This window comes from Diospyros lotus, chromosome 8, assembly GCF_014633365.1.
Source record: "Diospyros lotus cultivar Yz01 chromosome 8, ASM1463336v1, whole genome shotgun sequence".
NCBI lineage: Eukaryota > Viridiplantae > Streptophyta > Magnoliopsida > Ericales > Ebenaceae > Diospyros > Diospyros lotus.
Genome location: NC_068345.1, coordinates 39205422 through 39349600, shown reverse-complemented (window position 1 = coordinate 39349600; position 144179 = coordinate 39205422). Strand labels below are relative to the sequence as shown.

Here is a 144179-nt window from a genome sequence, read left to right as displayed (position 1 = left end):
AGGAACTCCATCAGCGCAGGGAAGCAGAACTAGCCGATTCCAGTTCAGACCATGAGGTAAACGATCCCAAACAGTACAAATGTGGAGCCACTGAAAAAGATGCCATTGGAGGGAATGAATGTCACCCTTTTGAAAATGGAAAACCTGTCGCCACGGAAGATGAAGAAGTCATTCTCTTTAAGCCTATTACTAGATATAACTCAACACCCCTCTTTCCTTCTACGAGAAATGATGCAATCTCTATGGAAGGTTCGAAGGATCAAACAGCGCCTTTTGATGAATGTTTGTGCCACGCAACATCTCTTTCTGCAGAAAGAAACGAGGCCCCATTCGAGCCTTTGAGTTACTGTTCTGATGCGAGAGACCTCAGGAACAACAAACTATCCAAGCAGCAGGAGCCCCTATCGAAAGATTCTGCTACGTCATACCATACTGGGCCGCCATCACTCAGTGCTTGGGTACTAAACAGAGAGATTTCGAACAATGAGAAGGATAAGGGAACAAGGGACTTTTGGAAACCGGGCTTAAACCCCATCGATGAAATAGATTCTGCTTCCTTGAGTCGCCTCCTCCTCAGTGAAGCAGAGGATTCTGCATCCAATACCAGCCATGTTTCTGCCACCACACCTTACTCTCCTCCTCCCTATTCTGCTCCGGTGCCATCAGCCCCATCACTGCCGGATGATCCCATCTGGTTTGCCGACAATTCTGCCAGTTTTCCTGACAGCAAGAGCTCAGGAAACACGAAAGAAACAGATGGAATTCTTGGGGCATCGCCACTTAGCACCTGTACTAAGCGGTCTGCCATTCCTGCTCCAGTGGGTCTTGTCTCAACCATTCCAGGTCTTATTGGCAGTTACAGGCCTGTTCTTGGAATGAGCTCTTCAGAATGGCTCCATCACTACTACAATCAAAACCTCGAACGATCAGTGAGTCCGGCATGGCCGGTCCACTTGTATGCCCCTGGATCCGTAGGAAACTTATATGCTCACGACACATCCCGATTCAATCTTGGTGACCGTTGGGGAAATCCTTCGAGTCCTAACCAGATGGTGTACTTGGAAAGCCCTCAGCTGCAGCCAAATTCTCCTCTCATTTACAGTGCAGATGAACAAAGAAGGGAGAAGCTTTTCCATAACTACCAAATGCCGAGCCCTTATGGCTGTGGAGCCGTGACAGAGCTCAGAGCTGACCAGCCACCTATCCTTCTTCATTACCTTAAGGAGAAAGAATGGCAGTTGCAGACACAGCCACAAGTCAGAGGCCCTACATATATGGGTAGTTAAGTCCATCACAAGCATATATATCCTGCATTTTGTCTTTGGAACGGATTGGATTTTTTGTTGTAACATGGCTGTTTGTTCATGAATCAGAGCATTCAGCTGTACTTTGTGTGTAAAATGTATATTTGAGTTCAAGGAATAAACCTTCCAAAAGAGGAGACTCAAAAGAGTGTCCGACTCGTTCATCCACAGCTCCTATGGGTAGGCTTAGTGTCTTCCGTGAAAGTAGAGAGTACCCCTTTAGGTTTGTGATAGCTTTTACGGAAAAAAAGAGAAGTCACCCATGAGAATGTTGGCTACGCGACGACCAGTGGTAAAATTTGTGATTATTGGCAATTGGTCTTATTAGATGATATCTCAAATTCAACAATCTCCCTACTTCTCCAATACTAGATTAAATGAACTGTCTTTATCTTCTTCTTTTTTTTAATTTTTTTTTCGTAACTTCAATGCCATCTTTTAGTTATTTAAAAAAAATAATAATAAAATTTAACTGTCAAAATCGTATTTTTTGTGAGCTTGTCAACTAAAAAGAAGCCAAAAAGACAAACAAACATATGAGAAATTCTATTCACAGTCACGTTTTTGCTCTTTGCAGTTATAATTAAAATAAATTTAATAAATACTCTTCACAATCACTTTTATTATTCTTTTGCAACCACTTATATTCCAAAATTACTTTCTCCCACATATCCCATACATCGTGGTGGCGATGGCCGCTAGGTACGGAGGAGGTGGTGGCCTTCGAACGTTGGAGTTTGAAGGCAGCCTGCGCTTCCGAACTCCAGGGTTCGGAAGCCCTAGTTGGCTCCGAACCCTGAAGTTCAGAGGCACTAGGAGCCTTCGAACCGTGGAGTTTGGAGGCAGCCTGCGCTTCTGAATCCTGTGCTTCCGGAGCCGTTGGGAGTTTTCCGAAATCTGGAGTTCGAAGGTTCTCAATTTTCACTTTATATATAATATAATATATTATATTACACATTTTAATTTACAATGTGTAATATATAATATATTATAAGTTCGGAGGCGCTCTTTTAATTTGCAATTTGAGCAAATGAGCAATGATGCACTTGCTGCTACTGGAGTTAAGTTAATATAATGTTACTTGAAGTGCAGGTGCAATATGTATATAATATAATAATAATATATTATTATTATTATTATTATTATTAAAAGTAATCGAGAGTCTAATATTTATTTAATAAGTTATCGAACTTTTATTTAGATATTTTCATGAAATCTTATTGAGTTAAGATGTAAGTGCATATGATTTATAAGTAATTGATAATTTTATAGTTAATATTTATATTTATTGATAAAAATTTATTAAATCTATATTACATGTCATGCTTCCCAAACCCTTACAAACACACACTAATACATACAAGGTTTAGATTTACTTGTGTGTGATGTTTTTTTTTTTTTTTGAGTAGTTATCTTTTTCGTCAAACTCTCTTCAATTCGTTATCAACATTTGAGTGTAGTAATCCATGACTAACTTCGACTTGCTAATATTCTGAGAGAAAATGGCTGAGTAATAATGGGTGTGAAACAAGAGGAATGAGTGACCTTGAGGAGAAAATAACTTTTCAATTTTCGATGGCGGATATGAAATAATAAGTAATTGCGATGGATGTCGGATGAGAGGAAATTACAGAGTTTGGCCAGTGGAAGAAAGTGCAATGTCAGGTGATTGCTTAACGTGGGTGGTTGAGCATTGAAGATGAAGGGTAAAATTGAATTTTTACTTAAGCCTATTTTAGATATATTAAAAAGTAACTGCAAAGAGTAAAATCGTGACTGTGAATAGAATTTTCCCAAACATTTTTGGGAAGATGAAATTGCCACTTGGGTCACTATGTGGCAAATCGTGATTAGTTGGCCCGATGATAAAATGACCAAATGCTCCCCAACCAGATTTCGTTTGTTTCAAATATTGTATTATCATTATTATATAAATATATATAATATTTCAAGAACAGATACAGTAGTAAAGCTTCTCTCTCGTTTATTTCTCTTTCCTCTCTATAATATATATATATTCACATTCACCTTTGCATGGCACTGTCATCTACTAAGGACTGCACCTCTCTGTTCGTGTAACATCTCTTTCTTGTCTATAAATACACATACATATAGATATGCATATATATGTGAAATAGGTTATATATATATATATATATATCTTTAACTCAATTGCTTTTACTAAACATTGACCTCTCCAGAGATTTGTACGTTCAGCTATAAGAACCCTCTTCGAGATTTCAATTCTTGGAGAAATTAAGAAAATGTAGTATTGTGAATTTATGATCATGGCAGCTCTCATCCAGACTATGACAAAGAAAAGATCTCTCTCTCTATATATATATATATATATGCTTAAGTACTGTTGATTTCAATTCTTGGAGATTTTATTAGATTCTTTCAGTTGTGTTCTATGTTTCTTGCGATGATATTTATTTTTATTAAGTAATGATTTGGTGGGTGCTCTTGGTACGTAGACTTCGATATTACATGCTCAATTATTTGTAGAGAGAGAAATTGTTCAAAACTGTTGAGATCTTTGCCTCAAAAACTCAAGTTGACGAATCTACGAAATGTGGTATATATCAATGCTTTTGCATCGTCAGTCACATTGATTCTCTTTCATTAATTATGCTTGTTGATGGTATTATTATGCAATTTGGCCATTATTATGCCTTTTCTTCTTAACTATTTCACTGTTACTTAATGATAAAAATTAAAAGGTAGAATCAAAACAAAATACCAGATAAATATAGAAACGGGAGTGGATCCGACTTCCGGTTCGGATCCAAACCCACCCTCATGGAAACTGCTAATAAACTGTTATGGTCTCTAAGTTGGTTCGTTCTCGTTTCACCTAAAGATGGACTTATGAAATTAGCATATATAATTCTTTGTGGATCTTCATTCATTGTTGTTAAAAACCAAAAAGGACTCAAAGGTGTCGGATTTCGATTGAGAAATTAACCTTTGAATCGTTTGTTTGTTCTAGTGATCGATGATGCACCTCAAGATTTCCTGCTCGAACAGTGGACAACCTTCTGGACAGTGTGCAGTGTTACAGAACAAGGAATTCCTCAGATCGAATGATCCTTGAATGAGGTATTATTTTGATAAACCTTAATTTAAGGCTCGATTCTATGATGTTTCTAGTTGTTAGACAATTATGCATTTTAAGTTGAATGATATTCGTTGTTCAATTCACATGCAATTCAAACACCAGGGAAGTAGCAGCAACTGAGCAAAGCTCCGGTAGTACCAAACCCTAACATTGGGGATCTTGATCTTGATTTTGACTTTGGGGACCTTGATATTGACATTGGGGATGTTGATCTTGATATTGATTTTTGGGATCTTCATTTTGACATTGGGGATCTTGATCATATTGACAGATTAAGGGGCGAGCATCTCAGAATGCGGCGTGATGACGAAGTCACTCTGAGAATGGCATCTTCGAGCCATGCTTATGCTGGGTACTTCTGGAACTAAAACTAAATACCATATTTGGGTGTGGGAATTCATAAAAGTTAAGGATTTTTCTAGTTGAGATATGAGACACTAGTATGATAACCTTGCACTTGTGTTAAGCCTGTTACATGTTTGATCATTTATATTTTTGTTTGTTACTTTTGTTTTTTTTTTTTTGGATGCAGAGGGGTATTGATTCAGTGTTTATGTTATACTCTTACATTGCAATCCCTTCATGTAATATTCTAGTATTTTGAGAATAATAATAATTAATTTTTTGTGTTTAAAATATTTTTGACATCCATTAGAAATTATAATTGAGAAAACTAATGGGCTTAAAATTAGTGGGCTAAGTTGAAAAATGAAATGTTAAGTAAATAGGTTTAGAGTTAGTGAGCTAAGTTAAAAAAAGAAAAGGCTAAGTAAATGGGCTTAGAGTTAGTAGACTAAGAAAATGGATTTAAAATTAATGAACTAAATGAAAGAATAATCTATTCAAAAGAAGATTTAATGGAAAATAATTAAGGTGACAAAATAATTAAAGATAGTGGGTGAAATAATTAAGAAATGTGGGGGATAAAGTAGGGTGTGGACAAATAATTAAAGATTATAGGTTAGATTTAGTGAAAAATAATTAAGAAATGTGACAAAATAATTAAAGATAATGGGTAAAATAATTGAGAAATGTGGGAGACAAAGTAAGGTGTGGACAAATAATCAAAGATAATTGGTGAAATAATTGAGAAATGTGGGAGACAAAGTAGGGTGTGGACAAATAATTAAAGATTATGGGAGAAATTTAGTGAAAAATAATTAAGAAATATGACAAAATAATTAAAGATAAGAGTTGAAATAATTGATAAATGTGGGAGACAAAGTAGGGTGTGAAAAAATAATCAAAGATAATGGGTGAAAAATAGAGAAATGTGGGAGACAAAATAAGGTGTTGACAAATAATTAAAGATTATGGGAGAGATTTAGCGAAAAATAATTGAAAAAAGTGACAAAATAATTAAAGATAGTGGGTCACTACAATTATGCTAAGCTTAATTCAACCTTATATAAATAACAAAAACTTGAAAGGTTTGAGCACTTAAATTAGAAAGAGAAGGGTTGTAAGAAAAAATATTTGAGAGTGAGAGAGAGATTTGAAAAAGAGAAAGAAAGAAAATAGGAAAAATAAAATATAGAGAAAAATACCAAAAATTCCTATAGACTGGGTTTAGTAGTTCGTGTGAAAATTTGTGGTAGAATATGTCGTTGGATACACAAACCGAGGCTTCGTCATAGTATAGAAGAATACCAAATCGTTCCATGGGAAAGTGAGTTATCTTCAAAAAAAATTTCAAAAATTTCAGAAATATGAGAATGATATTTTAGAATTGTTGATGATGAAATTGGAAGAAAAATGCACGATTGATTTTATTATAGATTTTTAGGTAATAGATACTTGAAAATCAAAGAGAAAATGAGAAATAAATAGAACATGAATTCTGAAAATTATGAGAAATTTATGGGGTTTAGGAATATTGTTTTAGGAATTATTGTGAAGAGAAATTCAGAAAATTTTATGAGGAAATATTTATTTCATAATCTTCAGGAAATAATAGAAGGAAATGAGAGAAATTAGGAAAATTAGAGAAAATCAGAAATTTGATTTTTTTTAAGTAATTATGATGTCCAGGGTACGTCAAGGTTTATAATTGAGTACGATTGGAAGTCCGACGCAAATTTTGAAATAAAATTACACTAAGGGCAAAATTATTTTTCTGCAAAGCAAGTGATACTTTCCAACTGGATCTAGTTTTATGAAAATGCTTGGTTGTAAGTGGTTCGATTCCAAAATCCGATTTTATGTAAATAATCTTATCATGTTATATATTGATGCGAGTATGTCATGTAGATTGCATTTACATGTTTTGATTTATGAAATATGCATATAAGCATGATGAGATTCACGGTCATACGTTGTATGGGTTTGGAATTAGGTACTGGCACTGTTGCTTTGCCAAGGGTGCACCCATACACCTCGGTCTAACAGGGAGACTGGAAAAATGACGGGTAATCTTAAGGTGCAGTCGACCTAAATATGAGAGTTATGATATTATGTGTATTGCATACATATATGAGCATTAAATGTTTTGTTCCTTTACTTAGATGGTTCATCATCTAACTTGGACTTTGCCCTCAGAATATTCAAATATTTCAGATGGAGATTGTAGTAGGAAAGAGGATGAATGAGTCATGAAATGGCACTTAGCAAAGTGCATGATGAATTGTATGATGAGTTGAATGTATGTTATGTAACTCATGTATTTAAGTTCTACTATTTCGAATTCTGAATGTTTTGAGGAATGATGATGTAGAACCCTATTAAGGGTTAATGTTAGTTGAGAACTTATGTTATATATTAAGTCATGTTGAGAAATTTATGTTCCCGTGATGTAAGAATTGATTTATGATATTAGGTTCGATTCTAACTTCTGCATTTGATATTTACGATGATTCTCTTTGGAGATAAATGTATGGAGATTTTTGGATGAATAAGAGTAATGATATGGTTTAATTTTAGTAGTATTGAAAAAAAAAATTATTATCCTAGAATTGTCCTAAGTTATAGCCCGCTCGAAAAATGGGGCGTTACACTTGCTGTCGCAAATTCCTGATAATGCTCAACAGTACTACAAGAGAATGGATTCATCTTTGAAGAAACATCAGCGCGAAGTCATATTTTGTTCAACTTAATTGAAGATTAATATTTTATCCATGTTGCAAGACACACAGTTTTGTGTTATTTTGGGGGGAACTAGCTAGTGCGCTTAACAATCTACGGATTTCAAACCATGCCAGCCAAAAGAAGATTTCTTGGTGCAAGTTTGTTTCTATTGTTGTTTGGCCTAGCCTATTTACCATTTGGTTTTGCATACTTGTTACTTATGAATATGACTTAATAAGATAATATGTGCATTTTGTGTTCTTAATCTGTTAAGGGTTAGCTACCTCTAGAACTTAAAAACTATTTTAGAATGTGACAAGGTTCAAGGTAGAATTTGGGTATCTACATTTTTGTTGATATTTTGCTTGCATAATTTGGGTAAACCTGTTGGTAGAGATGGAAAGGTTGAGGTTATGGAGATAAGAGTAGGAAATTCATGTTTTTGATGAGGAGCCATCATGTTGCTTGTGTAATAGGTGTATGAATGCACACATCACTGGTGCCTTTGGGACGAGGGATCAATGAATTTGATATATGTCACCAATCATAGAGTTTTTTCCTTGTGAAATTTTCTTAATCCAATGGTTAGGCTTTCACATTAATAAGATGCATTTGTTGGTTCTTTTTTGTGTTTTTCCTTCCTTTTGTTTTTCGCTAAAGCATTATGTTGATCAACAATGATAACAACAATAACAACATCAAGCCTTGAGTTGGGCTGGCTACATGCTTGGATTTTAACTTGCCATTAATATACATATATGACCATATTTTTTGTACAAGTTTTTCTTTGATCTCCTCCACCTTTTATGCTACATACTTCTTCCATTTCACTTACTCTCCTCACACCCTTATATTCGTTTTCTTCTCACATACCCAAATCATTTTAATCTTTCTTGTGTATCTCATCTTTTCAATAAACAATCACTTTAAATTTAAATTTATCATGTATGACCTCATTTATTCTATCTTATTTTGTAAGGCTACACATAACAACATCATCATATCCTGTCACCATCATCACGATGTTATGTGTAAAGATTCAATTGTGTATAGTAAGAGTCACAACCAAAACATTTATATATATATATATATATATACACCCACACCCCTGAAATTGAAGCTCTAGCCTTTCCCTTGGATCCCCCTAGATCCGCCTCTGATTGTGTAGCACTACCCATCTTATGGCACGATATTCTGAGTTCCATGTATTATGTTGTTGATCTATGAGGGTTCTCTTTTCAAAAGATTGGTTGTCTGTCGTCAAACAAAGGTGACGTCATTTGTTGCCATTTTTCATCAGACGGAAGGTTCTTTGCAACTACTGGTCATGGAAAAAAGGTTTAGTGAAGGTTTAGTGCTAGCAATCCTTAATATTTGGCCATAGTTTTTATTTCTTTTTTCGCTTGCAACTTAAACCTAAATTCTGTTTTTCCGTTCCAAGTCTATCTTTGGAGCATGAAGGAATTTGATTGCATTATCATTGTAACAGGACATTTTGGTCTCATCACAGACGTTCAATTTGGACAATGTTCAAGTTATTTTGTCACATCTTTCTTTGACAAGACAGTGCAAATATGTGATGCAAATATGGTGCGTTTCTTTATTCCCTTTCTGATATAATTTTTATATTTGCATTGGAAACCCCCCTCTCTCTCTCACACACACGCACAAGTGAGCAAGGTGTCATCTAGGACAAATTTTCAGGTGGAATTTAGACTATGTTTTTTTTTTTTGTTAATTTTATTTTTATTTAGTTTTGCGAATTCATAATTGTGTTATGTTTTTGTCATGACCCAAAATTCATCGGCCATGACTGGCACTACCCCTTAAGAAACCGAAGATTCCAATAAAGGATAGCAAGCCTGCAATACACATATCCCTTTAACACATGAACGCTCATTTCATTTACAGAAATACTACCATAACATGAATACAAAACTTAAGGTGCCATTGACCCAATAAAAGTATGTACTTACAAAAATATTCACAAGTTACCAATTCGCAACAAGAAGAACTTAAACCTTCCCGTGCACAACCCAGTGAGATGACGTGTATATGCTGTACCGGAGCGTGGCTAGGGTATACAGTCAAAATGTATGCCAACCTACAAAATCTAAAATATTAAGGGGTAAGCCTGACACTGGCTTAGTGATGGGTAACAAGCATTATAATGGGGGAAAATATAAAATCAATGCAATGAATATAGATTATCATGCCATGACATTTCAAGTAATATATAATATCGAATGGGAGATGATGAATAAATATGCACATTGGAAGTAAACCATTTAGAACCAAAATTCACACATATCATTTTCTTGGTGCGGACTATCTCTACGCCTCCAAGATCTACTTCAACGAACTATCTCACACCGGATATAAACATGGATGGCGGACTATCTAACGCCCATCCAAGGTGGACTATCTCACACCCTAACACATACTTGGTGCACCAATGGCTAATTCTTACTATGGTTAGCGATACAAAGTTCTAACTATTACTCTATTTAACACACGTTTCATACCAACATTTAGTATTGTCAATGCCACATATGATATATCACATACAGGTATCGCCATCCACAATTCACATTAACCAAAATGCAATCAATCACAAGTATCAATATGTGTAAAACAAGTAATATGGATTCTAATTTTCCTGTATGCAATTCACAAACAAAGTCATGGATAGTATATATAGAATACTAGAATAATGAAAGATATGAATGCAACAAATACCACCATAATACAAATTACTCACTCACAGTATTATTGAATATGCAGGATTCCCTTAAACGCCTCTCGGTTGGGGCTCGTCAAAATTACCTAACAACATTAGCAAATTTCATAAGAACTAAATAAATAAATACAAAATTCAAATCTCTTAGGATTTGAACCGACCCAAAAGCTGCCACAACAGCCCAAAACCGCCCAAAAAATAAAAACAGGCTAACCAGCCACACTATCGCCGCTGGCAGCCACCAGCGACCACCGTCGGCCCAAGATTCCGACGATCAGAACCCACCATTTGAAACGCTTAGCCAATGGGGTTAATATATATAAAAATGGGCTAAATCTAACGGCTGAATTTTTATAGATCTAACTTTTAATTTGCGACCAGATTTATTGCGTGGACTGCCAGTCGTCGTCGGCCACTAGGGCCGACGTTTTCTGGCGGTCCAAGGTAGCCACCCAACACCCTCAACCATATTGACTAACATACCCAAAAACTAACAAGATCCAACGGCTAAATCTTTCTAGATCTGAGCTCAAACTTTCAACCAACACACCCACGCGTAAATACATACGCCTCTCATGAATCTGCTACAAGTAAAGCTAATAAAAATAAAAAGCTTATCTCGTTGTAGATCAGGGTTGATTTCACAGCGATAATGTGGTTGGATTCAAGATCCAACGGCTGGATTTTACAAAATCAATTGAAAGAGAAAATGAGAGAGAGCGAGAAAGAGAAAGCTAGAACGGGAAGAACAGAAGGAGAAAAGGGAAATGATTTGGGGAGCCCTAGGGATTTTATATGGCCTTATGGGCCTGGCTCCCCCCCTTTGGGCCTTCTTTAACAAAGCCCAAAAGCTGGGCCTTAGAATCTCTCCCTCTTATAGAAAATTCGTCCTTGAATTTTGGCTATACTTTAGGTGCTAAACAGATAGGGATACTTCTCTCTCATGACACCTTCTGATTCCCACGTGGCCTCATCTTCCATGTGGTTTTGCCAAACCATATTTATGGAGACAATATTCTTGTTTCAGAGCCTTCTTACTTGCCTATCAATGATGCACTCTGGCTGCTCCTCATAGCTAAGATCCTTGTCTATTTGCACTATCTCCTTAGTCGATGAGGGAAGGACTTGATATGGATCTAGTTCATGCTTCCTTAGCATAGACACATGGAACACCGGATGGATACTCGCAAAAGCAGGAGGGAGGTCTAGTCGGTATGCCACCGTACCCACTCGGTCCAAAATCTCAAATGGACTAATGTACCTAGGGCTAAGCTTGCCCTTCTTACCGAACCTCATCACCCCTTTCATGGGTGACACCTTAAGATATACTCTATCTCTGACTCCAAACTCTAAGGGACGCCTACGACGATCCGCATAGGACTTCTGTCGACTCTGGGCCGCCAACAGCCTTTCTTTAATCAATCGAACCTATTCCATAGTCTCATGGACTTTAGCCGACCCAACTAGCTGAACCTCACCTACCTCGAACCAGCCTACATGAGTCCTACATCGCCTACCATAAAGTGCCTCATATGGGGTCATCTAGATACTAGAGTGATAGCTGTTGTTATATGCGAATTCAACTAATGGTAGGTTCTTCTCCCAGTCACCCCCGAAATCCGTGACACGCTTTGAGCATGTCTTCTAGGATTTGAATAATCCGCTCAGATTGCCCATCATTCTGAGGGTGGAATGTGGTGCTAAAGTTTAATTCCGTCCCTAATCCCTTTTAGAACTCCCTCCAAAATCGAGTGGTAAACTGAGGCCCTCGATCGGAGATAATGGATAGTGGAACTCCACGCAACCTAACCACATAATTTAGGTATTTTTGAACGTACTGAGCTACTATATTGTTGAGCCAACTTGCTCATATTAATTAAATTTTGATGATTAACAAAAATATTTTTATGATATAAATGTATTTCTTTCTCATATAAGAAAATAAATTTATTTTGAATTAAAAGTGGGTACAAAGAGTAAATTTATTTTAATTAAAGGTGAATTGTTTTTAAACATGTTTTCTTCTTTTGATCATTTATGTTTCAAAAGTTTATATTTGAATTTTTATTTATTGATAAATGCCTTTATTACTTATGCAAAAAGTATATTTATTTTAAATTAAAGGAGAATTACTTTTAGACATGTTTTCTCTTTTTCATACAAAAAGTAAATTCATTTTGAATTAAAGAGAATTGGTTTTAAACATATTTTCTCTTACTCATGCAAAAACTAAATTTATTTTAAATTAAAGGAGATTGGTTTTAGACATGTTTTCTTATTTTAATCGTTTATGTCTCAAAAGCTTATATTTGAATTTTCAAATCTTGATTTCTCATACAAAAAGTAAATTTATTTTGAATTAAAGGTAAGACATGTTTTGTTATTGTTTGAGAAAGTCTAAACATTTTTTGAATTTCAAATTTCATATTAACCCTTTCTTTAGTGGCTAAAATGCTTATAAATACCCCACAAACTCATTTTTTGAGCATCTATTACACATATTGCACATCCAAAGCTCGCAAAAGTTTTCAAGCTAATTTTTAAGTATTCCAAGGTTCTCAAAGATTCATTGTTCATCCACCGAAGAGCCACAAGGCAAGAGGAGAAAAGTTCTTCAAGTCTTCTACAATAAATCCGAACTTCTTCGTTTGAGGTTACAAATTTATTTATTTATTTAAATATTATTGCATTGTATAATTTGTTCTTAGTTGCCTATCTATGTCTAAGTGTAGACAAATTATTTGTAAACATTTAAATTATTATTGAGGATTGCATAGATTTTCTAGATCCGTTAAAATCTAGGTGAATCTAGTTTGCAAGATAAGTTAAGGAGAAAACCTTGGTATAGTGGTTACCTAAAACCCATTGTAATCTAGGTGTATATCTAGTTTTCAATATGAGGTAGTGTGGAAATCTTGGTGAAATTATTTTAGTGAAACCCCAATGGTGGTTAGATCTTGGGAGAGTGGACTAGATGTATGTGAAGACACCGAACCACTATAAATTCTCTTATGCCTCATTGTATTTATTTTTATTATATCTTGTGACTTGAAATTTATTAATCTTAAATACATATACATAGTTATAAAATCTTAATTTGTTTACAATTAAATAACAAGAATTTAATTAAAAGAAAATAATTAATCTATATTCTTAGATAAATTAATTAATCAATAATATTTATTAAAAGGGAAAAAAATTTTAATCACTCAATTCACCCCCCTTTTTGAGTGGCCATACCCTAAAGGACCAACAATTGGTATCAAAACGGGTCCTAAAATATTTGTAATTATCAATCTCAAATCTTAGGATAAGATCTTATAATGACCTTTTATTTTAGCAATTTCCTATGTGATGTCTCAATCCCCTCTAGTCCTCCAATGCTCTGTAGAAAGGATTATGCTTTTTGGAATATTAGGATAGAATCCTATATCATTTCCATAAGCTATATTTTATAGAGACTTGTTAGGGATGGATTTGATCTATCCTCTCAATATGAGGAAGAAAGGTCAAATGAAGACCTAAGAAAAATAGAAATGAACCATAGGGCAAGGTATTTAATTCTTAATTCTTTAATGCCTAGTGAGTGTGAAAAATTGTCTTCATGCTCCACATCTCATGAATTATGGAAAGAATTAGAGAGAATTTTCTTTAATTTGCATTTGGGAAGTTTATGATTCATGTTATCGTGGACTGTGAATACTTATATGTGAAATGTTACATGTGACACTTGTTAAAGCTAATGCTAGTATAAGATGTGCATTTAAATGGAGTAACTGTCAGAACCTTGTGTAGCTAACCACAATAATTGTTAATCGTTGGTGCATCACATATACTTTAGGGTGTAAGAGGTTCCACCCTTGTTGGCATGAAAGGTTCCGTCATCCATGTTTTGTTCAGTTGTTGGCGTGAGAGGTTCTTCCATCCATGTTCAGATTATGGTGTGAGAGGTTTCACCCTTATCGGCATAAGAGGTTCTGCCATTATGAATATGTGAACTATAGTTCTAACTTGTCACTACAAAAAATCAACGTTTTAGTGAAGAAAAATTTCGTCGCTAAATTTTTTAGCAACGGATTTAGTGACGGGTACTTTTTCGTTGCTAAAAATGGCGTCGCTGAAATTTAGCAACGGGATTTTTTTAGTGACGGAATTAGCGATGGGGTGGACCCCGTCGCTAAATTTTAATTTTTTTATTTAATTTTATTTAAATACTTTTTATTTTTTAGCGACAGAGTTAACCTGTCACTAAATTAAAGTTTTTTATTTAATTTTTTTTATTTTTTAGCGAGGGGATTGAGCTTGTCACTAAATTTTAATTTTTTTTATTTTTTAGCGACGGGGTTGACCCATCACTAAATTTTAATTCTTTATTTTTTTATTTTTTATTTTTTAGCGACGGGGTGCCCGTCGCTAAATTTTAATATTTTTATTTAATTTTTTAGCGACAAGAGTGACTCCATCGTTAAATCTTAATTTTTTATTTAAATTTTTTTATTTTTTAGTAATGGGGTTGTCCTTGTCACTAAATTTTAATTTTTTATTTAATTTTGTTTATTTTCACTAAAAAATAAAAAAAATTAAATTTAGCGACGGGGTTAACCCGTCTCTAAAAAATAAAAAAATTTAAAGAAAAAATTAAAATTTAGCGACGAGATCACTCCCGTCACTAAAAAATAAAAAAAATTAAATAAAAAAATTCAAATTTAGCGACTGGATTTCCGTCACTAAATTTAGGGACAGGTATTTCACCACTAATTCTGTCGCTAAATTAAAAAATAACAACGAAATAATTTCATCACTAAATTCCGTCGCTAAAAACTATTTTTCTTGTAGTGTGTTATCCTAAATGTGCATGTTTATTTGTCATCTCTTATATTGATATAATTACCATTGGGCATGACGTGGCAGGATGACTATCTTGATGTATTAATTTATACTTTTTCCCATTATAATGCTATTTATCCCTCACTGAGCTAGTGTCAGACTTACCCCTTAATATTTTAGATTTTATAAGTTGGCATAAATTTTGACGATAAGAGACGTCGTATACAATTCCATTGCAAATATCCTAGCCACGCCCCAATCACAACATATACACCTCATTCCACGGGGTTGTGCATGCGAAGGTTTAAGTTATTTCTTATTGTGAATTGATAAATTGTGACTATTGTAAGTAAGTGATGAATTTTGGGCCGATAACACTTTAATTTCTGTATATAAATGATGGCAATATTTATGTAAATGGTTTGAATGTTTATAAGTCAAAGAAATATGTGTATTGTAGGCTTGTTATCCTCTATTAGAGTCTTCGGTTTCTTAGGGGGTAGTGCTGGTCACGGTCGTCGAAATTTGAGTATTAACAAAGTTGGTATCAGAGTTTAGGCTTTAGAACCTTAGGAAATAAAAATAGAGATTATGTTCTCCCAAATTTTCCTTTTTCGCTTGTACACACTCACATATATAACCATTCCCCATTTGTCATTTTACCTTTTTTTATTTTTTTTCTTTTTTTATCCATTTTACACCTATTATCATATATATACACATAATTTCACTTTTTTAAAATTTTGATTTCCCTTTTATTTATTTATTTTTACATAAAATATTACCAACACCTTCTTCAAATAGTAGAAAAAAATTTTCACACATAAATTAACAATAAAATATTTTTAAACCTGATAACGAGTTATTATACATACGATGAGATTTAAACATTCGATCTTACTTCAGTCGACTTACGTTAAACCATCAGTGACGTAAGATACATAGACACCAAAAACACATCTTATATTTCACAAGAGCCTAATAAAATATATTTATATCATAAAAATATTTTTGTTATTATCATAATCTTTTTTACTTACTCTTGAGCTTAACAGATGGAGACTAAGATAGTTGAGAATTATAAGACAACTAATTTGTCGCGTTATTTAAAGATATGGTCGTAAGATATAAATGATTCACGAACTAAAATTTATGCTACATAAGTACATTTATTGGGTTAAGACTTCATATACTATTATTTAAAGGTATGGTCATAAAATAGAAATGATTCACAAACTAAAATTTATGTTACATAAGTCTATTTATTGGGTTAAGACTTCATATGTTATTATTTATATTGTAATTTTTTTAGCAGCTATCTTGGTAACCTTAATTACTAATAAGATTTCTATTTATATCATGATTATCTAAGTTCAAATAAATTTGTCACACAAAAATTTAATTAATTACATCCTAAATACCTTTGACCTTCATTATTTTGAGAAAAAAGTTCCACAAGTTGATTTTTCAAATGATATTTTTCTTTCTTTTTTTTATTTTTATTTTTTTGAAAAATGACCCAAAAAAATAAAACGATAAATTCAGTTTTCATTTTCACAATTAAAAACCAAAAAAAAAAAACGAACAAATAAAAACTAGCAACAAAATCAATCAGGCCTTAGTTTACCAAATGAAATTGTAAAGTTAAGGACAAAAATGCCCTTATTGAATTAATTAATTAAAAGAATGTACAAGTACTATTGAAGGCAATAAATGGCATAAAGATGTATTTATTTCATAATCTTTCTTTCTAAATCATATTACTTATTAATCAACATACAAAATTGTAATTTACAACAGGCAAAATATAGTAGTATGATATATAACAATAAAACTATCAAATTTTATTTAATAAACAATAACTAACAGCATATATATGGCAACTAATATATAGAGTTAAAAAAATAATATTAGTTGTCAAATACGTTCTAATCGTTATATTTTCAAGTTTGATACTACAAATTTTACTAACCGTTAGAGTTCTAATACTTGAGTCGTTACAAGATTTATACTTAATTTATTTAATTAAAAGACTATATTCTTTTGATTGGTGAATGGTCCATTTCTACTAACTGACTGGACCGATGGGTAAATGACGAAATGCTCCCCCACCCAACAAGGGTTGGTTTCTGTTTCTTGGCCAACTCCTTCTTTGGAAGTTGGAAAACTGAAAACTAACTATTCACTGTTTAGAGTGATCATCTATGCTTTAGACAGGAGACGAAAGAATCTATGAATTAGTCAACTAAATAAACAGAAAATAACAAAGAACATATAAAATTTTAATTCTACCAGAAAGTTTGTCTTAGATGACACTTTTCTACCAAACTGCATTCAAATATAAAACATCATAAGTAACAAGTGAAAAAAAATAATCCTAAATTTCGAACAACAGTCTCAATATTATTTAAATATAAATTAAATTAGTTCAAATTTAATAAAAAAGTATCTTCATGATGGAGATTGATGATCCTCATCCCTTTTTCTTCTTTTTAAGTTATCGTCATACCTCTTATAGAGGTACTCCAACCAAGACATACATGCTTCATCATTTGGTTGATTTACAAAAATAGACTGACATGAGGGCTTGATTAAAATGGTGCAAGCAAAATTCCACAACGGACTCCAAACTTAAATGGGGAGTCTCTGTAATGCACTTATGCATTTTGGAATTCTTTTAGCTGGTGGTCTTTCGACAGAGTGTGAAAAATTTGTGCTCTTGAGATATAGTTGCGTTAACTCTTCAATATTTGTTTTCAATATGGCGTCAATGGACATCCTTTCCTTCCTAGCCCTTTTAAGAGTCGATGTTCTCCCTTGTTGCCAACTTAGTTCTAAAAACAAATCGTCATCAGTTATTGCACTATTGGGACTATTTTACTTAGCAAATGGCTCCCCAAAATCATTTATATTCTGAGTGTTGTCATACGCATCATCATCTTTATTAGTACTCGAAAATTGAGTAGAAGCTTCATATTGACTTAGAACTCGGGCTTTTTCCTTAGTTGTTGCAATGTCAGCAAACAAGCCATCATAGCGAAACCATATGATGGATAGGTCTTTGTTTCTGAATTTTTGAAAAATTTTATTTTCCTGTAAAACCCACAAATACAAATTGATTGTCATTTATTGTATCAATTATATTAAATATCAAAAAATTACCATATAGAGGACAAATAGAAATACCTTAATTTTCTGTTCCCACCAATCATTATCTGCTGCAATAGTCTTCTTTGTTTCATCCCACCTCAAACTTGACTCTTCTCGCATCATTTGCTTAAAAATGGTCCACTCCTTTTTCATAGAATTCCAAGAGTTTTTCAATTGCTGTTTGTTATAACATTTTCCTGCTAGTTGATTAAAACTGTTGACCAAATTTTTCCACCCGTCCTCATTATAAATGATCTTGGCCGATTTCCCTTCCGAATCTCCTTTTCTGCCAACTCTATAAATTGTAAATGCGTGTAGTTATCCCACTTAGTAGAGACTCGCTCTATATTGGAAATATTGTTCATCCGGTTTTTTCCTTTATTCATCTATATCATAATCAATAAATATTGTAAAAGATGTAAAAATCTTAAAGTGATTAAATTAATAACCAAGGCATCATAGACCCAGCTGAAATGCAAGGATCAAGTTAAAAAAGATTCAAATGAACAAGGATTGATTCACCCCCAGATAGATATGATATCCCACAGCCAGGGAACATAGTATTATTGGTAAACATACATATGCACAAACTAATCACAAAAACTAAAATTACAAATAATATGACAGAAACATAGCATTGGTAATAATGATCATAAAATCCAAAATTGCAGGTAAGCTACATAAAAAATTGATACGGAATGCTACATAAACATAGTATTGTAGAGGAGGTATTTCCATTTACGGACACCAATATGCAAATAAATCTTAATATAGAATGCTACAGACACATTATTGGTGAATTTAAATGCTCAACAATTATATTAAACATGCATACCATGTAAATAAAATTCAAAATTGCAGATAAGCTACATAAATATGCAAATAATGGAGGTGATTAGCATTGTAGAAAGATATACCCGATCAGTAATGGAGGCGACGGTGACAACTAATTTGGAAGCAAAAGACAACAGGAGAAGACGCGACAAATGAGGAGATCCAGGCAGTGACGACCAATCTAGAGGCAAGAGGCGACGACCGATCTGTTAACAAGAGGCGACGATGGACGTGACCAAAGTTGGAGATTCGACGACAAGTAAAGTTAGAGGCAACGACCAATTTGCAGAAGGTGGCGTTGTTGTAATGTCAGTAATGGAGGAGGTAGAGAAAGACATGAGAGAAGAGGAGTGTGTAAAATTATTAAGGCGCAATATTGGTGCTAAACCAAAACATGGTACAAATTAATTATCAAATGAGCAAATAAAATTAAATATTTATAAAAAATAAAAAATTAATCAAAATAAATTTCTATTGAACAAAATATACCACATCATATTTATTTTCAACATAAATATTAGCAATCATAACAACTATCATGACAAAAATTAAAATACATAATAAATGTCATGAACAACACTAATTTCAAAAAAAAATGTATTCTAGAATTAAATATTCTAAAAAAAATCTAAAATTTTTTTATCTCAAAAATAAATTTATTATTTAATTTATAATTTTAGACTCAAAATTAAACTTATTAACTTATGATCTAAAAGTATAATCCAAACAATTAAATAAAACTCATAATAGATATATGACCCAATATTCGTACAGGTTGAGATAACAAAATGAGACCCAAATAATTTTAATTAAAACTGATACATAGTTAAGGCTTCAGCCCAAGCCCAGCCCAATTGAAACAAATCCATTGCCCATGGATCTGCAGGTCCAGATCCTCTCATGGATCTTTCAAAAGATCGGTTCGACCCGATACAGATTCAACCCAATGGGTCAACCCAACCCTTAGTGGGTCAAAACCCATCTTCATCACTTAGGGTTTTGCTTCATCACTGCGCCGCCGCCCCCTCTCTTCCTTTCGCCGCCGCCGGCTTCACCCTCTTTCTTCAAAGCCGCCGGCTTGCCTCTTCTCCTCTCATCGCCGATCACCCCATCTTTTTCTTCGTTCATCATCGACTCTTCTGCTTCCTTAACAGCGGCCACAGAGCTGCCGGTCAAAAGCAAGAAGAGGGGTGAATCGATCGGCGACGACGAACGACGCCATGGAAGCCGCTGCCGCCGCCTTCTCCCTTCTCCGTTCATCGCCGCCGTCCGCCTCTTCTCCTCTCATCGTCGGTCACCCGTAGCCTCTAGCCTCTGATCACACCAGCCATGTCGAGCACGAAGCTCTCGGCCATGGACATGGCGAACCCACGAGGAGAAGGCGGCCTCGGCTAGGGCGTGCGAGTTCCGCCGAAGACGGATACAGCGAGCGGAAGGCAGAGGGTTGCGACGAAGAAGACGGCTACGGCAAGCAGAAGGTAGAGGGTCGCTACCATGGCCGCCGGCGACGGGCAGAAGCCTGAACCGATCGGCCATGGCAGACCACTGACCGAACCTCCCACTGCCATTCCTCCCCTCGTTCGCTCTGATCTCCACTGGCCGAGACGAACGCGGCCGCCCATTCAAGCCGGAGACGACGCGGTGAAGACGACGGCAACGCTTCACAGCCATGGGGATTACACAGAATACCCACGGCATGGCAGACCCAGATGCCCGGCCCTTCCCACCGGCCGTCGGAAACAGTGCCTCAGCCATGGCGAGGAAGACCCACGAGCTGCAAGCACAGCCGCCGTGACGAACGCGGCAGCCTCGGCCATGGCTGGTTAGCAGGGAACAGACCAACCAAAAATAATTATACGCGGAATAATCACGAGTTACTAAAACCATGATTATGAATGTTCAATCAGGTGTAGATAAATAAACACAACCGTAATACTATTGTAAAATTTTAATAAGAATTAGGTATGACATATAAAAATATCTAAATTACAGCGATATAATCGTAATACTGATTTGTATAAGAATTTCTGTAGAAAAAACCTATAAAACCTTTTTTCCAATGTTCACCTCTTGATCTTTCCAAACTCAGAACGTGATCCTGGACTCTGATTATTGTATTTTTTTTTATTATATTTTATGTCTATTTATAAATATTACAAAGTTATAGATATGTATAAATATATCTCTTAAAAATTTAAACGCGTAACAATTTGAATAAAATTTAAATTCTCATTACTTATCTAATTATCTTATTAAAAATCCAACTGTGGATCAAATTCAAATTTTAACCCCTTATACTATCAGTAAGCTTATCCAATAGTAATAGTAATTCTAACAAATATAATGAGTGTTTTTAATATGTCTATAACTTTTTATTAGAGTTTTTGTTTCTACTATAATCTTCATTTAATGTATTTACTAGTGCATCACCCGTGCGATGCACGGATATTGCAAGAAAAAAAATAATCTTTAAAATAAAAATTATATAATTCAGTAGTTATAATAAATTAACATCATAATAAAGAAGTATAAAATAAACAAAATAATCATATTGCAATCATGAGAAATGAACAAACATACAACAAAATTAGTTATTCAATTATTATTAAATATGTATGCCCTTTTTGTTTGATTTTTTTTATTTTTTGACATTTTTTATGCTTTTATTATAATCTTTCTACTAATACATATGTGTGTCTTTAACAAAAAATTATATCCAACGTTTATAGTATTCGGGACTTGTTAGAGTAAGATTAAAGTCTATCATTTTTAACACATTATTTTCACTTTGATGCACGAAACATTAAAAATGTGGCATGTTTTATTTTGAACTCTCAGTAACAAGATAGTTGATTACTCAGTATAAATAGTGATTTCTCGATTTATTTTATTAATTATTTGATTGAAGATGTTTTTCGTTCGTTATAATTTCAATATTGTGTATGTTATTAAATTATAACTTAATTATTATAAATTCTTGTGCAATATGCTGGAAAAAATAATTTGTGCAGTGAAAAAAAAAAAAAAAGAATGCAGGTAAGAATGTAGTAATGTTAAACACCTACTATAAATTAGTGGACTAAAAAAAATATACAAATAAATAGAAATGAAAGAATATAAAAAATGAGCAAATACATAAGTGTGAATTAGTAAAAAAAAAAAAGGAAAAAATTAAATAATAAAAGAAAACAAAAAACATGTAAATTAAACAAATTGCCTAGATATAAATCCAACAACAACAAAAAATATAAAAATAAAAAATTAGCAAACCAAGTTTACCTTGCATAAGAAATTATAACAAAAGCCAACAAATAAAATTTAGTAGCAATTAACAAAACAACTTGAAAAGTTTTATAAGAATAGGTAATAACAAAAAAAAAAATATTTTAATTCAAAATCAATTATATAAACTTTTTTTAGTTATCCTCCTTCTTGATCATCGATTGAATATTCTTAGTTGCATTAGTCAACAAATCGTCAAGGAGAACCCTTTTGGCAAAACACCTTTCATAGTTTTTCAATGTATGTATAACTCACAATCTGACTTTGGTGACGTAGTAACTTCATCATTAGATGAAGAAATATAAAATATAATGTCATTAATTAGTACTTATGTCATACATATTAGGAGCCCCAAACTTATTTTACAAATATAAATATTAAATTCTGAAAATTGATGAAGTATATTTTCCTCCACAATTTCGATCTTTTCAATTTTTCAATAAAGAGCAGACTCTTGCTGTTGAGAAATGTAAGTATAACATGTTAGAATATGTTTTAGCACATAGTCATTCTTAACACATTACAAACTTTAAAACCTTAAATATTATACTAACTTGACTTGCTTCTAGTATACACATGCACTTAGAGATCAAATTAGGGTTAATTACTAACTTTATCACACTAAAAACTTCACTATGTTTGCAAATAAAGTTAAAAAATAAAATTATAACATTTAAGCTATATATAAAATTATAACATTTAAAATTATAAAAAATAAATTTAAATTAATTAAGCTATATATAAAATAAAGATAATTTAAATAATCAATTAATTATATAAACAATAATAATCAAATTTTCAAAGTTAATTATCCGTATATGACTTCACATATTTTTCCTGTCAATCAATTACTACATTCAAGATATATCAAATTTTTAAGAAAGAAACAAAAAAAAAATAATGTTAAAAAATAAAATTATAACATTTAGTTACATATAAAATTATAACATTTAAAATTATAAAAAAATAATTTAAATAATTAATTAATTATATAAATGATAATAATCAAATTTTCAAAATTGATTATCGATACATGACTTCACATGTTCCTTCTAACAATCAATTATCACATTCAAAATATGTCAAATTTTTTAAAAATCAACCAAAAAATAGTTAAAAAATAAAATTATAACATTTAAGTTATATATAAAATTATAACATTTAAAATAAAAAATAAATTTAAATTATATATATAATAAATATAATTTAAATAATCAATTAATTATATAAATTATAATAATCAAATTTTCAAAATTGATTATCTATACATGATTTCACATCTTTCTTCCTGACAATCAATTACCACATCCAAGATAAGTCAAATTTTTAGAAAGCAACCAAAAAAAAAATAATAATAATAACTATTAACTGAAAAAACTTAAAATTATGACCACTTCTAAAAAATTAAATTGTTACACAAAATCTGTTCATATTAACATGACTTTACATGTTCTTCCCTGCAATCAATCACCATATTCAAGGTAGGTCAAATTTTTAAGAAAGTAAAAAAAAAAATTTATAATATTTAAACTATATATAAATTTATAACATTTAAAATTATAAAAAAAATAAATTTAAATTAATTAAACTATAGATATAAAAAATAAAGATAATTTAAATAATCAATTAATTATATAAATGATAATAATCAAAATTTTAAAATTAATTATCTATATGTCACTTCACATATTTCTCCCATCAATAATAAAAATATAAAACATAATAAATTTTTCAAAAAAAATATGACAACATATGATAAATATAAATAGCCTATACAAAATATTTTTATTTAAAATTATAAAAAAATAAATTTAAATTAATTAAACTATATATATAAAAAATAAAGATAATTTAAATAATCAATTAATTATATAAATGATAATAATCAAAATTTTAAAATTAATTATCCATATGCTACTTCACATATTTTTCCTACCGATAATAAAAATATAAAACATAATAAATTTTTCAAAAAGAAATATGAGAACATATGATAAATATAAATAGCTTATACAAAATATTAATTTTGTCAAAATAACTTAAACGACTTATTTAAAAAATAAATTTAAATTAATTAATTATATAAATTATAATAATTAAATTTTCAAAATTGATTATCTATACATGATTTCACATATTTTTCCTGACAATTAATTACCACATTTAAGATAGGTTAAAATTTAAATAAAGTAATAAAAAAATTTAAAATTAAAAAATAATAATTAACTGGAAAACTTAATGCTAGGATGACTTTCAAAAAATTAAATTGTTACACAAAACTTGTTCACATTGGCAAACCAGAAACATGATTAAAATTAATTGATTGAAAATCGAAAACCCGGTTAAACTAATTAAATAAATGATAATAATCTATTAAGTTATATATAAAATTCTAACATCTAAAATTAAAAAAAAAATTAATTAATTAAACTATATATAAAATAAATATAATTTAAATAATCAATGAATTATATAAATAATAATAATCAAATTTTCAAAATTGATTATCCATACATGATTTTACATATTCCTCTTAGAAAACTTAAAGTTAAAAAATAACTATTAATTAAAAATTTTAATTCTGGGACGACTTCTAAAAAATTATACTGTTACACAAAATTCCTTTAAATTGACAAACCAGAAATACGGTTGAAACTAATTGGTTGAAAATAAGAAAATATGGTTAAATTAATTAAATAAATGATAATAATTTATTAAGCTATATATAAAATTATAATAAAATAAATTTAAATTAATTAAAATATATATAAAATAAAGATAATTTAAATAATTAATTAATTATATAAATGATAATAATCAAATTTTTGAAATTAATTATCCATACATGATTTCACATATTTTTTCTTGCAATCAATTATCACATTTAAGACAGGTCAAATTTTTATGAAAGTAACAAAAAAATAAAATAAAATTACAACATTTAAAATTATTAAAAAAAATAAATTAATTGAACTATATATAAAATAAAGATAATTTAAATAATTAATTAATTATATAAATGACAATAATAAAATTTTTGAAATTGATTATCCATATATGACTTTACATATTCCTCCCATCAATCAATTACGACATTTAAGATAGGTCAAAATTTTAAAAAAGCAACAAAAAAAAAGTTAAAAATAAAATTATAATATTTAAGTTATATATAAAATTATAACATTTAAATTATAAAAATTAAATTTAAATTAATTAAACTATATAAAAAAATAAAGATAATTTAAATAATCAATTAATTATATAAATGATAATAATCAAATTTTCAAAATTAATTATTCATAATGACTTCACATATTTTTGCTATCAATAATAAAAATATAAAATATAATAAATTTTTCAAAAAATATATAATAACATATGATAAATATAAATAGCCTATACAAAATATTAATTTTGTCAAAATAACTTAAATGACTTATTTAAAATAATCTAATTTTGCCTAAATAACTAATTTAACATAACCTACCAACTAATTATTTTTCAAAATTAAGTAATAACATAAATATATATAAGATTTGTACTTTTTTGCATGGTTTTGAAACTAATTAAGTATTTTAGAGTTTTGAGTGGTGGCTTTATTGAGAGAGAATGAGAGATAAATTATGGGAAATAAAATAAAAAATTAAATTTATTTTTTAAAAAAATTACTTGGTAATCGGTATCCAATGGTATTACCTAATATCTTAAGATTTATCCCGATTTAAAAAAGTTTCATTTTTTTGTAATTTATTTTAATTAAAATTTTATGTTAATATTTAAGAATTAATAATATAGATTAATTATTGTCTCTTCATATACCATACTTACACATTCTCCAAGCACTTTACAGCTAAAAAAAATTATCTACAAATTTCAAGAATTACATGTTTTTCACAAATTTAAACTTAATTAATGATCTACAAAAATTCTATTTTGGGTAAGAAAAAAAATAAACAAAACATAATAAAATATCAAAATAGAAACTGAAAATGGATGGGAAAAGGATTTGACAGGTATTTTGTTATAATATATATATAGATATATGTAAATACTATATTATGAGGTTTTCGCCGTAGGTTGTGGTCTTTGACCTTTTTATGTTTTTTTTTTTTTTTGTGTGCATAAAAGCACTTTTTAAATTTTATGTGATTGTACTAAAGTTATTATTTTATTGGATTGAATCTTTCTTTCTAGCAAAATATAATAATAATAATAATAATAATAAAAGTTTATATATAATTTAGAAGGAAAAAAAAAGTTGGGTTGGGAGGTGAAAATTGTTCTCTTAATTATTAAATTTTTTGAGTCAAATTCAAATCTATTTTAACATTATTATATATATATATATTAACATTATTATGAAAATGAGACTGATTATTCTCTGGATACCCGAATAAATACATAGTCAAAGATAAACCTATCACTCTTTTTGTTTTGTTTTTGCTAGGTAGACCCGTTACTCTTTTAGTTGCAGAAGAAAAGTTCAAATAGTTAGGCAAAAACATTACATAGAGGGTGATCAAAGGTTGACTGTATCTGTAGATATTTAAGATTTTCTCAAATTTTTGTATATTTGATTATTGATCACTAAACTTTAAACGTTTTGAAAATATATACAAATGATTTGGGGTGACCATTCATTCAGTTCAACTAATACCTTTAAAAGTTACGTTTCTGTATATGAACTTTAAAAGTTAACACATACATTCCTGCATCTGAACTTTAAAAGTTAACACATACAAAGATAATGGCTTTGGTATTCATTACTTTGCAATATAAATAAGTAGTGTATGTGTAAACTTTTATGGTATAAAAAATATTGTAAATTGTCACAGAATGATATATTACTTAGTTTTGGGAGTCAAAACGTTTAAATTCAACTAGCACTTATAAAGAGTACTATAGCTTACAAAATCCATTATAGTGGAGGATAAGTTGGGGGCCATGATGGTATATTTGAACCAATCATGGATTAATATTATAATATAGTAAGATTTGTGGTCAAGTGAGCATGCTAAGATCTAGGATAAGGGAGTTCATTATGACTCAATCCCAAATTATTGTTATTTTTAGTGAGAGGTATTGGGTAATTACTCACTTGTAAATTTCAAACGTTTTCAATTAATACCTTTCGATGAGAAATTGTTGTGTTTCATAAATTATTACAGAAAAAGAAATAAACTAATTCCTTGGTTTTATTTGAAGTTGTGAGATACAATGGGTTGAATCTAAACCTAACATTAAAGAAAGAAGGGAAAAAGTATTTTGTTGCCACTTAATTGGCCCCTTCAAACACCTAGCATGTTGCTATATTGAATTTCAAGGGCAATAATTTTGCATCATTATAATTTATAAACTTCGATAAGAAAAACATCACATTTAGAGTATATTTGGAGCTAATTATAGTCTAGCCTTCTTTCGTAGAGCTCTACCATAGTAGTATACTGAAAGTGAAAAAACTGCATATAATTAAGTGAAAGTATTAAAAATAATATATGTAATTAGTGAAAGGGTTGATGGTGTACTATAAAAATGATGTTTAGTCGCACAAAAGTCATCAGGACCACCATTACCAACAAAGAATTTGTTTTGGCAATGTGACAAATTACTTGGCTTATAATTCTCAATTATCTTAGTCTCCATTCAACTTACACTTGATGATAACCATAAGGACACCCTCAAGTAACAGCAATCACAAGCTCCATCTACCAATTTTAGGCCTGGAGAGGGGCAATTGATATATACAATCAAAATAGCATAAACTGTAGAAGTCAAAATGGATTAGTGTCATTTGCATATTGCTGTGTGTAAATATTGCACATTACATTGCATCAATTCAGTTTTGTGGTATACATATATTACATTGCATCAATTTGGTTTTTTCAGTTTTTTTTTTTTTTTTTTTTTGGTTTTGTTCGATTTTGTCTGTTTTTTGGTTTGTTCGATTTTGTCAGTTTGTTCAGTTTTTTGTTTTTTATTTTTTTGATCAGTTTGGTTTTTTTATATTTGTTCGGTCAATTCAGTTTGATTTTTTACAAAATTTTAATGTATTCAGTTTTAGTATTTTGGTCAGTTTGATAACCAAATCGAATGAATACTTACCCCTACTCATTTGCATATTTCTTTAGAACATTTAAAGTTCATCCATTAGCAATCAAATATACAAAAGTTTGAAAAAATCTCAAATATCTACAGATGCGGTCAAAGTTTGATCACCATCTATGCAATGTTTTTGCCCAACTATTTTAACTTTTCTTCTTCAATTCAAAGAGTAATAGGTCTACCTAGCAAAAACAAAACAAAAAGAGTGACAGGTTTATCTTTGGCTATGGATTTATTCGGGTATCCGGAGAGTAGTTAGTCTCATTTCCATATTTTCACAAATTCGTCTTTACCAGCTGAGGCAACCACTCCAGTCTCGCGACAGTCTGCCAGTGCAGAAATTACATCCTCGTGTGCAGTGACAGACATAGTCCCGTCGCTCGTGGTTGGATTCCACAGTTGAAGTGCCTGCAAGATTGCGCAAGTAATAAGAAACCTATCATAGGAACAAGGACATTAGACAGACACATAGAAGCTAACACTTCACATTTCAGTAAATTGGATTGATCCTGCACTTTACTTGTTACAGTTGGATAATTATTGAACAGGTTTCCAATGAAGTTTCTGAGAGAACGAAAGACTATAGTTGCAAGAAATCAGATAGCGACAAAGTTCATTGCATAGAAGAGACAATATGTCAAGAAAAGTCTGCAGAGACGAGAATGACAGAGGTTTTACTCCCAATATATGGGGGTGGCTACATGAATTCTAGCTGCCAATCATCTCTATCTATAATTATCAGTTGAGATTCTAACAGAAAAATAACTCAGAGATGAATCATATGTGATATGCTAGAATATAATGCTGAACGAAACGAACCAGACCCCTCGTCCAATGAAAAAAAAAAAAGAGGCAAGGGATGGGAGCACGCAGCTGGTATCATTTTACCCAGTTGGTGGGTTTTCGATGAGCGCAATTACTTAACTTTTTTAGAACTTCAATAGCAAATATGTCTATGAAATAAAAAATAAAAAATAAAAGAACTCCTTCTAAAGGAATCACTGGACCTCAGAAAAAGAACGTGGACTGAGTGATCAAGTGTACTAAAATGAAAGATCTGCACTTCGTACCAGTACAGAAGGTAGACTCAAAAGATATAGAACCTAAGAAATACCAAATATAATGAGGTAAAGAGGCTTCATTACCTGGTAAGACCCAACAACCAAGAGGAGAGGATGATCAGGATGGAAAATGCCTGTTCCAAACCTATTTCCCTGAGAATTCAATACGTGGATGCATTTTCCATTCGATGCAAGGGACCATATCCGTGCACTGTCTTCACTGACAGATGCCACATACGCCCCACTTTTATCCCAGCAAATTGAATGGACTTCATTGACATGTCCCTGAAAAATCAAGAAAACATACAAAATTTCTCCAGTAAGTGGCATATGAAAATGTAACTAGTTCACAGTGAAGAAGTATTGTATTGCAGGGTGCCATCAGACAAACCTCGAAGCTGAATATGAGTTTGTCAGTCTTCACATCAAACAAGTTGATTGTATTTCCCGACGCAGAAGCCAAAAGGCCCCCAGTTAAAGGCTGGAATCTAACTTGTCTACTTGCTCCCTGTATTAATTTTATATGGAGATGCGTAAATCTTAAATATATGAACCTAAAATACAGAATATCATCATAAAGGAACAACATGGCATGGAGAGGACAGCATAACTCCAGATCGACATAAAAACTCTTCAAAGTTTGTCATTTTGTGGATTTGTAAAATAGACAGATACTGCTTTGTGTATTCTTGTAAATGGTCTAGACATTAGATGATAGAACATGAGTAACCACTTTCCCAAAGGATAAACAGAAGGGCTAATGTAGGAGATCTTTGATCAAGCACAATATAGCGCAGGCTACAGCATCCCAGGAAGCATATGAGAGAAACTTGATAATGCAATACCAAATAAGACAATGCTCCTTAGACAAACTAGAAATAGAATAGAAAGAAGATAGTGGATAAAATTATAAGTCAACATTTAAAATATTGAACCACTGCATTGCTGTTTTAGAAACATGCATACTGACCTTATAGACACTCCTGGAACTACTTATGCTGATGCTCCACTGGCGAATCTCATCAGTACTATCACAGGAACAGAAATAATCTGGATTTACCGGGTCGAAATCAATTGAAGTTACTTTTCCAGTATGCCCAACAAACTGAAAAAGTTGTTTTATCTACACCCAATGAACAGAAACGTGTAAGCATATGTCCGATACAATGAACATGAGAGAGAGAGAGGTCACTGAACAAGGCCCAAAGTTACTTTTTCATGAATAACCGCCAAGATTAGATAACCAAATTGACTTCTGACTAAATTAACATAAGAATGCTCAAATAAACGTCACGACTGCAGAACAGACCAAATCATGTTTCTTCCATTTAGCTCAAAGTTACGCCACACACATACTTTATGGGAGCTTAAACATCAATCTCTGTTTAAACTTGTCTAGTCTCTAGAAGAAAAGAAGATGAACTTTGTCTTGTTAAGCAGATCCTACATATTAAAAATAGAAATTGCATTTCCAAAGATTAGTGAAAAAGATATCTACTTCTGTCGGTAGAAGATCCTAACTTCAGGGAATCCAAGAATAATAGTGGAAACAGGCCCATCAGCCACCATGTTGTCCCTAATATATGTAGATGCCTCACCACCATATGAACAGGGCTTAGCCACAGGAAAGATGCTAATATAAAAATGTCTGATGATTAAGGTATTTGAACTTCCAATTTCTGTAAAATATTCTGCAGTTTCAGTGATGATGCACAGACAATTACAAGGATGTATTCTGAGAGTGTCATTCCGCATTGAGTAGGAGGAAACTGGCTCTTTGGGGGCAGGGTCAAAGACTTGTATAACAGAAATATATATATGTTCTTTGAATTCCAGGATACAGATTGATAACTAAATTTTTTTTTCAAGTTTATGTTTCTATCAGATGCTCCAAAATGTGTTTGAAGTCTGTAAAGATTTGTAGCCCTCAGTTTTATTTTATTTTTAATTTGAAACTAGATATTATGAGTGAGAATTTCTTAAAAGCCCAGAATAATGATCTTTTATGTGTGGGAGTGTGGGTAGTAGGGTCCGTATGTGGCCATTTGTGCCAAGGTCCAGTTTCTTCATAGAAGGTCGTATTGGTAATAACTGTGTCAAAAAGCACCTGCATCTCATGCCATGCCCATGCTTGATGGATTGTTCTGCACGGCAAGTTCCCTAACTAAGAAACACTCAACATTCCTCCTAAACATATATGAGTTAAATATATCAGAAGGGAATAAAGAGACGTACTCCATTTGCATGCCACATTTTTACTGTCCTGTCAAAGGAAGATGTGGCAAAAATATCTGAACAAGGTCTAAACCGAATGTCAGTGATGAGATCCGAATGCAGTTCTCCAATGGTAATGCAATCACATCCTTTCATGCTCCAAAGATGGATCTGAACAGAAAAACAGAATCTAAATTCAGCTTGCAAGTGAAGAAAAGAAATAGGTTCCAAAAAACCGGGGCCAAATATTGAAGATTGCTAGAATTATACCTTTCTTTCATGACCAGCAGCTGCTAGGAACCTCCCATCTGATGAAAAATGGCAGCAAACGATGCCATCTTTGCTTGAATGAAGACGATGGATCTCTTTAAAAGAGAACCCTGCCAGATCATCAATACAATACGTGGAACTCGAAATATTATTCCATTAAATGTTCAGTGCCACACAATTGAATCATTATATCATTCTTAACAGGAAATCCCAACTTTCCTTCATGATATGCTCTCATTTTAGTATAACGAGATACACAAATTCTGGAGTAGCTTGGCTGTGAATAGTGCCATCTAGACTACTAAAACTTCTGCAAATATGTGGTTGACTGTCTGGTACTACCACAAATCTTTCAGCACTTATACCAAAATACATATATATATATAAAAGAAAAGAAAAAGAAAGTGGTGGAGCTCACAAAAAGATAAGGTTTAAATTTCAAGTTCTCACTTTCAACTTGACACGCTCATTGGTCTAGTTTTGGTGCAAATAATTCAGTACAAAATGCATGAGTTGCACAGAATTCATATACCATCTTGTTCACTCATGTAGTGAGCGGTCAAGTTCTCTTGCAATTTGCTGGATGTAGTGTTCATAGCAACAGAGGGGTCCTGTGCATTCCTTGTATCCTACAGCACAAACAATAAAAGAGAATACACTGAGAGTCGATTAGATATAAGACCAAAGAAAAGGACCATATAATTTCCAGGAACTATTGTTGATCACCTAGCATGCAATAACACAAAAGCGTTATTAATCATGCATTCATCATGCCTCTTATCAGTGTTAATATCTGAATAAACCTATTCAACACAGCAAACAAAATATACATTGTTGCTAAACAGAATTACGAAGGTTTGCAATTCAATGGAAAATTTACAAAAACAGATACAAGGACACCACATACAGTCAAAGGCCATCCTTGCAGCGGGATTGAATTGGCACTATTTCCGGCCCCTGAAAGAATAAATATCATGGATTAATATCATATAAATTTAACCCAACAAATACTAGTCTGAATTATCAACTAGGATCAACATTCCGGTCATGTTGGGATGTCCATCATCAAGTTACGGGATCTGCATTCAACTTGCTAATAAATCTTTGATTGCGGTGCATCTATAATGGGCAAGTCGGATCTTTCAGAATCTTAAAATCCTCTAGGTTCACTCAACCAGCTGGAACCATTCCAATAGCTTCCAGCTTGCTTTTGTTGGGGTTTTAGTCCAAATGATTTGCATCATAAGGGAATTCTCCAAACAAATCCCCTTGATGAACAACATCTAGATAGGAGATTCATATATTGCAATACCTTAGAACTTCTAAGTTTGATCCGAAAACCACTTCTTTTTTTCTTTTTTTTCCTTTTCTTGTAGAAAGAGACATAGATTGTTTGTTAATAGGCTAGGCCAAGCACCAAATTTCACTAGAGAATAACTCAAAAATACAAACAAACCCGCACCAACAACCCCTGCTTCCGGTAACATGCTTTGAAATCCAGTGAACGTTGAGCCCACAAAGCTTGTTCCCCCCAAATTAACACCATCGAGTGCACCCTGCAACATGGATAAAATTATTAATCTTCAATTAAGGCGAATGAAATATGACTCGGCGCTAGAGTTTCTGCATAAATGAGTCAATACCATTACAGCCTGCAGTTGAGCATCATCAGGAATTTGTTGCTGGTAGGGGCTGCAATTTATGAATACAACATAAACAATGAATCAATACACCTCCCCGCCCCAAATATAAAAAAATTAGCAAACAAAAATACTAACGATCAAACATGTAACAGCCTCAACACAGTTCCAAGGTCATCTTAATAGTCTGAGGTTTCACAGCCCTAGTGTAGTCAGTACTTTTCATTCTATCCTCACAAAAAAAAAAAAAAAAGATCTTTGGAATCATACTGGTGTCTCCCCATCCCAACCAGAACAATGTTCAACTTTTGTTGATTCTCAATCTTACACTCTCTTCCAAAGAACCAGAATTACTGCAATTTTAGTATTAATCGATAAACCCTAAACCCAAATAGTTTTAGTTCCAAAAGTACCCAGCATAAGCATGGCTTGAAGATGGCATTCCCAGAGCATGTTTCTCATCACGCAGCTTTCTGAGATAGTCGCTAGCAAACGCTACTAAAGACCTCCATTGATTCGCCTCAGGGTTACTCTGTTGTTGAACAATGAATATTCAAATTAAGTGGATTCTTCTCTGACAATCAGAAACACGCAATACAATTGAGTTTTAAATTAAGGTTGATCAATACAACAATACCTGATCGAAGGACCTTTCGGTGGTCTGAGGAATTCCTTCTGCCATAGAAGTGAACAACGCCCAAAAGACTGACCACCATTCAAGCAGGAAACCTTGAGGTGCATAGTCAATCACTAGAAAAAACAAATGATTCAAAGGCTAATTTTTCAATCGAAGTGATGAATGAACTTTATGTATCATCAAGACTTCATCTTTATGTGAAGTGAGAGAAATTAAAAACGGTTTCACCACGACGGGTACTTCATTTAATTTATATTGTTATTCATACTCATATAAAAAGGAAGTTTAAGTAAATTAATTATAAAATACAAAGAAATGAAAGCAATCAAGAATCAAGATTCAAGACAAAGATATATCAAGACGAATAAAAATTATATCACCAGTCTTACAAAACAACGAATCATGTATGCAACACTATACAAATTGTCAGAATTCCATTAGCAAGTAATTAAAAAGAAACGAAACAAAAGATATAAAATCCAAGATTAACATGAAATGGAATTAAAGAAATGAATGAGAATGAATGTGAGCGCGCGGCGAGACATGTACCGTCTTCCTTATTTTCGCTAACTTCAGCTTCATAGGCGAAGATTGCAGCAGTATCGTACAGTTTCTTCTTTACAAAATAATCATGAATGTACTTCCGAAGTCTATAATTGTAACCATCACAAGAAATAAGAAACACAGCGAAAATAACCCAATAAAATCAGTTAATTATTAGCTTTCAGTATACTTCAGGAAATTAACACTACTGAAGAAGAATGTATATGTGCGCGCGCGTGCGTGTGTGTATACATATATCAACTCACATCTTGTCGTACTCCTGGTTTGGATCGGAGTTATCCATGATCACAACACCACCCTTGCTTAGTATCTCCAAGGATTGAAATCCCAAAGAAGGTTCTTGCGGCGGAGAATATCGCCAAACAAATTCCTGAAGAAAAATCAAGATTCAGTACGTAGAAGCAATACAAAGATAAGATATATTAAAACCCATTTCACATTCATCTATATGTTTATGTATATCTATGAGTATGTATGCATGATGTATATATGCAGGGATCAGAGAAAGAAATATTACGTACACAGAAAGAGAGAGAGAGAGAGATGCAGATTCTTGGGTAGCTAACAAGGAAGTGAAAACAGTCCCATGCAAAGCCTATATATAGAGAGAGAGAGAGAGGGAGAGAGGGAGGAAAGAGAAATGAACGAAGAGAGAGAGGCTTTAGTATATATATATATATATATATATAAAATAATGTTAAAATTTATTTGAATTTGACTCAAGAAATTTAATAATTGAGAGAACAATTTTCACCTCCCAACCCAACTTTATTTTTCCTTCTGAATTCTAAATAAAATTTTTTTATTTATTTTTTTCTTTCTAGAAGTAAAGGTTCAATACAATAAAATAATAATTTTAGTACAATCAAATAAAACTTGAAAAGAGCATTTACACAAAAAAAAAACTTAAAAATTGCAAAAAACACAATCTACAACTAAACCTCATAACATAGTATTTACATATATAAATATATTACATGAAAATAATAATAAAAACAAAAACTCTAATAAAAAGTTACAAGCATATTAAAATTAAACACCCATTAATATACAAAATAGAGAACATCTTTTAATATACAAGACCAAAGTCCCCAACTAATCATAACCAATATAAATCTAGATGACGTTGAAGACATTAGACTTAATGATATCACTTGGATTAAGAGAATAGTAAACAGTTGACGATATGGTAACCTGGTTGTAGAGAGCTAAACTCAACTCTTATTCATGATATGTACTTAAAAGGAAAGCCTCTCTTTAATGGAGAGGTTGAATAGGGTAAAGCATATATTCATCATCACACTAAGCACATTTATCAAAAAATAGGGGTTTAGGGCTCTTTATTTTGTGGGACTTTTCCTAGATCTCATGGTCAAACAAGGAGGCCAACCATGAGTGTAAGATGCCATAAACAATCTTTTAGTTGAAGAGTGGACAAAGGGAAATAAAGGCAAAATATATGACGGCGTAGATCAAAAAGATTAGAAAGGAAGTATGAGAATTATATATGAAGAAGCGGAAACAAGGAGATATGGAGATGATCAAAGGGGTTAGAAAAAAAGTTTGACACTCTAGGGATTAGACAATGAGAGAGTATTTTGGGATAGATATCCGAGGAAGAAACCATGGGCAAGGGATTACGATCGACTTGGGGTGAAAGATCATGACAACAGAAAGTGATTGTACTCTATATGATTTTGATAAAAAAAAGGAAAAGTGTGGTAAATCTACATATATACTTGTTAATTAATACTTATTAAAAAATTACATAATTTTTTCTTAGTAGAAAAATATATTTTATACACTGCAATACTATGTTTTGATGTATTAAAATTTTGTATTTTGATTAATAATATGATTTGGGAAAGCATTTACTCTAAAATAAAAAAAAAAATTATATCATCTATGGCCTCAAATAGTTATGCATTCTTTTAATTCAATAAGGGTATTCTTGTCTTTAAATTTATACAATTTTTTAATTTGAGGGAATTTTCTATAATTTTGAGTTAATTTTTGATAAAATGCATGGGTCAGATTTATTGAGTTCAAAATTGGGCAATTGGGTTCAATCCAAATTGGGTTATTGGATTACGGCTCACGGAAGAAAAATAGCACTTAGTGATGACATCTAGGATTGTCGTGGGCACCATGGTTGGTTGGAAAGATAATTTTTTTCTCATTTTGTCATTCATAAATGTACTACTTATTTTGGGGGTAAATTTTGAAAGAATAATGCTTTAATGATGAAGTAAATTAACTCCAAAATAATTTTATTGATAGACAATAAATAAATTATATTTGAAAATATTCCGTTGATCAATAAAATTATTTTGGAGTTGAAAATAAAGTGAATAAATACACATTAAACAATAATTAACATTACCCCTTTTAGAAATCAAAGTTCAATTAATCAAAATATTTTTTAAGTATAAAGATTTTATAGTAATTTTGTACACCTATGTGTTCGTGATTTTAAGAGTAAACAGATTTTTTCGGGAAGTCAACTCGCATCGTTTTTAAAAAATTCAACAAAAATAAAAAAAAAATATTCAGAATTTTTTGTTGTGTAAGGTTGAGACTTATATTATTTGAACAATTATTTTGTATTAGCAAAATTAATAAATAAATTTAATTTAATTTTTTTATGAAAAAAATGCACACAAATAGTTATGCGTTCTTTTAAAATTTTGTACTTTGATTAATGATATGATTTGGGAAAGCATATACTCTGCAATAAAAAAAAAATTATGTCATCTATGGCCTCAAATATTTATGCATTCTTTTAATTTAATAAGGGTATTCTTGTCTTTAAATTTGTACAATTTTTTAATTTGAGGGAATTTTCTATAATTTTGAGTTAATTTTAGATAAAATGGGTCAGATTTATTGAATTTAAAATTGTGCAATTGGGTTAAGTTCAAATTGGGTTATTAGATTATGGCTCAGGAAAGAAAAAGAACACTCAGTGATGGCACCTAAGATTGTCGCCGGCACCATGGTTGGTTGGAAAGATAATTTTTTTTTTCAAAAAATTATAATTTTATTGATAGACAATAAATAAATTATATTTGAAAATATTTCATCGATCAATATAATTATTTTGGAGTTGAAAATAAAGTGAATAAATACACATTAAACAATGATTAACATTACCTCTTTTAGAAATCAAAGTTCAATTAATCAAAATATTTTTTAAATTTAAAGATTTTATAGTAATTTTGTATACCTATATGTGTTTATAATTTTACGAGTAAACAGATTTTTTTCGAAAACTCAACTCATAATATTTTTAAAAAATTCAACAAAAGTAAAAAGGTATTTAAACTTTTTCCTTGTATAAGGTTGAGACTTACATTATTTGAAAAATTATTTTGCATTAGCAAAATTAATAAATAAATTAAATGTAATTTTTTTATGAAAAAAATTAAAAAAATTCATGTAATTTATTATTTTGCATTATTTGAACAATTATTTTGCATTAGCACAATTTTTAATGATGAAACAAAGTTTCAATAAGAATTCATGTCATTTATTTTTTCAATTGAAAATATGAATTCTCAAAAATTAAAAAAATAAATAAATTTTAAAAATTTATAATCACATAAATGGTTGGAAAGGAAGAAAATAAAAGAAAATTTGTTTCCACTTTTGATCACTTCTCTCAATCATAAAAGAAAAATTGTTTCCAATTTTGATTGTTTCTTTTTGTACGAGAGAGTGATTGATTCAATGTATCTATAAGCATGTTAAAATTTAATTAAAAGTACCAAATTAATAACTTAACAAATATTTTTTTAAAAAAAATTATCTTTTAAACACAAACGTGGCACTCTATCATTAGCTATCAAAATATATTTTAATATATTTTCTCAATAGAAACATTAATACATATATGTATATATTTCCAATATAAACATTAAAATACATTCTCTCTCTCCCCATCCATCTATATATTAATCTTTGTTTGACATTGTAACCACTTTCTTTTTCGCTATAGTAATCTCTTTCTCTCCCTTTCTTTCTCTCTCGCCCTCTTATCTCTTTATCTAGACAGATACATACATATATATGTATTTATGTTTGTGAAATAGTTGTTATATTTACCTTTTAATTGTTTATGTTAATTGATTTTTGATTAGGAATTTGCTCAATCGATCAAAATTTATCTATCAAAAAATGAACTACTTTGGCTCAAACTTGAATGAAGAAAAAATGTAAGTTGATATTTAATTAGTGTTATTTCATGAAGGACTGAAGCTAATTAATTAGCTTTTTATTTTTATATTTTTATGAGTTTCTTTTATTTTGTGATGATTTTAACTATTGATTTGGTGATTTTGGCAGGCTTCAATTATATATGCATGATTATATGGTGAAAAAGGAGATGGGTGAAATTGCCCAAATATTTGGGGAGAAAGCTGAAATTACTGATTATGTAGGAAAAGGTATCAATTCTTTTATTTAATTTAAGTTAAATATAGTTTTGAATTTTTTTTAATTTGTTACGAGTGAAAATTGAAAAGTAATTGCGATGGGGTGGATCCCATTTGGATCATTTGACTCTTATTTCAAATATTATTTTTTAAAATTTAAAAAAAAACATATAATGAGTGTCTCTTATTTCAAATATAATAATAAGTATTGTTATAAATGTAATTATATTTTTATTTTAAATTATTTTAATTTTTCTGAGTTTATTTATTAGTTCTATAAATTTGGTTTCTTCTTCTTCTTCTTCTTCGTGTTTTTTGGACTTCTTGTTGTTTGTTCAACTTCGACTTTTCATTTCATTTCAACAGTTGGGGTGATCGATGATGGACCCGAAAGTTTTCTGCTCGAATGGTGGACTGTGTTTTGGGCGATGTACAGTTCTCTGTTTGGAGGAAACCCTCGGCCTGTCGGAGGATCCTCTGATCAGGTATATGTTGTCGTGATCAGCTTTAATTTAATGCTCAAAACTGTTTTTTGATTTTAGTTGTGCAAGAATTATGCGTTTGAATAATATTCGTTGTTCAATTTTCAGGCAGGCAGAATGTCAGGGAACGAGCAACAACAAAGTGATGCTCTGGCAGTGCCAAACCCTGGCACAAATCAGACGAGGACCGGGCATCTTCATGCTGACAGAATGGCGGCCCAATGCTCGGCGACGGCTTCAAGAATGTTAACGGGCGATTCTAGTAGGCTTCATCACGGAGGCTTTAACTCTAACCAAATTCCGCCGCCTGATGATAAAGCTACCCTGGCAATGCTGCCTCCAAGCCATTCTCATTCTTTGGGAATGCAATTTTCAAGCCAAGCCTCTGCTGTAGGATTGACATCTTCAACCGGTGCTCATACTGGGTATTTATGGAACTAAAACTATGTACCTTATTTGTTTGTAACTTAATGGATAAAACTAAATGGACCATGATAGGGACAATTTTACAAATGCTTGCTTTTCGCCGTTGCATAAGAAAGCCAGGCTCCTAACCTAGTCGGTTGACTGGAAGGGCCAAAAATCATAGGAATAAGACTATGTTTGGTAATTGGTATGACACAACTTAAAATATGGAATTCAATTGAATTCCAGAAATTTATGTTTAAAATAAATCTAGAATTCGAAGTTTCTTTTGCTCGTACTTTCTAAAATACCCCACATAGTTGGGAAAAGAAAGGTCGTTTAGGGTATTTTTGTCCACAAAATTTGTTTAGGATTTTGGAACTCGTTTGCATGTTCCACCTATTTTGATGGAATTTGGTTTAGTTATCTTCAATTCCATGGAATTGAATTCCTAAAATTGAAATGAACACTTTGTATAATTCCAAACAAAAAAATTTAGAATTGGAAATGAATTTCACAAACTTTTGTTCAAATCATTCTTTCCAAACAAGGTGTAAGTGTCCATCAGTAAATGCACAAGCCAAGTGTGCTTATTGCTTATTGATAAAACTATAAATGCTAGTGAAGGAAACCATAAACCCGCTTCACTCGTGCGTTCATTTAAGAAACCATAAACGCACTTAGCCATTGCGTTTATGCCTTTGTCACTGCCATGTCGACAACCCTGCTTCTCTGGCAGTGCCAATTCTATACCATATCTGATACTGAGAAGACTTGGAGTTTTCTCCAAGTGACCATCAATAAAAGCACTAGCCAAGTGCAAGGTTGGCGAAGGCATAAATGCACTAGTCAAGTGCATTTATGATTTCTTAAGAAACGCACTAGCCAAGTACGTTTATTGTAGAAAATCAAAAACGCACTTGGCTAGTGCGTTTCTTAAGAAATCATAAATGCACTTGACTAGTGCATTTATGCCTTCGCCAACCTTGCACCCGTGTCGAGGCTATTACATGTTTGATCATTAGTATTTTTGCCTGTTACTTTTTTGATACAGAGGTGTAATGATTCATTGTTTATGTTGCACTCATACATTACAGCTCCTCCCAGCAGCAAATTCCTGATAATGCTCCCAGGTGGACTGCAAGAGTATGCATTCATCTTTTCAGAAACTCTAGCACGCACCAAGCCATATTTCATTAAACTTAATTGAAGACTAATAATTTTTATCCATGTTGCAGGATACGCACTGTGGTGTTAGTTTGGGGGAAACTGGCTTTTGGGGTTCAACACTCTATGGTTCACAAAGCATGTTTCCGGGAGCAAGACTTATTGGGGCTGGTTTGTCCTTATTCTTGTCTGTGTGATTCACTAGTGAATTTTGGTGGTTGGCCTAGCGTGGTGACCATTTGGTTTAGCACACTTGTTACTAATGAATATGAGCTAAAGGAGATACAGTGTGCATTTTGTGTTCTTACTCTGCGAAGGACAGATTTTTTTAATCTGTTGCATACTGCTCTTGCCTATTCACTTACTGTGCTACCTCTGGACTTTCACTGTTTAAGTATGCGACAAGGTAGGAAGGGTAATTAAATTTTTTTGAAATGCTGCTTGTATAATTTGCACATTTTATAGTCTTTCTCCCTTTGAAGGCTGAACGGTGACATATATGCTGTGCATAAATAAGCATGAACATCTACTGTGTCATTTATAAGAAAAAGGAAAAAAGAAAAGAAAAAAATTGTTGTAGGAAATTTAGATGTTGTAAGATATTGTAATATATGAATCTCCTATATAAATATTGTTCATCGAGTTGGATGCAGATATTGGTAATGCAACTTGGTTCCATTTGGCTCTAGGAGTGAACCTAGTGGATTTTAGGATTCTGAAAGATCCAACCTACCTATTACAAATGTAGTCCAATCAATGATTTGTTAGCAAGTTGGATGCGGATCGTGGAACTTAATGATGAACATCTGATCATGACTAAAATGTTGATCCTAGTTTATATTTCAGACTAGCAATTTTTTAGTTTAATTTATATGCTATTAATCCATAATGTCTATTCTTTCAGGGACTGGAAATGGGGCCAATTCAATGCTTCTGGAAGGATGGCCCTTGACAGTATGTGGTGTCCCTGTATCAGTTTGTAAATTTTTCATTGAATTGCATATTTTTGTAATGATATTTAGCAACAATATAGATACTCAGTTAACTTTGTTAATCTCTTTTAGGGGGTGTCGCAAATTCCTCCTTCGGTGATGTTGCCAGCACTAAATTCCATCTTACCAATGCCAAATCAGCAGCAACCAGTTCAGACATCAATGGCTCATCACGAGCAAGTGCTTTTAGCTGAAGAGATGGCAAAAACACCAGGGAACCAAATTTCTTATTTTGAGCGGAGCACTGATACATTTGGGAATGTGATGCTTCCTATGGGTGACTTAAGGAAGACAGATGCTCAGGTAAGCTAAAGCTAAGACATGGAATTTGAAACATTCGATCTCACCAAATTATGATCTGAAACAATTGATTTTGATCAGCTAAAAGGAACATTTACAATCTAAAGTTCATATTTAGATTTAAGTTTACTTGACCTGCCTATATTTTTCTATTACTTGAACTTTTCAGGTCATACATATATGGTTAAATATATTAAACAAGTTGATATTTTTACATCTGCATTTCTCTTCAGCAAATGTCTTATTTATAGCATTTTAGTTGGGATGTTATTTTGTTCTACAGGTTAATCACCAGAGTGAAGCCTCCTAGCATAACATCTACTACCCATGTTTTTTTTATTGGTGGCTATATATCTAGTTTGATGGATTGCATGGGTTTCCCCAGATAGTGGGACAATCAATTGGTATTTTGTGGTTCATTCCATAGGTTCATCCAGCAATTACCACTGGGAGCAAGAGGAGGCATCATGAATAGTGATGCACTATTCATTTTCCTGTTTTTACAAATTACCTCAAATGCATTATATGGAATGGTTGGCCTTGGAATATTAATATACTTTATTTCATGAATTTTGTTACGTAATAAAATCATCTAGTCATGTCCACAGTGCAATTAGTCAAAAAAACTTCCTCATTGAACTATTTGTCCAATTTCACTAGAATAGATTCTTGATTACCTGAACACAAGGACTCTTTGTATTTATGTATTTTTAGGGCATGCAACTACCAGGAACAGAGTTGCAAGTGGATGCTATCACATTTGTTTCAAAAATCTTTCATTAGTCTTTACGTGTCTCGGCATTTTTCTCTCTACATTCTCACTACTAAGAAAACGATCGATTATGACTCAGACGTTGATTCCTGCGACACAAACAAGTGCACAACAAGGGATGACCATACAACAACAAATTTCAATCCCTCTAACACAAACAGAAGTGCAGATGATAATGATTCCTGTTGGACAAAGTGCAGGGCAACAACAAAATAATCAACTGACACAACAGCATTCACCTGAGGTTTGTTGTGGATCCCAAGTGAACAAATTTGATCCATTATTTTGTTTTGAAATTTAATATCAGTTTTCCTCTAAGAATTCACATATTTTCTCATATTCTTCGGAAGAATTTATTAGATTCAGAAAGTGGGGAGAATGCTTTGGTAGGTCTTGCATGTCACAAGAAAGAAAAAATATGAACACTTTTGCTTTTGTCTTATTATGTTCCAGTTCATCAATGATAGTTTCAAGAAATTGTATGGTTCTTTTCTTTGGTGTTGTAGCTAATCAAACACTCAATGTATTTCCTTGTATTGTTTGTGCTGTAGGACGCTAGGAATGCAAAGGACGACTCAGATGACAGCTACTTACAGTATTTGTCCATTGACGAAGACATTGCTATTGCTATGAACACTCCTTTCAGCACATTGCCAGGAAGCTCTACCGCTGGCAACATGAACGAACAGGATGGTACATGAATACCGTGTAACACTTGCATCGTACTAAATTATTCACACTAGAACTATGCCAATTAGTATGTCAAATAGAAAGTGAGGCCCAAAATTTAGCCTTATCTTTTTGTGAGATCCACCGCTTTCTTTTCCTTGTTATAAATTTTTTTAGTTATAATTGCAGAAAGATTTGTGGTAGTACCAGATATTCAATTCATTGGGTCAGTGCCGGATCCTAGTTAAGTGGATTTTGTTGAGAGTAAAAATAATACTATAAAAGGTGAAATTAAAACTAACGCTCTATCTATCAGCTTAAGCTTTTAGATGAGATGATGGTTAACATTTAATAGATTTGATAGATTTTATTCAATTAAAACTTGAAATTCACGTGCTTATTGTCTCTGCTCATATTTACAGGAATTTTTATAGTCTACATGACACTATTCACAGCCAAACTACTCCAGGATGTGTGTTTCACTATACTAGTCTACTAGAAAGATAGTATATCATGTGCAAAAGTTGTGATTTCCTGTTAAATATTATGTAAAGATTCAGTTGTGTTGCCCTGCACATCTTAAGATATAATATTCTCAGTTCCATGCATTGTGTTTGCCATCTGGCAGGGTTCTCTTTACAAGAGATTGGTCGTCTCCTGTCAAAAAAAGGTGCCATTGTTTGTTGTGATTTTTCATCTGATGGAGAGCTCTTAGCAACTGTTGGTCATGGAGAAAAGGTTTAATGCTAACAAACTTCAATATTTGCCCCAAGCTTTTTTCTTCTCTTTTTTTTGAAAACCTGTTTCTTCTTCTTTGTTTTTTTTCAACTAAAAAGCTGAGTCAAAATTTTGTTTTTCTATCCCAGGTCTATATCTGGAGTGTGAAAGAATTTGATTGCATTAAGCATGGAGAAGGACATTTTGGTCTAATCACTGACATTCGGTTTAGACCAAGTTCAAGTTTTTTTGCCACATCTTCTTTCGACAGGACAGTGCAAATATGGGACGCAGATAGAGTATGTCTCTTTGTTTCCTTTCTAATAGAATTTTCACTTTTGCATTGGAAACTGCTCTCTCTCTCTCTCTCTCTCTCTCTCTCACACACACACACACACACACACACACACACACACAAACACAGAGACACGACACTGGACACAAATAAAAAGTTAGAAAGGTGTCTTCTAAGGCAAACTTTTTGGTAGAGTTTTAGACTATGTTCCTTTTGTTATTTTTTTATTTGTTTAGTTGCACTAATACATAGGTGCTTTAGTATCCGTCTCTACAATGATATATGATGTTCTATGTTTTCTTCTTTTATTTATTACAAGAAATTTTGGGACTTTTTCTCCTGATTGTTGGTATTTATATGCATATTATATGTTCATTTATCCTTATACATCTGCGATGACAAGTCTTTTTTGTCACGTATATTATTTTAGAAGTAATTATTCTCCTTACTACTCCGCTTTTCCTGTTTATCTAATTCACAAGATTAATAACTGTAGATAGATTCAAGTTTAACACAATAATTTCACAATCACATAGATGTGTGGCAGTGTTAAGTGTCTCTTATTTAGGGAACTTGCCATGCCGAGCAATCCATCTAGCATGGACAGGATGTGAGAAGCAGATTCTTTACGGGACAGTGATACCAAAATGACCTTCTATGGATATGTTTGACTTTGGCACAAATAGGCCACATATGGACCCTCCTACCCACACACACCCACATAAAAGATTGTTATTCTAGACTTAATTAATATTCTAAATTCTAATCCATAATATTTAGTTTCATATTAAAATATTAATACGAAAAGCAATTTTTGTTGCACTCATATTTGGAAATGCAACTTCACTTTTTTAATATGTCAAAGCTGCTTAACAAGACGAAGTCTATCTTCTTTTCTTCTGGATGCAAGTTTGAACAGAGATTGATGTTTAAGATAACCTAGAGTATGTGTGCTACAAAACTTTGAGCTTAATGGAAGAAACGTGATTTGGTCTGTTTTATAGCCGCGAAGGTTATTCAAGCACTCTCGTGTTAATTTAATGAGAAGCCACTTTGATTATCTTATCTTGGCCGTTATTCATGAAAAAGCAACTTTTGGGCCTTATTTAGTGACCTCTCTCTTCTCTCTCTCTGTATTGGACTTTTGATTACATGTTTCTATGCATTGGGTGTAGCCAAGAAGACCTGTTTTTCCGCTTGTTGGGCATACTGGAAAAGTGACATCAATTGATTTTCACCCGGTAAATTCAGATATTCTTTGTTCCTGTGACAATACTGATCAGATTCGCATATGGCACGTCAACAGTACTTCTTGCGCACATGTCTTTAAGGTCAGTATGCACGTCTCTAAAATAACAATGCATTGGCTCCCTATTTTACATTTTGACTTGTAATTTTTCTCATTCTAAATTTTTCCATTATCACATTTCGTATTTATTCCAAGTTTGTAAAAGGAGCATTCTCTCATTGGCACTGTATTATCAAGTTTCTCAGATGCTTCCCTGGATGTTGCAGCTTCTTGTCCTCCACATTGTGCTTAATCAAAGATTTCCTACATTGACCCTTCTGTTTATCCTTTGGAAAACTAGTTTTTCATGTTTTATCTTACAAATCCACGAATGACAAACTTTTGAAACGTTTTCCTATTGATCTGGAGTTATGTTGTGCTCTCCATGTCACATTGTTCCTTCAAGATGATATGCAGTATCTTAGGCTCATCATTTCAGATTTATGCACATCTCCTTAAAATCAATGCAGGGAGGAAGTAGACAAGTTAGATTCCAGCCTCAAAGTGGAGACCTTTTGGCTGCTGCATCAGAAAATGCTATCAAATTGTTCGATGTTCAGACTAACACCCTTCTGTGCTGCTTGGAGGTTTGTATTAATGCAAAAGAATTGATAGAAGATTAATTGATTTATCTTGATTTTTTTACCATATCTTGTTAGGACTTTTGAGTCATATTTTATATTTTATTTATTTTGTTTGGATAAATGTGGTTAGGTTAATCACATTCCAAATTTTAGGTTGGGTTAGATTTTAGCCTATAAAATTTTCCCACCTTCGTTTATATTTAACACATTTTAGGTTGGGTTAGATTTTAGCCTATAAAAATTTCACACCTTTGTTGATATTGAACACAAGTGATTATCTCCCATCTCTCTCTCAAGCTTCTTTTTCAGTCTCAGTTATTTTCTAGCTGTTCTACATAGTTTTTCACTTTGAACTAGATGTGACATTTTCATATACCACTTATTGGACAAGTTTTTGTATGTTTTCTTGATTTTCCAGGGACATCTCAACGAAGTTAATTCAATTTGCTGGGATACAAGTGGGAAGTACATGGCATCCGTCAGCGAAGACAGTGCACGGATATGGTCAGTTGCATCATATGGAAAACCCATACATGTATTGGATTGTCGGGGAAACAGGTTTGGAGCAGGCATATTTCATCCTGGTTATTCTCAGCTCTTGGTTGTTGGGTCTTACCAGGTAATGAATCCCCCTTTACATCATTATGTTTTTTATTTGTTATGCTCTGGTTTTTCTGAGTCTACATTCTGTATCTAATACAAAACGGAGATCTTTCACTCATTGCACCTGCTCACCCCTCAAAGGTTCATTGATTCCTTAAAAGGAGATTTTTTTTTTCTTTGGTGGTTCAATGGATGCATTTGCTATTAAAGTGCTAAGAAGTGTGTAATTACATCCATAGGTGCAAACAATGTTCAAGTTCCAATCGGGGTGTGTACTCCTTTGTCCTTTTCATTTTTTATTGAAATAGATGATTGATGAACTAAAATTCATCTTGCGAATCCAACCAATTTGAGCAGAACCTCTACTGATATTCTTGTCTCTGCAAGCTTTCTTGACATATTGCCTTTGGCTATAACATCAGCATTCTCTCTATCTAATTTTGTAATACCTCGAGAGCCCAGAGAAGTTAGTATATATCGAGGATAGTGTAAGAAAGGAAACAACACCAGCTGGATACCTTTTGAGCTGAACGTTGGCAAAGAACTCCCAAGTTAAGCGTGCTTGACCTGGGATAATTCAGGGATGGGTGACCCCCCTGGGAAGTTCGTGTAGGCCCATCAGGATAAGTTGTTCCGGTCCTTCCTATCGCTCGAACGAGATGTTACAAATTTATTGTCACTGTGGCCATTCTTGGTCTAAAAAACTTCATATGAAATCTGCTCTATAATTATGCACTGCAATAACCTGCACGGAATTTCCTTATTGTTCCTATCTAACTATAGCAAGCAAAGAGCAGGATCGATCAAATTTACTCAAATCTACATTAAATGTACATTGTTCGCTTCTCTAATGTCCTTGGTTCCCATGACAGTTTTCTTATTACTTTAGCATCATGGCAGGCGCTTCAACTGTGGAATCCAACTTTGAGCAACCAGACTTTAGCTATCCCTGCCCATGAGGATGTAATATCTACACTGGCTGACTGCCCTCTGGCTGGAGTGTTTGCCTCAGCTGGGAAAGATGAATTTGTAAGAATATGGAGATGAGTCCAATTGCTTAGTTAGATACAAGAATTAAGCCATAGATGGTGCTTTGAAATTTGAAGCTTGGATCTGAAAGTATCTGCATATAATATAACCGTAAAATCAATTAAACCATACATTCAAACTTATCTTCATATAAAATTGTCTAAAAAAGATAAACAAAAATTAAATTTTAACTGTTAATTATATTTTTTTAACTTGCACATGTATGGCACAAGTTTAGTCTATAGTTCATTACTATGCAAACATGACAAAATTATATTTTTAAACTTGCACGTACATAGCACGAATCATGTTGATAGTTCTTTATTATATAAATGAGATAAAATTTTATTTTTTAACTTGCACATACATAACACAACGCCGCCCTTAGTTCTTTGTAGTTCTTTATTATGTGAACGAGACAAAATAAATAGAATATTTACGTTTGAAAAAATGGAGCCAATTTTAATGATATATTGTAAATTTTTTTTTTTGTGCAGATATGAATTTTTTTTTTCTTTTCCCTCCTTAGTTTCTTTCACAGTACCATATTTATATATGCCCCGTAGGAATTACACATTCTTTAGGTGAAATATGTATGAAAAAAACAATTTTTTAACGAAAAAAAGAACATAAAAAATAGCATTATTACTTATGTACCTATATATTTTAGGTGTATAAAAATATTTATTAATTTTTTTCCTACAAAATATATTTTACCAGAATCTTGTGGATTATAAAAATTTGAAACAATACAATAAAAAATGAAAAGGAGAAAATTGCATTTTTTTTAAAAAGTAAGAATAAAAAATTGCGAGTAAACACTTAAGTAAAAAAAAATTAAGGACTTTTTTTATAAATATAATTTTTAATATAAAAAATAATTATTTAATTAAATATAAACATGAATTTCAATATATTAAAAATTAAATGATTTTATAGTAATTTTACGAGTAAACAAATTTTTTATAATTATGGATTTCAACATGGATTTCAATATAAACATGGATTTCAATATTTTATAATTAAAATATTTTTTAAGTATAAAGATTTTATAGTAATTTTGTACACCTATATATGTGTTCATGATTTTATGAAAAAACAGATTTTTTTGGAAATCCAACTCATAATATTTTTAAAAAATTGAATAAAAATAAAAAATATTCAAACTTTTTCGTTGTATAAGGTTGTGACTTACATTATTTGAACAATTATTTTGGATTAACAAAATTAATAAATAAATTAAATATAAGTTTTTTATGAAAAAAATACACACAATTTATGTTTTAACTAATTTAAATAAGTTTATGCACAATTTTTAATGATGAGACAAAGTTTCAATAAGAATTCATGTCATTTATTTTTTTCAATTGAAAATATGAATTCTCAAAATTAAAAAAATAAATAAATTTTGAAATTTTCTAGTCACATAAATGGTTGGAAGGAAAGAAAATAAAAGAAAATTTGTTTCCACTTTCTTTCGATCATAAAAGAAAATTTGTTTCCACTTTTGATTATTTCTCTCTACCATGGATTGATAGATTCAATGTATCTATAAGCATGTTAAAATTTAACTAGTGCATCACCCGTGCGATGCACGGATATTGCAAAAAAAAATATTCTTTAAAACGAAAATTACATAATTCAGTAGTTATAATAAATTAACATCATAATAAAGAAGTATAAAATAAATAAAATAATCATATTGCAATCATGAGAAATGAACAAACATACAACAAAATTAGTTATTCAATTATTATTAAATATGTATGCCCCTTTTTGTTTGATTTTTTTTTTATTTTTTGACATTTTTTATGCTTTTATTATAGTCTTTCTACTAATACATATGTGTGTCTTTAACAAAAAATTATATTCAATGTCTATAGTATTCACGACTTGTTAGAGTAAAATTAACATCTATTATTTTTAACACATTATTTTCACTTTGATGCACGAAACACTAAAAATGTGGCATGTTTTATTCTAAACTCTCAGTAGCAAGGTAGTTGATTACTCAGTATAAATGGTGATTTCTCGATTTATTTTATTAATTATTTGATTGAAGATGTTTTTCGTTTGTTATGATTTCAATATTGTAAAGATCCAAAAAAAAAAAAAAAAAAAAAAGAAACTAAATTAATTAAATTAATTAAATTATATATATAATAATTAATTAAAACAAAAAAAAAAAAAAACAAAAAAATATAAAAAGAAAAGGGGGAGGCGCTCGGCAGCCCCCCCCCCAAATCAGAAAATCTCTCTCTCTCTCTCTCTTTTATTTTCTCTTGATTTCCTCTCGGATTATCTTCGATTCCAAGCGATCCGGCCGTTCGATCGTTGATCCGACTTCGCTTTCACCGTTAAAGTGCCCCCGATCTACAAGGAGGTAAGTGTTTTGGCTTCATCCTCTCTGTTTTGCTTGTTGTTTTCGTGAAATGAGGCTTGAGGCGCGATGGGGCTTGTTGGCCGAATGTTTGAGGTTAGATCTACGAAGATCCAACCGTTGGATTTTTGTGATTCTTGGATATGATGGTCGGTTTGCTTAAGAGGGTTGGGTGGCGGTCTTGGATCGCTGGAAATCGCCGGCCACGGTGGCCGGCGACGTTGGCAGTATTTTTTCTCTTTTTGGCCGAAACTTCGACTCTAGATCTACGAAGATCTAGCCGTCCGATCTTTCTCATTTTTGGATATGTTGCTCTCCTTAGTGTTGCGCACCTCGGGGTAGTTTCTGATCGTCGAAAAAATGGCCGGCGGCCGGCGAACGGCGACGGCCAGATTCGCCCCTATTTTCGGCCGAAAATTAAATCTCAGATCTAGTAAGATCTGACCGTCCGATGGGTTTCATTTTAATATATGTTGATATTCGTGGCGAGGGCTTCGTATCGGTATATTGGTCGGCCATTTTTGGCCGGCCGGCGGCGGTCGCCGGCGGTGGCAGTGTGTTGGAAAGAAAAGAAAAAAAAAAAAAGGAAAAGAAAAAGAAAGAAAAGAAAAGAAAAGAAAAGGAAGGAAAAAGAATAAAAGGAAATAAAAATAAAAAAAAATAATAATATAAGGAAAAAGGAAATGAGGGCTTTTGGGGTTGGGCATGTCGGGTTAGGTTTTAGCCTAGGATGGCGGGGCCCGATTGGGTTTTAGGATGGCCCAATGTGTTGGGCATGACTGACCCAGTTGTGGCAGCCCTTGGGCTGGCCCACTCGGCTTGTTCTCCCTTGTCGCTTCCGGGAACCTAGGATGACTTGGTTAGGTTGGTCCTACTCGGGATATCGATGTCAGTTTAATTTGGGTTCTCTTTAGGTCTCCTAGAATTGGCGATATGATTGGCGAGTCATTTTGTTGATCGGAGTCCTAAGGATGAAGCCCTATTAGACGACTCGAGGCCGAGTAAGACTGACCCTGAGTGCGTTCTAGGCTAGCCTATGATGATGACGTGGGTTTATTTCGAATCCTGATTTCTGATGGATTCCTTTTATCTGAGGCTAGAATATTGCAATTTATTCCTTTTAAACCATTTATTAAATTATTAATTAATTATTAAGTTTTCAAGAAAATTTATCAATTTAGTTATAAATATATATATGTATGTATTTTTGATAAAGGAGGAATTTAGATAAAAAAATATATTATCTATATTAAAAGAAAACTAGTTTATGGGTAAATATATATATATATATATTATGATATTGCAGCCTATAAGTGGGTGTGTAGTTCCACTATACACTTACGCGTAGCAAGTAAAGCGAGACATGATGACGTAGTCGATGGCTTAGCTCGACGAATTCCATGACGCCAGATTTGAATATTGCGCGGGCCAAGGTACCAAATAATCGATTTAGGGTGTTAGGCAATGGTTAGGATTTTCGGTAATTTCTTTACGTCGTTATTCTTGTTACCTAAATGTGACACCCCATTCTATTTATTGTAGGCTCAGATTCTCAGGATTTTGTTCGATCTTCTCCCCAGACTCGGACTTGAGTCATCATTTCCCAGGCGAGTAGACAGGATATGTTATGATTACCTTATATTATGCACGTATATACTGTTTTATTCATAAATATTATAACCTTGTATAAATTTTTATATGCATAACTCGTACATGATTTTTATATGCGGATCATAGAAAAATACTCTTAAATGTTTCTAATTTGCATGAAATATTTTCATCCTACTGGGAGAGACATAAACTGAAAGATACCCTAATTGATTTCTTGTTTTGAGAATGTGAATTATTGAATGATATGGTGTATTTTAGGCACCACATGAAATGATAAATGATTATGACTTGTGCATAAATTAGGGTATTATTTGCATTATTATTAGAGGACTATCTAGTAGATTCCCTGGTGACTCACAGCAGGAAAAGATCATGGTACTGTGAGGCTTGGCATGCCAAGGCCATGAGAGACACGGATAGTATGTTTCAGCACTGCTATCACGTGGGCCTTTATGATGATATTGTGTGATGATGATGTATGTGCCGATATATATACTTGTGTGCATGTGTATATAGGCGTTAGGCCAGTTTCTACTAGTGTGTCCTCAGAATCAGTGCATGCATCTCATACAAGAGTATAGGGGACTTGGGTGGTTAGGGAACAACTTATGGGGGTTGTCTTTAAGCACCTATTTTTCCTACACTATGTTTTCCTTTGAAATCTCAAATTATTTAACTTATGGTTTATAATTCCACTGTTTATACTGTTATTACGTTATTATACTCATGATGATCATCCTAGCATTTTATTGTATACTCTCCTAGTGGGCATGACATACCTTATACTCGCGAGTCCACAAGACTCACCTCGTTTTATTAAAAATATTTTCAGGGAATTCTCCTTTTGATTATTGGTCCAGCAGATCTTCTGGTATGATGTCATACCCTCTTTTGATTTCGGATGTATTATAGGATGCTCTGTGGAGACATACCCATATTGTAGAGTCTGATGTTTTGTCTTTATTTTTGTTGGCACATAATTGTGCCAAGGGCCCGAGATACGGGATCGGGTATGTATTATTGACAGCAGTGTGATAGATATTCTTATTTTGTACAGCTGCTGTATATGAAATATTGAGATATTATGTTAGAAGGTGAATTGGTATTTTATTCATGTTCTATATCTTGTCAGTAATATTGTTTTATTCAAATCGAGCTAGAGAAGAGGCTTACTAGTCCATTTTGGGGCCGCTGGGCCTAGGGATTAGTGCCGGTCATGACATACCAGATTTCGGGTCGTGACAGATTGGTATCAGAGCCTAGGTTACTCTTGAGTTAGGCTTGTGTCTTTTGATTCTATTCGATTCTCTAGCCTTGTCTAAGGTCTTGTCTCATTGAGTCCCACAGAGCCATTCTTAGCTGGGTTTTAGATCGTGGTGTGAGCCATGGCACATTATTGATCTAGCTTTTGCTAAGGGTGTTAGAGTCTAGTATCATTTGATCTTTTGCTTTCAGATTCTATTGCTACTTTTATTGACCTATCAGTACGATGACAGGGATGATACCTACTCGTTCTCGGACAGCATCCAGGCAGACAGATTCTTTAGGGGGTGATCAGGCTCCTCAGCCCTCACCTACCAGCGGTTACACGGTCAGAGGCCGTGGACGAGGTCGTGGCGAACGACGTGGCCGAGGCCGAGGCCGAGGTAGAGGCCGGGGCCGTGGTTCGGGTCGCAGTGGAGTTGACTTTGATGGTAGTACTCCGGCGAGAGATAGGGACCAGCTGATTATTGACTCCTTGGCAAACATCACGGTGCTGTTGACAAATATAGTTAATTCTCAGAGACAGCCAGAGGCGCCAGGGGGTGTGAGCCCTGATACTAGGGTTGGTGGCGGCGCTGGAGATGGCACCGAGGATGGCACTAGAGGTGGCACTAGTGGCGGCACTGGCGACGGTGCTGTGGCTGGTGGCGCCAGGGGCGCCGTTAGCGGTGGCGCTGCAGGTGTTGCCGTCGGCACTGGTGATGCAGGCGAGACTAGGGGACAGCCTCCAGTGGACCTTCCAGTGGACCCTGAGGCCGTTGGGATAGATTATGAGTTTGAGCGGTTTATGGGTCTGAAGCCGCCCCAGTTCAGAGGTGCGAGAGATAAGGCTGAAGAGTTTTTGGATCAGTTGGACAAACTGAAGAGAGGTTCTCGCATACATGGCTACCGGATGGTGGAGCTCACCTCTTTTTGTCTTCATGGTGAGGCGAGCGTGTGGTATGATGTATTGAGGAGACGGCGGGGTGATGCCCCGTTAGGGTGGGCTGAGTTCAAGAGACTATTTTTGGCAAAATATGTCTCTAGCACTATGAGATTCCAGAGGGCCCAGCAGTTTGAGGCCCTAAGACAGACCCCAGATATGAGCGTTGAGCGTTATGATGCGTTATTCACTGAGCTCTCACAGTTTGCACCTGCTTTGGTTCCTACGGAGCAGGACAGGATTACACGCTTTATATCTCGATTGATCGAGCCGTGGTTCAGGAGTTTGCACGCCACTCGTTTTGGCACGTATGAGGAGGCAGTTGATAGTGCCTTAGCCCTTGAGGCACGAGCAGCAGAGGAGAGGGCAGCTAGAGACTTGAAGAGGGTTAGAGGCGACGCTGGTACTTCCTTCTCTTCTGGGAAGAAGGGGAAGGGCACGACGAGTTTGCAGCCGTTGGCAGTAGCGCCACCATTTCCTTCATTGCCTGCGCCCCCTTCCCAGAGACAGCAGCAGCAGCGGCAGTGGCAGCAGAGACAGGAAGAGAGGCCCCTATGTCCGACATGTAAGAAGAGACACTCAGGGGTGTGCAGGTATGCGAAGGCCCCGATTACATGCTTTAGGTGTGGACAGTCAGGTCACATCCAGAGGGATTGTTCACAGCTAGGGCGAGGCCCTCCAGGACGACAGGCTCCAGCTCAGCAGCCGACATCTAGAGCTCAGAGCAGCGCTCCCCAGCCTCGAGGGGGACATGGCCCACAGGGTCAGCCGAGGGTCTATCATATGACTACTCAGGATGCCCAGGCATCCAATCAGGTGGTGACAGGTACGGTTCATATCTGTGGTCACAGTGCACACGTGCTATTTGATCCCGGGGCGACGCATTCGTTTGTATCGCGGCAATTTGCTCCCTGTCTGGGAGTAAGTGCCACTCCTCTAGGCGAGCCCATGTTAGTGGGAACTCCTGTGGGTGATGCCCTACAGGTAGAGCGAGAGTATCGGGCTTGTGTTGTTTCTCTCGTGGGTAGGGATACGTTAGCAGATCTTATTTTACTCGGTCCTATGGAGTTTGATGTCATTTTAGGTATGGATTGGTTAGCTTCATGCCACGCTAGCCTAGATTGTCGTCAGAAACGCGTTTACTTTAATATTCCCGGTGAGGATTCGTTTTATATCCAAGGGGATAGGACTCGAGGGGCTAGCATGTTGATATCAGCTATAAAGGCGCAACGTATGTTGGGCAGAGGTTGTGAGGGGTTCTTGGCAGTCGTGAGAGAGTGTGATCGATCAGTTGGGGAGGTTAGTGGAGTCCCGGTAGTGTGTGAGTTTCCAGACGTTTTTCCCGAGGAGCTTCCGGGATTACCACCCGATCGGGAGATTGAGTTTTGTATCGACCTAATACCGGAGGCTCGACCTATTTCAATACCCCCGTATAGAATGGCCCCAGCGGAATTGAAGGAGTTAAAGGATCAATTACAAGAACTCTTAGATAAGGGCTTTATTAGGCCTAGCACGTCGCCATGGGGTGCGCCAGTGCTATTTGTGAAGAAGAAGGATGGGAGTTTGAGACTCTGTATCGACTATCGTCAACTAAACAAAGTCACTATCCGTAACCAATACCCGTTGCCACGCATTGATGACCTATTTGATCAATTGCAAGGTGCGAGGCGATTTTCTAAAATTGATTTAAGATCAGGATACCATCAATTGAGGATCAGGAATCAGGATGTTCCCAAGACTGCCTTTCGCACTCGGTATGGGCATTACGAGTTTTTGGTGATGTCCTTCGGGTTGACGAATGCCCCGGCAGCATTCATGGATTTGATGAATAGAGTATTTCGACCTTTCTTGGATAGATTTGTCATTGTATTCATAGATGACATATTGGTGTACTCGAGGAGTGATGTTGAGCATGAGCACCATCTTAGGACGGTTTTACAAGCCCTTCGTGAGAATGAGTTGTATGCCAAGTTTTCAAAGTGTGAGTTCTGGCTAGAGAGTGTTGGCTTTTTGGGGCATGTTGTGTCTAGTCAAGGGATCCAGGTGGACCAAAAGAAGATAGAGGCTGTGGCTCAGTGGCCTAGACCCACTACAGTCACCGAGATACGTAGTTTCCTAGGTTTAGCAGGATACTACCGTCGCTTTGTGAAGGATTTTTCTAAGATTGCAGCGCCGATGACGCGTCTCACCCAAAAGAATGTAAAGTTTGAGTGGTTAGATGCATGTGAGCAAAGCTTCAATGAGTTGAAGCGACGTTTGACTACAGCGCCAGTGTTGACCCTACCATCAGGGAATGGGGGTTATGCTGTGTACTGTGATGCGTCGAGGGTTGGATTAGGATGTGTGTTGATGCAGTGTGGGAGAGTTATTGCGTATGCTTCTAGGCAGTTGAAGAAACATGAGCAGAACTATCCTACTCATGACCTCGAGATGGCTGCCGTAGTATTTGCTCTCAAGATATGGCGGCATTACTTGTACGGCGAGACTTGTGAGGTGTTCACAGATCATAAGAGTCTTAAGTACATTTTTGACCAGCGGGACCTGAATTTGAGACAGCGTAGGTGGATGGAACTCCTTAAGGACTATGATATCCATATTTTGTACCACCCAGGAAAGGCTAACGTAGTAGCAGATGCCTTGAGTAGAAAGTCTATGGGTAGCCTTGCTCATATTTCTAGTTGGAGGAGACCGTTAGTGGAGCAGTTACATAGTTTAGAGCGGAGTGGTGCACGTTTAGAGATATCTGAATCTTGGGGATTTTTGGCGCACATCGAGCTTAGGTCTGCTTTGATGGAGGAGATTAAGGCGGTTCAAGTTAAGGACCCTAGTTTAGCCAAGATCATTAAAGATGTCGGAGAAGGTAAGGCGTTGGATTTTTCTATGGACTCTTCTGGAGTGTTGAGATTCAGGACTCGGCTTTGTGTCCCCGAGGTGGACGAGTTGAGGAGTAGGATCCTTAGGGAGGCTCATCACTCTCGATTTTCCATTCACCCAGGGACTACCAAGATGTACCAGGACCTAAAGCAATTGTTTTGGTGGCCACGCCTTAAGGAAGATGTTGCTCGTACGTGTCTAACTTGCCAAGTCTGTCAGCAAGTGAAGGCAGAGCATAAGAGGCCAGGAGGTTTGTTGGAGAGCATCCCAATTCCAGAATGGAAATGGGAACATATTACCATGGATATGGTTACAGGATTACCGAGGTCCCCTGCAGGACATGATTCAGTATGGGTAGTGGTAGATCGCCTAACGAAGACAGCTCGTTTTATTGCTGTACGTACGTCATTTACTGCCTCTCAGTTAGCTCAGAAGTTCATTGATGAGATTGTACGGTATCACGGAGTACCCATTTCTATTATTTCTGATCGAGGGTCCATATTTACCTCTCGGTATTGGGGCTCATTTCACGAGGCTTTGGGTACGCAGTTAGCATTGAGTACTGCGTTTCACCCCCAGACGGATGGCCAGTCGGAGAGGACTATCCAGATACTTGAGGACATGCTTAGAGCATGTGCCCTTGATTTCAAGGGTAGTTGGGAGAAGAATTTGCCGTATGTCGAATTTGCATATAACAATAGCTATCAATCTAGCATTCAAATGGCACCTTACGAGGCGCTATATGGTCGACGATGTAGGTCACCCTTAGGTTGGTTTGAGGTTGGTGAGAGACGACTTATTGGCCCAGATCTGGTTGGCCAAAGCATGGAGATCGTCCAAGTAATTCGTGATAGGCTTTTGACAGCTCAGAGTCGTCAGAAGTCGTATGCAGATCGTAGGCGTCGACTCTTAGAGTTTGCAGTTGATGATTTGGTGTACCTTAGAGTATCGCCTATGAAGGGGGTAGTGAGGTTTGGGAGGAGAGGTAAGCTCAGTCCTCGGTATGTTGGACCATTTCGATGTTAGATATGAGCCCTAAAGACCAGTTCCAGTGACACAAAGGGACTCGATCTTGTAATTCTTTAAATATTATTTAAATGGCAAGTTTATGTTTTTATTTAAATTGCAATATGGTTTAAATTATAAAACATATATCCATTAGTATAATAAGAAGTGGATACCATTCTTAAGTGTTAAGAATACGAGTTACGGATAATCCACAATTTGTTATACTATAAACATGTTCCTGGCCATAGAATTCCTATCATGGATGATAGCAACTCGTAAAGGCCAGCACATTGTCTTCCTCCTTGTTTCAGTATGAGATACTGAAAGATAAGGTTGGTGAGTCTCGTGCCATTCTGTATGAGCTATAGAAGGAAGATAAGTGGGTGCTCGTTACAAGAACGAGTTCACTGAACGGGACTGTTAACATTAAATCACATGGGTTATTTCTCACGGGTCAATGATTTAATGTTAGCTGCGATTTTACAACTAGTCCTTAGACCTGAGATGACATGGATATCTGTGTATTGGTGGATTAGGATATCAACGATATCATGTGGTTGTTCTAATCAAGGATAATCATACGTATCTATGTGCCTGATTCAGTGATACATGAGGTATGTGTGCATTAGACATGGAATCTATCACCTCGAGATTTATGAGGAGGATATCCTATGCGATCCAGTAATCACTTGACGATAAATCCTTGGCCGAGGTAATATGACGATGGAATTTGTTCCATACGGGTTGTGTCATAATTTGTCAAGATTGATTTTGGATTTGGTCATATGACAAGATTAAGAGATTCGACCTACTGACCATGATCTCATATCTTGTCGGGATATAGGATGATAGAAGGACCGTATTGTATGGTAACGTAGTAAAAGGTTCACAATACCCGCTTCACAATAAATTGGGTAATCATGATATATTGCTAGATGTCACTCATGGTTTACGAGAATTAATTGTTGATTATTCTTGTTGCCAATTTATTTGTGGACCCAGAAAGTCCCACCCAAAAAGAAATTACTTTCAAAGAGAAAATAAATAAATTAGTAATTTTATAATTACTAATTATAGTGCATTTATTTATTGGATAAATAAGAGTAATTAAATAATTATATTATGAATGTAATTATTTAATCATAGATTGGGTTGGGCCTTTTGCTAGTACATTAGGCTTGGCCCAATGGCACTATTGGATTCAAATAAATTCCATTGGATTGGGCTTGGTCCAATTGCATTAAATGGAATGGGCTTGAGAAGCCCAACCCATTTAATGAAGAATAGTTTTTAATTGGAACTATAAATAGCTCCAAACTCTTATTTTCTCTCATAAGTGTCTTCTTGATTCACTTGAATGTAGAGAGAATTTTGGAGAAGTGTTCTTGAATCCAAGAGGTAAGTTAGAAATTTTTGTGAAAAATTTCTTCTACTTATCTTCTCTCTTTGATATTCTTGAATAGAAGTGATTTCGGGTGGACCGACTCGGCATCCTACACTTGGAGGATTATACGGCGGGAAATCTAACGGTGAAATAAGATTTCATCAAAGAGGTATTTTTCGTTTATGCCTTCGTTTTATTAAACCATAATTTCTGAAAAACGGGATACCTCCAAATTAAATTTTAATTTCCGCTGCGCATATGATAAGATCTATGTAACTCAACAGTGGTATCAGAGCCATCGTTTTTCAGTTTTATGGTTTTATTCATGTGATTATTGGACATTGAATTGGTATTTTGAAAAATAAAACAATTTTGGATGAGATCCGAAGAAGAGTTGCATGCCGGCAGCGTTTTAAAACTGATTTAACACTGTTAGACAGTGCTGGAATCAGTTTTGGCGTAGCTGGAAGTATCGAAATTTGTTTCGGGACGGACGGGCAGTACCGGGTGCATCCCGGGGGGCAACCAGCACGCTGGGTGCGTGCTGGGCTCGCCCCAGCGCGCCCAGACGCGAGCGTTGGGCGCGCTGGGCGCGCATGGGCGCGCCCAGATGCGCGCAAGGCGCGGGGCTAGCCCGCGCCGCGCGGGCAGGTGCGCGGGCAGGGCCCGCGCACCAGCGCCGCGCGCTGGTGGGTGCGCGGGCCCCGCCCGCGCACCACCGCGCGGAATGCGCGCGCACTGTGCGCGCAGTGGGGGCTGGCCCCCCCCCCTCTGTCTGCCATTTGCAGATTTATTTATTTATTATTATTTTTTAATTGTTTTAAATAAAAATAATAATAATAAAATAAATAATAATAATTGTTATTATTATTTGTTTTATTTATTTGTTTTATTATTTAAAAATAAAAATAGAATAAATAATAATAATTGTTATTATTATTTGTTTTATTTATTTGTTTTATTTAAAATAATAATGATAATGAATAAAATAAATAATAATAATTGTTATTATTATTTGTTTTATTTATTTGTTTTATTTAAAATAATAATAATAATGAATAAAATAAATAATAATAATTGTTATTATTATTTTATTTATTTATTTTATTATTTAAAAAAAAATACCAATGTATAATTAGTTATACAATTGTCCAATAATCATATGATTGCTTATAATATGCTTTTAATTGTTAATAGCATGTTGTGGATGCCTTGTTGCATATCGGTAATGGTCATGGACTTAGGACACTACATGGATGATGTATGTGTGATGTGGATGTATGGATTATTTTATTTAACGGCCTGCGTGCCGAAGGTAGCCGTCTTTTTCATGACGGTTGTAAAATAATTATTTATTGTTTTAATTTTATTGTAAAAGTAGTTTATAGTAAATTGTAAAAGCAATGGATTCACATCAATCGAGGCACGGCTTGGAGTGAAGTCATTGATGGCAAAATAATCAAGGAAATGAAGACCCTATGTGAAAGGGTTATGTTTGTAATAGTTATAGGCGTTTCCTTATTTATTCACCCACGAATGCACCGCACAATTCCAATGGCTGGAATTGCGCTTAGAATGCATGATTGAGTCCATGACCATATCGACTAATTTTATGCAATGTTTATTTACATAGTTGATGTATGTTAAAACGTTGCATGTGAAAAGTGAGACCAATTAATTAAAAAATCTCCCATATTTATAAAATTAAATTGTAACCGGTTGGACCTTAAGAGTTAAGACAATCTAATCGGGGCTCTCCATCACGGTAGAAATTGGGGCTTTTTAATTTGTGTGTTGATCGGCTATGGATACATAGGGGTTGCACATTGATTAAAATACTTTAATTTCTATTTAAAACATTTGATGAGATGGGGATGCACAAATATCGTGACCCAAGAATCTATTATGTGAGGCAATCGATATTCAACTGTGCAGACTTGTCAGCGTGATGGTATGATTTAACTATGTTCAATTGCCAAGAAACTATTATGTGAGGTATATTGGACTGGGAGCCGAAACAAAATATTTGGGTCGTACATAAGATGTACTGGACAAGCGTTGTCCACTTATTGAATTTATTATTCCAAGAATCTATTATGTGAGGAGTAATAAAATTAATAAGAATCCAAATACCCACTAGAATTCATGCCAATGTGAATTTGCTTGTTCCTTTAAATGGGAGTAAGGAATTTGAAAAACTCAGTGGGAGGTACTGTTTGATTTAAAGACCAAAATCAGATAGTTAAGAAAACAAGATATCTAATAATCTACTTATTTTCTGCAGATATATCAAATGGCTTCACTAAATGCACTTTCTAAATTTGTTGACGCAAACCGGCTAACTGGACCAAATTTCAACGACTGGCTTCTAAATTTGAAATTGATTACAAACTTGGAAAAAATCACATATATCTTGGAAACGCCTATCCCTGAGCCAACTGTTGAACATATTACTCAGGAGGAACAAGATACACTCAATAAGTGGCAAGATGATGATCTTGTTGCTAAGAGTTACATCTTGCTTACTATGAGTCAAGAGTTACAGCGGCAGCATAATAAGATGCCAAATGCGTATTCGATTATTGCTCGTTTACAAGAGTTGTATGGTGAGCGAAGTCGAAGTGCTAGATATGAGATATCTAAATCAATCTTTCGAGCAAAGATGTCTGCTGGAGGATCAGTTGGAGACCATGTTCTCAAAATGATCTCCTGGATGGATAAACTGAATGAATTAGATGCTCCAATGCATCAATATCTTCAAATAGATGCAATTCTTCAGTCTTTGCCAGATTCGTATGGGGGTTTTATTTCAAACTTCTATATGAACAAGATTGAGTGTACCCCGGCGGAACTTATGAATATGCTAATAACGGCCCAGAGTACCATGAAAACAGGCACTGTGATGGCTGTGTCCTCTACTAGTAAGACTAGAAAGGGGAAAGGTAAAAAGAAGGCCACCCAAGCAACTAAAGTGATTGAAAAGAAGAAGGGAAAAACTGTTGCCAAAGGAAAATGTTTCCATTGTGGCAAAGAGGGACATTGGAAAAGGAACTGTAAAGATTACCTTAGTTCCTTGAAGAAGGAAGCGACAGGTATGATGATAGTTCATGAGTATTTTTCCATTGCTTACTCTTCTACTTTATGGATTCTAGATTCTGGAGCGACAACTCATGTTTGTGCATCTATACAGGATCTGGAACAAAGTAGAAGGCTTGCAGATAATGAGATTGTGCTAAAGGTAGCAAATGGGGCAAGAGTTGCAGCCACAGCTATCGGCACTGTATCTTTAATTTTATCACATGAACATAGTTTAATTTTAAACAATTGTTTATGTGTACCTGGAGCTTTTAAGAACATTATTTCTATTCCTGTATTGGTGAAAGAAAATTATGAATTTTCTTTTAAGAATAATGTTTGTGAAATTTATTTTAGAAATAAATTGATTGCTACTGGTAATTTTGTCAATAGTCTTTACATTTTGAATGTGACTGTTGATAATAGTGAGCATCTGCATGTATCAAATAATAATAAGAGACCACGTGATAACCCAAATTCTAAAATTCTGTGGCATTACAGATTGGGTCATATAGGGGATGACAGAATCACTAAATTGGAGAAAGATGGGCTTTTGGGTCCATTAGGTTCTGAACCATATCCAACTTGTGAATCTTGTATCCTTGGAAAGATGACCAAATTGCCTTTTACTGGGCAAGGTATAAGGGTCACAGAATTGTTAGGACTTATACATTCGGATGTGTGTGGGCCTATTAATGTAATAGCCCGAGGAGGTTATCAATACTTTATAACTTTTACAGATGATATGTCTAGATATGGATATGTTTATCTCATAAGACATAAATCTGAATCTTTTGAAATGTTCAAAGATTTTAAAGCTGAAGTAGAAAATCAAACTGGTAAAAAGATAAAGGCCTTACGATCAGATCGTAGAGGTGAGTATCTTAGTAACGAGTTTGAAGATTTTCTTAAAGTCTCAGGTATTATTTCACAACGGACCCCACCAGGAACGCCTCAACTGAATGGAGTTTCAGAAAGGAGGAATCGGACTTTATTAGATATGGTTCGAAGTATGTTAAGTTGTACAGACTTACCTTTGTTTCTATGGGGACACGCCCTTCTTACTGCAATATATATCTTAAACAGAGTTTCTTCCAAGTCAGTTCCTACAACACCACATGAGATATGGTTTGATAGGAAGCCCAGTCTTAAACATGTTAAGATTTGGGGATGTACAGCTTTTGTGAAAAAGCTTAAATCAGAGAAACTTGAGACACGATCTTTAAAGGGTAGTTTCGTGGGTTATCCTAAAGATACCTTAGGATATGAGTTCTATATTCCTGAACTGCAACAAGTAGTTGTAAGCAGGAATGCCATTTTTCTTGAAAAAGAGTTTATTCAAGAAAGAGGCAATGAAAGGAAAATAGAACTTGGTGAAGGGTTCACCGAGCCTGAAACTATGCCACGAGATGTCCAAGTACCAATTGAGGAGCCAGGGTCGAGTGTTGCACGTCCCATTAGAAGAAGTGAGAGGATACCCCATCAACCTGAGAGATATGGTTTTCTAAATGAACAAGAGTTGTTCCTTGTAGGAGACAATGATCACTCAGATGATCCTACCACTTACCAAGAGGTGATATCAGATATCGACTCGAAAAGATGGCTAGAAGCCATGAAATCTGAAATGGATTCCATGTATGAGAACCAAGTCTGGACTCTTGTAGATCCACCAGAAGGTATAGTACCTATTGGTTGTAAATGGGTCTTCAAGAAGAAGATAGGTTCAGATGGAAAGGTAGAGACCTATAAAGCAAGACTTGTGGCAAAAGGTTATCGACAAAGACAAGGGATTGACTATGAAGAAACCTTTTCTCCAGTCGTCATGCTTAAATCCATCAGAATTTTACTAGCCATTGCTGCTCATTATGACTATGAGATTTGGCAAATGGATGTGAAAACAGCTTTCTTAAATGGTTATATAGATCAGGAAATCTATATGGAACAACCTGAAGGCTTCACACCTAAAGTTAACGCAGGGAAGGTATGCAAGCTTAAGAGATCCATTTATGGTCTTAAGCAAGCATCCAGAAGTTGGAACATTCGTTTTGATGATGAAGTCAAATCGTTTGGTTTCATACAAAACGTTGATGAACCCTGTGTTTATAAAAAGGCTAGTGGGAGTGCAATAGCATTTTTGGTCTTATATGTAGATGATATCTTACTCATTGGGAATGATGTAGGGTTGTTGTCAAAAATAAAGGTCTGGTTGTCAAGTAAGTTCTCCATGAAAGATTTGGGAGAAGCAGCCTATATTCTCGGTATACGGATCTATAGAGATAGAACCAAGAGATTGATAGGACTCTCCCAAAATAAGTACATAGAAAGAGTGTTGAAGAGGTTCAACATGAAAGATTCCAAAAGAGGACTGTTGCCCTTTAGACATGGAATCCACCTCTCTCGTGATATGTGCCCCAAGACACAAGAAGAGAGAGAACGCATGTCTAGGATTCCTTATGCTTCAGCAATAGGAAGCCTAATGTATGCAATGCTATGTACTAGGCCTGATATTGCTCATGCTGTAAGTGTTACAAGCAGATATCAGTCTAATCCAGGTGAGCAACACTGGATTGCCGTTAAGAATATCCTTAAATATTTGAAAAGAACTAAGGATTTGATCCTTACTTATGGTGAAGGAGAATTGAAAGTGGAGGGTTACACAGATTCTGATTTTCAATCAGATGTTGATGATAGAAAGTCTATCTCTGGATATGTGTTTACCTGCAACGGAGGAGTATTCAGTTGGAAGAGTTCCAAACAGGATACGACTGCCGATTCTACAACAGAAGCCGAGTATATTGCAGCATCGGATGCTGCAAAGGAAGCAGTCTGGGTCAAAAAGTTTGTGACAGAACTTGGAGTGGTTCCTTCTATAAAGTCTGTCGTCCCCTTGTTTTGCGACAACAATGGAGCCATAGCGCAAGCTAAGGAACCGAGGTCTCACCAGAAGTCCAAACATATTGAAAGACGCTTCCATCTCATTAGAGAGATCATTGGTAGAGGAGATGTCAATGTGCAGAGAATAGATACATCACAGAATGCAGCAGATCCACTGACTAAGGCCATGAACCAGAAGCAACTAGATTTTCATCTAGATAGGTGGGGTATGAGATACCACACTGAATGGTCTTAGTGCTAGTGGGAGATTGTTAGATATGAGCCCTAAAGACCAGTTCCAGTGACACAAAGGGACTCGATCTTGTAATTCTTTAAATATTATTTAAATGGCAAGTTTATGTTTTTATTTAAATTGCAATATGGTTTAAATTATAAAACATATATCCATTAGTATAATAAGAAGTGGATACCATTCTTAAGTGTTAAGAATACGAGTTACGGATAATCCACAATTTGTTATACTATAAACATGTTCCTGGCCATAGAATTCCTATCATGGATGATAGCAACTCGTAAAGGCCAGCACATTGTCTTCCTCCTTGTTTCAGTATGAGATACTGAAAGATAAGGTTGGTGAGTCTCGTGCCATTCTGTATGAGCTATAGAAGGAAGATAAGTGGGTGCTCGTTACAAGAACGAGTTCACTGAACGGGACTGTTAACATTAAATCACATGGGTTATTTCTCACGGGTCAATGATTTAATGTTAGCTGCGATTTTACAACTAGTCCTTAGACCTGAGATGACATGGATATCTGTGTATTGGTGGATTAGGATATCAACGATATCATGTGGTTGTTCTAATCAAGGATAATCATACGTATCTATGTGCCTGATTCAGTGATACATGAGGTATGTGTGCATTAGACATGGAATCTATCACCTCGAGATTTATGAGGAGGATATCCTATGCGATCCAGTAATCACTTGACGATAAATCCTTGGCCGAGGTAATATGACGATGGAATTTGTTCCATACGGGTTGTGTCATAATTTGTCAAGATTGATTTTGGATTTGGTCATATGACAAGATTAAGAGATTCGACCTACTGACCATGATCTCATATCTTGTCGGGATATAGGATGATAGAAGGACCGTATTGTATGGTAACGTAGTAAAAGGTTCACAATACCCGCTTCACAATAAATTGGGTAATCATGATATATTGCTAGATGTCACTCATGGTTTACGAGAATTAATTGTTGATTATTCTTGTTGCCAATTTATTTGTGGACCCAGAAAGTCCCACCCAAAAAGAAATTACTTTCAAAGAGAAAATAAATAAATTAGTAATTTTATAATTACTAATTATAGTGCATTTATTTATTGGATAAATAAGAGTAATTAAATAATTATATTATGAATGTAATTATTTAATCATAGATTGGGTTGGGCCTTTTGCTAGTACATTAGGCTTGGCCCAATGGCACTATTGGATTCAAATAAATTCCATTGGATTGGGCTTGGTCCAATTGCATTAAATGGAATGGGCTTGAGAAGCCCAACCCATTTAATGAAGAATAGTTTTTAATTGGAACTATAAATAGCTCCAAACTCTTATTTTCTCTCATAAGTGTCTTCTTGATTCACTTGAATGTAGAGAGAATTTTGGAGAAGTGTTCTTGAATCCAAGAGGTAAGTTAGAAATTTTTGTGAAAAATTTCTTCTACTTATCTTCTCTCTTTGATATTCTTGAATAGAAGTGATTTCGGGTGGACCGACTCGGCATCCTACACTTGGAGGATTATACGGCGGGAAATCTAACGGTGAAATAAGATTTCATCAAAGAGGTATTTTTCGTTTATGCCTTCGTTTTATTAAACCATAATTTCTGAAAAACGGGATACCTCCAAATTAAATTTTAATTTCCGCTGCGCATATGATAAGATCTATGTAACTCAACATTCGAGTCCTTAGGCGGATTGGGAATGTAGCTTATGAGTTGGCACTACCACCGTCGATGGTTGGAGTGCACCCCGTATTTCATGTGTCGATGCTACGCGGGGTTATTGGAGACCCCTCTCATGTTTTGCCCCCTACAGCACCCACTATGATCCAACCAAGCTTGCAATATGAAGAGCAACCTGTAAAGATCTTAGATAGGCAGGTCAGAAAGCTTAGATCTAAAGAAATAGCTTCTGTTAAAGTTCAGTGGAGCCACCATAGTGAGGGTGAGGCCACTTGGGAGATGGAAGATGCTATGAAAGAGAAATATCCTTATTTGTTTCCGTGAAATTCGAGGACGAATTTTTATAAGGGGGGGAGAATGTAAAGATCCAAAAAAAAAAAAAAAAAAAAAAGAAACTAAATTAATTAAATTAATTAAATTATATATATAATAATTAATTAAAACAAAAAAAAAAAAACAAAAAAATATAAAAAGAAAAGGGGGAGGCGCTCGGCAGCCCCCCCCCCAAATCAGAAAATCTCTCTCTCTCTCTCTCTTTTATTTTCTCTTGATTTCCTCTCGGATTATCTTCGATTCCAAGCGATCCGGCCGTTCGATCGTTGATCCGACTTCGCTTTCACCGTTAAAGTGCCCCCGATCTACAAGGAGGTAAGTGTTTTGGCTTCATCCTCTCTGTTTTGCTTGTTGTTTTCGTGAAATGAGGCTTGAGGCGCGATGGGGCTTGTTGGCCGAATGTTTGAGGTTAGATCTACGAAGATCCAACCGTTGGATTTTTGTGATTCTTGGATATGATGGTCGGTTTGCTTAAGAGGGTTGGGTGGCGGTCTTGGATCGCTGGAAATCGCCGGCCACGGTGGCCGGCGACGTTGGCAGTATTTTTTCTCTTTTTGGCCGAAACTTCGACTCTAGATCTACGAAGATCTAGCCGTCCGATCTTTCTCATTTTTGGATATGTTGCTCTCCTTAGTGTTGCGCACCTCGGGGTAGTTTCTGATCGTCGAAAAAATGGCCGGCGGCCGGCGAACGGCGACGGCCAGATTCGCCCCTATTTTCGGCCGAAAATTAAATCTCAGATCTAGTAAGATCTGACCGTCCGATGGGTTTCATTTTAATATATGTTGATATTCGTGGCGAGGGCTTCGTATCGGTATATTGGTCGGCCATTTTTGGCCGGCCGGCGGCGGTCGCCGGCGGTGGCAGTGTGTTGGAAAGAAAAGAAAAAAAAAAAAAGGAAAAGAAAAAGAAAGAAAAGAAAAGAAAAGAAAAGGAAGGAAAAAGAATAAAAGGAAATAAAAATAAAAAAAAATAATAATATAAGGAAAAAGGAAATGAGGGCTTTTGGGGTTGGGCATGTCGGGTTAGGTTTTAGCCTAGGATGGCGGGGCCCGATTGGGTTTTAGGATGGCCCAATGTGTTGGGCATGACTGACCCAGTTGTGGCAGCCCTTGGGCTGGCCCACTCGGCTTGTTCTCCCTTGTCGCTTCCGGGAACCTAGGATGACTTGGTTAGGTTGGTCCTACTCGGGATATCGATGTCAGTTTAATTTGGGTTCTCTTTAGGTCTCCTAGAATTGGCGATATGATTGGCGAGTCATTTTGTTGATCGGAGTCCTAAGGATGAAGCCCTATTAGACGACTCGAGGCCGAGTAAGACTGACCCTGAGTGCGTTCTAGGCTAGCCTATGATGATGACGTGGGTTTATTTCGAATCCTGATTTCTGATGGATTCCTTTTATCTGAGGCTAGAATATTGCAATTTATTCCTTTTAAACCATTTATTAAATTATTAATTAATTATTAAGTTTTCAAGAAAATTTATCAATTTAGTTATAAATATATATATGTATGTATTTTTGATAAAGGAGGAATTTAGATAAAAAAATATATTATCTATATTAAAAGAAAACTAGTTTATGGGTAAATATATATATATATATATTATGATATTGCAGCCTATAAGTGGGTGTGTAGTTCCACTATACACTTACGCGTAGCAAGTAAAGCGAGACATGATGACGTAGTCGATGGCTTAGCTCGACGAATTCCATGACGCCAGATTTGAATATTGCGCGGGCCAAGGTACCAAATAATCGATTTAGGGTGTTAGGCAATGGTTAGGATTTTCGGTAATTTCTTTACGTCGTTATTCTTGTTACCTAAATGTGACACCCCATTCTATTTATTGTAGGCTCAGATTCTCAGGATTTTGTTCGATCTTCTCCCCAGACTCGGACTTGAGTCATCATTTCCCAGGCGAGTAGACAGGATATGTTATGATTACCTTATATTATGCACGTATATACTGTTTTATTCATAAATATTATAACCTTGTATAAATTTTTATATGCATAACTCGTACATGATTTTTATATGCGGATCATAGAAAAATACTCTTAAATGTTTCTAATTTGCATGAAATATTTTCATCCTACTGGGAGAGACATAAACTGAAAGATACCCTAATTGATTTCTTGTTTTGAGAATGTGAATTATTGAATGATATGGTGTATTTTAGGCACCACATGAAATGATAAATGATTATGACTTGTGCATAAATTAGGGTATTATTTGCATTATTATTAGAGGACTATCTAGTAGATTCCCTGGTGACTCACAGCAGGAAAAGATCATGGTACTGTGAGGCTTGGCATGCCAAGGCCATGAGAGACACGGATAGTATGTTTCAGCACTGCTATCACGTGGGCCTTTATGATGATATTGTGTGATGATGATGTATGTGCCGATATATATACTTGTGTGCATGTGTATATAGGCGTTAGGCCAGTTTCTACTAGTGTGTCCTCAGAATCAGTGCATGCATCTCATACAAGAGTATAGGGGACTTGGGTGGTTAGGGAACAACTTATGGGGGTTGTCTTTAAGCACCTATTTTTCCTACACTATGTTTTCCTTTGAAATCTCAAATTATTTAACTTATGGTTTATAATTCCACTGTTTATACTGTTATTACGTTATTATACTCATGATGATCATCCTAGCATTTTATTGTATACTCTCCTAGTGGGCATGACATACCTTATACTCGCGAGTCCACAAGACTCACCTCGTTTTATTAAAAATATTTTCAGGGAATTCTCCTTTTGATTATTGGTCCAGCAGATCTTCTGGTATGATGTCATACCCTCTTTTGATTTCGGATGTATTATAGGATGCTCTGTGGAGACATACCCATATTGTAGAGTCTGATGTTTTGTCTTTATTTTTGTTGGCACATAATTGTGCCAAGGGCCCGAGATACGGGATCGGGTATGTATTATTGACAGCAGTGTGATAGATATTCTTATTTTGTACAGCTGCTGTATATGAAATATTGAGATATTATGTTAGAAGGTGAATTGGTATTTTATTCATGTTCTATATCTTGTCAGTAATATTGTTTTATTCAAATCGAGCTAGAGAAGAGGCTTACTAGTCCATTTTGGGGCCGCTGGGCCTAGGGATTAGTGCCGGTCATGACATACCAGATTTCGGGTCGTGACAAATATTGTGTATGTTATTAAATTATAACTTAATTATTATAAATTCTTGTGCAATATGCTGAAAAAAATAATTTGTGCTGTGAAAAAATAAAAAGAATGCAGGTAAGAATGTAGTAACGTTAAACACCCACTATAAATTAGTGGACTAAAAAAAATATACAAATAAATAGAAATGAAAGAACATAAAAAATGAGCAAATACATAAGTGTGAATCAGTAAAAAAAAAAGAAAAAAATTAAATAATAAAAGAAAACAAAAAACATGTAAATCAAACAAATTGCCTATATATAAATCCAGCAACAACAAAAAATATAAAAATAAAAAATTAGCAAACCAAGTTTACCTTGCATAAGAAATTATAACAAAAGCCAACAAATAAAATTTAGTAGTAATTAACAAAACAACCTGAAAAGTTTTATAGGAATAGGTAATAACAAAAAAAAAAAAACATTTTATTCTAAAACTAATTATATAAACTTTTTTTAGTTATCCTCCTTCTTGATCATCGATTGAATCTTCTTAGTTACATTAGTCAACAAATCGTCAAAGAGAACCCTTTTAGCAAAACACATTTCATAGTTTTTCAATGTATGTATAACTCACAACCCGACTTTGGCGACGTAGTAGCTTCATCATTAGATGAAGAAATATAGAGTATAATGTCATTAATTAGTACTTATTTCATACATATTAGGAACTCCCAAACTTATTTTACAAATATAAATATTAAATTCTGAAAATTGATAAAGTATATTTTCCTCCACAATTTCGATCTTTTCAATTTTTCAATAAAGAGCAGACTCTTGCTGTTGAGAAATGTGGGTATAACATGTTAGAACATATTTTAGCACATAGTCATTCTTAACACATTGCAAACTTTAAAACCTTAAATACTATACTAACTTGACTTGCTTCTAGTATACACATGCATTTAGAGATCAAATTAGAGTTAATTACTAACTTTATCACACTAAAAACTTCACTATGTTTGCAAATAAAGTTAAAAATAAAATTATAATATTTAAGCTATATATAAAATTATAACATTTAAAATTATAAAAAATAAATTTAAATTAATTAAGCTATATATAAAATAAAGATAATTTAAATAATCAATTAATTATATAAATAATAATAATCAAATTTTCAAAGTTAATTATCCATATATGACTTCACATATTTCTCCTGTCAATTAATTACTATATTCAAGATAGGTCAAATTTTTAAGAAAGAAACAAAAAAAAAATAATGTTAAAAAATAAAATTATAACATTTAGTTACATATAAAATTATAACATTTAAAATTATAAAAAAAATAAAATTAAATTAATTAAACAATATATAAAAAAAGATAATTTAAATAATTAATTAATTATATAAATGATAATAATCAAATTTTCAAAATTGATTATCGATACATGACTTCACATATTCCTCCTAACAATCAATTATCATATTCAAAACATGTCAAATTTTTTAAAAATCAACCAAAAAAAGTTAAAAAATAAAATTATAACATTTAAGTTTTATATAAAATTATAACATTTAAAATAAAAAAATAAATTTAAATTATATATATAATAAAGATAATTTAAATAATCAATTAATTATATAAATTATAATAATCAAATTTTCAAAATTGATTATCTATACACGATTTCACATCTTTCTTCCTGACAATCAATTACCACATCCAAGATAAGTCAAAATTTTTAAAAAGCAACCAAAAAAAAATAATAATAACTATTAACTGAAAAACTTAACGTTAGGACCACTTTTAAAAAATTAAATTGTTACATAAAATTTGTTCACATTAAGATGACTTTACATGTTCCTTCCTGCAATCAATCACCATATTCAAGGAAGGTCAAATTTTTAAGAAAGTAAAAAAAAAAAAATTAAAAAAAAATTATAATATTTAAACTATATATAAATTTATAACATTTAAAATTATAAAAAAATAAATTTAAATTAATTAAACTATAGATATAAAAAATAAAGATAATTTAAATAATCAATTAATTATATAAATGATAATAATGAAAATTTTAAAATTAATTATCTATATGTCACTTCACATATTTCTCCTGTCAATAATAAATTTTTCAAAAAAAATATGACAACATATGATAAATATAAATAGTCTATACAAAATATTTTTATTTAAAATTATAAAAAAATAAATTTAAATTAATTAAACTATATATATAAAAAATAAAGATAATTTAAATAATCAATTAATTATATAAATGATAATAATCAAAATTTTAAAATTAATTATCCATATGTTACTTCACATATTTTTCCTATCGATAATAAAAATATAAAACATAATAAATTTTTCAAAAAAAAATATGAGAACATATGATAAATATAAATAGCCTATACAAAATATTAATTTTGTCAAAATAACTTAAACGACTTATTTAAAAAATAAATTTAAATTAATTAATTATATAAATTATAATAATCAAAATTTCAAAATTGACTATCTATACATGATTTCACATATTTTCCCTGACAATTAATTACTACATTTAAGATAGGTTAAAATTTAAATAAAGTAACAAAAAAAATTTAAATTAAAAAATAATAATTAACTGGAAAACTTAATGCTAGGATGACTTTCAAAAAATTAAGTTGTTACACAAAACTTGTTCACATTGGCAAACCAAAAACACGATTAAAATTAATTGATTGAAAACCGAAAACCCAGTTAAACTAATTAAATAAATGATAATAATCAATTAAGTTATATATAAAATTCTAACATCTAAAATTAAAAAAAATAAATTAAATTAATTAAACTATATATAAAATAAATATAATTTAAATAATCAATGAATTATATAAATAATAATAATCAAATTTTCAAAATTGATTATCCATACATGATTTTATATATTCCTCTTAGAAAACTTAAAGTTAAAAAATAACTATTAATTGAAAATTTTAATTCTGGGACGACTTCTAAAAAATTAAACTGTTACACAAAATTCCTTTAAATTGACAAACCAGAAACACAGTTGAAACTAATTGGTTGAAAATAAAAAAATATGGTTAAATTAATTAAATAAATGATAATAATTTATTAAGTTATATATATAATTATAATAAAATAAATTTAAATTAATTAAAATATATATAAAATAAAGATAATTTAAATAATTAATTAATTATATAAATGATAATAATCAAATTTTTGAAATTGATTATCCATACATGATTTCACATATTTTTTCTTGCAATCAATTATCACATTTAAGACAGGTCAAATTTTTATGAAAGTAACAAAAAAAATAAAATTATAACATTTAAAATTATAAAAAAAAATTAATTGAACTATATATAAAATAAAGATAATTTAAATAATCAATTAATTATATAAATGACAATAATAAAATTTTTGAAATTGATTATCCATATTGACTTTACATATTTCTCCCATCAATCAATTACGACATTTAAGATAGTTCAAAATTTTAAGAAAGTAACAAAAAAAAAAGTTAAAAATAAAATTATAATATTTAAGTTATATATAAAATTAGAACATTTAAATTATAAAAATTAAATTTAAATTAATTAAACTATATAAAAAAATAAAGATAATTTAAATAATCAATTAATTATATAAATGATAATAATCAAAATTTCAAAATTAATTATCCATAATGAGTTCACATATTTTTACTGTCAATAATAAAAATATAAAATATAATAAATTTTTCAAAAAAAATATAACAACATATGATAAATATAAATAGCCTATACAAAATATTAATTTTGTCAAAATAACTTAAATGACTTATTTAAAATAATCTAATTTTGCCTAAATAACTAATTTAACATAACCTACCAACTAATTATTTTTCAAAATTAAGTAATAACATAAATATATATATAAGATTTGTACTTTTTTGCATGGTTTTGAAACTAATTAAGAGTTTTAGAGTTTTGAGTGGTGGCTTTATTGAGAGAGAATGAGAGATAAATTATGGGAAATAAAATAAAAAATTAAATTTATTTTTTAAAAAAATTACTTGGTAATTGGTATTCAATGGTATTACCTGATATCTCAAGATTTATCCCGATTTAAAAAAGTTTCATTTTTTTGTAATTTATTTTAATTAAAATTTTATGTTAACATTTAAGAATTAATAATATAGATTAATTCTTGTCTCTTCATATACCATGCTTACACATTCTCCAAGTACTTTACAGCTAAAAAAAATTATCTACAAATTCCAAGAATTACATGTTTTCCACAAATTTAGACTTAATTAATGATCTACAAAAATTCTATTTTGGGTAAGAAAAAAAATATATATATATAATAAAATATCAAAATAGAAACTGAAAATGGGCGGGAAAAGGATTTGGCGGTTATTTTGTTATAATATATACTAGTGGATTACCCATGCGATGCATGGATATTGTAAAAAAAAAAAACAAATCGTTAAAGCGAAAGTTGTATAATTTAGTAATTACAATAAATGAAAACCACAATAAATAAGTAAAAAATAAACAAAATAATCGTGTTACAATCATGAGAATACAACAAAATGATTATAAATTTTAAAAGATTTCCTTATATACATTCAAGGGTAGACAATAATAAAAAGTACATAACTTTATCCCGAAACCATATAAAAATAAACCTAAATTAACATGTAATACAATAAGCAATGCGTAAAAAAATACAAAAATTACACGATAACAGGAAAAAAAAAATAAAAGATAACCAACCTCTTTATTCTAAAATATGCATTCAATGGTAGACATTTTTTTTTTTTTTTCACATGTATTTGTCTCATATGTGCGTGCCACACGAACCCTCAATGCTTAATTTTTTCTAGTTGTATTCATATCACTCACTTCATAGAATAGTGGTGCTATGTTACACCAGAAGACCAAACTGGATAAAAAAATACGGTTAAAATTTACTAAATAAAAGTAAAGAAGAAGAGAAAATTTAAGAAGAATAATTGAGAAAGGAGAAGAGAGGAAATGAAAGTGTTGAACGGGAATGAAGAGGAAGAAGAGAGAGAGATATTTGTTTTATTCTATTAATTTTTCTTTCTTCAAATTCTTCAATTTATCAAATCACATATCACCATTAAGTTTCTCTTTTTTTCCCACGCTTTGCCACACAATCTGAATCTTACTTAACATAATTTTCAAAACACAAAGTTAATTTGTATTTAATTTCTCCAAGTCCAACATATAGCACATCTTCGGAGTAGACCAATGGAAAAAATGAGAATTAAATAAATGACAATAATCAATTAAGTTGAAAAATAAAATTATGACATTTAAAATTATAAAAAATAAATTTAAATTAATTAAATTGTATGTAAAATAAAGATAATTTAAATAATCAATTAATTATATAAATAATAATAATCAAATTTTCAAAATTGATTATTCAACTTTATATATTTCTCCTAATAATTAATTACCACATTGAAGATAGGTCAAATTATTAAAGAAGTAAAAAGAAAGTTAAAAAATAAGATTATAACATTTAAGTTATATTTAAAATTATAATATTTAAAATTATACGAAAATAAATTTAAATTAATTAAACTATATATAAAATAAAGATAATTTAAATAATCAATTAATTATATAAACGGTAATAATCAAATTTTCAAAATTGATTATCCATGATTTTACATGTTTAACAATCAATTACCACATTTAAGACAGGTCAAATTTTAAGAAAATAATAAAAAAAAGTTAAAAAGTAAAATTATAATATTTAAATTATATATAAAATTATAATATTTTAAAATATAAAAAATAAATTTAAATAATCAATTAATTATAAAAATAATAATAATCAAATTTTCAAAATTGATTATTCATATATGACTTTACATATTTTTCCTGACAATCAATTATCACATTTAAGACAGATCAAATTTTTAAAAAAGTAACAAAAAAATAAAGTTAAAAAATAAAATTATAATATTTAAGTTATATATAAAATATAACATTTAAAATTATAAGAAAATAAATTTAAATTAATTAAACTACATAAAATAAAGATAATTTAAATAAATAATTAATTATATAAATGATAGTAATCAAATTTTCAAAATTAATTATACATATATGACTTTACATATTTTTCCTAGCAATTAATTACCACATTTAAGACATGTCACATTTTTAAGAAAACAACAAATAAAAATAAAGTTAAAAAATAAAATTATAACATTTAAGTTATATATAAAATTATAACATTTAAAAATATAAAAAAATAAATTTAAAATAATTAAACTATATATAAAATAAGAATAATTTAAATAATCAATTAATTATATAAATGATAATAATCAAATTTTCAAAATTAATTATTCATATATGACTTTACATATTTCTCCTGACAATCAATTACCACATTTAAGACAAATCAAATTTTTAAGAAAGCAACAAAAAAATAAAGTTAAAAAATAAAATTATAATATTTAAGTTATATATAAAATTATAACATTTAAAATTATAAGAAAATAAATTTAAATTAATTAAACTACATAAAATAAATATAATTTAAATAATTAATTAATTATATAAATGATAATAATCAAATTTTCAAAATTAATTATACATACATGACTTTACATATTTTTCCTAGCAATCAATTACCACATTTAAGACATGTCACATTTTTAAGAAAACAACAAATTAAACTATAAAAAAATAAAATTAAAAAGTAAAATTATAACATTTAAGTTATATATAAAATTATAACATTTAAAATTATAAAAAAATAAATTTAAAATAGTTAAACTATATATAAAATAAAGATAATTTAAATAATCAATTAATTATATAAATAATAATAATCAAAATTTTAAAATTGATTATCCATACATGATTTTACATATTCCCTCTAGCAATTAATTATCACATTTAAGACATGTCACATTTTTAAGGAAGTAATAAAAAAAATAAAGTTAAAAAATAAAATTATAACATTTAAGTTATATATAAAATTATAACATTTAAAATTATAAACAAATAAATTTAAATTAATTAAACTATATATAAAATAAAAATAAAATAAAAAATTTACTTGGCAGTTGGTATTCGACGGTATTACCTGATATCTCAAGATTTCTCCCGATTTAAAAAAGTTTCATTTTTTTGTAATTTATTTCAATTAATATTTTATATTAATATTTAAAAATTAATAATATAGATTAGATCTTGTCTCTTCATCTACCAGCATGCTTACACATTTTTCAAACTCTATTCAACCATAAAAAAATCATTTACGTGTTCCAAGAACTACATGTTTTTCACCAATCTAGACTTAATTAATGACCTATAAAAATTCTATTTCGGGTAAACAAAAAAAATTAAAAAATATAATAAAATATTAAAATAGTAACTGAAAATGGGCAGGAAAAATTTTGACGACTGTTTTGTTATAATATATATATAGATATAGATTAAAAGCACCAAATTAATAACCTAATAAATATTTTCTTAAAAAAAATTATCATTTAGACAGACGTGGCACCTTATCATTAGCTATCAAAACATATTTTAATATATTTTTAACAAAAACATTAATATATATATATATATATATTCCCAATATAAACATTAAAAAGCATTCTCACTCTCTTCCCGTTTATCTATCTTTCATCTATATATTAACATTTGCTTAACATTGTAATCACTTTTTTCTTCACTATATAAATTAGTTTGTTCTTCATTTTTCTATCTAATTTTTTTTTTTCCATAATCTTTCTCCCCCCCCCCCCCCCCCTCTCTTTCTACATAATCTCTCTCTCTCTCTTTTCTTTTTTACTCAAAACTTGTTTATATTGATTGATTTTTTATTAGGAATTTGCTCTATCGATCAACAATCATTTATCAAAAAATGAACTATTTTGGATCAAACTTGAATGCAGAAAGGATGTAAGTTGATAAATATCTATTTATATACACATATATATGCGTAACTAGTGTTATTTCATGAAGAACTGAAGCTAATTAATTAGTTTATTTTTTATGAGTTTCTTCTATTTTGTGATGATTTTAACTATTAATTTGGTGATTTTGGGCTTCAATTATATATGCATGATTATATGGTGAAAAAGGAGATGGGTGAAATTGCCCAAATATTTGTGGAGAAAGCTGAAATTACTGATTATGTAGGAAAAGGTATTAATTCTTTTATTTAATTTAAGTTAAATATAGTTTTGAATTTTTTTTAATTTGTTACGAGTGAAAACTGAAAAGTAATTGCCATGGGGTGGGTCCCATTTGGATCATTTACATATTTCAATATTATTTCTTAAAATTTAAAAAAAGACATGTAATGAGTGTCTCTTATTTCAAATATAATGAGTATTATTATAAATGTAATTATATTTTTATTTTAAATTATTTTAATTTTTATGAGTTTATTTATTAGTTCTATAAATTTGGTTTGTTCTTCTTCTTCTTCGTGTCTTTTTTGGACTTCTTGTTGTTTGTTCAACTTCGACTTTTCATTTCATCTCAACAGTTGGGGTGATCGATGATGGACCCGAAAGTTTTCTGCTCGAATGGTGGACTGTGTTTTGGGCGATGTACAGTTCTCTGTTTGGAGGAAACCCTCGGCCTGTCGGAGGATCCTCTGATCAGGTATATGTTGTCGTGATCAACTTTAATTTAATGCTCAAACTGTTTTTTTTATTTTGGTTGTGCAAGAATTATGCGTTTGAATAATATTCGTTGTTCAATTTTCAGGCAGGCAGAATGTCAGGGAACGAGCAACAACAAAGTGATGCTCTGGCAGTGCCAAACCCTGGCACAAATCAGACGAGGACCGGGCATCTTCATGCTGACAGAATGGCGGCCCAATGCTCGGCGACGGCTTCAAGAATGTTAACGGGCGATTCTAGCAGGCTTCATCACGGAGGCTTTAACTCTAACCAAATTCCGCCGCCTGATGATAAAGCTACCCTGGCAATGCTGCCTCCAAGCCATTCTCATTCTTTGGGAATGCAATTTTCAAGCCAAGCCTCTGCTGTAGGATTGACATCTTCAACCGGTGCTCATACTGGGTATTTAGGGAACTAAAACTATGTACCTTATTTGTTTGTAACTTAATGGATAAAACTAAATGGACCATGATAGGGACAATTTTACAAATGCTCGCTTTTCGCCGTTGCATAAGAAAGCCAGGCCCCTAACCTAGTCGGTTGACTCGAAGGGCCAAAAATCATTGGAATAAGACTATGTTTGGTAACTGGTATGACACAACTTAAAATATGGAATTCAATTGAATTCCAGAAATTTATGTTTAAAATAAATCTAGAATTCGAAGTTTCTTTTGCTCGTACTTTCTAAAATACCCCACAGTTGGGAAAAGAAAGGTTGTTTAGGGTATTTTTGTCCACAAAATTTGTTTAGGATTTTGGAACTCGTTTGCATGTTCCACCTATTTTGATGGAATTTGGTTTAGTTATCTTCAATTCCATGGAATTGAATTCCTAAAATTGAAATGAACACTTTGTATAATTCCAAACAAAAAAATTTAGAATTGGAAATGAATTTCACAAACTTTTGTTCAAATCATTCTTTCCAAACAAGGTGTAAGTGTCCATCAGTAAATGCACAAGCCAAGTGTGCTTATTGCTTATTGATAAAACTATAAATGCTAGTGAAGGAAACCATAAACGCGCTTCACTCGTGCGTTCATTTAAGAAACCATAAATGCACTTAGCCATTGCGTTTATGCCTTTGTCACTGCCATGTCGACAACCCTGCTTCTGTGGCAGTGCCAATTCTATACCATATCTGATACTGAGAAGACTTGGAGTTTTCTCCAAGTGACCATCAATAAAAGCACTAGCCAAGTGCAAGGTTGGCGAAGGCATATAAATGCACTAGTCAAGTGCATTTATGATTTCTTAAGAAACGCACTAGCCAAGTACGTTTATTGTAGAAAATAAAAAACGCACTTGGCTAGTGCGTTTCTTAAGAAATCATAAATGCACTGGACTAGTGCATTTATGCCTTCGCCAACCTTGCACCCGTGTCAAGGCTATTACATGTTTGATCATTAGTATTTTTGCCTGTTACTTTTTTGATACAGAGGTGTAATGATTCATTGTTTATGTTGCACTCATACATTACAGCTCCTCCCAGCAGCAAATTCCTGATAATGCTCCCAGGTGGACTGCAAGAGTATGCATTCATCTTTTCAGAAACTCTAGCACGCACCAAGCCATATTTCATTAAACTTAATTGAAGACTAATAATTTTTATCCATGTTGCAGGATACGCACTGTGGTGTTAGTTTGGGGGAAACTGGCTTTTGGGGTTCAACACTCTATGGTTCACAAAGCATGTTTCCGGGAGCAAGACTTATTGGGGCTGGTTTGTCCTTATTCTTGTCTGTGTGATTCACTAATGAATTTTGGTGGTTGGCCTAGCGTGGTGACCATTTGGTTTAGCACACTTGTTACTAATGAATATGAGCTAAAGGAGATACAGTGTGCATTTTGTGTTCTTACTCTGTGAAGGACAGATTTTTTTAATCTGTTGCATACTGCTCTTGCCTAGTCACTTACTGTGCTACCTCTGGACTTTCACTGTTTAAGTATGCGACAAGGTAGAAAGGGTAATTAAATTTTTTTGAAATGCTGCTTGTATAATTTGCACATTTTATAGTCTTTCTCCCTTTGAAGGCTGAACGGTGACATATATGTTGTGCATAAATAAGCATGAACATCTAATGTGTCATTTATAAGAAAAAGGAAAAAAGAAAAAAATTGTTCTTGTAACAAATTTAGATGTTGTAAGATATTGTAATATATGAATCTCCTATATAAATATTGTTCATCAAGTTGGATGCAGATATTGGTAATGCAACTTGGTTCCATTTGGCTCTAGGAGTGAACCTGGTGGATTTTAGGATTCTGAAAGATCCAACCTACCTATTACAAATGTAGTCCAATCAATGATTTGTTAGCAAGTTGGATGCGGATCGTGTAACTTGATGATGAACATCTGATCATGACTAAAATGTTGATCCTCGTTTATAATTTAGACTAGCAATTTTTTAGTTTAATTTATATGCTATTTATCCATAATGTCTATTCTTCCAGGGACTGGAAACGGGGCCAATTCAATGCTTCTGGAAGGATGGCCCTTGACAGTATGTGGTGTCCCTGTATCAGTTTGTAATTTTTTCATCAAATTGCATATTTTTGTAATGATATTTAGCAACAATATAGATACTCAGTTAACTTTGTTAATCTCTTTTAGGGAGTGTCGCAAATTCCCCCTTCAGTGATGTTGCCAGCACTAAATTCCATCTTACCAATGCCAAATCAGCAGCAACAAGTTCAGACGTCAATGGCTCATCACGAGCAAGTGCTTTTAGCTGAAGGGATGGCAAAAACACTAGGGAACCAAATTTCTTATTTTGAGCAAAACACTGATACATTTGGTAATGTGCTGCTTCCTATGGGTGACTTAAGGAAGACAGATGCTCAGGTAAGCTAAAGCTAAGACATGGAATTGGAAACATTCGATTTCACCAAATTATGATCTGAAACAATTGATTTTGATCAGCTAAAATGAACATTTACAACCTAAAGTTCATATTTAGATTTAAGTTTACTTGACCTGCCTATATTTTTCTATTACTCGAACTTTTCAGGTCATGCATATATGGTTAAATATATTAAACAAGTTAGATATTTTTACATCTGCATTTCTCTTCAGAAAATGTCTTATTTATAGCATTTTAGTTGGGATGTTATTTTGTTCTACAGGTTAATCACCAAAGTGAAGCCTCCTAGCATAACATCTACTACCCATGTTTTGTTTATTGGTGGCTATATATCTAGTTTGATGGATTGCATGGGTTTCCCCAGATAGTGGGACAATCAATTGGTATTTTGTGGTTCATTCCATAGGTTCATCCAGCAATTACCACTGGGAGCAAGAGGAGGCATCATGAATTGTGATGCACTATTCATTTTCCTGTTTTTACAAATTACCTCAAATGCATTATATGGAATGATTGGCCTTGGAATATTAATAGACTTTATTTCATGAATTTTGTTACGTAATAAAATCATCTAGTCATGTCCGCAGGGCAATTAGTCAAAAAAACTTCCTCATTGAACTATTTGTCCAATTTCACTAGAATAGATTCTTGATGACCTGAACACAAGGACTCCTTGTATTTATGTATTTTTAGGGCATGCAACTACCAGGAACGGAGTTGCAAGTGGATGCTATCACATTTGTTTCAAAAATCTTTCATTAGTCTTTACGTGTCTCAGCATTTTTCTCTCTACATTCTCACTACTAAGAAAACGATCGATTATGACTTAGACGTTGATTCCTGCGACACAAACAAGTGCATAACAAGGGATGACCATACAACAACAAATTTCAATCCCTCTAACACAAACAGAAGTGCAGATGATAATGATTCCTGTTGGACAAAGTGCAGGCAACAACAAAATAATCAACTGACACAACAGCATTCACCTGAGGTTTGTTGTGGATCCCAAGTGAACAAATTTGATCCATTATTTTGTTTTGAAATTTAATATCAGTTTTCCTCTAAGAATTCACATATTTTCTCATATTTTTCGGAAGAATTTATCAGATTCACAAAGTGGGGAGAATGCTTTGGTAGGTCTTGCATGTCACAAGAAAGAAAAAATATGAACACTTATGCTTTTGTCTTATTATGTTCCAGTTCATCAATGATAGTTTCAAGAAATTGTATGGTTCTTTTCTTTGGTGTTGTAGCTAATCAAACACTCAATGTATTTCCTTGTATTGTTTGTGCTGTAGGACGCCCGGAATGCAAAGGACAACTCAGATGACAGCTACTTACAGTATTTGTCCCTTGACGAAGACATTGCTATTGCTATTGCTATGAACACTCCTTTCAGCACATTGCCAGGAAGCTCTACCGCTTGCAACATGAACGAACAGGATGGTACATGAATACCGTGTAACACTTGCATCGTACTAAATTATTTGCACTAGAACTATGCCAATTAGTATGTCAAATAGAAAGTGAGTCCCAAAATTTAGCCTTATCTTTTTGTGAGATCCACGGCTTTCTTTTCCTTGTTATAAATTTTTTTAGTTATAATTGCAGAAAGATTTGTGGTAGTACCAGATATTCAATTCATTGGATCAGTGCCGGATCCTAGTTAAGTGGATTTTGTTGAGAGTAAAAATAATACTATAAAAGGTGAAATTAAAACTAACGCCCTATCTATCAGGTTAAGTTTTTAGATGAGATGGTGGTTAACATTTAATAGATTTGAGGGATCATATTCAGTTAAAACTTGAGATTCATGTGCTTATTGTCTCTGCTCATATTTACAGGAATTTTTATAGTCTACATGACACTATTCACAGCCAAACTACTCCAGGATGTGTGTTTCACTATAGTAGTCTACTAGAAAGATAGTATATCATGTGCAAAAGTTGTGATTTCTTGTTAAATATAATATAAAGATTCAGTTGTGTTGCCCTGCACATCTTAAGATATAATATTCTCAGTTCCATGCATTGTTTTTGCCATCTGGCAGGGTTCTCTTTACAAGAGATTGGTCGTCTCCTGTCAAAAAAAGGTGCCATTGTTTGTTGTGATTTTTCATCTGATGGAGAGCTCTTAGCAACTGCTGGTCATGAAGAAAAGGTTTAATGCTAACAAACTTCAATATTTGCCCCTAGCTTTTTTCTTTTCTTTTTTTTGAAAACCTGTTTCTTCATCTTTGTTTTTTTTCAACTTAAATGCTGAGTCAAAATTCTGTTTTTCTATCCCAGGTCTATATCTGGAGTGTGGAAGAATTTGATTGCATTAAGCATGGAGAAGGACATTTTGGTCTAATCACTGACATTCGGTTTAGACCAAGTTCAAGTTTTTTTGCCACATCTTCTTTCGACAGGACAGTGCAAATATGGGACGCAGATAGAGTATGTCTCTTTGTTTCCTTTCTAATAGAATTTTCACTTTTGCATTGGAAACTGCTCTCTCTCTCTTTCTCTCTCTCTCTCTCTCTCACACACACACACACACAAACACAGAGACACAACACTGGACACAAATAAAAAGTGAGAAAGGTGTCTTCTAAGACAAACTTTTTGGTAGAGTTTTAGACTATGTTCCTTTTGTTATTTTTTTATTTGTTTAGTTGCACTAACACATAGGTGCTTTAGTATCCGTCTCTACAATGATATATGATGTTCTATGTTTTCTTGTTTTATTTATTACAAGAAATTTTGGGACTGTTTCTCCTGATTGTTGGTATTTATATGCATATTATATGTTCACTTATCCTTATACATCTGCGATGACAAGTCTTTTTTGTCACGTAAATTATTTTAGAAGTAATTATTCTCCTTACTACTCCACTTTTCCTGTTTATCTAATTCACAAGATTAATAACTGTAGATAGATTCAAGTTTAACACAATAATTTCACAATCACATAGATGTGTGGCAGTGTCAAGTGTTTCTTATTTAGGGAACTTGCCATGCCGAGCAATCCATCTAGCATGGACAGGATGTGAGAAGCAGATTCTTTACGGGACAGTGATACCAAAATGACCTTCTATGGATATGTTTGACTTTGGCACAAATAGGCCACATATGGACCCTCCTACCCACACACACACACATAAAAGATTGTTATTCTAGACTTAATTAATATTCTAAATTCTAATCCACAATATTTAGTTTCATATTAAAATATTAATACAAAAAGCAATTTTTGTTGCACTCATATTTGGAAATGCAATTTCATTTTTTTAATATGTCAAAGCTGCTTAACAAGACGAAGTCTATCTTCTTTTCTTCTGGATGCAAGTTTGAACAGAGATTGATGTTTAAGATAACCTAGAGTATGTGTGCTACAAAACTTTGAGCTTAATGGAAGAAACGTGATTTGGTCTGTTTTATAGCCGTGAGGGTTATTCAAGCACTCTTGTGTTAATTTAATGAGAAGCCACTTTGATTATCTTATCTTGGCCATTATTCTTGAAAAAGCAACTTTTGGGCCTTATTTAGTGACCTCTCTCTTCTCTCTCTTTGTATTGGACTTTTGATTACATGTTTCTGGGTGTAGCCAAGAAGACCTGTTTTTCCGCTTGTTGGGCATACTGGAAAAGTGACATCAATTGATTTTCACCCGGTAAATTCAGATATTCTTTGTTCCTGTGACAATACTGATCAGATTCGCATGTGGCACGTCAACAGTACTTATTGCGCACATGTCTTTAAGGTCAGTATGCACGTCTCTAAAATAACAATGCATTGGCTCCCTATTTTACATTTTGACTTGTAAGTTTTTTCATTCTAAATTTTTCCATTATCACATTTCGTATTTATTCCAAGTTTGTAAAAGGAGCATTCTCTCATTGGCACTGTGTTATCAAGTTTCTCTGATGCTTCCCTGGATGTTGTAGCTGCTTGTCCTCCACATTGTGCTTAATCAAAGATTTCCTACATTGACCCTTCTGTTTATCCTTTGGAAAACTAGTTTTTCATGTTTTATCTTACAAATCCACGAATGACAAACTTTTGAAACATTTTCCTATTGATCTGGAGTTATGTTGTTCTCTCCATGTTACATTGTTCCTTCAAGATGATTGCATGTATCTTAGGCTCATCATTTAAGATTTATGCACATCTCCTTAAAATCAATGCAGGGAGGAAGTAGACAAGTTAGATTCCAGCCTCAAAGTGGAGACCTTTTGTCTGCTGCATCAGAAAATGCTATCAAATTGTTCGATGTTCAGACTAACACCCTTCTGTGCTGCTTGGAGGTTTGTATTAATGCAAAAGAATTGATAGAAATTGGTTGATTTATCTTGATTTTTTTACCATATCTTGTTAAGACTTTAGAGTCATATTTTATATTTTATTTATTTTGTTTGGATAAATGTGGTTAGGTTAATCACATTCCACATTTTAGGTTGGGTTAGATTTTAGCCTATAAAATTTTCCCACCTTCGTTTATATTGAACACATTTTAGGTTGGGTTAGATTTTAGCCTATAAAACTTTCACACCTTTGTTGATATTGAATACAAGTGATTATCTCCCATCTCTCTCTCGAGCTTCTTTTTCAGTCTCAGTTATTTTCTAGCTGTTCTACATAGTTTTTCACTTTGAACTAGATGTTACATTTTCATATACCACTTATTGGACAAGTTTTTGTATGTTTTCTTTATTTTCCAGGGACATCTCAACGAAGTTTATTCAATTTGCTGGTATACAAGTGGGAAGTACATGGCATCCGTCAGCGAAGACAGTGCACGGATATGGTCAGTTGCATCGTATGGAAAACCCATACATGTATTGGATTGTCAGGGAAATAGGTTTGGAGCAGGCATATTTCATCCTGGTTATTCTCAGCTCTTGGTTGTTGGGTCTTACCAGGTAATGAATCCCCCTTTACATCATTATGTTTGTTATTTGTTATGCTCTGGTTTTTCTGAGTCTACATTCTGTATCTAATACAAAACGGAGATCTTTCACTCATTGCACCTGCTCACCCCTCAAAGGTTCATTGATTCCTTAAAAGGACATTTTTTTTTCTTTGGTAGTTCAATGGATGCATTTGCTATTAAAGTGCTAAGAAGTGTGTAATTACATCCATAGGTGCAAACAATGTTCAAGTTCCAATCGGGGTGTGTACTCCTTTGTCCTTCTCTTTTTTTTATTGAAATAGATGATTGATGAACTAAAATTCATCTTGCGAATCCAACCAAATTGAGCAGAACCTCTACTGATATTCTTGTCTCTGCAAGCTTTCTTGACATATTGCCTTTGGCTATAACACCAGCATTCTCTCTATGTAATTTATTGTCACTATGGCCATTCTTGGTCTAAAAAACTTCATATGAAATCTGCTCTATAATTATGCACTGCAATAACCTGCACGGAATTTCCTTATTGTTCCTATCTAACTATAGCAAGCAAAGAGCAGGATCGATCAAATTTACTCAAATCTACATTAAATGTACATTGTTCGCTTCTCTAATGTCCTTGGTTCCCATGACAGTTTTCTTATTACTTTAGCATCATGGCAGGCGCTTCAACTGTGGAATCCAACTTTGAGCAACCAGACTTTAGCTATCCCTGCCCATGAGGATGTAATATCTACACTGGCTGACTGCCCTCTGGCTGGAGTGTTTGCCTCAGCTGGGAAAGATGAATTTGTAAGAATATGGAGATGAGTCCAACTGCTAGTTAGATACCGGAATTAAGCCATAGATGGTGCTTTGAAATTTGAAGCTTGCATCTGAAAGTATCTGCATATAATATAACCGTAAAATCAATTATACCATACATTCAAACTTATCTTCATATAAAATTGTCTTAAAGAGATAAAAAAATAAATAAATTTTAACTGTTAATTATATTTTTTTAACCTGCACATGCATAGCACAAATTGTCTAAAAATGATAAAAAAATAAATAAATTTTAACTGTTAATTATATTTTTTTAACTTGCACATACATAGCACAAATTTAGTTTGTAGTTCATTACCATGTAAACGTGACAAAATTATTAGTTTTTAACTTACACGTATATAGCGCGAATTATACTCGTAGGTCTTTATTATATAAATGAGACAAAATTATATTTTTTTAATTTGCACATACATAGCACAACGCTGGTAGTTCTTTGTCGTTCTTTGTTATGTGAACGAGACAAAATAAATAGAATATTTGCCCTTGAAAAAATGGAGCCAATTTTAATGATGTATTGTAAATGTATTTTTTTTTTTTTTTGTGCAAATATGAATTTTTTTTTCTTTTCCCTCCTTATTTTCTTTCACAGTACCATATTTATATATGCCCTCTAGGAATTACACATTCTTTAGGTGAAATATGTATGGGAAAAACAATTTTTAACAAAAAAAAAAAGAACATAAAAAATAGCATTATTACTTATGTACCTATATATTTTAGGTAAAGAGTTCTCAAGAATGGGAAAGGCGATTATGGAGAGAGGACAAAATTCTTTTTTGCCCTTGCATGGATTCTACGTGATTTTCATAGATTTCCATGCAAGGGCAAAAGTGTAATTTTGTCCCCTTGTCAAAAAAATTTATTTCCCGTTCTCGATCTCTTTATTACTATCCTTAAAAAGTTACATGTTTTTAAGCCAGTTATATGATAAAGTTTGACAACACATGAGATAATATGTTGAGAGAAAATTGTAATATATATAAAAAATAAAATTAACCCTTTATATAATTTTAATTTTGAATTAAGGCTTTGTTTGGGAGAGAATTAGTAATTGAATAGAATGGAGTGCTAGGAGTGGAATGGAATGTAAACTATTTTCTCCTTGTTTGTGAGTGTTGAGGATGGAAAATAATGAGAAATGTTTTTTCTTATTTGGGAGAGCAATGGAAATGAATGGAATGGAAGGATATCAATCAACAAATGACCATCACCCTCTACTGGAAAAGATAAGGTGTGATGAGGTCGTCAAAGGAAAATTTGAAATTTTAAAAAACTATTATGGTTAATGCTGTCAAAACACAAAGTTAGTTCCATCCATCCTCCCCCTAATTTAGGGGAGACAAAGTAGGCCTTTGGATGGAAAAATGGAAACACTTTTTCATTCATTTCCATGCCATTTCACTCGATTACTAATGTCTTCCCTTGAACTAGGAGAACCCCATTCCATTTCATTTTATTACATCTCTCTCTCTCCCAAACACATTGTGAAGAAACCCAACAAAAGCTCAAAACCCTTTAGCTTTAATGAAAATTTCAAAACACAACTTAAGCATACTCAAAAGTTTCCTGTGTATAATAATAGAACAGGTTTGCATTTAACTCTCTCTTCCTCCGTTACATGTATACCTATTTCAACACCAAATACGACCAGAACAAGCTCAAGTCCTAACTAAAATCAAGTAAGAGAACTAAGATAGATTCAAAATGATGCAAAAGCATAGAGCTTTTGCAGCCACTATTTTTTTTTTAACTTCAGTTGTAAGAAGATCATAGAGAAGGACCGTAGCTTGGTTTATTAAAGCTATCAAGCCATTGTTTTGATCTTAGAGAATTACTAGTTGTCTAGTTGCTATTCCAAAATCTGCTGGAATCAGGGGGATAAGGGTTATTGGCAACATTAATGTTGTTGATATAGCTTTGAGCCCAAGAATCAATTGGCTTGTTTGGTCTGAGGAAGCTTTGAGTATAAGATGGGTAAAACTCATGTTCCTGCTGAAATTTCTGTGAGGCAAAAGATGGGATTTCAAATCCCTACAGAAGAGCCAAATTGGAGGAGCCTCTAAATTAGCCATTGAAATTATAGGTGGTGGTTGGCTTAGAGGTCACATAACTAGTGAAGTTGATGAAAACTCATTGCCAAAATAGTAAGAACTTATCGGAGTAACAACCATATTAGCTTAGCAAGCTCATTGTTCTTGAGACGCATACTTGTTTGTTATTAGAATTCGTAGCTAACATAGTCAATGGAGAAGCTAAATTTTGGAAACCAAAAGCTCATCAAGTGGTGTTGGTGGTGATGATCAAGCATGGAACTTTCAACATTACTTGAAGACTTGGACACCTTGCTTTTGATGCAGGCAGGAAAAAATTCAAAGCTATTTTGTTCCAAGAGATGTGTGTGAAAATATGTGTTTGGTTGTTGAGAATGTGCAAAATGAGAAATTAACAAGACATGATCCTTATCTCATTGCATGGTATTGATCTCACTTCTCACTCAATTACATCCGCCTCTAGAGAACCGAGTCCTCATTAATAAATAAACAACATTGAAAATCTAGAGCTCACTTCTCACTCAATTATAAGCCTTTTTTTTTAAGTGGTCGGATCGTTCTCTAGTCCAGTATTTACAACATTTCTAGCATACTTACCCAATCAGACCATTATGTCACTGATATCATATGCGGGGCCTAGTGATCAAAGTGCTTGAATTGACAACTCCCAGTTAGCCATGGAGATGGAACTGAACAAAAACAAACCCATTTCTATAAAGATATTGTATTTTCACTGAAATACTCATTCTCTGAGATTAAGACCACTTATTGACAGGACTATCTCTGCAGGCAACATCTATACTCCAAATCCTTGTCAATTCAATCCCGCTGCAAGGATGGACTTTGACTATATGTGGTGTCCTTGTATCCATTTTGTAAATTTTCCATTGAATTGCATGCCTTTGTAATTCTGTCTAACAACAATGTATATTACTCAAATGACTTTTTTAATCTCTTTAGGGAGTGAAAATTCCTTAGTACTAAATTTCATATCACCAATGTCACATTCACAACAACAATTTTAGACATCAATACTTCATCAGGTTAATCATTAAATTGAAGCCTTCAAACATTCACTAACAATGTATTGTTGGATTCACTAGTAATGTATTGTTACTAGATTCACTAGCAATGTATTGTTACTGAAGACACCAATAACAATACATTGCTAGTGAATGTTAGAAAGATTCAGTCTAGTGCTTATCTTGATGAGGCATTGATGTCTAAAATTATTGTTGTGAATGTGACGCTAGTGATAGGGAATTTAGCATTAGGAACGTCATTGAAGGGGGAATTTCCACTCCCTAGAGAGATTAAAAAAGTCAGCTGAGAATATACATTATAGCTAAACAGAATTATAAAGGTTTGCAATTCAGTGGAAAATTTACAAAAACGGATACAAGGACACCATATACAGTCAAAGGCCATTCTTTCAGCGGGATTGAATTGGCACTATTTCTGGCCTCTGAAAGAATAAATATCATGGATTAAGAACATATAAATTTAACCCAACAAATACGGCTAATAAATCTTTGATTGTTGTGCATCTATAATGGGCAAGTTAGATCTTTCAGAATCTTAAAATCCTTTAGGATCAATCAACCAGCTGGAACCATTCCAATAGCTTCCAACTTGCTTTTGTTAGGGTTTTAGTCCAAATGATTTCCATCATAAGGGAATTCAACAAACAAATCCCCTTGATGAACAACATCTAGATAGGAGATTCATATATTGCATTACCTTAATTACAACATCTAAGTTTGACCCAAAAACCATTTCTTTTTTTCTTTTTGTTGAGCACTAACAACAAACCTCAGGACTTTTATAGATTGATGAACAAAAAACTGGAAGCAGAAATAAAACATACACGAAACTGAAACAAAAACGAAAGCGAGACACAAGAGATTTTACTGTGGTTCACCTCAAAATCGAGACTACGTCCACGTTGAGCTCTAGTGAGGAGAGCTCACTGAACTATGAGAAAAACCAAAGATTACACACACATATAAAACCTCCCGATCACTCTATACATACAATAGTTCGATGAAACAAAACTTGCCCTAAAATCACTTAATACAGATTAAAAGGCAACCTAATCGAACCCTATAAACATGCTCTATACAAAGCATTTACAGAAGAAAAGAAACAAAGAGCAAACTAGAAAAAACCCTAGCCCGAGGGCGAGAGCCAACCACCGAATACCCGACTGATCCTTCTCCTTCTTCTCACCTTTTTCTCGATCTTTCGTCTCATCTGAACACATCCCAAGACAAGATTAAAAGCAGCAAAGAATAGCTAGGATTGATCCTCATAAAGCACTGAGGGGTAGCTGAGATTCAATCGTGCAAGCATGATTGATTATTCCAACAGAAATAGCAGAGATTAGGATCGAGCAGGAGAGAGATCAAGCGGGCGCTGATTGAGACTGCTGATGGTTGCCACGTGCCGCCATCCAGCAGCTGCCAATTGGCCAGCTGCGGTTGCAGCACATGACCCTCCAACCAGCTAAGAGGGACGGTGTCGTTTGATGCTGCATAATCAGCACTTTTCTTTCCTTTTCTTGTAGAAAGAGACATTAGAGTGCGTTTGATAAGGGTAGAAAATGGGTGTGGAATTCAATTTCCATCCAAATTCTAAAAAATTCCATCAAACATTTTTTTTTTCCATGAAATTCAAATTCTATTTTAGTTCAAAAAGTGAAGATTTTCCTTGAAATCAAGAAATTAGAATTCCTAGGGGGTGGGGTGAGAATTGGAATTCCATAAAATTGGAATTCTGCCCCACTTACCACCCCAAATCAAACACACCCTTGGATTGTTTGTTAATAGGCTAGGCCAAGCACCAAATTTCACTAGAGAATGACTCAAAAATACAAACAAACCCGCACCAACAACTCCTGCTTCCATTAACATGCTTTGAAATCAAGAGAACATTGAGCCCACAAAGCTTGTTCCCCCCAAATTAACACCACCGAGTGCACCCTGCAACATGGATAAAATTATTAATCTTCAATTAAGGCGAATGAAATATGACTTGGTGCTAGAGTTTCTGCAAAAATGAATCAATACCGTTGCAGTCTGCTGTTGAGCATCATCAGGAATTTGTTGCTGGGAGGGGCTGCAATGCATGAATACGACGTAAACAATGAATCAACAACCCCCCCCCCCCGCGAATATCAACAAATTAACAAACAAAAATACTAATGATCAAACATGTAACAGCCTCAACATAGTTCCAAGGTCATCTTAATAGTCTGAGGTTTCACAGACCTAGTGTAATCCGTACTTTTCATTCTATCCTTGAAAAAAAAAAGACCTTTGGCATCATCCTGGTGTCTCCCCATCCCAACCAGAACAATGCTCAACTTTGGTTAATTCTGAATTTTACTCTCTTCCAAAGAACCAGAATTATTGCAATTTTAGTATTAATCGATAAACCCTAAACCCAAATAGTAAGAACCAAAATCACTGCAATTTTAGTATTAATCGATAAACCCTAAACCCTAATAGTTTTGGTTTCAGAGGTACCCAGCATAAGCATGGCTTGAAGATGGCATTCCCAGAGCACGTTTCTTATCACGCAGCTTTCTAAGATACTCGCTAGCAAATGCTATTAAAGACCTCCATTGATTCGCGTCAGGGTTACTCTATTGTTGAACAATGAATATTCAAATTAAGTGGATTCTTCTCTGACAACCAGCACGATACAATTGAGCTTTAAATTAAGGTTGATCAAAACAATACCTGATCGGAGGGTCCTTCGGTGGTCTGAGGAATTCCTTTTGCCATCCGCCCAGAAGACCGACCACCATTCGAGCGGGAAACCGAGAGAGGGGGGGGGGGGGGAACAAACGATTCAAAGGTTAATTTCTCAATCAAAGTGATGAATGAACTTTATGTATCATCAAGACTTCATCTTTATGTGAAGTGGGAGAAATTAAGAATGGTTTCATGATGGGTACTTCATTGAATTTATATTGTTATCCATACTCATACAAAAAAGAAGTTTAAAAAAATTCATCATAAAATACAAAGAAATGAAAACAATCAAGATTCAAGACAAAAATATATCAAGATAAATAAAAATTATATCACCGTTCTTACAAAACAACGAATCATGCATGCAACACAATACAAATTGTCAAAATTCCATTAACAAGTAAAAAGAAAAGAAACAAAAGATAGAAAATCCAAGATTAACATGAGATGGAATTAAAGAAATGAAGGAGAATGAATGTGAGCGGGTGGCGAGACTATTGAGGTGTGATACCCAACAAGTCCAAGGCAATAATGTGTTTGGTCGGGTAAGTTGTCTATCATAGGCTTCGGCCTAGAATTGATAGTTTTGTTGAGAGATTCAATCCCACAAAGAGGTGGCCCAATAAAAAGATGGCCCAAGCACATTTGCCTTGTGTTTGAGGAAAGCTGGGCTAGGCCTAGCAGCTCAAACCAAGGACCAAGCCCATTGTCTAAAGCCCACAATACCTCGTCTAAAAGCCCACATATATATACCTATGTTGACCTAGTTTCTTCATTTCTGTTGAAGGCGTGTGTTCTCTTGATTCCAACAGAGGCTTGGTTTTTTCTTCCTCTGACCGATTCCATGCAAGTTTGTTTCTCCTACCTTATCTCAATTTATCGGATAACCCGATGGTTATAATCATCCTTGGAGATCTCTATCTGGTTCTTGGGAGGTTATTTGTATCCTTATATTGGAGAAATAGGGTGGTCGAAAACAGAGTGTGAATGCGAGAAGAGAGAGAGCCGAGGGTAAGAAGAGGGTTCTCCTTGGTGGGGTTTCTTCGTCCTTGTGTGGGTGTGCGATTCTCGGTTGTGGGTTTTGTGATTGAGGTTGTGGTGGGTGTTGATTGAATGTGGTTCTTAGGTTGTACTTGGAACCGATTCTTTGTTACCTTTTGTGGGTGTCGGACCGATCAAAGCTGAGCCTTGCAAATCCACCTTCTTCTTCTCCATTGCCGAGCATCAACAGGGAGTTTTTACTGTTCTTGTTTTGTTTCAATTTACTATTCGTTGAGTTCTTTACTCACTGTTTTTGCGATTTCTTCCACTAACGTTTGGATCTTATGATTGTTTTGCGAGGTACAAACTCTACAAAGTGGTATCAGAGCCTTGGTGGCTTCGTGGGTGAAAGAAATCGGCATTTTCTTGGCTGATTTTAGATCTGGGACGTTTCGCAAAACGTAACCTAGATTTGAATATCTGGCCAGATCTCCCCGCGCCATTCAAATCTCAACGCGCGGATTGGCATACCAGAAAGAAGAACATATCATATTCACAAAGTGGGGAGAATGCTTTGGTAGCTATTGTATGTCACAAGAAAAGACAAATATGAATGCTTCTTCTTGCGTGCTATTTAATCAATAAAGATTGTCAGTTGTCTGATTCTTGCGTGCTATTTAATCTAATACATTTTTTGTGTTATTGCATGCTAGGTGAATTGCATACCTTTGTAATCCTGTTTAGCAACAATGTATTTTACCCAGCTGACTTTCTTAATCTCTTTAGAGAGTGAACCTTCCCCCTTCAAGGACGTTACCACTACCAAATTCCCTATCACCAACGTCACATTCACAGCAACAATTTCAGACATCAATGTCTCATAAGGTTAATAACTAAACTGAAGCCTTCTAACACTCCCTAGCCATGTATTGTTATTGGTGTCCATATATTTTGTTTGCTGTATTGAATAGGTTTATTCAAATATTAACACAGATAAGAGACACGACAAATATTGATTCACTCTCTGTTTACCTATTTTTACAAATCACCTCCTAGAAATTTCTAATATTTTGTAGCGTAATTGACCTTGGAACTAGTGATATTTTATTTGCCAGTAAATTATAGCTATGCATATATTTCAGTTGGTAGACACTTTATCTTGCAGTGTACGTCACCCATATTTTTCTCATAAATTCCTCTTCTAGATCAGCAGAGTAGAAAGAACAAGAATGTAGCAGATTCACAAGGAGGGCAGAATGCTAAAAGGGCTAAGGCAAGGAGTGCCACCAGGGGCACACATACTTCGACCACAGTTGGAGGTCCATCAGCGGAAAGCGTTCCGAATTGCTTGAACGCATTGGGGCGTCTTCCCATTTCGATGAGGAGTCCATTGTGGAATTGTGCTTGTACCGATTTTTTGAAGTCCTCGTTTTGGTCTGTTTTCATAAATCTACCAGACGACGAGGCTCGTTTATCCTGGTTGGAGTATCTCAATAATAAAGGTGACGTCTGTGGGCCTCCACTATGAAGATACTTATTTTTTAAGTTTGAACTAATTTTGTCATTGCCATATGGTTGGAATCATCATTTGCACTTATGTCCGTGTTATGAGTGACTGAAATTTGTTGTTGTGTGGTCATCCTTTGTTATGCATTTGTTTGTGTCATAGAAATCAACATCTAAATCATAATCGATCGATTAGTCTTTGCGTGTCTTAGCATTCTTCTCTTTACATTCTAACTAATGAGAAAACGATCGATTATGATTCAAATGTTGATTCCTATAACACATACAAGTGCACACAACAAAGGATGACCATACAACAACAAATTTCAATCACTGATAACACGAACAGAAGTGCAAATGATGATTCCAACCATAGTGCAACAACAAAATTAGTTCAAACTTAAAAAATAAGTATCTTCATAGTGGAGGCCACGAACCTTATCTTTATTATGGAAATACTCCAACCAGGACAAACGAGCCTCCTCGCCTAGTAGATTTATGAAAATAGACCAAAACGAGGACTTCAAAAACTGGTGCAAGCACAATTCCACAATGGACTCCTCATCGGAATGGGAAGACGCCCCAATGCCTTCAAGCAATTCAGAACGCTTTCCGCTGATAGACCTCCCAATTGTGGTCGAAGTATGTGTGCCCCTGGTGACACTCCTTGCCTTAGCCCTTTTAGCATTATGCCCTCCTTATGAATCTAATACATTCTTGTTCTTTCTGCTCTGTTGATCTAGAAGAAAAATTTATGAGAAAAATATGGGTGACGTACACTACAAGATAAAATGTCTACCAACTGAAATATATGCATAGTTATAATTTATTAGCGAATAAGGTATCACCAGTTCCAAGGTCAATTACGTTACAAAATATTAGAAATTTTCAGGAGGTGATTTGTAAAAATAGGTAAACAGAGAGTGAATCAGTATTCGTCGTGTCTCTTATCTGTGTTAATATTTGAATAAACCTATTCAATACAGCAAACAAAATATACGGACACGAATAACAATACATGACTAGGAAATGTTAGAAGGCTTCAGTTTAGTTATTAACCTGATGAGGCATTGATGTCTGAAATTGTTGCTGTGAATGACATTGGTGATAGTGAATTCGGTACTGGTAATGTCCTTGAAGGGGGAATTTCCACTCTTTAAAGAGATTAAGAAAGTCAGCTGAGTAAAATACATTGTTGTTAAACAGGATTACAAAGGTATGCAATTCACTTAACATGCAATAACACAAAAACGTTCAGCAAAAGAATCAAAGAACTGACAATCTTTATTGATTAAATAGCACGCAAGCAGAAGCATTCATATTTGTCCTTTCTTGTGACATACAGGAGCTACCAAAGCATTCTCATCACTTTGTGAATCTGATATGTTCTTCTTTTTGGTATGCCAATCCAGAAGAGGAATTTATGAGAAAAATATAGGAATTTTTAGAGGAAAATTTCTTGATAGTAAATCGCAACCAAATAAAAGGATCAATGATTCGTTAGCAAGTTGGATGCGGATCGTGTGTAACTTGATGATAAACATCTGAACATGACTAAAATGTTGATCCTAGTTTATAATTCAAACTAGCAATTTTTTAGTTTAATTTATATGTTATTACTCTGTAATGTCTATTCTTTTAGGGACTGGAAATGGGGCCAATTCAATGCCGCTAGAAGGACGGCCCTTGATAGTATGTGGTGGCCTTGTATCAGTTTGTAAATTTGTCATCGAATTGCATATTTTTGTAATGATATAGATACTCAATTAACTTTGTTAATCTTTTTTAGGGAGTGTCGCAAATTCCCCATTCAGTGATGTTGCTAGCACTAAATTCCATCTTACCAATGTCAAATCAGCATCAACAAGTTCAAACATCAATGGCTCATTAAGAGCAAGTGCTTTTAGCTGAAGTGATGGCAAAAACACTAGGGAACCAAATTTCTTATTTTGAGCGAAGCACTGATACATTTGATAATGTGATGCTTCCTATAGATGACTTAAGGAAGACAGATGCTCAAGTAAGCTAAAGCTAAGACATGGAATTTGAAACATTTGATTTCACCAAATTCTGACCTGAAACAATTGATTTTGATCAGCTAAAATGAACATTTATAATCCAAGGCAATTTATATTTACAATCTAAAGTTTATATTTAGATTTAAGTTTACTTGGCATGCCTATATTTTTCTATTATTTGAACTTTTCAGCTCATACATGTATGGTTATATATATTAAAAAATGAGATATTTTTACATCTGCATTTCTCTTCAGCAAATGTCTTATTTATAGCATTTTAGTTGGCATGTTATTTTGTTCGACAGGATAATCACCAAAGTGAAGCCTCCTAGCATAACATATACTGCCCATGTTTTGTTTATTGGTGGTTATATATCTAGTTTGATGGATTGCATGGGTTTCCCCAGATAGTGGGACAATCAATTGGTATTTTGTGGTTCATTCAATAGGTTCATCCATCAATTACCACTGAGAGCGAGAGGAGGCATCATGAATACTGATGCACTATTCATTTACCTGTTTTTATTACAAATTACCTCCAATGCATTACATGGAATGATTGGCCTTAGAATATTAATCGACTTTATTTCATGAATTTTGTAACATAATAAAATCATCTAATCATGTCCACGGGGCCATTAGTCAAAAAAAACTTCCTCAATTAACTATATCTCCAATTTCAGTAGAATAGATTCTTGATGCCTTGAACACAAGGACTCTTTGTATTTTTAGGGCATGCAAAAATCTTTCATTAGTCTTAGTGGAAATTTGCAACAAGTTCTTTGGTCGTGCGAGGGTCAAATGGCAAAAACATTTTTCTTGGGAAATGTAAGAACTCTGCAGCAAGCCAACTGTCAATACATAAGAGTTGACAAAAAATTATGAAAAGCTTTTTTTTTTTCTTTTTGTTGATTACAAATGAACTTGGTGGAAATTTGAGGTTGGCAAATAGAAGAGCAAGTGACTACATCTGATAACCATGTTAAGTTATTCAGCACCAATCTTCTGGAAGCTTAAATTGTAGAGAGATAGTAACCTTATAATTTTTTTCAGCTATCCTTTTACGGTGATTCCCTGGAGTAAGTCAATGTCTAAAGAATTTAGATACTAATATATTGTAAGAAATATTCTCTTGGTGATTTATATTTTAACTCTCTTGTTCTGATAATTGTAAGTTGATTGTCAAAATATAATATCCTGTACATTGAGTCTCCTACCACACTGTGTTTTCTTTGTAATCACAGTGGCATTTTTCATTCTATCATTTTCCACCTACCTCTGTAAACACATTACCTTCATCTAAAACTCAAAGTGATAACCTTTCTTTCAGTAACTTTATTTACTACATAAAATCATCTAGTCAAGTTAGAATGGCAATTAGTTAAAAACTTACTCAATGCAGTGGTTGTGGATCATAAAAGCACAGATTTGATCCTTTTATTTGGTTGCGATTTACTATCAAGAAATTCTTATCTAAAAATTCTCATATTTTTCTCATAAATTCCTCTTCTGGATTGGCATACCAGAAAGAAGAACATATCAGATTCACAAAGTGGGGAGAATGCTTTGGTAGCTCTTGTATGTCATAAGAAAGGACAAATATGAATGCTTTTGCTTGCGTGCTATTTAATCAATAAAGATTGTTAGTTGTCTTATTCTTTTGCTAAACGCTTTTGTGTTATTGCATGCTAGGTGAATTGCATACCTTTGTAATCCTGTTTAGCAACAATGTATTTTACTCAGCTGACTTTCTTAATCTTTTTAGAGAGTGAAAATTCCCATTCAAGAACGTTATCAATACCAAATTCCCTATCACCAATGTCACATTCACAACAACAATTTCAGACATCAAAGCCTCATCAGGTTAATAACTAAACTGAAGCCTTCTAACACTCCCTGGCCATGTATTGTTATTAGTGTCCGTATATTTTGTTTGCTGTATTGAATAGGTTTATTCAAATATTAACACAGATAAGAGACACGACGAATATTGATTCACTCTCGGTTTACCTATTTTTACAAGTCACCTCTTGAAAATTTCTAATATTTTGTAATGTAATTGACCTTGGAACTAGTGATATCTTATTTGCTAGTAAATTATAGCTATGCATATATTGCAGTTGGTAGACATTTTATCTTGCAGTGTACGTCACCCATATTTTTCTCATAAATTCCTCCTCTAGATCAACAGAGCAGAAAGAACAAGAATGTATCAGATTCACAAGGAGGGCAGAATGCTAAAAGGGCTAAGGCAAGGAGTGCCACCAGGGGCACACATACTTCGACCACAGTTGGAGGTCCATCAGCGGAAAGCGTTCCGAATTGCTTGAAGGCATTGGGGCATCTTCCCATTCCGATGAGGAGTCCATTGTGGAATTGTGCTTGCCCTGATTTTTTGAAGTCCTCGTTTCGGTATGTTTTCATAAATCTACCAGACGACGAGGCTCGTTTGTCCTGGTTGGAGTATTTCCATAATAAATGTGAGGTTCGTGGGCCTCTACTATGAAGATACTTATTTTTTAAGTTTGAACTAATTTTGTTGTTGCCCTGTGGTTGGAATCATCATCTGCACTTCTGTCCGTGTTATGAATGACTAAAATTTGTTGTTATATGGTCATCCTTTATTATGCATTTGTTTGTGTCATAGAAATCAACATCTGAGTCATAATCGATCAATTAGTCTTTGTGTGTCTTAGCATTCTTCTTTCTACATTCTCACTAATGAGAAAACAATCGATTATGATTCAGATGTTGATTCCTATGACACATACAAGTGCACAACAAAGGATGACCATACAACAACAAATTTCAGTCACTCATAACACGGACAGAAGTGCAGATGATGATTCCAACCACAGGGCAACAACAAAATTAGTTTAAACTTAAAAAATAAGTATCTTCATAGTGGAGGCCCATGAACCTCACCTTTATTATGGAAACACTCCAACCAGGAGAAACGAGCCTCGTCGTTTGGTAGATTTATGAAAACAGACCGAAACGAGGACTTCAAAAAACTGATGCAAGCACAATTCCACAATGGACTCCTCATCGGAATGGGAAGACTACCCAATGCCTTCAAGCAATTCGGAACGCTTTCCGCTGATGGACCTCCAACTGTGGTCGAAGTATGTGTGCCCCTGGTGGCACTCCTTGCCTTAGCCCTTTTAGCATTTTGCCCTCCTTGTGAATTTGATACATTCTTGTTCTTTCTGCTCTGCTGATCTAGAAGAGGAATTTATGAGAAAAATATGGGTGGCGTACACTGCAAGATAAAATGTCTACTAGCTGAAATATATGCATAGCTATAATTTACTAGCAAATAAGATATGACTAGTTCCAAGGTCAATTACGTTACAAAATATTAGAAATTTTCAGGAAGTGATTTGTAAAAATAGGTAAACAGAGAGTGAATCAATATTCATCGTGTCTCTTATCTGTGTTAATATTTGAATAAACCTATTCAATACAACAAACAAAATATACGAACACCAATAACAATACATGTCCAGGGAGTGTTAGAAGGCTTTAGTTTAGTTATTAACCTGATGAGGCTTTGATGTCTGAAATTGTTGCTATGAATATGACATTGGTGATAGGGAATTTGGTATTGATAACGTCCTTGAAGGGGAATTTTCACTCTCTAAAGAGATTAAGAAAGTCAGCTGAGTAAAATACATTATTGCTAAACAGGATTACAAAGGTATGCAATTCACCTAGCATGCAATAACACAAAAGTGTTCAGTAAAAGAATCAAACAACTGACAATCTTTATTGATTAAATAGAACGCAAGCAGAAGCATTCATATTTGTCCTTTCTTGTAACATACAAGAGCTACCAAAGCATTCTCCCCACTTTGTGAATCTAATATGTTCTTCTTTCTAGTATGCCAATCCAGAAGAGGAATTTATGAGAAAAATATGGGAATTTTTAGATGAGAATTTCTTGATAGTAAATCGCAACCAAATAAAAGGATCAAATTTGTGCTTTTATGATCCACAACCACTGCATTGAGTAAGTTTTTAACTAATTGCCATTCTAACTTGACTAGATGATTTTATGTAGTAAATAAAGTTACTGAAAGAAAGGTTATTACTCTGAGTTTTAGATGAAGGTAATGTGTTTTCAGAGGTAGGTGAAAAATGACAGAATGAAAAATAGCACTGTGATTACAAAGAAAACACAGCATGGTAGGAGACTCAACGTACAGGATATTATATTTTGACAATCAACTTGCAATTATCAGAACAAGAGAGTTAAGATATAAATCACCAAGGGGACCAAGAGAATATTTCTTACAATATATCAGTATCTAAATTCATTAGACATTGACTTACTCCAGGGAATCACCGTAAAAGAATAGCTGAAAAAAATTATAAGGTTACTATCTTTCTACAATTTAAGCTTCCAGAAGATTGGTGTTGAATAACATAACATGGTTATCAGATATAGCCACTTGCTCTTTTGTTTGCCAACCTCAAATTTCCACCAAATTCATTTGTAATCAACAAAAAGAAAAAAAAAAAATCTTTTCATAATTCTTTGTCAACTCTTATGTATTGATAGTTGGCTTGCTGCAAAATTCTTACCTTTTCCAAGAAAAATGTTTTTGCCATTTGACCTCGCACAACCAAAGAACTTTGTGCACTCATCTATATTGTTTCCAAAGACTACATAGAAAACCCAGACAAGAAAACATACATAAATGTAGATAAGAGGAGTGGAAAGACCATAAACCATATAACTTCCTTGTCGAAGAATCATAGCAGGGAGGGTGATGTACCCTGCCAGACAAAGTGTCTACCAACTAAAATATATTGATAGCTATAATTTACTGGCAAATAAGGTATCACCAGTTCCAAGGTCAATTACGTCACAAAATATTAGAAATTTTCAGGAGGTGATTTGTAAAAACAGGTAAACAGATAGTGAATCAGTATTTGTCATGTCTCTTATCAGTGTTAATATCTGAATAAACATATTCAATACAGCAAACAAAATATACGGACACCAATAACAATACATGGCTAATGAATGTTAAAAGGCTTCAGTTTAGTGATTGACCTGATGAGGCATTGATGTCTGAAATTGTTGTTGTGAATGTGATATTGGTGATAGGGAATTTGGTGCTGGGAACCTCATTGAAGGGGGAATTTCCACTCTCTAAAGATATTAAAAAAAAGTCAGTTGAGTAATATACATTGTTGCTAAATAGAGCTACAAAGTTACGCAATTCAATGAAAAATTTAAAAAAATGGATACAAGGACACCACATACAGTCAAAGGGCATCGTTGTAGCGAGATTGAATTGACACTATTTCTAGCCCCTGAAAGAATAAATATCATCAATTAGTACCACATAAATTTAACCCAACAAATACTAGTCTGAATTATCAACTAGGATCACCATTCCGGTCATGTCGGGATGTTCATCATCAAGTTACTTGATCTATGTCCAACTTGTTAATAAACCTTTGATTGCGGTGCATCTATAATGGGCAAGTTGAATCTTTCAGAATCTTAAAATCCTCTAGGTTCACTCAACCAGCTAGAACCATTCCAATAGCTTCCAGCTTGCTTTTGTTGGGGCTTTAGTCCAAATGATTTGCATCATAAGGGAATTCTCCAACCAATCTCCTTGATGAACAACATCTAGATAGGAGATTCATATATTGCAATACCTTACAACATCTAAGTTTGATCCGAAAACCATTTCTTTTTTCTTTTTTCTTTTTTCTTTTTTCTTTTTTCTTTTTTCTTTTCTTGTAGAAAGAGACATTAGATTGTTTGTTAATAGGCTAGGCCAAGCTTCAAATTTCACTAGAGAATAACTCAAAAATACAAACAAATCTGCACCAACAACTCCTGCTTCTGGTGACGTGCTTTGAAATCCAGAGAACATTGAGCCCACAAAGCTTGTTCCCCCCAAATTAGCACCACCGAGTGCACCCTGTAACATGGATAAAATTATTAATCTTCAATTAATGCGAATGCAACATGACTTGGCGCTAGAGCTTCTGCAAAAATGAATCAATACTGTTGTAGTCTACTATTGAGCATCATCAGGAGTTTGCTGCTTGGAGGGGCTGCAATGCATGAAACGACATAAACAATGAATCAATACAACCCCCCGCCCCTTACCAAATATAAAAAAATTAACAAACAAAAATACTAACAATCAAACATGTAACAGCCTCAACACAGTTCCAAGGTCATCTTAATAGTCTGAGGTTTCACAGCCCTAGTGTAATCCGTACTTTTCATTCTATCCTCACAAAAAAAGATCTTTGGAATCTTACTAGTGTCTCCCCATCCCAACCAGAACAATGTTCAACTTTGGTTAATTCTCAATCTTATACTCTCTTCCAAAGAACCAGAATTACTGTGATTTTAGTATTAATCGATAAACCCTAAACCCAAATAGTAAGAACCAGAATTACTGTGATTTTAGTATTAATCGATAAACCCTAAACCCAAATAGTAAGAACCAGAATTACTGCAATTTTAGTATTAATCGATAAACCCTAAACCCCAATAGTTTTAGTTCCAGAAGCACCCAGCATAAGCATGGCTTCAAGATGGCATTCCCAAAGCATGTTTCTCATCACACAGCATTCTGAGATACTCGCTAGCAAACGCTATTAAAGACCTCCATTGATTCGCGTCAGGGTTACTCTGTTGTTGGACAATGAATATTCAAATTAAGTGAATTCATCGCTGACAACCATAAACACGACACAATTGAGCTTTAAATTAAGGTTGATCAAAACAATACCTGATCAGAGGATCCTTCGGTGGTCTCTAAGGAATTTCTTCTGCCGTAGAAGTGAATGCCGCCCAGAAGACCGACCACCATTTGGGCAGGAAACCTTGAGGCGGATAATCAATCACTGGGGGAAAAAAAACGATTCAAAGGCTAATTTCTCAATCAAGGTGATGAATGAACTTTATGTATCATCAAGACTTCATCTTTATGTGAAGTGGGAGAAATTAAGAATGGTTTCATGATGGGTACTTCATTTAATTTATATTGTTATCCATACTCATACAAAAAAGAAGTTTAAAAAAAATTCATTATAAAATACAAAGAAATGAAAGCAATCAAGATTCAAGACAAAAATATATCAAGATACATAAAAATTATATCACCATTCTTACAAAACAACGAATTATATATGCATGCAACACGATACAAATCGTCAAGAATTCCTTTAACAAGTAAAAGAAACAAAACAAAAGATATAAAATCCAAGATTAACATGAGATGGAATTAAATAAATGAAGGAGAATGAATGTGAGCGGGCGGCGCATATACCGTCTTCCTTATTTTCGCTAACTTCAGCGTCATGGACGAAGATTGCAGCAGTATCGGACAGTTTCTTTCTTAGGGGGTGTTTGTTAATTAAGATAAGAGGGAGAAAAGGTTAAATATGGGAAGCATTCCGAATGTTTGGTATTTTCAACGTGTTTGTTAATCTTATCTGACCATTTTCGGAAAAGGCCTCACGTGACCTCTTATCTCCCCCTTTCAAGATAAATTTATCTGACCTCCCCCCTCGAATAAATTTATCTTGGTCTTTTAAGATAAGGCTGAATTACTTATCTGCCCCTTGTAAGATAATTAATGCCATTTAGTGCATTTTAAATATTTAAATTTATTAAAAAACCTTATTTATTTAACTCTTATAATTAATATTTTTTAATATATTTTTAAATTATTATATGTTTTGACAATTTTTTAAATTTAAATGACATTATTCATTTCATTGATTTTTAAAATTTAAATTTCTCTCTCTATATATATTTTATTTAACTCTTTTCAACTCTTTTTAAATTTATTTTTGGACATGAATTTGAAAAATAAAATATTATTTTTAATTTTAATCTTAATTTTTTTGACAATTCATATTAATCATAAAATACTATTTTAATTATAAATTTGATAATAGGGATATTTTGATAAAAAAACCCTTATCTTGGTGCTTATCATATGTATTAACAAACACATGGAAAGAAAAAATATAATTATCAGTGAATTCTAAAAAATTTAACAAACAGTCTGATAGAAATCTTGGAATGCTTTCCGGCGTTATCTTGATCATTCCATATCTTGATCCGGAAAGCATCCCAATCTTATCTTGATACCACCTTATCTTGCTCATTTTAACAAACGCTCCCTTACAAAATAATCATGAATGAACTTCCGAAGTCTATAATTGTAACCATCACAAGAAAGAAGAAACACAGCGAAAAGAACCAAATAAAATCAGTTAATTATTAGTTTTCAGTATTCCTCAAGATCAAATTAACACTATTGAAGAAGAATGTATATGCGCGCGCGTGTGTATGCATATATCAACTCACATCTTGTTGCACTCCTGGTTTGGATCGGAGTTATCCATGATCACAACACCACACTTGCTTAGTATCTCCAAGGATTGAAATCCCAAAGAAGGTTCTTGCAGCCGAGAATATCGCCAAACAAATTCCTGAAGAAAAATCAAGATTCAGTAAGTAGAAGCAACACCAAGATAAGATATATTCAAACCCATTTCACATTCATCTATATGTATATCTATGAGTATGCATGCATGATGTATCTGCAGAGAGAGAGAGAGAGAGAAATATTACGCAGAGAGAGAGAGATGCAGATTCTTGGGTAACTAACAATGAAACGAAGAGAGTCCCATGCAAAGGTAATAAATATATATATATATATATAGAGAGAGAGAGAGGGGGGGGGGGCAGGGGAGGGGAAATGAACGAAGAGAGAGAGGCTTTAGAGGGTTGCAATCGAGCCGAACCGGCGGCAAATCTGAAATTAGGCTCGAGCTCGATTAACATAGCCCGAGCCAAAGCTTGGGAGGGGCTTTGCGGCGGCGACAGAGAGGGAGGGACTGTGCGACAGCGGCGAGAGGTGGCAGAGGGAGGATGCAGCGGCGGGCGGCGGTGGTAGGCGACGGCCCTGCAGCGGAAAGCTTCAGAAAGGGCAGCGGCAGAGGACGGTGAGAGGCTTCAGAGAGGCGGCGGAGAGGGCGACGGTGAGAGGCGGCGGCTTTCTTCTTCTCTGAAGCCGGTTCTCGTTCGTACTTAGTTGAGAATCAAGTTCTCCCTTTGCTAATTTAATGAACCTGAAAACCGAAGGGAGTTGCTGGGCATTCTCAACAATCGGTGCCGTGGAGGGGATAAATAAGATCTTAACGGGAGAATTGATCTCTTTGTCGGAGCAGGAGCTGGTGGATTGTGACAAATCTTATAACATGGGTTGCAATGGAGGTCTCATGGACTACGGTTTTCAGTTCATCATCAACAATGGTGGAATTTATACTGAGGAAGATTACCCTTATCGAGCTAATGACGGCGTTTGTGATCAGATTCGGGTTTGTTCCCACCAAACCCTAGGAAATAACTTCTTTGTGAGATTTAATTTTTGTACTGGCAAACTTCTCGTGACACTGGAATGGTTGCCTCATGTGGGTGAAGACCAATTTGAATGTTTGACTGCTCATGCCGGTCGTGAGGGGAAAGTTGCAGGCGGCCGTTGCAGAGAGGAGAGATGGAGCTTGGAGTTTGGAGAGAGGAGGATCAAGCTTGCACCCCTAGGGTTCTCTTTGTGTCACATGGGCTTGGCTATCTTGGGCCTCTCAAGAGTAAGGCCCACAAATCGGGCCTTACAATATTTCTGTCTAATTAATGTCTTTCTCCTCAGGGTAGGTTTCTTATTATATGAAGATTCTTGCAGGCGTTTCAACTGTGGAATGTAACCATGGGCGACCAAATTATAACACATGAAGATTTAATTTTTGTATTGATAAACTGTCGTGAGACTTGAATGGTTGGCTCAAGTGGGTAAAGATCAATTTTTGATCCAAAAGTGAAATCGCTTATTCCGGGCGTCCCTTATACCTGGCCCGACAAGATGTGGGGGAGATTAATCATAGTGACTCAGCCGAACGCAATGGCTAGATTCGGGGTCACCGCGCACAAGGAGCCTTCTCACTTTGGAGAGAGATATCCCACACTGTCATTTATGAGACTCGATCCTCGATCTTGATCTAAAATTTACCACAAAAGTCACTTTGATCCGAGATCAAGTTTTGAAGATATGAAAATGAGACTGACTGATACGGAATAAAGATAAAACCTGTTACTCTTCCAAGTCATCAATGAAAAGGTTACATAGATGATAGATGGTGATAACACTTTGAAGTTTGAGGACATATTTGGGATTTTTTCTCAAACTTTTGAATGTTTGACTCCAGAATTTTGAACATTCTGAATCTCTATACAAATGACATTATTGAAGGAATACACATATGATGGTGTGGATAATAAAATCATCTAGTTATGTCTGCAGGGTAATTAGTCAAAAAAAATTCCTCAATTAACTATTTGTCCAATTTCACTAGAATAGATTCTTGATGCCATGAACACAAACACACTTTGTATTTATGTATTTTTAGGGCATGCAACTACTAGAAACGGAGTTGCAAGTAGATGCTATCACATTTATTTCAAAAATCTTTTATTAGTCTTTTAAGTGTCTTAGTATTTTTTTTTTTTATGACTCAAATGTTGATTTCTATGATACAGACAAATACACAATAAAAGATGACCTTACAATAACAAATTCCAGTCTCTCTAACACAAACAAAAGTGCAGATAATAATGATTCATGTTGGATAAAGTGTTGGGCAACAACAAAATAATCAATTGACACAACAACATTCACCTGAGATTTGTTGTAAATCCCAAGTGAACAATTTTGATCCATTATTTTGTTTTGAAATTTAATATCAGTTTTCCTTTGAGAATTCGGATATTTTATCATCTTCTTTGAAAGAATTTATCCGATTCACAAAGTGGGGAGAATGCTTTGGTAGGTCGAGCATGCCACAAGAAAGAAAAAATATGAACACTTTTGCTTTTGTCTTATTTTGTTCCAGTTCATCAATGATAATTTCTCGAAATTGTATGGTTCTTTTCTTTGGTGTTGTAGCCACAGACAAAAGCAAAAGTGTTTGTCCCTTGACGAAGACATTGCTATTGCTATGAACACTCCTTTCAGCACATTGCCAGGAAGCTCTACCGCTGGCAACATGAACGAATAGGATGGTACATGAATACCATGTAACACTTGCATTGTGCTGAATTATTCACACTAAAACTATGCCAATTAGTATGTTAAATAGAAAGTGAGCCCCAAAATTTAGCCTTATCTTTTTGAGAGATAAGGCTAAATTATGCTCGTAGTTCTTTATTATTTAGACGAGGTAAAATTATATTTTTTTTAACTTAAACATACATAGCACAAATTACGCTAGTAGTTTTTTACTATGTAAACAAGGCTAAATAAATAGAATATTTATCCTAAGAAAATGGAGCCAATATTAACGATGTATTGTAAATGTCATTTTTTGTGTAAATATGAAAAAAAAAATTCTTTTCCCTTCTTATTTTCTTTCGCGATATTATATTTATATTTGCCCTCTAAGAATTACACATTTCTTAGGTGAAATATATATGGAAAAACCAATGTTTTAATTAAAAAAAACATAAAAAATAGCATTATTACTTATGTGCGTATATATTTTAGGTGTATAAAAGTATTTATTAATTTTTTTGCCTACAAAATGTATTTTACTAGAACCTTGTTTGATTATAAAAACAAGAAATAGATATAATAAGAAATAAAAACGAAAAGCTGTATTTTTTTAAAAAAATAGGAATAAAAAATGCGAGTAAACACTTAAATAAAAAAAATTAAGGATTTTTTTATAAATATAATTTTTAATACAAATTATTTTTATCTCTAATGTAATCATTAAGATAATAATTTCGTCTCTAATATAGTTACGAAATAAAAGTGTGTTTTATTTGATATTTTTTAATATTAAAAATTTATTCTAAAATATTTACAAATTTACATAAACGATTAATGTTAATAAAAGACGTTTTAAAAATATTGAAAGAACACTATTTTGGTGTTTTCGGTCTGAAGTGAGCAAGCCATCCATGGTCAGGAGAAAAATATATAATATATATAATACAACTATCTTTATCTTTATGTATATAAAAGTAGGATAGTCTAAAAAAAAAATTCCCACCAAAACTTACATTAATAATTTGTATTTAGTACTCATTGAATTAATAATTTAAAATTTTTAATTATTTTGAAATAATAAGTACTAATTATTATAAAATTAATGATGAATTTTAAATACATGAGTTTTTCAATGCTAATCATGAGTTTTTAATACATTATTATGTGAATATTAAATATTTAATTAATCCGTCAATCAATCAAAAATAAATATTATTTATGAGGAATATGAATAGATACTTAAAATATTAATTAAGTTACAGAAAATTATACATTAAATAAAATCTTATCTTTATATAATATAATAATATATAATATTTTTATATATATAAAAGTATGATAGTCTGAAAAAAAAAATTTCCCTCAAAATTTGCATTAATAATTTACATTTAGTACTCATTACATTAATAATTTGTATTTTGTAATTTTCATTAATAATTTAAAATTTTCAATTGTTTTGAAATAATAAGTACTAATTACTGTAAAATTAATAATGAATTTTAAATATATTATTTTTTCAATACTAATTATGGATTTTTTAATACATTATTATGTAATTATTAAATATTTAATTAATCAATCAATCAATCAAAAATAAATAGAATATGAATAGACACTTAAAGTATTAATTAGGTCGAAGAAAATTATTCATTAAATAAAATTTTATTTTTACATAATATAATTATATATAATGTAATATATTATATTCAAATAAAATAATGTAATATATTATATTAAAGTAGAATAGTTTGTAAATTTTTTTTTCCTCCAAATATCTATTTTTTTTCTCTAAAATTTGTATTAAATTTACATAGATTTTCTGAGAAATATTAATAGATAACTTAAACTATTAATTAAGTAATAGAAAATTATCTATTTATTTAAAATCTTATCTTTATTCTTTATATATATAACATTAAAATAAGATAGTTAGACAAAATATTTTGCCAAGTGTCAATCGATGGTAAATTTTTTCTCTCAAAAACTTATATTAAATCAAATGTAGTGATTAATTAATTATTAATTTTAATTTAATAATTATATTATAGTTTTGAAAATGTGATATCTTAACAAATTCATAAAAAATTATTTAAGGTTGTCAAATGTTTGGAGTTTTCAATACTAATTAATATTTAAGGTATCATATTTTTAAGACCACGGAAGAAATCAAAATTCCTATTTTTAATATTTTGTTATTATTGACAAAATTATTCTTACTCATATTTAAGAGTTTTAATTTATATTTATAATATAATAAATAAAAAATAACGAACATCTTTGAATAAATATATTATAAATTTTATAATATTTATTTATAAATAAATAAATATAATAAATAAAAAAAATTATAAGTATTTTGTCAAGTGACCTACTTAATGTGTTAATTATTCTTTAACACATTGAATGGCGACATATTGGATTAAGAGTGTTTTTCATTAACATATTGAATAGCAAATAATTAATTAAACTTAAATTTTAATAAAATACTGAGTATTAAAAAAAACTATAATTATCAATTCTATTATAATTATTTAAAATAACGAGTTTAATTTTTTATTTTTAAATTAAACTCTCCCGTGTATCACACGAGTTTACCACTAATATATATATATATATAAAGTTCAGTTTTCTCTAACTAAATGAACTAAATCGATCAAATTTATTGATTTGATTTTTTTTTTTTGTATCGGTTTGGTTCGATTAATTTTTTTTTAAAGTTTAATTTTTTATTTTCGATTTTTTGATTAGAAGAATCGAACTAACCGAATCAACTGAATATTAAAACGATATTATTTTGATATTTATAAAACAATGTCGTTTTATCTAGTTTTGTGTGTTTTTTATCGGTTATTTTGGTTTTCTTTATTTTTTTTTATATTTCTTTAGTTTAATCGGTTTGGTTCAGTTTGTTATACACTCTGAGTTCAGTTTTTTCAATTATCAGTTAGTTCGATTTTTCGGATTAATCGATCAATTTGATTTGATTTTGTTCCTCAATTCAATTTAATCGGCTAGTAAATTTTGCTCAATCCGATAACCCAACCAATCATTTGCAAATGTAGTCACGGACACTAAATTTTGATTTTTGTAAAAATTTAGTTATTTTTTTATTTTTCTTATCAAATTTTATTAACAAAAACTAACATAATATATATAAATATAGAATTTTGATCTCTCGTTACTTAATTTATACTAAGTAACGTTAATGTGATAACTCAAATAATAATTATATTTAAATTGGACCTCACATAATAAAATAAGTTATCATATGAGGTGAGCCCCACATAATAATTATATTTGAGTTACAGTATTAATATTGTTTAGAATAAATTAAGTAACATTACATAAGAGATCAAAATTCTATTAGCATAAACCCTAAAATTCTTAATGTCAACATTAATCAAAATCCTAAAATCAAATGATTTTGGAGATTATTAAGCAAAATTTGCTTATTGCAGTGACAAAAAATAAAATATAGTGACTAATTTGTCGCAAAATATAAATTTAAGAGACTAAAAGTATAATTTATGCCATAATAAATGCTACCCAAGTAATAGCATTCGTATATAACAAAAAAAAATCAAAAAATATATATTATAACACAAATAATAGCACACATGGTTGTCCATAAGCATTAGTCAGCCTTTAGATTGTACAAAAATGAAAAATTATTACAATACGAAATAAAAATGAAAAAATGATATTTTTAAAAAATAAGGGATATAGAAACATGAGAAAATGTGTAAATAAAAAAAATATAGGGACCTTTTCTAATATAAAAGTTATAAAAAAAATTCTATTAAATATGAATATAAATTTTATTATTCATTCAACCAATATAGACATGGTTTGTCTTCAATGTGGTCAATTCTGTCTCTATTGTGGTTCGAAAAAAACACATTTTTTAATCAAAAATATGTTTTTAATAATTTTTTATATTAAAAATGACCCTAAAATATTTTTAAAATTATGAAAATAATCCAAAACTTTTTTTTTTTAGTATTCCTTAGCATTTTAGAGTAGGAAATATTTCGAAAACGCCTAAACAATATCATTTCAGTGTTTATGTCCATCAGATGTTAGCCTTGCCTAATTTTATTTATTTTATCTATATCTGCTCCATTAAACCACATTTTAAATCTAAAACCATAACAAATTAGTTAAATTACTAAATAAATATAATTGGATAAAAATGATCACCCCTAACCACTAGAGGGCCACGTGCACAAAACTGGGCCAACCCAAGGATTTGCATGCAAGCTGGGCTTGTAAGGAAAGGCTTGGGCCGAGAACGGCCCAGTGATAAATCCAATATTACTGGACTTTGCTTGGGCTTCGTCAGGTTAGATCTAAATCAACATATAACCTTATGGTTTATCGGAAATATACAATTTACTTTAATATAAATATTACACACACAATTATAAAAAAGGATGACTGGTATTACTAGTTGTATCACAAACCAGCTATATTTTATCAATCAGAAAGCATAGTGTGGGGCGGATTATGGGCCGAAAATCATCCACGGGCCCGTTAAAGGAAGCCCAGAAAGCAACCCATATCCCCTTTTTCAGAACAGAAAGAACGTGTGTTGACCAACTAAACCGCCCACAAGGCATACAATCCTACACGTGTCATCAGTTCCCCACGTGTCACCCAGCCAGCCTGCCACCTTCTTCTTCTCCTTCCCCATTATAAAACCACAGGAGCGGTAACTCCCCACCAATTCAGAAACTGAAGAAGAAGAAGAAGAAGAAGAAACGCAGAGAGAGTTAACAATGGCCCCAATGTCTATGGCCAGAACCGCCTTTGCCAGGCTCTCCAAGGCCTTTCCACACTCCCCTTCTCTCCCCTTCCACCGCAAGGCTTCAAGGGTCTGCTTCACTTCTGCCTCCAAGCACTTGCAGGTACACACACACACACACACACATATACACCTATTCGTAATAATCAGTCTATATATACATGGCCAGCCCATGCATATATCTTTACAGTTTTTGTAAATAAAATGGTTTTTTTGGGTCTAGTTTCATAAACATCGAAGAAACGAAGAAAAATGTTTCGTTTTGGTGTTTTTCTAGAAGAACTAGAGAAGAAGTTCTAGAACTTGTGTGGGACAATTGGATGCTATATTTTCTTCTTTAATTTTTACTTTTATGAAAAAAATAACATGAGAAGATTAAAAACAATTTCTAGGAATTGAAAATAAGGTTGCAACTTCCCTTACCCCCCTCTCTCTCCCCGTGTATATATATAATAAGATGCATTCATTTATACTTCCGTTGGCATGTATTTGCATTAATTCTAGGGACGAAATGCGCCAGAAGGGAGCCAAGGAAATGGCTATGAAACCAGTTCATCATCATCTGACAGTGATGTTGAAGATAACGCAGATGAGATGAAAGAGAAAGCCAAAGAGAAAATCAAAGAAGGGGCTGACAGAACCAAGGAAGGGGCTCAAGAAATAAAGGAGAAAGCAAAAGAGCAAGCCGAGGCAGCCAAGGAAAAGACCGGTGAAATGGCGTGGAAGGCCAAGGAGAAAACCAAAGGGGAAGCCACCGAAGCAGCCGAGAAGGCTCAGCATGCCGAACAGAAGACCAAGGACGCCGCCGGGTCTGTGGCGGAGAAGGCCAAGGAGGGGGCTGACAGGGCGGCGGAGACTGCACAAGAAGTGAAAGAGAAGGCCAAGCACGCGGCGGAGAAGGCGAAGGAAGGGACTAGCAAGGCGGCGGGCATAGGAGAGAAGGCTAAGCAGACGGTGCAGGGGGCTTGGGGGGCGGCGAAGGAGACTACCCAGAAGATCAAAGAGACGGTGGTTGGAAAGGATGAAGACGACAAGGGCATAGATGAGTACCTTGAAGATCACGTGAGGAAGCCGGCCAAGGAGTACAGGGAGAAGGCCATGGATGAAGACGTGGTGGACATGCGGCGGCGAGCTGGTGGCCATGAAGAAGAAGATCAGAATCGGAAGCACCATTAATGAACTTTGGCAGTTGGGAAATTAATAATTTAGCAGTAATATTGTGTAAATTTAGTTTCAACTACTGGGCTTGGTTTATTTTGCAAGTTTGGAGCTTCCAACATTATGTCACTCAAATGAAGAACACAACCGAATTGGAGTTGGCTTCAGCTTCACAGATCATGCATTAATACTAGTTACTATCATTGTTATTTTAAGTTATTAATTAGCAAGTGCAAGTCTTTAAAGCAAAATCAGGTTTGGGGTGAGATTGAGCCAAGTCTAAATCATGTTTAATTACCCAGGAGATTAGGGAATATGTAACATATGCTAAGTTGCAAAAAGGACAATTATCTATGTCATCCTACGTCAATTATTTGAGAAATAAAAATATATTAAAAAAATAAGATATAGAAACACGAGCAATTCATTTGCTCATTCTCAGTTCCAACGTCAACCGTCTCTTCCAGATTGAAACCCGAAAACCCTTCTCTTCGCAAGCTCTCTCCGACCGACGGGCAACAGGCGATGATCTTCTGTGCGATTAACAAAGTTCAGATCATCTATCAGAGCCCCCCCTCCCTCCCTCCCTCCTTGGCCTGGTAAATGTGAATTCTCAAGCCTTTGGTTTTTTACTTTTTTTGCCTGAGATTAGCCGTGTATGCTTTGTTCTTCCTTTTCAATCGATAAGATGTTGTACTTGGATTTTCCCTTCTTTGAGCGGTTGGTTTGGTTTCGTCTGTCACGTCTCTTCTTTGTGTTGGTAATTCTCGCTGTTGCTGCTTCTTAACAGACAGCTTTGTGAAGTTTGTACGAGAGTGTTTTTATTCCATCTATTTGAGACACAGAGCATATGAGAGAGAGAGAGAGAGAGAGAGAGAGAGAGGGGGGGGGGGGGCGGCGGAGGGGGAATTATAAAATGCTTCATTGACCATTTTATTTATGAGTCTCAACTTTACATACCTAGATTAAAAACATCTAATTACAAGAGTGTCATTGGTTTAACAATACAGCAATACTAACTCATCAATATAACAAACTAACTAATAACTGTAACATAAAAAAACAATATAACAAAATAAAATACAAAAAATACAACATCAAACTCTGTTACTCCCCCTCAATATGGACCTGAGAATTGATAACGGCCATCTTAAACAATAAGGATAACAATTGGGCAGTCGGGAGAGTCTTGGTAAACATATCAGCTAATTATTGATGTGTTCGGATGGGAAGAAGTTTGATATGACCAATAACGATTTTATCTCGAATAAAATGACAATCAAGCTCGATGTGTTTTGTATGTTCATGAAATACCGGATTATTAACAATATGTATACTAACTTGGTTATCACACAAAAACAAAACAGGAGATAAAGAATAAACCTGAAAGTCCACCAAAATTTGAGTAAGCCAAGTAAGTTCACTAGCAGTAAAAACTAAAGCATAATATTTAGCTTCAACTGAAGAAAGGGACACTGTAGTTTATTTCTTAATTAGACTTCCATGAGATTAAAGAATCACCAATAAAAATACAATAGTTGGTAACTAATTGACGAGTGTTAAGCATAAATCCCAATCAGTATTCGAGAAAGCTCAAAGCTATAAAGAAGAGGAAGTTAGAAAAGATAATTAATTAGATATATTTTAATGTGATAAGTCTTATAAAGGCACACTTATGTGAAGAGGTTGATGTGTTTGGCACAAGTGATTTGTCCCAAATTTGGTGATGATTTCCTGTCTCTATAGTTCTATAAATAAATCAATTTATGCATATATTTTGTTCCTCCATTCAAGTCTCCCCTATACTCATGACTTGTCCACATCTCCTTTAGCTTGGCAGGACTAAAATTGTGTATGCATCTCCTTGTGATGACTTGTCCTTTAAAGAGTATTGAAAATTCTGTAAATTACGTTTTTATTTTCAATACTCTGAAACATGTATAGAAAAATTACTCTTTAGTTACGATGTAGCCCTCTGGGAAACATTTTTCCACAGACCAATTTCCACATGTAAGAAGAATACTAAAGAAACTATTCTTATAGTACAAGAAGGAACGATATGATTTACAGCTCACAGAAGAAGGGACAAAATATTCTTTTAAAAAACAAGAGAAATGACATCAATTTCTGTACAAAAGCAGAGACAGTACTCTTTGTAATAAAACAGAAGAATGAAGGAAGGGAAGCACAACGAGAAGAGGTGGAGAAGATAGAAGTACAACTTGATTCAATCAGGTATCCATCAAGCAACTAGGGGTGTTCGTGGTTCGGTTTGACAGATTTTAAACCGATTTAAAACACCAAACCGCAAAGTCAGTTTTGCACCAAATCAAACCGATCGGTTTGATTTGGTGCGGAAAATCGAACCGAACCAAACCGCAATTTGTGGTTCGGTTTTCGCGTGTTCAAATTTAAAGTACATTAATTAGATTAAAATAAAATTACACTAGAATTATTTATATTATTAAATATATTAATTAAAATTACACTAAAATTAGTTGTTATTGAAACACAATAGCCATCTCCTCTAGTTCTGGTCTTGGACAAAGATGGTTTCTATTCTGTTCAACCCAACTTATTCTGCTGGCCCAAGACTTATGAACAATCATCTAGCAACCCGAATACTAATCATTTAATCTACCTAAAACATTCAATATAATGTGGAGAGAGTCTATCTCAACCGGAAAATCAGCTATCGAAAAGGGGGAAGAAGGCGACGGGACTGCTGCAAGGCAATGACGGTGTCAAGAGGTGATACCAGCAACCGACGAATCGGCTATCGGAAACGATGGGGGAAGAAGGAGATGGGATGCTCGGAGTCGAACTGCTGCGAGGCAACGGTGGCGACGTCAAGATGAGCGTCTGGTCTGCTGCGAAGTGCGACCAGAGCCTGCGACGTGGGGTCGCCACTCGCTGGTAGGTTGGCGCCAATTGCCAGCGATCCGAAGGTCCATGGGGAGAGAGACTGCGGCGGGTGGGTGGGCTCGGGTTAGGATTTGGGGGAAAGGGGAGAGAAAGATGAGAGAAAGGAAGGAGGCCGATGACGCCCGGCCCTAGCCATTTTATATTTTTATTTTTTATTTTTTTAATTATATTATATATATACTCGGGCGGTTCGGTTTTAAACCGAACCGCCGGTCTGCCAAACCGCTCGGTTTGCGGTTTGGCAGATTTCCAAACCGAACCGAACCACACATTAAAAAAATCGGTTTGTTCGGTCCGTTTTGGTTCGGTTCGACCGAAAACTGCAGTCCAGCAGATTTTTTGAACACCCCTACAAGCAACATTTGATATCTAGTTCTTCTATTTTTTATTAAATCTGTACATACAAATATGTTTTATCTAAACATGCATTAATTGATATAATTAGCTTTTGATTTTGAAGTAGTCAAGAGGTTAATAATATCATGAACATATAATAATTTCTTCTTTTTTTTGGCACCCAAATTAATGTGCCTCACTACAATTTGATAATCAAATATGTGGATCCATGTAGGAAGAGAATAAGAATGGTAAAAAGTTCCAGCTAAACTCTTTGAGTTTTGGATTGATATACAAATTTTATTGTTGAGAGTAAAGATAATAATATGAAAGATAAAGTTAATTCTTTATCTACTAGTTTAAACTTTTAAATAAAATGGTAGTTAACAATTCTACGCCTATCTTTACCATACTTTAGGTTGGATTATCTAAATATGGGTTCACAACAAGCTCAACAAATAATGAATAATTTGATGTATTTTAGAGTCTGAAATATGTCTCTAGATGAAATGATTGGCTTTGAAGGAGCATGACTCTGTTTTGTTTAGTGAGGAGCTGCCTCCTTAGCAAATGTAATTTGGCCTTTCAGCAGATCGGAAAGCTGGAAGCCTGCTTCCGAAAACTTTAAGGACAGTGGATCAATTAAGTTGCTAAATCTCCTCAACATAACATGATCAAGATCAAGGGGAAGCCGGCTGAAGTCAAGGATCAATTAAGGACAGTGGACCCATAAGGCTCTGCTTTCTGATTGATAGTGGTGGCAAAGTGCACTGCCGGAGTTAAAAGAGTTATTTGATTTCCTGGTTGGAGTTTAAATCCTGCAGAATGTTCTGGTTTCCTTTCCATTGTTGAGCTGGACAGCTTTTGTCTCCTTGGGCTGCTGATGTTTAGTAGTTATGTTTTCTGATAAATCGTTTTGTTTGTATTGTTGGATCAAGTGATCATTTTGAAATTATAATGATATCTAGGGATGAGGTAAGTTGGATGCAGCTTGTAGAGTTTTAAGCATGTAAAAGGGGGTTGGGGACAATTTATTCCGGCCAGGATTGGCACTTTGCTCTGCTAGGAAGGGTTGTCTTCTTCTGTTGCGAACAAATCTCCGGCATCACACCTGAAACCATCGTTAGTAAACAGAATTTTAGGGGTAAAAAAAAAAAAATTAAGTTATAATAGTTTAAGAACTCAAATGTCATTTTTTTCATAGTTTGGGGACCAAAAGGAAAAGTTCAAACAATTTATATTTTAGCCCTCACACGAATTTCTAGAATATTCTTGGGATTATTTGATTTTGTGAATATAAATAAATTAATTTTTTAAAATATGATATGATATGATTTAAATCTTTCTAATTGATAAGAGATAAGGTAAGATTCTTTGATTTTATGGATATGAATATATTGAACTCTCTTGATATGATTTAAATAAGGTAAGATTCTTTGATTTTATAAATATGAATAAATTGATTTCTCTAAATATGATATGATCTTTTTAATTGATAGGAGATAAGATCATATTTGAATTTATCTTATGAAAAAGATGAGATATGAATAAATTGATTTCTTTAGATATGATATGATATGATTTAAATCTTTTTAATTGATAAAAGATAAGGTAAAATTTAAATTTATCTTATAGAAAAAAGAAGATATGAATAAATAGATTTTTTTAGATATGATATATATGATATAATTTAAATCTTTATAATTGATAAAAAATAAGATAAGATTTGAATTTATCTTATGAAAAAAAAGATATTTAATTTGATTTGATTTAAATTTTTTTAATTGATAAGTGAAGGTAATATTTGAATTCATCTTATGAAAAGGAGAATGTTTGATTGGGATCCTTATGAAATAGGTTTCTTGACTATATTGCTTTTCCTTAACAATTCTTCACTTCCCCTTTTCTTAGTTGGCCGACTGTTTTCCTTTCTTTTCTTTGATTATTCCTTTTTTATTACAAGTAAAAAAACAATAAGGTATGAAAAAGACAAATGCATTATGAATTATCTTCGTGTTTAAATTTAAATATAATTAATAATTTATTTGTATTTATTGAGATTTATCTCACATCTCTTATATTTTTTTCCCTTAGGTGGGTATGACTAAGGAGGTTAGAGCATGAATATGGCACATGGCGACATTTTTTAAGGGATTTCAAGAATTTAATTTCAATATTTTTTAGATTGTCTTTTAGATAAATTAATCTAAGTTTTTTCTTTCTTTCTTTATGTTGAAATAAAAAAAATCAATAATAAACCTTAAATTTTATATGAATGCTATAAAGCATATTTTAAAATTTTATTTAAATTTATAAAAGTTTGAATCTCGATTTAAGTTTCGAGCGTGGCAAAGGAATGCTATAAAATATGTTTTGAAATTTTATTTAATTTTATAAAAATATGATTCTCGATTTAAGTTCCAAGCGTCGCATCATGATCGGGTGTTTCTAGCCTCTTTCCATTGGAGGCTGCTTTGCATCAGGAGCTTGCTTGTCCTGGCTTTTTCTTTAGGAGTTTTGGGGTTTTTCTTCTTTCCTTTTTTTTTTTTTTCCCCCTTTTTTTAAGGTTGGGTGTTGGAAGCTGCGTGGCTATTGGCCTGAATTGGTGGCTCATTTCTCATTTGCTGTTCCGTGTTTTGGGTTCTCTTGGGTTTCAGATATTAAGGGGCTTCGATATTTAGTTTTGCTGTTTGCTTTGCTTTCTAGGGCCGTTCCCTGGAGATCAGATCTATGGGTTTTATTTTTTTTGTTGTACCCGAGGCTGTGCAGTTGGCACTTGTATTTCTCTGTTCTGCAAATTCATATGTGGTTTTGGAGCCTTTGCGGGTATATATGTATCTGGAGCATCCCAGGGGTGGCTTTAGAAGGGTGATGCTTGATATCAAAGTCGCAGCTGGAGAGAGCTGAAATCGGAGCTTGAGAAAGGGTTATTTACTTAAAAAGGTTCAATTCAGATGGGTTTTGCCGCTATGGTTGGGTCAGTTCATCAGTGCAGTTGGATCTGCTGATTGATATTTCTTCGGGAATGATTGATATGGGAAATGGAGCATAGATTTGTGATGATGGTATTGCCTTTTAGGACTTGGTGGTTGTTCTTATTGTTAGCTGATGTGTGTGAGTGTCTTGGCCCTGCTTTTGTCATTATAGGGGCTGCTCTTAGCTAATCTGTAATCTTGGTCTTGGCATCAAATCAGGTTATCATTAATGAAAACTTGCTTTATTTATCTTCTCAAAAAAGAAAAAGAAAAGAAAAAAAAAGAACTAAGAATATGATTGAAGTGAGATAGTGAGCTTTGTCATTGCAAAGGACAAAATGTCATGAGTGGATGTGTTTTAATCATTTGTGGTGAAGAACCCTCCAGACTCTTACCTTTTTCCTACTTAATTTGCACTTATAATCTTTTGCAGTGTCAAATTTCATGGAGCAATATGGCAAGAAACCAATGTCTAGCTTTAATGCCACAGCTTTACCCTCCCTCTTACAATGCCTTGACATGCACATAACTATATATATTCATGAGAATTGGCCCGGCCGGCCACTTCTTCCACCTCATCATCATTACTTATTACACTTTTCTTCATGTGGATAGCCACTTTTCTATTATTACTTGCACCTTTGACAAGCAAACATCAATTAGCAAGGGAAGTTAATTAATATCTAATTAATTTATTACACGTTCATCGTATAAATTTATTAAAATCTTCTCATAAATTTTATTCTCAGGACTCGCGTGGGAAGCTTCCACGTCCAGCCACTAAGCTACCTAAGTTAATTAGAAAACGAACGAAATTAAGCTAATTAAGTTAAAGCAAAGCAAAGAATATGTGGATTAGACCACCAGATGCACTTGTGACTTTTGAGGATTAGTTGCAGTACAAGGTCTACCAAAATTATTCCGAGAAATGAGGGACTTTGAGAATAGGGCCTGCATGTAGCCCAATATATAATTTTCCTATATATATATATATATATAGAGAGAGAGAGAGAGAGAGAGAGAGAGAGAGTACCCTTATCTAATATCTTAATTGGAGAATAAAGTACTAATTAAATCATTTCCCACAATGGGTGAAATATATTAATTTAATTTCCCACCCAGTTTGCATATCTCACTCCTAGATTCTTAGTAACCAAACATTAATTCTTTTTTCCTTTTAATAAATTCCATTAATCGCGTTACTGTCAACCTTTTAAGATTTGTGCATCCCAATCCCCATACCAATACCATAGCCCACTAGCCAATTACAAAATATTGGTAGATTGTGTATATATATATATATATACACTCATGGTAATATGAGCATTAATGTTTTCAAGACTAACATATATTGGAACCCAAAATTAATAAGCCTTTAGATCCATTGCAAAAGAAGCCCTCCTGTTCATATAAGCAAAGATGCAAAGTGTAGAATGGAAGTTAATTGTTACTCAATCAACATCACTTCTATACAGTTTTCTGCTTAACATACCCTTCAATAATGACTAATCAATCAAAATAATATGTGATGCCCAGGTTCATAAATTCAGAATTTAATACAGTACGTTTGTTTATTTGAATCTCGTGTTTGAGGGCAAATAGAGGCACATTACATGGTGCAACCTCGACATGCATTGAAACAAGTTTATACCAAAAACTCCAAACGACAGACAAATTCATACAACATAACCCCCTATAACTACAATAACCAAAAGACGTGGCTCAAACACTTATCCACACATCAATACTTTATTTATATTATCATGTTCTTGCTAAATGTGGCTATGCCTTTATATAATTTAATTAATGAATGTTGGTCCAGTTAATCGAAGTATTAGAGCCTTATGTCACGGGTCAGGTGTTTGCCTGTCCTCCAATTCAAAATTAATTATTATTGGGTAGGGGGTGGTGTATGCCTTCTTTATCTGCACCTAGGATGTCTCCACACATTTCTATGTATAGGACAAACAAGCCTCTACCCGCTAGTCACAGTTAAATATTTATTGAGAAAGATATCTATTGTCATCTCTATTAGCCATCCAAACACAAGAGAGTAACTATTATAGAAGGGCTACATATCTCTTACATATAGCAGGATTAATCAACACATTAATTAATTATTGTCTCTACTACGAGGGGGTATATATGCAATGCCCTGGACTCTTGTATCATAATATTTTTAAGTGGCTCTAATACCAAAAACAATTTATGTTAAATATTGCTACACATTCTCTTTATATATCTTAAAACTACTTACTTCATGTTCAAAGTGACATCAAAAACATTCCATAACACTTAAATTGAATTTAAAGAAATGAGATGGACCTTTGCTTGTATAAAATGAAGAAATTCTGAAATTAAATTTGCCTCAAAACATATTCTGCCCTACATCAAATTTTCTATTCCCCCCCCCCAACCCTGAAGGGCACGAAGACAGAATTGGGGGAGGAAGAAGCTCCCCATCTTTACATCATTTTTTTTTCTTTAAGGAACTTTTATGAAAGGCAAAGGCCGTTTCATTAATTTCCATCACATACACCATGTGGTAAAAAAACAAACAAACAAAACACCATAAGCGTAATAGTTTTTGGAGGCTTTATGCCTATACTCAACTTCTTAACTGCACCTGCTCATCCCTTGGAGTCTTTCAAACTCCTTGTAGCGGTAGTTGGGTGGATCAAGAACCTCACTTAGCTAAATCCTACGTAACCTAGCTATATAGGGTACTAGATTTATATTCCTTAGTACAACTATATATGCGTGTGCGGGGACGCGCTCCTCATCGCTATAAAAAGGACAAGGGAATCAGTTATGAACAGTAACTGATTGATATATACGAAGTTCATCGATCTCTTAATCAGTCAGACTCAGACTAAGTTTACAACAATACAAGGCATAAAAATTGAATCATGACAGTATCCAGAGGCATCCTATCCATTACAAACAGCATTTAATCAAAATAAATATTCAAAGAAGCCATAATTTTAGGTGTAGCTTAACAAGGAAGATGCTGCTCTCTCTCTCTCACGCGAATCCAAAAGCATCTATTATTTTAAGAGGTAAGCAGTAATATATTACTCTCTTTTTGGGATTATTGCCCGGTCCCTTGCTGTTTGTGTCTTCAATTTTGACAAAAAAAAAAAATCGTAAATAAAAACTTTGCCTCATAACACAGCTAGGGGCTATACGTGCTATGCCTATATCTGTGTCTGTCTATTTCTTTAGCCTAACCAGCAAGTTTGCTGTTGCACTGCAGTCCATGAGCCTTTTGTTCATTTTTGGATATAATCTAAACCTACATGATCAGCAAATCCGTTTGCCATTCCCCTCACATGCAAATCAACATCCAAAACAAGATCTTATTTTTATATATGCAAGATACAGATACTGAAAAAATGTCACACATTATGCATCCAAGCTGCATGGTAAATTGATATATACATGTATGTATATATCCGTTCAAGCATGTTCAGTAACAAGGCAAAAGTAACTAAATCATAAAGCATTCAAACTAAACATTTAAAATAAATCAGAATTCCCCCAAAGCCAAAGTTCCTTATAATTAGAATGAGAAACAACAAAGTTCGGCATGAACAACAAGTAAACCAGATCATACCCACCATGAAAATAACCAATCTCTCCCTCTCTTCTATACCACTATACCCGAACCCTTTCCCACATTAGACTGAAAGGATAAAAACCCTGGAAAAAAGGGAAATAACAAATAGTTCCTGATAAGAGTTCTTTTCTTTGCAACATGTATTAACCCCCCACCCCCAATTCAAAAACAAATACAGGAAGAACACTAGAAATTAATGTCATGCAATATATACATACTAATTAATTAAGAGCACCAACCTCACTAGAGGATGAAATTGCAGCAGTAGTGCTTTGAGGCAGCTGTAGTTCTTCAACAACACTGGAGTTGACGTGAAACTTGGGTTGATGAGACTTGGAGGATCGATCGGAGGTTCCTCTCAGAGCAAATCGATTTCTCAACCTTTTGAAACTAAAAACATAAGAGGCTGAAATTCTTTGCAGCTGACATGATCTCTCCGATCCAAACTCCTCTCTCTTTGATCCTTGGACGGGAAAAATTTCTTGCTTTTTTTTGGTAATTCCCTCCCCAATGTGACCATATATAAATTCACTAAACCAGAAGAAAGGTCAACAGAACAAAGCTAGCTAGCTAAGCGAAAAAAGAAAAAGTTAAAAAAAAAAAGGTTGATTAAAGAGAAGAGGGAGATCCACTAAAGAAATGATGAGGTTTGGTTTTTTGCTAGATCAGAGAAGGGACAGAAGGCCCCATATTTGCAGGATCAAGCCAAGCACCAGCACTTGTTGAATTCCAATAAATAGAAGGATCAGAAGGGCAGATCTGCTGATCCATCTGGTTCTGGGAAGAGAAATTCCACCCTAACTTGTTTTGGCCTTCCTCCATTTTCGCCTCCTTCAAAACCCCACCAGTACCTGCTTCTCCATTTCCAGGCATTTGCAGGTCTTCATAAGGAATTAATCCCTGAAAATTACTAGCTTCTCTGAGATCCTTCAAACCATTGGAGATAAACTTCTGTTTCTGAAGGCTTGAAGCTAATAAAGAAGCCATTGATGGAGAAGTTGAAGATCCAAAGATGGAATAACTGGAAAGAAGTGAATTTGAGGTTACACAGTCCTGGATTCGCTTGTTTGGATTAAACCCATTCTGGTAATCAGTGTTGGAAACATCATTAGCCATGAGACCAGAAGAAAACCCTAGTCCAAGAGCATTCAACTGAGGCTGAACATCAAAACCAGAAACAGCATCAACACTTGAAATCCTAGCATTAAACCTGGGGTATGGAAGGGAGAGCTCAGAAGGGTTTGTGGGTAAGCCATAAAACAAAGGATTCACGTGGTTTGAGGACGAAGACAAGTCGATCTGGGGTTGTATAGTAGGGTTTGAAGTTGCAGATGGAGCCGATGAAGATGAAGGTGGATCGATGGCTGACGCTGCTGGTCTCTTCACTTTCTTGTTCTTCCTGCATCCTCCACCCACCGGAACGTTTCTTAGGGTTCCACCTCTGGTCCAGTAACGCTTACAGGCTTTGCAGAAATGCCTGGGCTGAGATAAACTGTAGTTGTTGTAGTAACAGAACTTTGTGTTTGATGAATCACAGCGAGGGCACTTCAGGGCTTCTTGCTGCTTTTGCTCCTGGCTTGGTTTCTCCATTGCCCTAGCTGTTGAGGCCATCATCCCCTTCTGATCATCTATCCGATTCTGCACCACCAGAGAAAACAAAAGAGAGAGGAAAGAGAGTTTGAAGGTGGTGTTTTAGGGTAAAAATAACAACTCAATACAGATATTCTCTTCCAAAAGCTACGCAACAAAAATGGGGTCAGTTTTTTTTGCTAATAATGGAGTGCAGAAAGAGACAGAAGGGAGTGAACCTGTGGCCACTCCTTGGCAGTTGAAGAGATGAGAACCATCTTCTCACAGTTTCCCAGCATTTCTTCCCTCAAAGGAATCGTTCAACCAAAGAGTAAACAGACAAAGAGCAGGTAATCAAGGAACGTAACTCTCTGGTAACTGGGTTGAAATACTCAACTCTCATGAGAGAGAGAGAGAGAGAGAGAGAGAGGGGGGGGGGGGGGGGGGGGGGAGAGAGAAACAGCAAGAAGATTAAGTCATTGTTTATCTTTAATTTCACGTGATGGGTCTGGTCTAAAATGAAACAAGATCAAATATTCAGAAAAAAATTCTAAGTTCAAGAACCGGACAGAGAGATAAAGCAAAGCATAATACTAATGAATCTCGAGAAGTTCAAGAAAGAAAACATTTCACATAACTTGCAGACTCCAACATCACTACGTATAATACATTCCTTTGTTACATAACACAAAGGGAATCCCTAGAGCCCACTACCCGAGGCAATAAACACAGCAAATCCCACTTCCACTTTCTAATTTCTATATTATAGTTGCAACTAGAATTATACAATGAAACTAGCTGGTCCTGCATAACAAGAATATGGAATTTTTGAAGAATTTAATATGCAAAACAAACATTTCTTTATACATGTGGTTGCTCAATACAAATCCGGCTTTGATGGGTTGTCATCCATGGCACCTGGCATGATTATTAGAGGTCAATGCAAGTCCACTAGTGTGCTATATAAAAATAAGATATATAGCATAGTTAATAAAACTTTTTCGTTCCAAAAAAAAAAAAAAATCTACCAAAATTTCATGTGCATAATTGACGTGTGTGGCTTCTTTATGTTTATTGGTCAAAAATTTAAGAATAAATTATAAAAAACCGAACTCTATTCATTTTTTTAAAATTTAAACTTATTTTTTAATTTTAAAAAATATTATTTGGGTGGATCCAGTTTTTCCTACTTTGTTTTGGATAACAAGGTTCATTAAATTTTTTCAATGGGAATATGAAATTTGTTATTAATTTCAATTATAGACAATCATTTGTTATCGTTATTATTTATTATTGATTTTTAATATTTTATATGAACAAATTATGTAGTTATCTTAGTGAAAAGGTAATTATTCCAGCCACCAATTCAACATTTATGTAAACTCTCATTTTATCACCTCACTAACTATGTCATCTAAAATAACTTGTCACATTAGTAACTAGGTAAGTAATTAATAACGTCAACAAATGATATTGATAGTCTATAATTAAAACAAATAAGTAAGTAAAATGTCCTTATTAAAAAAGAAATTAAAAAGGGTCTAAATTTAAAAATATGGGTGATAAATATTTTAGTATTTTTTATAATTTATCCAAAATTTAAAAATCCATCATATAAAAGAGTTTCATGGACAAGAAACCTTGCTTCTTTTTTTTTTATAAAAAATTTATCGTAACAATTTATATTTAAGAAAATGTTAATGCCATTATGTTGATGGCATTCTTTTTCATAAATTAAAACTATATAGCATTTGTTAGAAGACTAATGCTGTACAAATATATAATTTGTAACATTTTAAGTCCTTTCATTTTAAATCAACATTTTGAAGAGTGGTATCTATCATAATAAATAAATAAATAGGACTATGCATTTGTGGTATATATAGAAACACATGCAATGAAAATTCCAAGAGAAAGGGACGGGAGAGAGCATGTGCGAAAGGTATATACATACTCAGAAGACGGACTGAAACATGGGAAGGCCACGCTTTATTCTCGAGGGCTCTTTCTTGTGCAAAGAAAGTTATCTTCTTCTTTCCTTTCCATCCCCTTGGTTTTGGAGAAAAAAAGAAAAACCGTTAATGGCCTTCATGTCAGTCCAAAATATATATAAATCTACACATATAATAAGAGAGAGAGAGAGAGAGAGAGAGATTTTAACATTGTACAGGATGAATATATGGCTTGCCCATGCCCATGTGGTTAGCAGCTCAGCATGGTAAGGAAAAAGAAGGGTAGAAAATAAAAAAGCATAGTTAGGGAAACAAACGGATTTTGTAGTCTCCCGAGGGATTTTCTCGTCTACCAAACATTCCCATCATGTACCTCAGCCAGCAGACCTCGTTTTAAGCTAAACTTTGATCTTATGGTAATTATATATACTGTTACTGCCAATCACATTCCTCTAATGTGTAGACTATAAAGGGCTGCTCTAGATCATATATGTAAATGGAGTAATGAGTGAACTCATCAAGAACAAACGATGTGGTAGAATATATATATATAAAGAAACAAACAAGAAAAATCAACCCTTCTTTACTTACAGAAACGCCATAACAATATGATTAATAACATTTTCGAAAACTACAAGAGAAGAATGTCTTCATAATCACCATCAATTAGGCTAGTGCAGATTGAATCATCAGTAAACATATAGATATATATATGTATATATTGGCATGCATGAATGATACAACCCAAAAACTTTTGACCATAAAAAAGTGGGCATTGAGCAAGCATGTATAAGCAGTTAGTTGATTTAATCTCAACATTCTCGAAATTGTTACCCGAAAAACATAAGAAGGATGATATACATATATATATATATAAATGATACTACTGTTACAATCATAAGATCATTACAATGGAGGATTTACTTTTTTGCGTAAATATAATTTTACTTAGAAAATATTACCCATGACATGCAACAGCAAAAGCAAAAACTAAAGAATTTCCTAAAAGGTGATAGTTGGCTTACAATTAAGGACGAAGCTCAAACAACTTAAACTCGTCAAATACAGACAGCTCAAACTTTCACAAGGGAACAGTTGGAGGCTGCAATAGGCGTTCAGCTTTGTCTGTCTAACTCGAATCAATGTCCTTTTAAGAGTTCACACACTAATATATATATATATATATACATATATATTATATTTATCTCCCGCATGTACTGGTTAGTCCTAAGAGTTCATACCTAAAGAAGAATGCATAATTAATTGCAGATGAATATATCATAACAAATTTTTATTCTGTTATATGAGATTTCACACCTAAATTCTATCTAGTCTAATATTGTTGCGAACCATATTAAAATTTTATTTTATTATATATATAAAATTCATCATATAAATTTTAAGCTATCACTCGTTTCTATATATATATTTCTTACATCTGTATCTAAATAAAAAAATTTATTTTTTAGAATGATAATAATTGGTCAAATCAGAGGTGGAGGTGGGTCCTTTGCCAACCCAGAAGCAGCCAAAGGACAGCACCCCCACCAGGGCCACCCACCACCACCGCCTCTGGACAAGTGATTCCAAATTGGCAAACATGGAAAGTAACCCAACACCCACGTTAAAAGGAAGTTTGTTGCTGCTGGCATGGCATGGCATGGCTGCTCTCTCTGCTCATATATCGCAGCGAAGAAGTGATGGAGAAGAAAAGACTCCTTCGGCCCCCACAAGGCCACAACACATAGAGAGAAATCTTGAGAGATGGAGAAGGATTGGACCAAAGCATCAAATCCAAGCCAACTGTACCCATCAAAGACTGACCACATTGCACCCCAAACAATGTGCAGACAAAGATCTCACACTCTTATCTTGTTTGATGCATCCAAATTCTACTCCCACTCGTAATTTACACCATTGCCCATCAGAAAATTCCTTCCCCTCTATCATTCCAAGGGCAGTCTTGACCTTTCATTCCCTTTTGTAAAAAAGGGGGTGCTTTAGTTCAAATGGACTATATAATTACTTGACTGTCTCCATCCAGCCATTGTTTATACATGCAGGCAGAGAATGTCAATGTCCTCTTTATAAATAATCATGTAAAAACAAATTAAGAAATTACAAACATATACTATAATCTATTAATAATTATATCAATATGTTAACAAAGTAGGTTTTATTTATAATTAAAATGTAAGTCATTATCATATCATTTTTAATAGTATATATATATATATATATAGTACAAACATTAAAGTAGGGTGGTTTTGGAAGTGGGTAGGTTCAATCGACTACAAAATGTGTAATATATAATAATATTAGCTATGTGGCTGCAAATTCCTTTCGAAATATTGTAAAATAGTAACATATATAAGAAGAGGTCCTCACAGACAGTCTAGTTCTGACCAATAATATTTGTGGCCATCAAATCAACCATTTTGAAGAGTTGATAATATCAATTAAGTTTTGGGACAACCCTATCCTATTGAGTAATTGTTTTGGTACTACAACGTCTGTGTGGAGATTTTGTGTTTAATTTAGCATAATTTTGAAGATGAAAGAGATTCAGATATATATATATATATATATAAGGAGTAGAACACTATGACCATAAATTTTTATATTAAAAAGTGCAATTAGAATTCCAAGCCAAAAAAAAACAATAATTAGAATTTTAAAAATTAAACAACAAAAATAACTGCAACCCACCACACCAGAATGGTTGCTTTCTTTGTACTCATATTCTCTCAAATAATTGTTGCATCATTTCTATTATAATTTTTGCACATAAAACAACAGGACCTCTTTTCTATAATAAATTGGAAATTATTTATTTATGGTTTTAATAATTATTTTCTGATTCTAAAACTAAATAATTAAAATATAACAATATATTCTATGACTACTGACTCTGAAAATTAGAATGTTGTCAAAATTTTATAACTTTTTTAGTTCTTAAATAAACATGCAAACAAAAAAAAAAATAGAAACACAAAAAGCATAACCAAACAATTTATTACTTTTCAGAGTTAAAATATTAAAAATAATAAAGTAAAAAAATAATAAAAAAACAGTATCGTTCATCTATAATCATATATTAAAAAGAATAATGCTAACTATTAACAAAAAATGCACAACATGTATTATAAAATATCACTAATATATTAATTTATTATTTTTCATTTTTAAAATAAAAAAATAGAGTCCACTACTTGCCATTAGGCCCACAAGCAGTCAGCAGATTGGTACGACGGGTCATACATATTTGGGTTCAGAGAATCTTAAATCAATTCCCTTCACACACTGTCAGTGGGAGATGGACTGTTGCTCCTGGAATTTTTCAGTGCCGTATGTTCTGTGGGGCCCCATCGAATTTTGGTGGGTATTTTAGATAGATAGAAGAACCTGCCTGCCTGCCTCTGCCCTAATCAATTAATGTTTGGGGCCGGTCCAGAGTCCAGACACGGGTGGGTTGACTCACTCCTATTTGATGGAATTTGATTAGGGGATTGGGATTAATTAGGGACTGAGAATCTTCTGCTTTTTGAAATGTGGATTAGGATATTCCACGAATGAATGCAAGGAACATAATAGAGCTGATTGATAACGGGTCATTCTGTCCTAGTCTGTCAACAGGGGCCTATTGTATAGAATACTCGAATTGATTAATCAAGAGGGCATGTTTGCTTTGGAATTTTGTGGTGGTGTTGTTTTTTTTTTCCTGCCTATTTTTGTAGGTTTTCTCCTCCCTAGCTAAGAGAAGAATAACTCAAAATCATAGTAGCGACTAAAAACACCATGTGACCCCAAAAGTTGACCTTGTAGGGGGGGTGGTTATCATTTTGGGACTAGATATATATAGTTCAAATCTTCATGGGTGTAAGTCACACAAAATTAAGTATATTTACGCACTTAATTTGTGTGTTATTACACATCAATGAATTTACTTAATGAACACTTAAAATTAGTAAATAATAATAATAATAATAATGTATCTTTTAAGGTTGGTCTTGTGGTAATAAATTATATCATATAATGCTTATTTGCAGAGAGAGAGAGAGAGAGAGAGAGAGAACAAGATCCCAAGCTAGTAGTAACGCTTCATCATGCTTGGACTTCTCAATATCAATCAAGCAAAGGTTAGATGTATCTAATTCTTGTATTTTATAAGTTTGTCTTTTCTCCCTAAAGCAAATTAAACTGTTGTAATAGTTGGACTTGTCTAACTTCTTGTAGCAGTTGCCTCCCATCTCGGCTTGTGCGAAACTTTCTCCCATGATCCTTTGACTACTGATCCAGCCGTATATATATGATCATCTTAGCTTAGACGGCATATCCCTGGGACAAATATATATTGGATATTTGGATGTAAATATATAGAAGAAGACACCAAGGAGCTTGAGAGGTGCCAAACCTTTATGGATTAGGTGTGATATCACATTAAGATGATCATTTGGCTGGGTTGGACCACATACTTATATATTTTACATGATATAATTGCAGTCCACAAGGGTCAACTTCAAATAATTTTATTTAACCATACACAATCTTACAAAATCCACTAATCAAGCCTTTATGTTATCAGCTTTTATGGTACAATCCCACTGCACTGGTCTATGACTCTATGCCATGATTTATGGTCACTTTCAGTCATCTATTCATCAACAATATTAAGTTGCCTAATGGGTTAATAAAACAAATTGAGAAATTAAGTTACAGATAACGCAAACATGTATCTATGTCCTTAATACTATAAAAACAGAAGAAAAAGTAAATCTCGGATCAAAGAGGAGCAAACATTGTGGCCCAGCCTATTGTGCCTACCCAAAAACAAAAAAGTTTGAACTATTAACACATAATAATGGCTGCGTCTCATATGGGCCAAGAGGCCCATATGAAGAAGATTGCTTCCAAATAAGAGCTTGTTTTCTGTGGGCTCGTAATCACATGAAGATGACAATCAATTGAGACCCACAGATCTTAAAGAAAAGGATTTGGAAAACAAAAGGGCCCCGTAAGAACAAGACACACATGTCCTCAAATTCTACAATCAAGTTGGAGCGGATATGTCCTGACCGAAAAAAAAAAAAAAACACATGAGCACATATAGTCCAGAATATAGTGTCAAAAAGAGCCCCATATCACAGTATTACATGTGCTACATCCAGATGCTACAAATACTCCAGCCTATTTGCGCACACTATTTCAGACCGCCAAAGAAGATCTAAATAAACTAGTTTCTCAGAGCAATTACAACTATATATCAAATCTTAATTTCTTTTGTGGGTCAGCTATATAAATTTTATCTTTTTTTTTATGAAACAACTAGAGACACATAAGAAATGTATTATAATTAGTTCATCACGTATGCCTAAATCAAAATTCATTAGGCAAACTCAGGTACTACGAACAATAATCTTTAAATACAATAGCACTATTGAGAGCATCATAAACAACTAAATCAACTGCATTGCGTGTAGTTTATTTTTTATTTTTTCTTTGTTTTAGGCGGGGGGGGGGGGGGGGGGGGGGGGGAGAGAGAAGAAAAATAAACATAGAATAGAAAAGGAAAAGGAAAAAGAACTATTTACTATCTCTTCTTTTTCTCATCCTTCTTACTCATGGAAATCCATCCTAATCATGCATGATATCCGCATCCGGACTCACACCAGTGTTTCCCTCAGAGGAGGGGGAGGGGAGAGGATGCATTTGTGGTTATATTTTTCCTTCCAGTTTCATTATTGAACTTGAATAACACAATTTTTTTTTTTTTTTTTTTGAGGTTGAATTATAAATGCATATAAAGAGCCATCCTCGTGAAGGGGACCATATGTGATGGCAAAAGGTTGTCCTAACATCACAAATAAAGCTCGGTGGCCACATAGCTGCAAATTAATTGGCTACACTAAATGCAGTGTGGAACAAATGAGAAAGATAAAAAATAATTGTGGAAGGACATATAAAAAGTCACATAGGTACAATACTTGTCAAACAATGACTGGCAAGTTAATTTAGCCATTGGACCATCAGGTTCTATCCCTCCACTTTCTAATCATGCACCTAAAAATACAAGAACTGTCTCCCTCAAGAAAAAGACTACCAACCATGTAATTGCATATATGCTCGTGTACAGGTAAATATATTTACACCAGAGAGAGAGAGAGAGAGAGAGAGAGAGATTCCACTGGCATTATTGGTAGCTGAAGACTTAACCTTTAATGAATCAATTTGGATGTTAAGAGAAACTTGAGTCCTGCATAATAATGCTAGTGGATGAAAGGGTCCACAAAGAGAATAACACCTGTGGTAAAACAACTTGTTAAATTTGGAATAAGGTATTAATAAGCACCATAATTAATATAGAGCAGAATGACAATATCACTCACATAAGCAGCCTGGAATAGTTTGAATGAGGTGAAACTAGTTTTAGCTTATTGCAACAATAATTGGTAGATAGCAAGAGTGAGATTGAATTTATTTGGTTTTGTGGGGTGTCTGTTGTTATGAGTAACAAATGGGCTGAAGGGTTCAAATTAGGGATAAAATTAAGATCATAAGCATGTACTATATACTATTGATTCTGATAGAAATATTATCATGATCCATATTTAATGCTGAAATGGTTGGTGGGTGCAAAAATTAAGTTAGAGACACTCTCTTAAGAAGATTCAGATGGCACAATAAACTTGGGGAAAAACATAAATAGATACTGATAAGGAAAATACCATTGACTAAGTACCTATTGTAGAACCCATTTATGCATACTATTCATTTTATGTAATGATACATGAATCATCGGAAAAGTTACCCCCCCACCCCCCCCCCCAAAAAAAAAAGAAAAAAGCAAAAGAAGTTATTATCATTTACTTTACCTCAACTATAATATTTGAGTTCTTATTACTAGCATATTATTTACTTAAATTGAAGGAGAAAAGAATGGAGAATGTGGTCCTCACAAACTTTCTTTCTTCTTTCATCGTCCTCCCAAACTTCACTTTATTCCCCAACATGATCATCTTCTTCCTCAAAAATAGCTGGAAATCTCTCCCCTTCTGTTCTATTCTCTAAGATGGAAACAAGCAAATCTGGAGGAAAGAGGAGTATGAAGGATAAGATGAAGGAAGAAGTAACGGGGGAAGAGGAGGAAGAAGAGGAAGATGAAGATGTTGGAGGATTGGGGTCAGGAGAGGATGACAAGAAGAAGAAAATATATGGCAGAAAAGGATCTAGTGGAGGCCAGTCGACACAGCCTTCTTGCCAGGTTGACAATTGTACCACAGACATGACCCATGCCAAGCCATACCATCGCCGACACAAGGTCTGTGAATTTCATGCTAAGGTTCCAATTGCAGTGATTGCCGGACTCCACCAGCGTTTCTGTCAGCAATGCAGCAGGTTGGAAAACCCTACTGTTTTTGTTAATCTGTAACCCCCTAAAATTTCTAGTTTGTGTCTCTCTCTATCCTCTTCACTTCATGCCTAAGGTTTCTAGTGCTTAGTAGTTGGTCAATTAGGTGTTTCCCCCATCACAACTATTGTGCATACAGGCACCTGCTAGTCAAACTTGCATACCAATCCTTCAAGAAATTCAGCATAATAATCTATTTGATGAAATGTAGAAAAACTAATCCACGTTACCAGAAGCATGGATGCATAATTCAGAGAGAAAATTGTAAATGAGTCAACAGACTACCAAATCCAACATTCTTAATATTTATACTTCAGCTCAAAATACAATTTTACATGGCAATAACCAACATCTCCAGCACGTTACTCATGTTCAAATTTATATCTAAAAAATCTAGTCGACTCAAAACAAACATTACATTAGCAATTCCATGATTATACTCAACTATACTTGTAACCAAGACCTTGATCATTCCTTCTCATGCAAATGGAATCTTTATGTTTGAGGTAGCAATTAAGTTGATTTAAGCATTCTGTGCTCACACTTGAATTCATTGACTCTATGTTTTAGCCAGAAGGTTGAACTTCTATAAGAAGATAATGTACTCTACACATTAATTTCAAAATTATGACAGTGACTCTCTTCATTTACCAGGTCTAACAGAAAAGGACAAACCTCAATAGATAATTAAAGGAAAATTGTCAAAGAGACAACCGAACACACAATAGGATGACAAGAAAGTGAATCTGTATTCATCTTCATTAGGATCTTATAAATATTTTACTTCCTAGTTGTATTGAGATGATTTCTTCTAGTCAGACCTTGAGCATGTCAATAGTTTCATCTTAACATAAAAATGCTAGATGTCATTTCTATTCCTATGGTTTTTTTATTGTTATTATATCTCTGTGATGATTTATCCAAAAACAAATATCTTTTGTGCTTCTGAAATTTGACAGTTTAACTTGTCTTTCTTTAGTTCCTATCATCAACAAAATGCATTTAGATTCCAACTTCAATAACTCAAATAGAGCTAATGTTGGAGAGTCTTAAGTAAATGAGGAGTGCTACCGGGATTAAAAGAGATAAAGGCAGTAGAAATAATTGAAGATAAAGCTCCTAGAAATCAGGAGGAATAATAGGAGTAGATGTGATTGTTATCCTTTCTTTTTTATAGCTTAAATTCTGTTGTATCTTATCTTCTTGTGGTATTTTATCTCCTAAATTTTAGGATTAGATAGCATAGAATATTGTATAAGTAGAATTCTTTCCATGGAATCAAGTAACGAGTTTGATTTCCACAAACTCAGTTGTGGTTCTCGGGTTCCATACCTTAGGAACCAAAATTGTTCATGGTATCAAAGCTCAGCTCTGTCTAGCCTAAAGATCCAAAACAGATGGATCCTCAAGGCCATGGGAATGCAACTCCAACTGCAGCAGATTCATCCGTCAGTTCCGCCCTTCAACAACCCGCAATTCCAACGGCTGTGATGTCTAACAACACCCTATCGTTGGATAGCAATACCTTACAGATCACACAACACAGGTTAAATGGAAGAAACTTTAGAGAATGGTTTCAATCCGTGACCTTGGCGATCAAAGGCAAAGGGAAATATGGCTACCTAACCAGGGCAACTTCAACACCACCAGAGAATTCAGCAGATTATCAAAGATAGAAGGTAGAGAACTCAATTTTGATGGCTTGGATTATCAATTCAACGGAGCCAAAGATAGGCCGACCCTATCTGTTTTACAAAACAACAAAAGAGGTTTGGGAGGTTGTTCAAGAGATTTATTCTGACCTTGAAAATACAGCTCAATGCTTTGAGATTAGAGCTGCAATTCGGACCACCAAGCAAGGCAGTCTTGGTGTAACTGAATACTACAATAATCTGATGGAGCTATGGCAAGAGATGGATCTGTTTTATGATCCTAGCTGGAAGTGTGCAGAGGACAGCCAAAAGTATAGCAAGATGCTGGAAAATGAGAGGATTTTTTACTTCCTCCAAGGGCTTAATTCGGATTTGGATGAGGTAAGAGGAAGACTTTTAGGCACCAAGCCCTTACCATCCCCTCGAGAGGCGTTTGCAGAAGTAAGGCGTGAAGAAAGTAGGAAAAGAGTTATGCTGCCAACTCAAACTGAACCCAATTCAAGTTCAGCCCTCACTACTGCAAAAAGGGAAGACAACCCTAAGGAGAAGCAATGGCCAGGTTTCACCACTACAAGAAGGGAAGAAATTCTTAAGGAGAGGCAATGGTGTGAACATTGCAACCGACCCTATCACACCAAGAGTACCTGCTGGAAGTTGCATGGGAAACCCCCAAACTGGAAACCTAGGCCTAAGAAGGAGAAAGAGAGATCAGCCTATGTAGCAACAAGTGCCTCTACAAATGAGAAAGGAATAGGTATGGGTTTAACTCATGATCAGATTGAGTTTCTACAGAAACTGTTGCAAAACTCTCATTTTGCAAAGGAATCAGAGGATGTAGCACCAAGTTACTCAGCATCTATGGCACAAAAAGGTAATCAGCATTTGTCCTTGACTACTAGGAGAATGAATAAGAATTATTGGGTGGTAGATACAGGGGCATCCGATCATATGACCGGATCTACTACCACACTTGCTATTTTTCAGATGGGAGAAAAGGATCCAAATGTTTTGATGGCTGATGGAACACAATCATTGGTAAAGGAAAGGGAAGTGTTTGTGTGGCTGGTTTATTACTCAAATCAGTGTTGTATGTGCCAAATCTGAAATATAGTTTGTTATCAGTGAGCAAATTAACAAAGGACTTGGATTGCATTGTGACATTCTTTCCCTCATATTGTATTTTTCAAGACCAATCCTCAGGGAAGATGATTGGCAATGATGAGGAGACTGATGGACTCTATTGGTTTTCCAATAACAAGAATTCTCTTGGTCAAGTACCACATAGGTTTTCTCTGACTGTTAAGTTTGGATTCTGAAATTTTATTATGGCATAGACGTCTTGATCATCCTAATTTTTCATATTTGAAACGCATGTACCCTAACTTATTTATCAATAAAGAAAAGTTGGTACTTAAGTGTGATCATTGCATTCTTGCCAAGCAAACCCATAGCACTCATCAACTGAACCCCTATACTCCTTCTAAACCTTTCCATTTGATTCATAGTGATATATGGGTACCGGCTAGAGTTCCAAACCTAAATGGTTCAAGATGGTTCATAACCTTCATTGATAATCATACAAGAGTGTGTTGGGTATACCTAATAAAAGAAAAGTCCGAGGCATGTGCCATTTTTCAGAATTTCCATAAACTCATCTTGAATGTCTTTGAGTCCTCTATTTGTATTATTAGAACTGACAATGGCCGAGAATACTTCTCCTATCCATTCACCCAATATCTAACTACCAATGGGATCTTCCATCAAAATACTTGTCCTTATACCCCTTAGCAAAATAGGATAGCTAAAAGAAAAAATCGACACTTGTTTGAAGTGGCTAGATCCCTTATGTTCACTAGTTCTATTCCTAACAAATATTAGGGGGAGGCAGTCCTAACAGCTGCTTATCTAATCAATAGGCTGCCTTCCAAAGTCCTAAACTACCAAACCCCTTTGCACAACCTCACATCCAATTTTCTTCATGTTCGGATTCTAAATATTCTTCCTCCCATAGTATTTGGATGTGTGGCATATATCTATCAAACCAGTCCAAATCGACATAAACTTGAACCAAGAGCATCAAAATGTATATTCATCGGGTATCCTCCTACCCAAAAAGGTTATAAGTGCTTTTTTCCTACATCACAGAAAATTCTTATCTCATGTGATGTAACCTTTGTGGAGAATGAGTCATACTACTCAAATACCACATCCCAAATGAAGGACAACCATTGGGATCCTACTGTGACTATGCCCATTCCATTCCCAATCCTTCAACCCATTCCTAATCATGATTCAAATCAAACAGCTTCAATTGATCATCCTCAGCCAGCTCCTTTTGAGCCTCATTATCCGAGCCTTCCTCCTTTTCAAGAATCTCAAAACCCAGCAGGACCGATGGAGACTGATATAGGAGAAGACTTGGGCTCAAAAAACCAATAAAAGTTTACTCAATGAGAGGTAAAAATCCAACTCCTCAACTCGGCCAACTGTTGGAAGCGAAAGAAGGTCCAGTAACTGAGGGAGAAAATACTGCTGCTAACAGTGAGTTAAACCTTCCTATTGCTATTAGGAAAGGAATAAGATCATGTGTGAAGCATCCGATATCAAATTACTTGACATATTCCAGGTTGTCTCCCAAATTCAGGGCCTTCATTACCACTTTGGATGGAGTGGCTAGACCCCAAAACATTCAAGAAGCTTTAGCTGACCCTAAATGGAAGGAGGCAGTAATGGAAGAAATGAGGGCACTCAAAGGCAATCACACATGGGAAGTTGTTGTTGTCCTTCCGAAAAACAAGAAGATTATTGGTTGCAAATGGGTGTTCATAGTTAAATACAACTCAGATGAGAGTGTGGACAGATATAAGGTTAGGCTGGTTGCCCAAGGTTATTCACAAACCTATGGGATAGATTATGAAGAAACCTTTGCGCCGGTGGCTAAATTAAACTCCATTAGAGTGTTATTATCTATTACTGTGAATTTGGATTGGGAGTTGTTTCAATTTTGATATCAAGAATGCATTCCTAAATGAAGAATTAGAAGAAGAGGTATATATGAAGATTCCACCCGGTTTTGAGAAAGAAGAAAAGATTGGCAAGGTAGGTAAGCTTCATAAATCCTTCTATGGCTTAAAACAATCTCCTAGAGCATAGTTTAAGAAATTAAGCTCTACTTTGATACAATTCGAGTACAAACAAGGGGAGGCAAACCACACTCTATTTATCAAACATACCAATGGAAAAATATGCATTTTGATTGTGTATGTAGATGATATAATTGTTAAAGGGGATGATGTTCATGAAATTGCAGCACCTAAAATAGAAGCTAAAGGCAGAATTTGTGGTAAAGGACTTGGGAACAATGAAGTATTTTTTGGGGATGGAAGTAGCAAGAAGTAAAGAAGGTATGATAATATCTCAAAGAAAATATACTGTTGATCTTTTAAAAGATACAAGAATAATTGGATGCAAACCAAGATATACTCCTTTAGAAAGAAATTGGAAATATGTGAAGAGGGATAATGATCCTCAAGTGGATAAAGAAAGGTATCAACGGTTAGTCAGAAGGCTAATTTATTTGTCTTTAACTCGTCCAGACATAGCCCATTCAGTGAGCATCATAAGCCAATTTATGCATGCTCCAACTCAACAACATATAGCAGCCGTATATCATATTTTAAGGTACTTGAAAGGAACACCAGGTAAAGGGTTATTATTTCAAAAGAGTAATGAAAGGGGGGGCTGAAGGGTACTTCGATGCAGATTGGGCAGGATCAGTGATGGACAACCAGTCTACATCTGGTTTTTGCACAAAATTGTGGGGCAACCTAGTTACATGGAGAAGCAAAAAGCAATCTGTAGTAGCAAGTAGCAGTGTTGAAGCTGAATTCAGGGCTATTGCCCAAGGTATTTGTGAGCTAATTTGGTTGGTAAGATTAATGGAGGATCTACAACTGCCACTAGCAAAGGCAACAAAGCTTTACAATGATAGTAAATCAGCTATAAGTATTGTCAACAATCCGGTACAGCATGATAGAATGAAACATGTCAGGATCGATCGAAGTTTCATCTAACGGGAGATTGAAAAAGAAGATATAAAGTTGATATATATTCCTACAACAGAACAGGTGGCGGACGTGCTCACTAAATCCATGACCAAATCAGGTTTTGAGACTCTTATCAACAAGTTAGGAATGAGAGATATCTATTCCTTAGCTTGAGGGAGGGTGTTGGAGAGTCCTAAGTAAATGAGGAGTGCTACCAGGATTAAAAGAGATAAAGGCAGCAAAAATAATTGAAGATAAAGCTCCTAGAAATCAGAAGGAATAATAGGAGTAGATGTGATTGTTATCCTTTCTTATTTATAGCTTAAATTCTGTTGTATCTTATCTTCTTCTTGTATTTTATCTCCTAAATTTAGGATTAGATAGCATAGAATATTGTATAAGTAGAATTCTTTCCATGGAATCAAGTAACGAGTTTGATTTCCACAAACTCGGTTGTGGTTCTCGGGTTCCATACCTTAGGAACCAAAATTGTTCAGCTAATAACAAAGCAGAGCATATACTTACCAGTAGTCCATTACCTTTAATAAAATTGTGAATATTCTATGATATTTGGCAGGTTCCATGAGTTATCAGAGTTTGATGACAACAAGAGGAGTTGTCGAAGACGTTTGGCAGGACACAATGAGCGTCGCCGCAAAATCTCATATGACACTTCTGGAGAAGGATCAGCCTAAAAACAGAACAAGTATCCCAATTAAATTATTTCCAGTCAAATGAAGTCAGCAGATATGCAACTATCTCAGGAAATGCCTCTTACTGGCACCATGCTGATTAGATCAAGAGCGTACACTTGCAATTGATCGGCACGCTCTCTCTCTTCTGTCAGTTCTCAGACTCATTTCCAAGTAATTTTTAGTCCCTAATTATGTATGCTCTCTATCTTCTGTCAATCCTTGGCTAATTTGGAAACAGATTCCTGCCAATCAGAAATATGTACTAGTATGGCTGTGCTTTGGAAAAAGAAAAACAGCATCATGTTTACCATCATTCATATGCTATCTTGGTTCAATTCAGTCCTCGTGTATCTCTCTGTATGGACAACCACATTATGTTATGTTGGTTCAAGTTATATTTAAAGTCAATATCTCTTTGCATTATGCCCTTACCTCTTTCCCCTTGTGATATTTTGGTTCATGTTATATTTTAGAAGTCCTTTGTGTCATCACAAAGGACATCTAAAAAGACGTGCCATGGTGTATGTTATTTACAGATGATACTGTCTAGGTGAATGAGGCAAAATAATGCATGAATGTTAAGCTTGAATTATGAAAGAACAGCTTAGAATCCCAAGTTTTAAGTTGACTAGGTTGAAAACCAAATATATGGAATGTAAACTTGGTAAAAATAGAAGTGTGGATAGTGTCATGATGAGACTTGAAGTTCTAACTTATTCTTAGAAAATATTAGTTTAGATATCTCAAATCAATTATTCAAAAAGAACAGGAGGTTATTGAGGATGTTCACAAAACCAAGGCAGAATAGTTATGTGTAGAAATGTGCCCACCATTTTATTTTTATGCAATCATAAAGTCCCTTTAAAGCAAAAAGGAAAGTTTTAATGGATGACTATAAGACTATCTTTGTTGCATGGCTCAAAATGTCAGGTATGTGCAAACTATGAGAGTAACAAAGATGAGCATGTTACATTAAATGTACAACCATACAAGAGAAGACAAAATTAG

At 33.7% G+C, this 144179-nt stretch overlaps 8 protein-coding genes across 17 annotated transcripts in view; 5 read left to right on the top strand and 3 right to left on the bottom strand.

Moving 5' to 3' along the window:
- Positions 1-1468, top strand: part of LOC127808495 (nonsense-mediated mRNA decay factor SMG7-like) — a 4646-nt gene extending 3178 nt beyond the window's left edge. For both annotated transcript variants that reach the window (XM_052347061.1, XM_052347062.1), the window contains exon 6: positions 1-1468. This exon is cut by the window's left edge and continues 788 nt beyond it. In XM_052347061.1, the coding sequence (XP_052203021.1) occupies positions 1-1286 (1286 nt within the window). In that variant the 3' untranslated portion in view covers positions 1287-1468.
- A 27072-nt stretch (positions 1469-28540) lies between these two features.
- Positions 28541-32610, bottom strand: LOC127808736 (transcriptional corepressor LEUNIG_HOMOLOG-like). Its single transcript, XM_052347319.1, has 7 exons — positions 32501-32610; positions 31969-32078; positions 31720-31869; positions 30455-30607; positions 29876-29992; positions 29569-29769; positions 28541-28831 (listed from the first exon to the last, which is right to left on the bottom strand). The coding sequence occupies exons 1-7, from the start codon at positions 32562-32564 to the stop codon at positions 28685-28687; spliced, it is 942 nt and encodes a 313-aa protein (XP_052203279.1). The 5' UTR covers positions 32565-32610; the 3' UTR covers positions 28541-28684.
- Positions 32611-35128: 2518 nt separating this feature from the next.
- LOC127808192 (uncharacterized) lies at positions 35129-108418 on the bottom strand. 9 transcript variants are annotated; one of them, XM_052346607.1, is made up of 10 exons: positions 107733-107881; positions 107293-107417; positions 105704-105818; positions 104785-104878; positions 104206-104255; positions 103993-104091; positions 94411-94445; positions 93736-93784; positions 93555-93648; positions 35129-35179 (listed from the first exon to the last, which is right to left on the bottom strand). In XM_052346607.1, the coding sequence occupies exons 3-9, from the start codon at positions 105782-105784 to the stop codon at positions 93589-93591; spliced, it is 468 nt and encodes a 155-aa protein (XP_052202567.1). In that variant the 5' UTR covers positions 105785-105818; positions 107293-107417; positions 107733-107881; the 3' UTR covers positions 35129-35179; positions 93555-93588. The 9 variants fall into 9 exon arrangements, with proteins under 9 accessions (XP_052202567.1, XP_052202566.1, XP_052202565.1 ...); XM_052346606.1 differs by lacking the exon at positions 35129-35179 and adding an exon at positions 92561-92920; XM_052346605.1 differs by lacking the exons at positions 35129-35179; positions 107733-107881 and adding an exon at positions 108270-108418 and having other exon boundaries at positions 92561-93648.
- LOC127808189 (transcriptional corepressor LEUNIG_HOMOLOG-like) lies at positions 39563-48617 on the top strand. Its single transcript, XM_052346602.1, has 14 exons — positions 39563-39727; positions 39833-40149; positions 41227-41275; positions 41368-41467; positions 42201-42250; positions 42361-42591; positions 43440-43604; positions 43912-44053; positions 44658-44767; positions 44896-45045; positions 46217-46372; positions 46800-46916; positions 47332-47532; positions 48417-48617. The coding sequence occupies exons 1-14, from the start codon at positions 39671-39673 to the stop codon at positions 48561-48563; spliced, it is 1992 nt and encodes a 663-aa protein (XP_052202562.1). The 5' UTR covers positions 39563-39670; the 3' UTR covers positions 48564-48617.
- LOC127808190 (transcriptional corepressor LEUNIG-like) lies at positions 79856-88703 on the top strand. The gene is made up of 13 exons (XM_052346603.1): positions 79856-80011; positions 80117-80433; positions 81511-81559; positions 81652-81751; positions 82483-82553; positions 82643-82873; positions 84194-84341; positions 84946-85055; positions 85184-85333; positions 86484-86639; positions 87067-87183; positions 87598-87798; positions 88452-88703. The coding sequence occupies exons 1-13, from the start codon at positions 79955-79957 to the stop codon at positions 88596-88598; spliced, it is 1854 nt and encodes a 617-aa protein (XP_052202563.1). The 5' UTR covers positions 79856-79954; the 3' UTR covers positions 88599-88703.
- Positions 108419-114786: 6368 nt separating the features above from the next.
- On the top strand, positions 114787-116287 carry LOC127808480 (uncharacterized protein ECU03_1610-like). Its single transcript, XM_052347043.1, has 2 exons — positions 114787-114939; positions 115341-116287. Exons 1-2 carry the CDS (start codon positions 114811-114813, stop codon positions 116010-116012), a joined length of 801 nt encoding a protein of 266 aa, XP_052203003.1. The 5' UTR covers positions 114787-114810; the 3' UTR covers positions 116013-116287.
- Positions 116288-125765: 9478 nt separating this feature from the next.
- LOC127808676 (dof zinc finger protein DOF1.4) lies at positions 125766-128202 on the bottom strand. Its single transcript, XM_052347241.1, has 2 exons — positions 127658-128202; positions 125766-127487 (listed from the first exon to the last, which is right to left on the bottom strand). Exons 1-2 carry the CDS (start codon positions 127715-127717, stop codon positions 126510-126512), a joined length of 1038 nt encoding a protein of 345 aa, XP_052203201.1. The 5' UTR covers positions 127718-128202; the 3' UTR covers positions 125766-126509.
- Positions 128203-136297: 8095 nt separating this feature from the next.
- LOC127808426 (squamosa promoter-binding protein 1-like) lies at positions 136298-143602 on the top strand. The gene is made up of 2 exons (XM_052346959.1): positions 136298-136765; positions 143054-143602. Exons 1-2 carry the CDS (start codon positions 136440-136442, stop codon positions 143169-143171), a joined length of 444 nt encoding a protein of 147 aa, XP_052202919.1. The 5' UTR covers positions 136298-136439; the 3' UTR covers positions 143172-143602.
- Positions 143603-144179: the final 577 nt, after the last annotated feature.

Coding starts and splice junctions, on each gene's coding strand:
- LOC127808426 (XM_052346959.1), top strand. CDS start 136,440: ATGGAAACAAGCAAATCTGGAGGAAAGAGGAGTATGAAGGATAAGATG. Junction 136,766..143,053: donor TTCTGTCAGCAATGCAGCAG/GTTGGAAAACCC, acceptor GATATTTGGCAG/GTTCCATGAGTTATCAGAGT.
- LOC127808189 (XM_052346602.1), top strand. CDS start 39,671: ATGTACAGTTCTCTGTTTGGAGGAAACCCTCGGCCTGTCGGAGGATCC. Junction 45,046..46,216: donor AAATATGGGACGCAGATAGA/GTATGTCTCTTT, acceptor CATTGGGTGTAG/CCAAGAAGACCTGTTTTTCC. Junction 47,533..48,416: donor TGGTTGTTGGGTCTTACCAG/GTAATGAATCCC, acceptor GCATCATGGCAG/GCGCTTCAACTGTGGAATCC.
- LOC127808480 (XM_052347043.1), top strand. CDS start 114,811: ATGGCCCCAATGTCTATGGCCAGAACCGCCTTTGCCAGGCTCTCCAAG. Junction 114,940..115,340: donor CTGCCTCCAAGCACTTGCAG/GTACACACACAC, acceptor CATTAATTCTAG/GGACGAAATGCGCCAGAAGG.
- LOC127808192 (XM_052346605.1), bottom strand. CDS start 105,784: ATGGTGGTCGGTCTTCTGGGCGGCATTCACTTCTACGGCAGAAGAAAT. Junction 93,785..94,410: donor CCGAAGGACCCTCCGATCAG/GTATTGTTTTGA, acceptor CATGCATTGCAG/CCCCTCCCAGCAACAAATTC. Junction 93,649..93,735: donor CTCAACAGCAGACTGCAACG/GTATTGATTCAT, acceptor TCCATGTTGCAG/GGTGCACTCGGTGGTGTTAA.
- LOC127808190 (XM_052346603.1), top strand. CDS start 79,955: ATGTACAGTTCTCTGTTTGGAGGAAACCCTCGGCCTGTCGGAGGATCC. Junction 81,752..82,482: donor AGCAAGACTTATTGGGGCTG/GTTTGTCCTTAT, acceptor CTATTCTTCCAG/GGACTGGAAACGGGGCCAAT. Junction 85,334..86,483: donor AAATATGGGACGCAGATAGA/GTATGTCTCTTT, acceptor TTCTGGGTGTAG/CCAAGAAGACCTGTTTTTCC.
- LOC127808736 (XM_052347319.1), bottom strand. CDS start 32,564: ATGAACACTACATCCAGCAAATTGCAAGAGAACTTGACCGCTCACTAC. Junction 32,079..32,500: donor CTACATGAGTGAACAAGATG/GTATATGAATTC, acceptor ATGATCTGGCAG/GGTTCTCTTTTAAAGAGATC. Junction 30,608..31,719: donor AAATGTGGCATGCAAATGGA/GTACGTCTCTTT, acceptor CATTGGGTGTAG/ATAAAACAACTTTTTCAGTT.
- LOC127808676 (XM_052347241.1), bottom strand. CDS start 127,717: ATGCTGGGAAACTGTGAGAAGATGGTTCTCATCTCTTCAACTGCCAAG. Junction 127,488..127,657: donor CTGCCAAGGAGTGGCCACAG/GTTCACTCCCTT, acceptor CTGGTGGTGCAG/AATCGGATAGATGATCAGAA.